The sequence below is a fragment of the Candoia aspera genome, chromosome 9 (assembly GCF_035149785.1).
Source record: "Candoia aspera isolate rCanAsp1 chromosome 9, rCanAsp1.hap2, whole genome shotgun sequence".
Classification (NCBI taxonomy): domain Eukaryota; kingdom Metazoa; phylum Chordata; class Lepidosauria; order Squamata; family Boidae; genus Candoia; species Candoia aspera.
The window spans coordinates 10,856,978-10,992,421 of record NC_086161.1 but is presented as its reverse complement, the minus strand read 5'-3'; the positions used below and the strand labels follow the sequence as shown (position 1 = coordinate 10,992,421).

Genomic DNA, 135,444 nt, shown 5'->3' with positions numbered 1-135,444 from the left:
TTCAGAGTCAGTGGTAGTGGTTTTTAAATTGGCTTCTATGCAGATCTGTAACATGCATAGGTTTGCTTGTCAACTCCATCAAAGTAGTTTATTATTACTGAAATTTGTTACCCATATCAAAAAGAAATTTCTGTTGACCAGAGTCATTTGAAACTTTTCTGTTTTATCTGCTGCAAAGGTAAATAGCCTTTTTTGATAGGTAATTTGGCTTGGTTTTCTACTCCTTTATGAGTAAAACATAAGGCTATAACCTTCAGAAAGTTTACAAGATCAAATGAAGCTTGAATTCATGTCTACCTTAATGAGAATTAGGCATGTAATTACGGAACTGGTTATTGATTTTTAATTAGCAGTGTAGCTATAGTGTTACCGGCTCTGGCAGGCCAGCTCCATGCTGTGAAAATATTCTGCAGATTAAAAATACAGTAAGTAGAAAACAGTCTTGGCCAAGAATTATTCTTGGCCAGCTAGGACTCTAGGAGAAACATATACACATACGCTCACTTTTACATTCCCATTGCTTAGTTAAGTACAGCATTTAGAACTAACTGACCTAACAATCAGTGTGCCTTACTTGCAGTTTGCTGTTCTTTGTGCATCCTCTGCACAAATCTGGGGGAGTTGTGTGCCTGTTCTTTTGGGTGGCAGTGATCCTCTTGGAAATGCGGGTCAAAGATGCAGTTGCGGGGAGGAAGTGGGATAATTCTGACTGAGTGGTGCCCATGAAGTTTTCAAGCGTAGAGATCCAGCAGACCTTAGTATGTGATCTTTCAGTTAGCATGGGAGTATATTCTTGATCTAGGTTTTGCTAGGGCAGGACTATTTCTTCCCATTAAAAACCTTGAACTATTTTTTATAAACATTTATAATATTGCCCTACTCTGCATTAGGATGAAGTGTTCACTCATAGGTCGTGTTTGCTAGCAACCCAACCTTCTGAGTAATAATGCAGAGTCTGAAACTAAAATACAAGGGATTATGTGATATGTACCACCTTGGGACTCAAATTCCACTGGTGGACATTTGTCCATTGCTTTCATGTCTGATGCCACCTTTCCGATCGATAGCCATCTGTATGTGTTCAAACTGCAACTCCCAGAATTCCTAACCAGCCTACATACTTTCTATTTTGCAAATTGCAGTCATAACAGGACAGGGAAGAAGTAGGTTAAGGAAAGCTTTGCTGAAACCTTGGCTGGACCAATGGTCAAAATCCCAGGATATTTGGACATTTTCCTGTCACTGATATTTTTATCCAGCAAGTTAAATATATTAAAATTTAAAATTTAAAAATTTAAAATTTTAATTAATTTCTAAAAGGCAGTAAGAAGTTCAGCAACTTAATGCATTGCTTGAAGTATATGTTGTTTTCTTCTTGGCCCTCTAAAATGGGTTCAACCCTACCTTGCTTTTCAGCTCCATTTGATATGTTACAGGCATCTGTATCTAGCCAAAATAATCTGTAATAAATAGAGAAATAGGAATGATTACTGAGGTTTGCGTAGCTCCTCTGCCAATTTTTTGTACAATTCTATAATTTATTACTTCTCCTTTCTTGCTGAAATGCTTTTATTGGATACAACTGTTGCCCATTTTGCTGGATTTCCCAGACCACTCTCCTCCCCATCAGCCTTTGCTCACTTCTTTCTCTTCTACGTGAAAAGCAGCAGCAAAAATAACTGGCAAAGGCTCCACTCAGCATGTAGAGATTTATCTCAATTTTTCCAGTCATGGTGAAATGGATCACAATTTTGCTAGTCTTTTGGGCATGAATGTGTTTTTTTTAAACCACACTCAGAGCAATGTGGGCTAGGAAATAATTAGCAGAAAACGGAAACATTTTCCTTTTATATTTTTTCTTGTGAAAAGTGTTCCAGTTTGAGCAATGCTGCTGTCAGAAGATAAAATTAACACGGTGAATACATGCAAAGTTTATTCCGTTGACTCTGCTGGACATCATCCTTCCTAGGCGTAGCTTGAGACAGTTGCATCATGCAAGTCTGTTGCAGCGAAGCTGGAATGAAGAAAGAGAACTATTTGAGTCTTGCAGAGACAAGTTCGCGTAGCCCCCACCCCACCCCCATGGAATTGGATCATTGGCACTGGGGCACACAGTTCATACAGCCAATTGCCTGCTACATTGGTGGCCTGTGAATAAACATGGCATGGGAGGCTGAAAAAGACAAACCCCAGGACATTCTTCCCCACCCTTTCTTGCAGAGAGAGAAGAATGTTGGGCAATAAAAGGAAATGTGATCACTAGAAAAGGTTTGGCTTGGTGCAACCCTATCTCCTGCAGTGTGAAAAATAGAAGGGAGAGGTTGTCCAAAGGAAGAAGAGTAGCTAAGGGAAGGGTGACTTATCCTAAATGTTTGCTTCCACTGGCTGAGTTCACCTACAGTTCCACGTCATGGCTTTGAATAAGCCACAACTGGTTGAGTTCACACATATTCTAAGTCATACACCAGGCATGGCCATTGTGCTAGACCCATCTTCCCTCCTCTGGGCACGCTTCAGCTGTGTAGATTTCAGCTTACCGTTTTTCCCAGCTGGCATGCCCATTGGTGAGAATTTGGGCAGTTGAAATTGGGGTAGTTGGACACCATCTAACTACACTAATTTCAACTGCCCAAGTTTGGAAAAGCTGCAGGAAATGCAGACCAGACCAGCAGCAGCATATATCTCCATCTGTCATCTGCCTTCTCCTATCTTACTCTTCAGCGCTGAGCCAGAAGAACAGTATTAGAAAACAAATTTCATAGCTAGTCCTATCATTAGATGTGACTCTGCCTGCTACTCCATGCATGGTTAACCCTCTCTGACTCATAAAACTGCTGGGATTGCTAAATTCAGGAGTGTCTACAGAGGAGATAAAATAGTCAAGATGGCAGCCACAATCAAGCAATCAAAGGCCCAATCTTTTTTACTTGCATAGAGGAGTGTCCACCGCGGGATCAAAAAAGGCAACGGGGTAGCCATCACCATGCAATCATGGCTCCACCCTTTTTCCATGTATCGTGACACATGTAAAAAGGGTGGAGTTTGGATTGCATGGTGGTGGCCACACCATTGACTTTTTTGACTTCTTCCTTGCAGACACTCTGATTAAGCTGCACACGCGTGCACACACAAACCTAACCCAGGTTTATACTAGCCAAGTTGAGCACACTGTATGAATGCAACTGACCTGGTTGAATGTATGGTTCAAATGGAAGAGATGTTGGGCGCAAGAAGCAGTGAAACATTGAGAGGGCAAAACTGGGTGTCTCTCCAGAGCCAGCAGAGACTGCTGTTCCACTGCTAGCATTAGAAGCAGAGCAGCTGAACATGACGTGGTGGTGGTGGTGGTCTTTTATTTCACACATGCATTCATTTGTTTAAATAAAGCATTTTCAACCTGCTAATTAGCCACAAAGGATGCCCAAAGCATCTTCTAGAGCTGAGTACCAAGTCGATCCCAGATGATCACTCCTTTAGAATTCAAAGGTGTAGCGTCACTGGGGTAGCAGGGCCGACTGTTGGTTTGTCACACACAGCATGCAAAGAAGGAGAAAGGAAGCGGGTTGAGACAGTCATTTTCAAGGATATAGTTCTTCTGACCAGCTGAAATGAAAACAGGATACCAAGCTTGAATGAACAGCTGCCGGGGAGGTGACAACTCAAAGCAACTGGTTGGTAATGGAGTGGATCTCCTCTTCTCACTCTCCATGGCAAATATTTTGGGCTTGCCCTTTGTGTATGGCTCGGTGCACACATTGCACATTGTACTAAACACAGTTGGCTTAGCCATATTTGATTGAATAAACCACAGTCAGCTGGGTTCACATAACACGCTAGCTAAAACAACCCACCAGCAACAATAAGACTTAGCATGCTAGGGGAACCTGTTTGTCCCCAAATATTGTCGTTTTCTGTGGCTAAGCAAAATGTCCAGAAATCTTTCCAGAAATCAAAGCAGCAATGGAGCCACTTTTAAACACTGCTTAAAATACATTGCAGAGACGCTCCAACCCAACCTCTTAAGTCAAGCAGTTTATGCTCTTCCTACAACTTCCCTTTATTTCTGCAGCTCCCTCCTCCCCGCACACTTTCTTTTTTTCCCTGCTATGTTACTTGAACAATTCCTGTCTTTATACTGCTGGCATTGCTGTTTCCACAACTGGCCCGTGTCATACGTAGCTAATCAGCAGGCCTGCGGCAGAGGAGGAATGATAAATTGTTTTTTAAAAAATTCAATAAAGTTAGTGGAGAACATTGGAACCAGCTGTAGGGCTGAGGCTGCAATTCCGGCTATGACAGACAAGATAGTGCTAAGCTTGCCCTGTACGCACTTTTGCTTTGGATGACTGAATGAGCAGCAGGATAGCCAAGACACTTATTAACACACAAGGAAGCCTCAGATTCAGATCTTGTCACTGCTGTCAACTCACAAGGTGGCTTTAGGCAAGCTGATCCCTCTGTGGCTCAGTGCCTGTCCCCCCCTTCCCCGACACCTCTGCAGAAAAAGGGAGAAAATACTCTTTTTACAAGAAAAGAACAACAAAGACTAGCATGGCACCTTAAAGAATAAAACATTTATTAAGGTATACGTCTGCTATTTGTCATGAAGCTTTAAGAAACTGTAAGGGAGTTCCGAAGAAAACAAATAAACAAGCAGAAACAAAGAGAATGTACAGCGATAATTACCTTACCGGCAATGACCATTCATAAAACAATTGTTAGGTGCAACGCAGACATTCTTACAGAACTGAAGGATTGATCCGTGCAGTGCCATAAAAGGAAGATTTGTCCCTTCAAGATGCAAAAGGAAGACATGAGTTCAAGGAAGCTGATGCTTTTTAACCAAATTTATTAGTTGGGAAACGTGCTACCAGATTCCTCCTGATTTTTTGCTGCCATAGACTGACATGGCTCTCCTCTTGTCTGCTCATAAGATTGTCACTGAAATTAGTTTTTTTTCTGGGAAAAAACTCAAAAGCAATTTATTTTTTCAAATGAATATTGAAAAAAAGGATCTTGGACCCTTGGAAGAGCTGCAGGCCCTCCAATAATCTAGTATAATTGTTGTTTACACACTCCGTATTAGATAGTTCTAACTGAAATTGGTACTTTTGACATATCATATCATCATCATCGCAACAAGCACCTTTGCCAAATGACACACCTCTCTTACGATAGGTTTATGATCAACTAATTCCTTTTAAGGCATACCAGATGCTCCCAAACTGGAACTTTCTGCTGGGGCGGGGGAGGCACAATGTACGTGGTTGCATTACTCCAGCAGCTGTGAATGGCACTGCTTTAGTCTCAGCTTGTGTAACCCTTCCTCTTCCTCCACTTCCCCTTGAGCCAAAGTTATTAACAACTGGTGATCAATGGATGGGTGTTTGTGTCTTTCTCCGTATTCTCATACAGTGACATTTCAAGCAAAAAGAGAGAGAGAAAAAATGCTCTGTGAACGATAGCTAATGCAAATTAACTCCAGCAGGGGAAAATTTCCAAGTTACCTGTCTCCATTCTCCTTATCTGTACAAGAACATTTCAAACCCATATCTTATTTCGGTGTCAAGATGGTTTGAACCTCGAGGGTGATCTCTCCTTTCATGCCTGTATTTTAATTATGTCCCTGGACTTTTTGTCTTCATGATATGTTGCATTTTTATCTTCTGAACAAGATTTAAGTCTTTGGTGGATGGCAAGGAAGCTAATAATGCTTTTTAAATGCGCCTGTGATTTCAGTTGGGGGTGTATGTGTATGATTTTCCTCTATTTTCAAACTGAGCTCTGTATCTGAAAAAAAGTCAGCCCTGGTCTTCTGTTTACTCCAAGTACCTAAATATCTTCTGTGGTCTGTTAATAATATTTTAACTTCTTAATATATTGGATGAGGGCTTTGCTTTCTATTACCTACTAAACAAGCAGCTTAAGGCAGTAAGATGAAGAGGAGAACAAGCTATTAGGAAAGATCTGGATTCCAAATTCCTAGGTGTTATTTACCCAAGAGAGCGAGGAAAGACGGCATTTTCATCACTGCAAAACTGCCTTGGCGTCGCCCTTTTCTTACAGCAGACTTTCTGTTTGTTCAATCGCACAGAAGTTCCAGCTGAAGACAAGACAACCATTAGTCTCCAGACACTGACAGAAGTACCTTTAGGGGAACAGCACAGATGGCGTGTCTTTTCTTTTTTAACTTAATTAATTCCATGCATATTGATCTGCTGAGATCTGATTTCATTATTTCTAGGAGACGTTGACTGTGCTTGCAAAACCAGAAGAATCTCTACCATCTCGATTGACAGAAAGGCGAATTAACTCTTCCTTCCATTTTTTGCCAATTAACTCTGCTAGTCTAGTCTGAACTTCTTCTCCATCTGGATTCACTCCAGTTAAACAGATATAATTAACAACTGTTGATTTGGGAAGTAGATTAACTATGCTTCAACGGGCATTGTTATTGCCTGGTTTGTATCAAGGTTGTGATAGAACATTGCAGGTGTTTCTTCCCTATGAATTTCAGTAAGAAGTTATTGATAGTCACTAAAAAAATCACAGACTGCTTTTCTGGCTAGCTTCTGGAAATGTTAACCTGAATGATTTGCTCAAATTAAAACCAAGAAAGCCTATGTGTTCTTAGGCCAAGATGGCACTCATTTTACTCCCTGCAACTTATGAATCCACCACCAGAAATGGGCTCTGGCCCTACTCAGTTTTGGAGTGTGGGTGCAACGTGCCACCGAATGTGTGGTATGGCACCTGACTGAGAGAATGTCTACCCCCCCATGCTAGACCACTGGGGAGGTTTTAAGGGGGTTACTCCACAGAATTTAAGGGGGGTTACTCTCAAGACTACAGTAACCTTTGGGGGTTGCTCTGCATAAAGCCCAATATGCAAACTTTGAAGGTTTGTTCCAGGACATTACACATGTGTTCATTCAACTCTCGTTCCAACTACACCAACAGCTCATCTGTGGTTTATATCAGATCTCCCCAAATGGCTACCTTCCAGATTTGTTCACATGACTGTATACTTGCTGAGCATGATGAAGCGTGTAGTCTAACCCACCTGGAGGTCATCTCGCTGGGGACTGTCCACCTGCAACGATGACCTTGGCAAGGAGCTTCTGCCATCCTGGGTACTCAGATTATCCAGGGTGGAGAAAAGGCAATTCATTCCAGCTGTGCCAACGTCCAGCGAATCGTGTTGATTAGATGATAAAACCAACTGAGCTAAGCTGGAAGGGTGACTCCCCTTTTTGTGCAACCTGTCTCGCCAGACTTGCTGGAAGCAATGGCTGCTCCCAGCTGTTTTTGCAGCTGTGGCATGACAAGGCAAAAGCCAGAGTGAACCTCTTCTAAGACACTGGGGATACTGTCTAGCTTAGCTATTGCTTCATCAGGAAAGGATCCTTGACAGGTAGACTCATGCCTTGCTCTGTATTCCTCAGGATTATTATTTTATTTGGGGGGAGGGAGTTAAGGTAATAAGCAATTAATTTTAATTAAAAGATTGGCTGTTTGGAAGGGGCCTGATGTGTGAATGCTGGGGGAGGAGGAATTGCAGGTAATTTCATATTGTTTACTTTGGCCCCCTTCCCCGTGCTAGTGCGGCTAATTGTCATTATTTAGTTGTTTGTTACTATGGGAACAGCGAATCGTTTCAGGCTGCCAGATCAACCCAACATGCTCAAACAAGGCATGTTTGAGAAAATAATTCTTTCCCTTTCGGCTTGCCAAGGAAACCTGGAGCATGTTGTAGTGGGAGATTATCCAAACGTCTCTCCTTCGGAGCTCACCCTTCACACTCTGTGTCTTCATGATGGAACTGAGAAGTCACAAACGCCAGAATGGAGGTTAAAAATAGCCCTGTGGACAGGCCAAAGAGGGAACATAAATCTGCCATCCGTTAATTGCAGCCTGGGATATTCATTTTAGGAGATGTCTTAACCAACTTTCCCTAACTGGCACACTCCAGATGAATTGGACCTCAAGTCCTACTCTTCTGAAGCCAAAGGTAGCCTGTGATTATAGGAATTGCTAATCTAATTTGCCAGCTGCTTCATGCTGCAAACATACCTGTGGTGCCTTTTAAAATGCAGGGTAAGATGCATGATGGACCAGTGTAGGCTGGAACAGTATTGGTAGAGTTCATTTATCAGAGATCTTTCTGCATTCGCACAAGTGCCTCTTTCTTAAATGAAAATTTCTTCCAGATATTTGTTCTAGCAAGCAAAACAAATATTAGGTACCAGGATAATGCAGATCAGGCACACACAATGTACTGGTATGACTATCACTATGCAAATTAGCCACAACTAAGAACAGTTACACATTCTTCCAGTAGAAGTTAGGACTGAAACAAATGTTAAACTGACCTTAGGCATCAAGCTGCACAGATAATCCACACAAGTAACTTTTTGGATAGACAACCTTACTTCCAGCCAGGAACTTAAAGGAACAGATTATTCTTCTAATGCCAGATAATTGGCTGTGTAAAATGCTGATTGGTTCCCTGTGAAGCGCTTATGGAAACAGCCCCCTATTTGGCTGTGTGGAGGGCTGATTGGCTTCAATTTGTGGAATTAGACAATTTAATAGAAATATGATTTATCAGGATATGCAGATGATACCACTTTGATGGCTGAAAGCGAAGAGGAACTGAGGAGCCTTATGATGAAGGTGAAAGAAGAAAGTGCAAAAGCTGGCTTGCAGCTAAACCTCAAAAAAACCAAGATTATGGCAACTAGCTTGATTGATAACTAGCAAATAGAGGGAGAAAATGTAGAAGCAGTGAAAGACTTTGTATTTCTAGGTGCGAAGATTACTGCAGATGCTGACTGCAGTCAGGAAATCAGAATACGCTTAATCCTTGGGAGAAGAGCAATGACAAATCTCGATAAAATAGTTAAGAGCAGGGACATCACAGTGACAACAAAGGTCCGCATAGTTAAAGCAATGGTGTTCCCCGTAGTAACATATGGCTGCGAGAGCTGGACCGTAAGGAAGGCTGAGCGAAGGAAGATCGATGCTTTTGAACTGTGGTGTTGGAGGAAAATTCTGAGAGTGCCTTGGACTGCAAGAAGATCCAACCAGTCCATCCTCCAGGAAATAAAGCCAGACTGCTGACTTGAGGGAATGATATTAAAGGCAAAACGGAAATACTTTGGCCACATAATGAGAAGACAGGACACCCTGGAGAAGATGCTGATGCTGGGGAAAGTGGAAGGCAAAAGGAAGAGGGGCCGACCAAAGGCAAGATGGATGGATGATATTCTAGAGGTGACGGACTCATCCCTGGGGGAGTTGGGGGTGTTGACGACCGACAGGAAGCTCTGGTGTGGGCTGATCCATGAAGTCACAAAGAGTTGGAAGCGACTGAACGAATAAACAACAACAACATGATTTATCAGGGACAATTAACCAGGATAGCTCAATGAATTTCTAAAAAGGACAAAAATGGGAGTGGAACTTTGTCTTCATTCCAAGCCAGTGAGCTTGCTGTATGGACCAGGCCACAATGACAATGTAGATCTTTGCTTCGATCTAAAATATATTGTTCCTGAATTAGAAAACATTTCCACTCTCTCTATTTTGGATTTGCACAACTAGCTTTAAAATAGTTGCAGTTTTGGAGCTAATTGCTTCTGTTCAGATGCTTGTGGACAAAACACTGTCTCTAGGACTACAGACAATCAAAAACCTTTCCAGCCAAGTGACAATGTGTAATAGTCTCTCTGAGATGTGTATTTTTCTTTTCTTTTTACTTTCAAAGGAAAATGACAGCTTTTGGAAAAGTGCTATTTTAAATGAAAAAGAACCCCTGAGAGTTATAATTAGCATCTGCTTGTTTTAGTACCAGTAAAGGTTTTGATTCTTCTTTTAAAAAAAATAAAGTATAGAAAAGACATCTGGGCTGTAAAATTAATCATATTTTACCTTCTGCTACACTGGCAACTGAAACATTGCCCTTGATTCCATTTAGCAGTTCTCAAACTGGTTATCTTTTTGACTCAATCTTTCTTCATGCTGCTTTTACAATTTAAATGTTCCCCAAAGATGTAGCTATTTTTCTTATATGGTGAATAGGATAATACCCAATGCCCCATAATATGGTCTTAGTGTGATTCATGAACTTACTGATGCTATTTATTTTTCTTTAAATGAGGTATATCTATTCAAAGTGTTACATTCAAGTCTACCATCTCTCTCTCTCTCTCTCTCTCTCTCATCTCAATAAATAAATCCACTTGCTCTAAGGAGATCTGGAACTCATCTGATGTTTACTGTCTTTCTTGGCCCAGACCAACCTCTCTGAGATCCAGTCTTCTTCAAAAACCAGGTTGGTTAGGGCTTATCAGACCCAGACAGCTGATTTATCTGGAGAACACTGAGATTGGAAAGGGAGCTTCTACTTTCTAGGACTGGGATTAGGCATCACATTTTCAGTGATCACTATGTGTAATTGTGTCCTGCAATCACTTATATTGATTACCTCCTTCAGTGTCTGCAGGTGCTGGTCAAGATTATAAGAGCCCACTGTCATGCTTGAACAAAGATTCATAATTTTTTAAATCTGCATTTTTAATTTGAGTTATCAACCATCTTTTTGAGAAAGATAAGTGTGATGGACTGAACTTCAAACCTGTTGCATGTTTTCCCATTCTGGTGGTACTGGGCAGGGCAGATAGCTAGAACTTCATTTAACAGATGAGGAAGTATATTAAGCAAGATATATCATAGGGTGCCTTTCTGCAACTGAAACACTATAAATGTCAAACACCATTCGCTCAATCAACACTTGTGTAAACAGGGTTTTTAGAAGTAAAATAAGCAGCAACTTCTATAACCCTGCACAACTGGGAACCTTGGTAATTCTGGGCATTTTCACCCATTTTAGTCTCCCCAGGGTTCAGTTTAGGTTAGCTTCCCCACCCAACCCTACCCAAGCCCTCTGGCACAAGCAAGAAAGTTCCTGTCATTGCAAACCAGCATTTTTCCTCCAGTACAAATAGTATGTGTTTGGGTACAAATGTGTAATGTGCAACCTGATAAGAAATTAAAGTTCCAGCACCCCTCTGTTATAGAAAGCCAATCTGTAGCAGTGGTGAAGGCACCAGGCTGGAAACCGGGAGGCCGCGAGTTCTAGTCCCACTTTAGGCATGAAGCCAGGTTGGTGACCTTGGGCCAGTCACTGTCTCTCAGCCCAAGAGCCAATCAGATGTGGTATGAGAGTTCTAGCCCCGCCTTAGGCATGAAGCCAGGTTGGTGACCTTGGGCCAGTCCCTCTCTCTCAGCTTTAGGAAGGAAGCCATGGCAAGCCACTTCTGAAATCTTGCCAGGAAAACTGCAGGGAATAATCCAGGCAGTCGCCAGGAGTCAACATGGACTTGAAGGCACCAGAAAACCCCCAAATACTCTCCATTATGCTTTCAGGTGGATTGTACCCTTGTCTCCCACCCAACTGTTAGTTGGGTGAACAGTGGCACCCACTTGCTTTGGCCTTAAGCCTTCAAGGAAACCTGCTGTAGCTGCTTGGCATGGCAGCCTTTGTGAAGCTGTATGGCGTGCTCTGCTGCCGTACAGCCTGAGAGAGGGAGATGGATCCCCCCTGAGGAGCTTTGCCTTCTTTGAGGTCTCCTAAGAAAACCCTCCAAGCCTCCCCTTCTTCCCACCGTCTTTCTCCAATCTGTTGACAAGGGCTGAGGAGGACTGTTCCTGACTCATAAAATCCGGGGTACTTTTCTCAGCTGCAGCTCCAGTCTTGGCACTATACACCGAGCAACTTCATGTCCTGTCCACCTTGGTACCATCACACCTTCTCTGTGGATAGCAACCAGTATTACAAACAAAAGTAATACAAACAGCACAAACTGACAACCTCTTACTTGCCAAATCTGGGGCGGAGAGGGGGGGAAGAAGCCTTAAATTGTAAGCTTTGAATATATTTGCTGCAGGCCCTCTATCCTAATTCAGTATTTTGCCAGGCTGCCTCTGACTCTATGGCTTTCTGTTTCTTTAAATATGGATAAACTTATTGCTCATAGTTATAACTATTGCTGCAGAATACTTAATTTACTGATTTTTTTTTAAACTATGCCTTTTGTAGTTTGAAGCATCATTGCCCAGCCTGGGACTGCCACATATGTTACATGATGTTCCCAGCTGGGGCTGACTTTGTAGTCCCCTGTTCCAACTTAACCACCCTCCAACCATGTGGACTTCAGCTCCCAGAATTCTTATCTCACCAGGGAATTTGGGAGATTGCAGTCTGTTATATTTGCAGGGTACTCAATTAGTCCTGCCTTAGGTGTGAAGCCAGCTGGGCGACCTCTCAATCCTAGGAAGGAGGCCGTGGCAACCCACTTCTGAAAAACCTTGCCAAGAAAACTGCAGGGACTTTTCCAGACAGTTGCCAGGAGTCAACACGGACTTGAAGGCACAAAATAAATAAAGTTGGGAACGCCTAAGTCACAGTTTAAGAAGAACGTAAGACTGAGGGAGCTGCATTGCTGAAAGGACAACGGAGATCAGGGGAAATGATGTTATGAGAGAATGACTTTTGCACATGCTCCCTTGACAGGGCTGGTAGCAATTTGTCCAAATCAGAGATTGCATTTCTGGAGAAGGCAGACAATAAATTAGGATTTGTGCAGATAACACAGGAAACATTTGATTCGTAAGGGGTCAGAGGCTCTTAAAACTGACATAGCAGCTAAGGACAGGAACATATATTTACATCCACACAAGAGGATGAGAATGGAAGCAGAGGGGGATTTTGAAGGTATTTTCAAGGTCTGCTTTGTTATGAAATTATCCCCAAGGATGGAAGAGTAGCTAACTCAATTCCATTACTCTATAGAAAGATGTCTGGGGATGCGAGCGGAAATGACAAACCAGACTGGTTTGACAGGAACAGTGGAAACACTGCAAGAGCTATTATTAAGGCCCTGAGTTAGGAAACTTTTAGGAATACTTCGCAGGATCTCAGAAAAAAGACCTGATGTTTAAAGAGGTTGCAAGAATATCAACAGCGTATGGCTGTCCAGAGTGTCTTCTACAGGCACATGGGACAAATGGAAACTTGGACAGAGCAAGAAAAGTGAAAGCAGTTCAAGTGATGGTTGGATGGAAACTATAACTAGACCACTCTCAGCAATATAGAGTTGAGAGCCATTCTTCAATTTCTCAAAGAGTTTGTTCATCCTTAAAGGAGATTTCATTCTTATTCTTCTGCTGGTGATTGTGAAAGTCCTTTAGAACTGCCAGGTGGCAGCAGCATAATCCAGAAGGGCAATGTCCCCCAATTTTGTTCTGAAGCGTGCAGGGATTCTTCCCCAGAGAGTGATCTCTGGCATATAAATTCACTTAAGGCAGAAAGTTAATAAAACTTACTAAGCTTGGGTCTATTAAAGAAGGCATATGGAAAATTTGTTTGTGTTTTTGTGCTTCTTTCTCAAAGCCTACCAACTATTGTTAGCCATTTAGGCAAATGTTCATAGTTTTTAATCAAAAAATTCTCTGATAAAATGCATTTATACCTTACTGAATATGTGCATTTTGGTGCAAAATATATTACATATTGCGGCAGGGAAAGCTAAGTTTTGGTATAGATGACTTAAATCTGCAAAATAAATAGATTTTTCCTGCCTCCACAATTCAGAGCAGCTTATACTTGAGTAAGAATATGGTACCCTAGTTATTCAAAGAAACTGAAGCTGCAGGCTGTTTATGCTATCAGTATAAACAGGTAGTTGATAGGTTTGAAGAAGGAATTCATTCCATTCATGAAATTCACTTAGGGACAAATTGGAATAGCAGAATTCCCAGTTCCCAGCATGTCCCAGTTAGCTTCCTCTGGACATCAGATGTTTATAACATTTTCTCCATCCCGGATTTACTGAAAGGTACCTCCTCTGTTGTAACTCAAGCACTTCTTTTGGACAGACAGCCTTGGAGATGAGATACGAAAGTGATCCTTCTGAATGGCAAGCATTGACTTTTCAGAACTTTAACCCCCATTTACAGTAAGAAGTTGATTTTTTTTTCCACCTTTATTTTCTCCACTTTTCTCCCTCCCTCTCACACTGCAGCCTGTGTTACACCAAAGGATGACTTATTGTGGAAGATGGGCTTTTTTAGATTTGTAATATTGTACCACTTCAAATGAAGAGGGGAGTATTTCACATAAATATTCCTTGCACTGATGATAGAGTTGAATGACAACTCTTCTATATGTATGCACACACATATATTTGTGCCTAGTTGTTTTTTTTTATTTGAGAAAGCCATCAGTTGTCTAATTCACCACCCAAATCCTGAAGTAGTTCAGTTGTTTAAACCCAGATGTGTATTTAAACATTCATTTGGTCAACCACTGGAGACCAAAAAATTCATATAGGTAAGTCCATGATATTTCATGTGGGCTGACTAAGGAAGAACATTGGTCATTCCACTTTTACAACATGGAATTTGAATGGGCTAGTATTGTAAATAGATTGACCTGTCTTTCCATCCATTCCCTGGGTAGAAGGCATTTTTACAAAGTAGCTTGGAAGGCATGATCATCTTGTATTTCCAGTGCTGGCTGAAGAGATGTGTGAAGATAAAAAATACAAATATTTTTGCAGCCAAGCCTAGAAAAACCCAGTAAGTTAGTGACTTTGGTTTGTTCCAAAGCTGTTCTGAAATATAAGTCTATAAGTTACTGTTTTGGTTTTCATGGCATTGAGCTCTTAGATTTCTTTCTTTCTTTTTTTGTACATAATAAGGACTCTGCTTCCCTGTCATGGATCATGTGATTCAAGAATGACTAGACAAATTCAGCTCTGCAGAATCTCTACATTTACAGCATTCTCAACTCACAGACAGTGGCATTTTAGTTACATTGCAAGCCCTCATCTATATTGAATGGCTCAGGCTAAGTGGAGAAGGAGGGATGAAATAACAAACTCAGAAGAATGCCCAGGGCTCTCGACTTGAATTATCATGGGCAGACAGTATCTCAGAAAGCTAAAGCTTGTGACTAATTTGAAGGCAACCAAAATTATCATGGGAGAAACAGCATTGTTAACCTCTGAACAAAGGTCTCTTACAGCAGTCTGCTATTGACTTATCTGCAAAGAAACTACATATGTTTCTACCTGTACAGTTAAACTAGATTAGCAGATATTCTGCCTTCCCAGGGAGGTCTAAGGAATGTGAGAGTTGTATCTTTAACAGCACCATCTTCCTTAAAGTACTAATCCCAAAATAGGAAAAGCTGTGATAGTTACACTGATATAAAGCTGATGTAAGTGATAAATGGAGACATGCCTATTAAACTTTGGAGCACCCAACTAAAGGCATGGTAACCAGAATGTAGTAAGGCCTGATAGCTTTGCAAAGATCTCCTTGATAGTATAGAGTAATTGGTATGATTGAGAGTAAATCATTGTCTCCTTGTTATTATTTTTGTATTAAATTTGAAGATATTAACATTTTCCTACACATTGAATTGGCTGTTTTGAACCTTCAGTTTTCTGCTTCTACTTTCCCTGGGGAACTGTCTGCATATCTCACTTTCGCTGGTGTAAACACATTCTGGAATTATTTCATATCTTTGACTTTTGCTGGTTAAGCTCTTACAGGGCACCATAATCTACTGCGTGAGACATGGAGGATTTTAAACAGATCTTCTCTGACTTCCACCAAGATTTTAAACAGAATCTTTCTGACTCCTACCAAGTTTTTATGCAAGGCATTCAGGACATTGCGGAAAATAAGATGTCTAAAATGTGTCATCTGGTTGGGGATGTTGGGGATGAAACTGAGGAATTTAACAGTGTCAGAAATTTAACAGTGACAGAAATGTCTCTTCTAAGAGTGAGATTGGGACTTCTGTTGAAATGCTGGATAAAGATTGGATAGTCGAGTTGGAGAAATTTAAGGGAGAGAGTGAGTTGCAAGCCTCAAGTGAAATTGTTTTTCTGGTGGAACGCCATGGAACAGAAGGGGTTATTATGCATGGGGGGTTTCCTGAAGAGAAGTCAGAGTTTCTGAGGGGGGCAGTTGGGCTATTTGATTTTTTTAAGAAAAAAGCTCTGTGCGCATTGTGGGGATATGTAAATGTTTGGGTTTATTTTGAAGTAGGATAAGGGTTTAAGAATATTTATCTGGATTGCTTTTAGGGTTTGGCTGATTTCATTTATCTTTAATTATTTGGATTAAGATTATTAAGGTATAATAAAAAATAATAATAAATGTCTATTTGGATGGTTTTGGGTTTAATATGATTATTAAAATTGTTGAATTGTCAGGTATAATGGCAGACAATTTATATGTTTTTTGGTTTGATTTTTATTATAGTAGACAGAAATGTATAGAATAGTAGTAGGAAGGGAATAATTAAATAAGTGTTATCTTTGGGGGGGAAGTTGATTAAGAGGTTTATATAAATTTTCCTTTTTTTTCTTTTAATATAAGGAGAGGGAGCAACTGTATTTAGTGATTTTTACAATGTGCCAATGGAATGATTTATAGAAATAATGTGATTTTGGTTTGATATAGTGTAAGGGATGGATTATGGAAATTTTTGTATATCCTTGCTGTCAAAAATCAGAAGTCACCTCTTTTTTGTAACTCTGAAAAAATTTTCTCTTGTGTTTTCACACCGTTTTAGTTTTTTCTCTTTTTTTTCTTTGCAGTTTTTTGTTTTTCTGTAGCTTTTATCTTTGCTTGAAACTTAATAAAATTCTTATAAAAATAGTTTAATTGGTATAATACTGGAATCAGAAGATACTTGTTCACTGTGTAATCATGGGGCTTGAAGATAGCTTGGAGGCCATTTAGGCCAACCTCTACAATACATGATACAACCACAGCATCAGTGCCCAACTACTTATGTTTCTGTAGTGAATGAGGCCCTAACCCCATCTTCCAAGGCAGCCTATTTCATACCATCAGGAAGCTCCACATAACGTTCAGCTGAAATCTGGTTACTGGTCCTAGTGCAGCCCATTTAAAGAACAGAGAGCAAATTGACTCCATTTTCACTGGTTGCAACTGTCTGGAAATATTTACTTGCCAGCGTTCTTAAAAGATGGCACCCCATTGCGCATTAGCGGTAGCACTTGGTTCTATAAACAGTAGAGTGATATCTTCTTAAAGCCAATCCTTCTGCCAAAACCCTTCGTGGGGCATATATAATTTCCAGGTTTGTTTTCTCAACGGCCTTGTGGTAGGCCATTCAGAGAGAGAATGTCTGATCTAAGCTTGCCCAGTAAACCTAAATTGGACGGAGAGTGGATGTTCAGCAGGTCCTCCTAGTCCAAGCCTAATTGCACTTTACTAGCTTTATTTAAGTCTGCATGCTCCCATTTCCTATTGAAATTGCATTGGCTCTTCTTTGGAAAAGCAGGATTAGCATATGAGGGGCTGTGGGATGTGCCAAAACAGCAAACCTTCCAGACCTTACTATTCCCCTGCCTCCCTTAAGGATGTCTGCATTCAAAAGTGTTTCTTGGAAAAGCCGCGGTAGGCTGCAGTGTGTGTTGCCAGAGGACTGTGTATCCTGGAGCAGTTAATCAAAGAAAGCAGAACCATCCCAGTTCCCAGAAGAAGTTCATCACTGCCTGAGCTGCCTCCCTGCTCCATAGTATGTGCATTGCTGAAACTTCTCTTTGCTACCTGTTTGGTGTTGCATTTTGCAAAAGTCCATCCTTTAAGGCAGGAACACAGTTTTTTCTAGGCAAAGAGCTGCACTTGATATTTGAAGGGGCTGTGCGTCTGCATTCATGTGCATCTGCATGCATGACTTCTCCAAACTGGAGTGGGGAGGACAAAAACATTTAGTTCAGCCTCATTTGCATTTAAATTGAATTCAAATTGAAACATGGTGATATGAATAGTCTCCAAGTCTGTATTTAATCTTTCTTTCCCATTTTCTTGCATTAATGTTGCAAGTTGTTCCTAATTTTTCAAGGACTTGCATCCCACTTAAAGCACCTAGGCTTTAGTAGAACACCTCTGTTCTACTGATTGCAAGAGCTATTTGTTCTTTTGGCTTCCAGAATAGCTGAAAAACACAGCAATGTCTAAATAAGGAACTTCAGGAGAAAAGAATATGAAGCAGCACCCAAATGAAAGTGACTGTGGCCTGAATTTTCTGGAACTGTAGTCCCAGCGTATCTGACAGACAGCTGGCTGGGGAAAGCCACCATACATGGTCAGTTGGTGTCTGAATCTGTCTGGCACATTAATAAAGAGTATGGGGTCAATCAGACACATAACTCCTTTAGTATCTCTGTAGATGCCTCTTTTGCTTTTGGTTTTAGGACAAAATGTTTTCTTCTTGGTGGAGAGAAGGGGGAGTAAAAACACTGCTGGAGATATTTCTCCTCTGTTCCTTGGATTGATGTTTATATTCCATTTGAGAACAAACTGGGTTCTGCTAAAAATAGCTGTTTTTTAATAAGATATAGTTGTACTCCAAGCTCATTAATCAGAGGGTGAAGAGAGGCACATAGAAGAGCATGCTCTCATTGTTTGATCCAAGATCATTTTCCTAATAATTGCAACATTCTCGTTGGACTGGCTGGGCAGACATTGTGGAAAAATGTCTTGCAGCAAATGGCTGTGGTCTTAGACAGTTGAGTGCTACAACCCCTTGCCATCAAAGAGAAGGACCAATAAGGCCACCAGTTATCTCAGAAATGGCAGAGAATGGCTGGGCTTCTTGTTTTCAGAAATTTGAGCATGTCGTTCTTTTACTTCTATACAGAGCAGTGTTTCTCAACCTTGGCAACTTTCAGACGTGTGGACTTCAACTATCAGAATTCCCCAGCCCGAATGGCTGGCTGGGGAATTCTGGTAGTTGAAATCCACACGTCTGAAAGTTGCCACGGTTGAGAAACACTGATACAGAGGGAAGTACATCAAATGTGCTTCAGTACTGTTTGGTTGAACATTAAGGGGAATTCCTTTAGAGGGATGAGGATCCTGTGGCCTTCTAGAAGTTTTTTCAACTGCGGTTCCCAGTGCGCCATATCACTGGGAGCTATACTTTATCAGCACAGATTCTTCCTTCTTGAACTGACAGCAAGACCAGTTTGATAGTGAAACCAATTGCCAAGAGAGTTGATGAGCTTTTCCTTGTGGTCCTTATAGGGGACCATCAGTTTGGGATCCTTTTGCTCTTGATTCCTTGCACTGAGCAGGAAGTTGGGCTAGATGCTCTACAAAACCCCAACCAGTCTGCAAGAAAGATTCAGCTGCCAGAACCGAATGGTTGCATTTCTTCCAACTGCTACTCCACATTCTTAGAAGGCAGTCTTCATATTTAGTATCAATTGCAGTTTCTAAGAGCAGCTGCTTGTAAAGAAAGAGTAAAAAAAAATCAGTAACAGGAAAAAGAACGAGGATGTCAGTCATAACAAAAATGGTTTCCCTGCCATTCCAGCCCAGTGGGAATTAGAAGAAACAGAAGTTTGTAGATGGCAAAATTGACTTGTTTGATTAGAGAGAGGACAATAACTACATTTATTAGTGACTGGAAGCACCTTATGGACTTTTTGCTGAAAAATGAAAAAAACCCCGAACTTGTGATTTATGGGTTTGATGATTAGAAAGTGTAAGCTATAGAAAGAAGGAGATCATTCTGTAACCTTAGAGAGAGTGGCTAAAACATAAATGTACTTGTAATTGCTGGTAAGAAGATCAGAAGCTGCTTTCTTATAACCTCTATTTCTTTCTTTGCCCTTTTTCCCCCATTTATTACTTTACTTTCCTAACTTCTCTTTTTCAAAATTTGTATTGTTTTTATCCTTTAAAAATTTCTTTAATAAAATTAAGAAAGAAAGAAAGAAAGAAAGAAGTTTGTTAGCAGGTGAGAAGGATGGGAAGTAGCAGCTGTGAGCACACAAAATGCTTACCCTAGTTACTAAGTTAAGCAATTTTTTCAGGATATATTGTACCATAAACTAATAAAAACAACCAGGCTTTGCACAATGCACTTAGCCATGAAAAGCCCCTAATCCAGTGTTTCTCAACCTTGGCAACTTTAAGATGTATGGACTTCAACTCCCGGAATTCCCCAGCCAGCATTCCCCAGTCAACATGGCTGGCTGGGGAATTCTGGGGAGTTGAAGTCCACACATCTTAAAGTTGCCAAGGATGAGAAACACTGCCCTAATCAAAGGGTAAACTGACCTGATTAAGGATATTGTAGGAATGTAGTGGACGTGGTGGCGCTGCGGGTTAAACCGCTGAGCTGCTGAGCTTGCCGATCGAAAGGTTGGCGGTTCGAATCCGCGCGGCGGGGTGAGCTCCCGTTGCTAGTCCCAGCTCCTGCACACCAAGCAGTTCGAAAACATGCCAATGTGAGTAGATTAATTGGTACCGCTTCGGCGGGAAGGTAACGGCGTTCCGTGCAGTCATGCCGGCCACATGACCATGGACGGGTCCTTACGGACAACGCCGGCTCCAAGGCTTAGGAGCACCGCCCCCTAGAGTCGGACTCGACTGGACTTAACAACAAGGGAAACCTTTACCTTTACCTTAGGAATGTAGTAAGTGGGTTCATCCTCAATCCTACTTACTATGCCCTTATGATGTTACCTCCACTTATTCCCCCCCTACCCATGGAGGCAACCTGAAGTATCTTTACCTGTTCTACTTTTAGTCATGCGTATGACCAAGACTCAACCAAGTGATGAGGCTGGTGAAGATATGCTTTTTTGGTTGTTGTTGTTGGTGGTGGTGTTGTTGTTGTTTGTTTTTCCCTGGACTACCAGTCTCCCATGAGAAAGAAAGAAGCAAAATTTCCAGTGATAGGCTAGTGGGGTATAGAAGAGGCATGGGATGCAGCAGGAGAAAGGGCCCACGTCCCTCAACCCCAACCTGCTGCACATTACGGACTGTGATTGTTGGTGGTTTTTCCCACTGGTAGGTGATGGTAGTGGGTGGAAAAAGAAGCCATGGAATCCACCAGTCACTGTCTTAAACCTGTCCCACATTCACTTTTTAAGGACATCACTTCCCAGCCTTGTTGCTGAAGCATGGTAAAGCTCCACTATATCAAGGCAGTGCAGATTATGTCAATGTACTTTTTAAAAGGAAGGAATTTGTGTCAATGTGTTCATGAGGTAGTGCCTCTCAGATTAGCAGGGTCTTAGTAGCAGGCAAAGAGAATTTACCAGCAACTTTCCCAGATAGAGAAAAGGGGATGCTATCTGCACCTGCAAGTAGGTGGTATATAACAATAGGAAAGCCAGGTAAACAGGATGATTTAAACACACACACACAGCTAGTAGCAGAACTTGCAAAATGTTTTCCTCCAGCTCAACCTGATAATCAAAGTCTAATGAGTAGAAAGATAAGCAGGCTGTTTGCAACTGAAGGAACTTTGCCCCAAACCAATCATTCCGCTCACCCAGAGCATGTTCACCACCAAGCCAATACTTATGACTCTCTGATCCTAGCTGGAGACAAGAGGGTCTGGAAAGAGAAAAGTATGTTATCTGGTAACCAAGGCAAGTGTCCTCTTGTTTGGCAATGGGGAGGAAAGCAATGACCCATCTTAAATTGATTGATTGATTATATGCCATCAAGTCATTGTCAACTCTTAGCAACCACATATGTAGATTGATTTTTCTCTGTCATGATATGTCCCTAACGTGGTCCTTTAGGTCTGCTAGAGGTTGTCAGCCCTTTAAGGTAGACTGGACTAGGAAACCAAATTTACGAATACTAATACTACTTTTATTACAGGGTTACAGTAACAGAATCTTGCAAGTCTGAAAGTCCTTTCCCCCTTCTTGCCTTTATCTGCAAGAGAACTAGGGAAGGTTGAGAAGATTTCTCAAATTACATTTCTGCTTTGGACTCAGATTTCTGTTATCTGACTGTTGTATTGGTTGCGCCTCTTCCTCCTGTTCCTCAAGGTTATTCTCTCAGCCCGTTACATCGGTTCACCCATCACCAGTGTAACTCAGTCCGTCCACCTTGCTGCTGACCATCCTCTTCTTCTCTTTCCTTCCACCTTTCCCGGCATAAGAGCCTTCTCCAGAGAGATAGGTCTTTGCATAATGTGTCCGAAGTAGAGTAGTTTGAGCCTGGTCGTTTGTGCCTCGAGTGAGAACTCTGGGTTGACTTGCTCAATGATCCATTGGAAGTAGAGTACTTTGAGCCTGGTCGTTTGTGCCTCGAGTGAGAACTCTGGGTTGACTTGCTCAATGATCCATTGGTTTGTTTTCTTGGCTGTCCACAGTATTCTCAGGAATCTTCTCCTACACCGAAGTTCAAAAATGTAAATACTCTTCCTATCCCGCTTCTTCAAAATCCATCTGTCTTAAATAGATAAGTTTATTACTAGCATTTGGACAAAATCCTTGTGCCCATCTATAATCAGAGTCAATCTGGAATGAAATCTTCATGTTCAGTTGCAGCATCAGAGCTGGAAGCAAACTTTGGTTTAAAATTGAGCTGTTTGGATTTCCCCCCCCCCCTTTTGGCCATGCAACCAAAGGTTAACAATAGCAAAATTGATATGAATAACACCTCCCACACCTGTTTCCTGACCTAGAAGGCCTCTAACCTCCAGCTAGACCAAGTCATGATTTTCTTCTCACTTGGGAACTCAGAGAGGGAACAGCAACAGCCGAAGAATCAGTCAGGGCTGGGTGTGTAACGAGGGGAAAGCTGATAATCCAGCGTGTGTTTTTCTGTTCTCGCTGTGTGTGGTCTGTACCCTACATAGTAATAGTATCTGTCCTTTGGGGATTGACGTGCCTTCACACTGGAAAGAGAGATCTTGTGGAGACACTGGAATTTGTTTGCCACTCACGGTAAACAGTAATACACACGATTCACGGAGGAGGCCCTTCTTTTGACTTTCTCTGCCCTTCTTTCTTTTCGCCCCTCAATTTAGATTCTGGGTTGCTTTTTTGGGAGCCCCCTTTCTTCTTCTTTTTTTGGCCCTAGTGACTTCATTCCATCCCATTTTGTTTTCACCAGGAAAGACAGAAACACTACTTTGCAGAGGCATCTATTTTCTAAAGCCCAAGAGGGAGAATATCTGGGAAGCAGCTGCCGCGTTTATGAAGCAATGAGTTTTTGGAGTTGGCAGGGATGGGGGATTGGAAATCCCAAGGGAGTTGCAAACCACTGGGCAGTCTCGCTCAGAAGACCTTTACACCTCCAAAATCCAGATGTGGAATAGAAGGATGGTTCCAGATGGTGGGTTTTTTGCGGTGAAAGCAGTATACTGATTCCATAACCTTATAAAACTAGAAAGCCATACAGCAGTAATGAATGATTCCTTAGCAGATCCTGCCTGGTCAAAATAAAGGGTGACTTGTTAGTTTTGGTGGAAAATAGAATGATCTTGTCCTAGTAAAATGGGCTTGGGTAGTTTGTGGCTCAGTACACTGGAGCAACTCAGCCGGTTTCTCTGAGCCAGAGGCTTTGGTTCTGACAGTGTATATGTTCTACGGAGGTCAGCACACAGAGTGGAAGAGGAAAGCCTTATCTTATTTCAGGCCTTGAAGATTTCTGAGGGAACTTCGCCTCTGATGCAAGACAGGCTTCACTTTCAACTAGCTCATAGATTTTAGACAACTGGACTCAAGTCTGGTGACCCATCAAATTAGAATTGAATCTGACCTTTGGTCTGCCTAGAACATGGTGGCTTGCACAGACTGGCCCTAGCAAGTTTGCTGTCAATCCTATCCAAGAAGTAATATGTTACGAGAGGGTATACATTGTGGGCAGAACTGAAGTAAGCACTGGCTAGAAACATTCTCTCGACAGTGGATGACAGCATCTTCTTTTCTTTGGCTCCCTCTTATTTATCTTTTTCTTCCCCTCAGTCCACAGATGGAGCAGAAGAAGAGACTTTGTGTCTGTAATCTGGTCTGAACTCTTGTAGTAGGGCTTTGAAATCAGGCTGAGATGCTTGCATATCTGGGGGCCATGCTTAACCAGAGGGGATATGGAGAGAAGCTGCCAGTATCTTTTCATTGCTGTGAAGGAAAAATAAAATAAACTTTGGAAGCAACATATGGAAAATATAGACACGTCTGAATAAAAAAGGCCATGAGTACAAAGACTTCTGCAGGCAGACAAATATGAGAGGACTGGCAACTTTGCAGAAAATAAGGTCCATCCAAACAGGTGAAGTCACCCCAAATCTAGGCAGACAAGGTTTAAATGGGCTGCAAGTGACTGTGAGTCACAGTGTTTCTCCATCATAAACAGGCCCCACCTTCTGGCCTCAAAAAGGCAAAACTGGAAAATTCCAGGGCAACACTTACGTGTTTGTCTGGCATAGCCTGCACTAATTACAGTCTCTAAACAGGCTGTGTCCAAGTATTGGAATGCTTCTGTCAAAAGGAGTGAGTCCTTTCCTTAGACAAGGAGTTGCTCTGCATCTGAGTTTATTTGCTAGTAGCAGCTGTGCAGTTAGGGAGATTTAGACTCAGGCACATCTGTTCTGTGTGCCCTGGTGCTTTGTTCAGTTTGCAATGTGTGTAACTAACTTCCTTTTCTTCAAAATGCAGGAAGACACACCAAATTCTCCTGTTGTGAACAAACCCCTTACCACAATAGATTTTGATGCTGGGATGCTGACCAGAACTCGGTGGGGATGGGGTGGAGTTGACTGTCCTTCCACCCCAACCTAAAAGCCAAGATGAAAATCAAAACCACTGACTGATACTTTAATGATTATGTAGCACACTGACACCTAACCTCTGACTGCCAGGGAATGAGATGCTCAGGGTGGCTTTGAGTGCTCCAGAAGAGCATGTAATCTTATTCCAGTAGCTGTAATTCCAGGGCTATCTTCAAAAATACCTTGGTTATTAGGATGAAGCAACTTTCTTTCTGTCACTAGGATGGTCCTGTGGTTGAAGCACTATCACCTCTGTGACAATGGCAGCCTGAGAATGTTGGGATGAGTGCATTCCAAGACAAGTGCCAACAAACATAATGGAAACACCAGGATGAACATCTGTGGGACAACATCCCAATGTTAGGGCAGCTGGAGCCACCACCATTGATGTCATATAAATGATAACATTTTGCTTTCACAGGGCTGGTGGATGGTTTGATGCTGGAGGAAGGCATTGTGTTGAGTCTAACTAGAACAATGTGTGCCCTAAGAGGTGACTGTAGTCCCCAGACCACTTTGTGCAACCCTCACACCCACCTGACTTCTGTGGCTGCAAATTGGTGGCATAGTTTTCCATGACTTTGAAGCAGAAGACACACAAAATTGTAACATAAGCTTTAAATATAATGTTAATGTGGTTCCAAAGTATCCCAAAAAATATAGCCAAAATTGTCTTCTAAGACCAAGGAGGGTCTTAGACATGGGACAATCTGAAGCCATCACAAATACTTGCCAAAACCTCTTCAAAAATGTTAGTGGGGTTTCCAGCCACAAAAAGTTTGCCTATTCCTGCATTAGAACTTAATATGTGTTATGGCATCTTTGCCCTTTTTATATCTTGCAGTTGTCTAGGATACAGTAGCTAGACACAACTACATTCATATAAGGTTAAAATCTTTAATATCCTCTGATGTCAATGGGAGAGTCTTAGGCACGTGATGAAAGCTGCTGTCTCAGACTTATTTTCTTAGGAATACACTATATGGAATTTAGTTGGGCTTGCTTCCAAATGAAGTATAAATGTCTTGTGGAGTCATTCTTCTGTTAAATCAAATTGATGCGACCTCAGCATGCTTCACTTTTGTTAGATTGCATAAAATGGCATCTACCTCTCTTTTTCTTGATCTTGGCGCTTTTATAGAGAAGCCTATAGTAATTCATAGTCTTTGATAACCAGTATCATATGGAGCTGACATGAGCCATTTAGGTCCTAAGGTGAAGGTCACAATACCCCTCTGTCCACCATTCCAGTGAATGGAGCCAAGAGGACAGACAGTAGAATATCAGTCCAATAGTGAAGATAGGCAAGTAGCTCCCTCTTTGCCATTCCTGAAGCAGCAAGTGAAATTAAGGAAAGCACGTGTGTGATGTTAAGCATCCAAACTTTTGTCTTTCAAAACCTTGCCCCTACTTTTCAGCCTGTAGTATCTTCTGGGTGAGGATGTTGCCTCTCTCTGTCTCATGGTAGGGCCAGCTCTGCTGCATTGCTGTGGCGTTTTTTGTTTGCGTGTTAATCAGATATGGGCATAAATGAATAAAATTATTCTAAGCTAGGACAATGGATCAGGGGAAGGCAACCGGTGGCATTCAGATGTTGAGCTCCAACTCCAACAACTCTAAGAAGCATGACTAATGGCAGGGCACCTGCAAGGGGCAAGGTCAAAAGAGTCAAGCTGCCAGCCACAACTGCACAATCAACGCTCTGCTCCTCTTTATGTGTGTTGCATGATGCATGAAGAGAAGGAATGGGGCTTTGATCATACACCCACAGCCACTGACTTGATTTTTTTAATACACGTGACACCCTCAAGACACCCCTAGCCAAAGGTGAGGGATGCTGGGCACTGCAATAGATACATTAATACATACATGCATACATACATACTGTATATAGCTTGAATGTAGGTTCAAGAGAGCAAAATGAAATGCTTTTACAACATTCACAGGAGGAAGTATTTTAAAGTAAGTCTAGAATCTGCACCACACAATGTATGTTATTTAGCAATGGTAAGAATGATTAGAATTCTTCCGTATATCTTTTGTCTTTGCTGAGAGATGTTTTGTTTATTTTATTTGGCCAAAGGCTCTCTTGCATTTGGTGTGTGTTCGATATGGGCATATCAGACATTTAAACGGCTTTGACTGAGTTGCATCAGTTATCAGTGCTCCATGAAGAGTTAGACTGACCTTGACCCTGCACCTGAGTGTGCCTACATGGATGATCAGGACAGAAGCCGTTCTTCTGCCATTAAAAACACTGTCCAAAGAAATATGATTGCCTGATAGGTTTCCAAACTGGAAATTCATGGCTTAGATTTTCCTATGGAAAATTTAATATGTTCAGTCCTTATCTTCCACTAGCATGACACCATGACTCCAAGATGCTCAAACTAAAGGAAGTTGACTTGTATTTCCACTCTTTTTCTAAAGAAGCTCCTGCATAATAGATCAAGGAAATGAGATTAAGAAGAAGAAATGAATAATTGAAGATTAATCTGCGATGATTCGGGGTAATCCGAGCCTAATGAGGGCTGCATTTTTTATCTTTGAGAGACTGAAAGAAGAGACTGAGAGACCTGTCCCTTGTTTCACAGAGGTTAGTAAGTCTGCAGGATGAACAGGAAGTGGAAAAAGTCCATTGCTTGCCTGGAAGCTAGGGAGATGTGCAGCTCTGGAAGGAACTAATAGTATCTATCTTCTGGTTCTTGTCTTGTGCAGTGACATGGAGCAATGGATTATGGATTGGCAAAGAACCTACAACTCAACAGCCTGCTGAAAATCATTTATATCCTCCCAGCAGTGGCTTATGGTGAGCAACTTGTTAGCAATCTTGCCAGACCAGCTGCGATGCAGAAAATACTATGTATGCCCACATATGAGGCAAGCAAAATATATTTCTTCTTTACTTGCGAGGCCCAGTGGTGGAATATTTACAGGGTCAGCCCTACAACAAGGTAACGGACTTGGATGGCGGATGTTAAGATACAGCTATGGCTGCCTTCTGCTTGTATGTTTTGAATTGTTCTCTTGTTGGTGGATATTGTAGCCTGGCTGAAGTCTCAGATGTGCTGGAGACTATGATACCAGGGCAAAGAAGGAGATTCAGCCAGGGGTAAAGAGGTGGTAGTACAGTATTCTCATCTGGGGTGTATGTGTTTCTTGAAAGAAAAAAAAGTTCGTATTCGTATTTCCAGTGTTATGTAACATGAGGACGCTTTCTAGGCCTCTTCCCCTAATTTATGTAACTGTAAATGTAAATTTCCTCAAAAAATTTTTTTTAAATGCAAATGACCTAGTTTTCATTCATTGCCACATCAGTTTCTGTGCTTTGGCGTTTGTTTTTCCAGTGTGAATTCTCCTAATATAAGCATTCTTTTTCAAGCCAGCCTATTGTCTGCAATTCAACGAGTCTAATTTTTGTAGATGCTTTTAATTTTTTAGACTCTCTTTGGGTTTCTTTTGAAATTTCTGAAGGGGCAAAAGGAATGCTGGAGAACTTTAATGCTGGCATTTGCATCTCGGAAAAATCCTGTGAGAACAGAATGCCAACATTTGCTTTCCAATGAAATTGTAGCAGCTGCTGTATGTGCAATGGGGCTGGTTCACCTTCTTCTGGGCCACCTTCTTCTTTGCCTAAAGCAGCCAAATGAGTTGGGTTGCCTGTAAATCTTTACTCAAGTGATTGCACCCCAATAGGTTCTGCTTTAAGATCAACAGTTGGTGAGACAGAAAGGCATCCAGAACAATGATTAGAACCTCAGTAGGAGGAAATTTAACCTTCTGATAGCAGCTTCTTCAGATTTCCACCTACTCTAACATATATAAACCCATGTTTGTTCATTTCTTATTCATTATTCAATATATTTAAACCATCTTCATTCTTTAGAATTCTGATGGGTGGGATGAAAACCAATCATATCAAAACAAAAGATAACCATACAGTGAGAACAAAACAATCAAGTATAACTTAATGTCAACATAGTGAAAATTTTCCTAGAGGTCTATAAAATTATCACATCCATCAGATGCAGGTGCTAGACTAAGGAAACCTAGCTGAGCAATAAACATGTATGAAGCACCCTGCTGGACCAGATCAAAGGCAACATTTTTTGGTCCACAGTCACAAGCTAAATACTTCTGGGAAACTTTTATGCAGGACAGGCACACCGAAAGGGGGTTTTATTTATTTATTTATTTATTTTCTATCCCACCTTTATTATTTTTATAAATAACTCAAGGCAGCAAACATACCAAATACTCCTTCCTCCTCCTCTTTTCCCCACAACAACAACCCTGTGAGGTGAGTTGGGCTGAGAGAGGGGGACTGGCCCAAGGTAACCCAGCCGGCTTTCATGCCTAAGGCGGGACTTGAGCTCACAGACTCCTGGTTTCTAGACCAGCACCTTAACCACTAGACCAACTGGCTCCCTCTTTTCCCTCTTACAAGTGCCCTAGAAACATTTTAAATAAATAAAAGTTAACCTGCTGCTCTGTTTGCCTTCTCAAAAAACTGGTCTTCAGTAGTACATGGATTCTATGCAGCTCTCATGTTCCTAAACTGAATGAGTGGAGAAGCAACTGACCAGTATTCATTAAATAAATCTGCTTGTGAGTCACTGGGGAGCCCTGAAAGCTTGGCATTGATTGATCAATTGATTGATCAATTGATTCATTAATTCTTCTCCCCAGATCAGCTTCTCCCTTTGGAAGATGCAGAATATGACGAGCAAGTGGTCAAAGGGGTGCGTGATCGCTCAGTGAGGCTGGCATGCGGTGACATAGTCCAGCCCATGGTTGTCTTCTGGAGTTTTACCAGACCAGGCACACTCATTCCCAGGGCTGTGGCCATCAGCAATGGCATTGAGTCCAAGGTGGAGAAGGCCTCTGCTGTTCTGGGGAATGTCAACTTGAGGAACAGCACCTTAGAGATTAAGAAGCTGCAAAAAGCTGCTGAAGGGCATTTCATGTGCCAAGCGATGTCTGAAGTGGATGGAGAGATCAAAGTGGCTTATTTCTACACCAAGCTTATCGTTTTGGGTAAGTAGTCACAGCTTCTGAGAAAATAGAGTGTTGTGGATGAAATGAGATGAGAGTTTATTTCCAGGACTTTCCCCCTGAACTTGCAAAGATGAAGAGGGACAAGGTTCAGTTCCCCACTTTACATAATCAAGTCAGGCCCAAAGGAACTATTCCTGCTTCTAAACAAAGACTCTGTACCCCAACTAATTCTTTCCTTGCTGAAAAGAAAGAAGTATCACTCACCTTTTACAAAGGCAGAGTGGAATTGACTAGATCCAGCCCCTATGACTGATTAAGGCAGACCTAATAAGGAAATTGCATAAAGTGGGTGATAGACACCTAATCCCATCCATGTTTCTCCCTTTGCTAACAAGAAACAATGGCTATTTCCATCACCCCTGACACCTCTAAAAAGCACAGTGTTTCTTAACCATAAAACATCTCTCCTTAAACAGACTGATCCAGTTTTCCCTATATGGCCCCAAGTTCCTGACAGCAAATCACAGCCCTAGAATTTTCTGCCCCACAATTCAAGGATACCAATGATGAAACATGTTATGACACAAGCTCCACCCCTTTTGTACTTGCATCACAATGCTGCATGCAACTATGTAAGCGCCAGAGTGTACATCCTGATATCACAATGCACATTTTTGTTTTTGCTTTTGTTGATAACACCTTGGCTTGCTGTGGACACCCCTGCATGTGTCCACTGATGAATCTGTTTTGTTCCATTTACATTCTGGTCAATGATTTTAAAATACCCATATGAAAATGCCCCCACATTACTTTTTACATGGAAAACCATGAGGCTTTGAGTTGGCTATTGTATGTAAGAGTTTTGGACTTGCAAGTTCCCAAAAGGATGGGTACTGAGGGTTTTGTAGAGGCACTTGCCTCTTCATCCTGGAGCTACATGGTCTGGATGAGTCCTACTGCAATCAGGTCAGCTGATGATGTAGAAATCCATCTGGGGATCTGGGGTCTTGGGCAAACAGCAGCAGGGTTTTTCATGTTTTGAACGGTCAAGGGGATGCATGAAGCTCAACATGGGGCATGCCAACTTGCTGTAGCCCTTCAAGATAAAAGGGTGCAGCAAAAGAGCTGGAGACCACCTTCCCCCAAGAAATCAATATTCCTTCCTGAAGTGGACCAGTTAAGGAGAAGGTGCTTTTCTGCTGGTGCATTGGAGAAACCCTATCCCAGATTTCTTTCATCTTGATTTGACATTCTGTGTAGGTCAAATGCTGCAAATGGCCTGTCAGTGTTGATGGTCACTGCCCAGCTATTCTTGACCCTGATCAGGGTGGTGGTGGGGGGCAAGTTATTAAAGCTGTTTGGCTGCTGGAGGATTCTTTCTCCCAGATATGCTCATGTCATTTATGTTCAGCAATGCCTCATCTTTGTCTTTGATCACCAGACAGCTTGATTTGTTTATTTTCCTTGGGCAGTTGGCCTGAGGTTTTCAGCAGACGGAGGGAGGGAAGAAGGATCCTCTATTGCAATTCTGAGGTACTAAAAAAACTGCATTACAAAACATACACCAAAGCCTGTGATTCCTGCCTCTTGTCTGAACAAGCCTGGGATGCTCTATAGAGTGTAAGCTGAAGTCCTTGCAGACTTCTATCCACTATATTTGCAGTATAAACCAGGATTAAGTCACCTTTTTGCTACTGAATCTTTGATACCTTTTTTCCCACTTGTTTGAGGGTGAGGGGTTATGTAAAATAGGTTCCTAAGTAAACTATGTTTTTCACCACATTGACATTATTTATTTTGGAAAAAAAAAGCCACCCAGCAGAAAAGTATTCAATCTTTAAAAAATTTAAATTATGCTGAATTTAGTTTCTGAGTTCTTGTCCCCGCACCCTCTCCACCCCCTAAAAAAGTGAGGAAGTTGGTTTGTCCACACAGGAAGTAAACCAGAAACGTGCCTTTTTTTTCCATCATAAAAGCTGCACAGCCTTTGAGTGATATGCTCTAAGTAATAGCCAGGGCCATGATAAAAACTGAATTTGGTTTCATTTCATTCATGTTGACTCAAATTTATGTATGATGAATGCGATTATTGTCCAGTCACATATTGAATCATTTCCTTGTTGAGTCATATTAAAAATTACAACTCCAATTTGATAGCCAGCTGGGGCTCAGTTGGATTTGGGGGGTCAAGTGATGCAGTGCTGGTCTGTCTTGTTGTGCATCTATGATATACAGTAATGTGCTTGGTTGTGGGTACATAAAAACACACCCACAAGCTTCTGTTTCTACTTCTTTGCCACATCCCCATTTCAGAGGCTTGTTGCGTAGGTAATATAAATTCTCAGCACACTAAAATCTGACCTTTAGGTGGGAGTGAACTTTTAGGTCAATAGTTGAATTGCCCATGTTTCTGCTTTAAGCTGATTGGATACACCACCAGAGGCAATATGTAATCTTTGGGTAGTTCTGTGGGTGATTGAAACCAGTTTCCTAATTAAAAAGAAATCAGTTTCCTAATTTAAAAGAAAAATGTGGAAGAGGGACCAGAAATTGATTTTTGTGTGTAAGATTGGTTTGGGTCATTTACATTTCTGTGTGAGCATGTCACTCTCTTCTTAACTTCTTAAGCTTTCCATTTGCTCTCCCCAGTCCCTGTCTCCAAGCCCTTCCTGCAGATAAACAATTCAACGCCTGTGGAAGGCATGCCTGTTGTGATGATCTGCACAGTGAAAGAAGGGACGCCTCCCATAGCATATTCTTGGCAGCGCCACACTAACCGAGATGGCATAGTAGTTCTTACTGAAGCACTGAATCTCTTAAACCTGACTTCAGCAAACCGGACATATATGGGTTGGTACACCTGCACAGCCCACAATGAGGTCAACAGCCAAACCAGCGACAGGATGTACCTCGATGTTATCTGTAAGCAACCGGTCAGCAGGGCCAACTTTTCCATTTGTGGGTAACTGTGTGTGCAGCCGGTCAGATCTTAACCTTGCCAGGTATAGATCATTAAATAAAACAGATAATGCCCAGTGAAGCAGATAGGATTTGGGATGTGCATGGCAAGAGCAAGAAAATAAATTAAATTCCCCAGTGTTTTAACTGGAACTAGTCTTTTGAATTCTCCACCAAATTTGCCAGGTGAGGAAGTGTGCACTTCTCCATATTTGTCCAGAAGAAAGAGATATTCTCTATCCCAGTGTTTCTCAACCTTGGCCACTTGAAGAGGTGTGGTCTTCAACTCCCAGAATTCTAGGAGTTGAAGTCCGCACATCTTCAAGTGGCCAAGGTTGAGAAACACTGTTCTATCCTTTTCTCAAGGGCAAAACTCCCCAGTAGCGACAGTGACTACACAACTGAAAAAGCCCCATCAAAGGAATCTGGGAAGGCTTCTGACCACTGGAGAGAGAATAGTACAATGAGGAATAAGGCATTCGCACCTGTCCCTTGGCCCCCTTTGCAAAAACATCATACTCCACCCATGAAAAACTTGATCATAATTCCCTCTCTTTTAAAACAGTTCTAAAACAAATGATCTTCCTTTTGACTGTGTGTGTGTGTGCACACATCTTCAAGTGAGTGTTGATTGCATCCTTCAGATTGCATCCTATTAACTACTCCTGATGTTCCATAGATGGTCCAGATGAGCCAGTGATCAGCGTGGAGCCATTTGCAATTAACCAACATGGCTTCTCAGCCAACGAACAAGAAGAGGTGATCATGACATGCCTAGCTCCTTCCAATCCTCCCAGCCACTACATTTGGTTCTACAACAGCTCTCAAGTCTACTCCGGACAGAAGTACGTGATCACCAGAATCTCACGGACTCAAACAGGCATCTACACTTGCCTAGCCCAGAATATGCACCTGAATACGCGGACCCAGGCCACTATCACCTTGACTGTCTATTGTAAGTTACCTTTTCCTGTCTTGTCTGGGCATGAGATTTTAGCATGTTCTGTTGCTTCCTATCCCTCTGTCTTCTAGATCTTTTTTTTTTTTTAATTTTCACTATTCCAAACATTACCATCCTGGCACCGCTGAAGAGGTGCCAAAATAAAAATGTCAACATAATTTTAGTGTAAAATATTAGTTCAAAAAGAAGGTGGCAAATGCCTCTTCTACGGTGGTTTCCATGCTGATGTTCCTGTACCGTAGCAAGATTTCCGCTTCTCTTCTGACAGAATGTTGGACAGTTCTTGCTCTGTACCATCCATAGTGCAGTCTTCTCTTCATCTGGGCCAAAATCCCTTACCTCTATTCTGTTCTCTCTGGTCAGATTCTTCAAATTCTCTTTTTTGCAAAAGAAAAATGAAGGCTGAAGAGTTCAGTGATTTCTGTATGGGATAGCCACGGAGAAGGAGGCCAACTTGTTAAAAGAATTAATACAAGGGGAAAGCAGTTGTTGGTCCTTGTTGCTTTTGTATCTTGCAGCAGAAAGCAGGCAGACTTTTTTCAGGTGGACCAAAGCAGGTTCTTGGTTGTACTGTTTGATGCCTGATGGATCATTGAAAGGATGTTTGATACAATATTGACAAATTACCCTGGCAATCTTCAAACCAAGCAACACTTCAAAGACCAACCTGCATGATCCTCAGACTCCCTGAAATAAAGTAGAGCCACCTTACATCTGCATCATCATATGGTGCAGCTTTACCTGGATGGTACCATAAAGAATTTGGGGGGTGGGGAGAATCTCATTTTCCTAATGCTTTTTTACAAAACAAATGCATAAATAAAATCATCATCCTACACAGGAAACAATCTTACCTGAGATCAGGGCTAGCACTTACATAGGACATTTTTTCATTGGAGAACAGTTCAAAGATACCGATCCACCATCCAGATCTCAAGACTTTATAATGGATTCATGTAATGCTGTTGCACTGGTGACTGCATTCTTAAGCAAGAAACAAGATAAGTGAAGGTATTTATAAAGGTGGAAGGCCAAGGAAATTCAAAGCTTAAGAAAAATACAAGGTTGCCAAAATGGCAATCCATAAATTATGAGCTTGCCCATGTGACTCTCAGCTCCAAGGTTTAGTGCAACTACCAATGGAAAGGCAGTGCTTTGTAGAGGCTGTAAAGAGTAATAGCAATAAATCCTTTCCCCCAGGTTCTTTCCCCATCAAGGAACACCTGCAAGCAGGCAGTTGTCAACTTATTTTTTTTGCAGCAGGGTCTTTCTGTGTCTTCTAGCCATTTGAGACCAGATCAGTCATCAGAGCTTTCCCCAGTATGCTAATGCAAAGGATAGGGAAATATCTGCTGAATCTCCTGCTACTGGCCAAGAAGTCATTAGATTCTGAGAGGGAAATGCACAAACTGCTGGTCAACTTTGGGTACAAGCTGGCTGGTGAGAGCAATGTCTTTCCCTATAATATGTGTGGGGGTGGGGGAGATGGACTCAAACATCTTGTGGGTCAAACAAGCCTTTGGGTCTAATCCAAGAGCAGCAGGGAAGGGACCCTGCTTTTCACCACCATCACAACCCATTTTGGATCATGATTTCCTCCATGGATGTTTTTGGCACCAGTAAGTCCTCGTTGCTGTTGATATGATGTTTACCCCTATGCACAGATCTGCCCAAGGGACAGCTCAGCTGCATGTTGCTGCCTGCTACCAATTTCCAAGACCTTGCTCTGCATTGTTCATGGCAAGGGGGATTCCCTTCAGTGCAGTTGCGGTGGGTAAAATCGAGGGCAGAAGAAAACAACACAGGAACCTACTCCAATGCTATTCAAATCCATCGGGGTGCAGATGTTCCCAATGGGACTTCATATATATGTCTGGCTTCCCATCCGGCACTGAGAAAGGATACTGTTTGCAGGACCACTGTCTGTGAGTACCAACCTCCTGCTATTCTCAAAGACAGATGTTGAGACTCCCAAGTGTTGATGCTGAAATGCCATTTATGGTACCAATCCATTATTAATTAGTCTTCCCTTTCTTTTCTTTTAATGAAATGCAGCTATGGGGACCTGCAACATAGAACTCTGTGCAGATCAGGATGGTTACTAACCCTCTTATACTACTGGTGGAAGGCATTGCAACATTCAGTCCCAACCACTTGGATTGTCTCTAAAATTAAGTCCAGAGAGAAGCTCATAATTCTTCTAAATCAAGTCATTACTTAAAGCACAGTTGTATAATCTGAGGCTCCAGGGCCATATGAAGCCCCTGAAATCTTTCAGTATCACCCCCAGAGATTTTCCAAAGTTGTCATATTAAAAACTATAATTTACAAATAGGTAATAAGAAATATTTGGCTGGAGCATGAGTTTATTAACTTTGTTTAAATTTAATCAAATTAAAATAATAAGGGAACTTTCTCCTGTACTGTATCTTTGTATTGACCCTGCAGTAGGGAAAGAAAAAAAAGAACAAGAAGTTGCCTTCATGAGCTTGGCATGCTTATGTAGCTGAAAAGCTAACCTACAATTTATTGCAGGGGTTCCAAATGGGAGCTTGACCTGCAGTGTGGTGGCGACCAAACAGAATGAATTCCTCATGTTGACCTGTGACTGGGCAGGTGGAGAACCTCAGGTGACACTCTGGTGGAGAGACTGGAGGCACCATGTGCTGGGAGGGCTGAAACCATCACACAATGTCTTTGTCATGAAGCCCAACACCACCCTTGGAGGCAAGGAGTTCACCTGCATGGCAGCTCACCCTCTGTGGGCAAGAGCTGCTGAGTGCCACGTCCGGCTGGGTAAGCAGATGAATATGGGTGAGGAAAGGATAACAGCTTTTGCTCACTGAAGGGTCCAAAGAGGATTGATTGGCTCATTAGAGTGTGTAGGGCACTGCTCCATCAGGTTTACCTGCTCCAAGCCAATCCCTTCCTCCCAGTCTTTTTCACAGTTACAACCAAATCACGGAATAGAATTGTCCTCTGGTGCTATACTTGGCCTTATCAGTCAAGAAGCAAGAGCCACCTTTGATCTGGGGCTCAATCCTAGGTTTCCTCCAATTTAAAAAGGTTAGGTAGCAAATAGCAGAGAAGTCCTTTCTCTTCCTGAGAGGTTGGAGGATTGTTGCAAAGCAGGAAAAATCCAGGACGAGTAAACTTTTTGGGCTGGTAGGACATTTTGAGAATATGCAGAGCTACTTTCACAATATGGCTGCCATGGTGGGCTTTGCTAGTCAAAAACTGGTCATTTACTAGAATGTAAATCTATGAGGTTGTTCCCACCCTCCTCCTTTGGACAGCCCACCTGGATGCTTCCTACCATCTCAGTTTATATTTTTCTGCTGGGAAGGTAGACAAGCTTCCAAGCAAAGCATTAGGAATCTGGAGCCTTCCAGATGCTGTTGGAATGGAGCTCCAATCATCCCTAACCATTGGTAATGCTGGCTGAAGCTGACTAGAGTTCAGTCCTACCAATATATGGAAGGCCACAACTTCCCATCCCTGCCCTTTGCATCTTTGCAGCTTAGTAGGAGGGAGAATTCTGACAGATGAAATTTCTCTCTTGGGAAATTTATTTATAGGATTTCTGCCAACCGTCTGGATGTTAAAGGCAAAGAGCCTCCATGGAGCGGAGGGAAAGGTCACAACCTTGTCACTGCTCTCTCTCTCTCAGGCTGATGTTTTTGAGACTTGGGTCCTTTTACTCTGCTTTGTTTTCTGCACAGAACCTCCCAAGGTTATGGTGGAAAGGACCAATGTGTCACTGTTTGAAGGCAGTGAGGTCCAGTTGGCCTGCTTCCTCCAAGGTGCCTATCTGGGGTCAGAAGTCTTCTGGTACAATAATAAGAACCAGGCAATTACAGCAAGCACTAGGAAATACCGACTGCAACAGGAGAATACTTGGTTTAATTTGACCCTCCAGGACACAGAATGGATACGGGATAGCGGCACGTACCGCTGTGCTGCCATAAATGCCGTGGGCAATGCCTCTGCCACCATCAGTCTCCAGGTTAAAAGTAAGTTGATATGTGCCACAAAGCCCCCTAAGATCTACCAAAACTGGGAAGCACCAATCCATGAAGTGGGAATACCGTGTCCACATCTGTCTTCCAATCCCCCCCCCCCCAAGTTTTCTTCTTCCCCTGCAAAAGAGGGTCCTGCTTCTCTAGCTTATTCTTATGCTTTGAATTTCTTTCTACAGTAATTTTTCTTAGTGATGGTTTGCGTTTTATTGCCACGGGGTGGTGGGGGATCCTGGCATTTGTTTTTCTCTGTCATGCCCTTGCTTCTCAAACTAAACAAGCTCCCAAAAAGCCTTTTCTCTTCTTGGCAGAATACCCCCACCCACCCAATGTGACTATCAGCAGACTGATGTACACACGCCAGCGTACAGAGGTAGAACTGGAATGGGAAACTCAAGGTTCAGGAAACCTGACTGGCTTTGTGGTCCAGAGGAGAGAAGCAAAAAAGACCGCCCCGAAGCAGATGGCCAGCAGCTGGGAGACAGTGGCCAACAACATTGACCCTGATGTCCGTGGCCGGAAGCTGGGTGGTCTGGATCCTGCAGTGGTCTATGCTTTCCGGATCCTTGCTGTCAACCACCGCACCACTGGGTATCCCTCTGAAGTGAAGACCCCAGGTGCATTAGAGTAGCTAGCTATATTGATTGCATCCTCATGCAGGCGGCATGGGAAACCTGCTGTTTTGGAAGCTGTTCTTCTAAAGGAACAGGAGTTTATTAGTTGGGATAGAGGCAGTTGAGCATTCAGATGAGAGAAACAAGCCTGGTCCTTTCTGCACACAGGAGAGAGTGGCACTTGCTGGGGATGCTAGAAAGAACAGCAGGATTTGGTTTTATTTATACGTGCAGTCTGTAATTCCACCTCTTTTTCTATTAGACGTGGTGAGACTTCGAATTTTTATTTGGCCAGAGCTTTAAAAAAAAAATCCAGAAATAGAGCAAACTCAGAAACTCCAAGAGGGTCTCTGCTAATTCCTCAGCAGGGTTAACTCAGCAGGAGTAATCAATTAATTAATATGCATGTACGCAAACCATCTTGCAGGCAGAATTTTAGGGTAAGCCAGTAGATCTAAGGCACGAGTCCCCATGTTGCAGTTACTTATAATGTAATCTGTTTGGTATCGGCTTGGCAGGATCTGGAAACCCAACCACTGTGGTTTGTAAGCCATGGATCATAATTTGATGCATTTGATCATAGCCAGTTATGAGTTACTGTATTTAATAGACAGTGGTCAAATAAACTATAGCTGAGTATGATGCTCAAAATCAATGAGTTATTTTAGAAATCTTAATTTAACCTTCAAGGCCTTTATTCTGAGTGTTATGTTGGTATGGCAGGGCATGATCCACAATCCTTTAGAAACTGTTCAAGCATGGTTGGCCAATGGAAATTCAGCATGACCTGTGTGATTACTATAGTTTCAACAATTTCCATTGGATGAGCTCAAGGGAGAGGGCACATCAAATTCTTGCTTCTGTGAGATTACACTGAGACAATGAAGGTACTGTGACATACTTTCAATCTACAGTAGTTCTTATATTGGACTTAGGCCCTTCCAGCCTAGATTAGAAAATTTAATGGACACTTCATTGATTAGCCAGTCCTTGTTGTTCCTTACTCCCTCTCAAAGCCTGACTGTGCTGCCTCAGTTCCTGGAAACAGCTTCTCAAGTAGACAGTCCTGATCTAACTAGGAAAATATGGCTGACCTGATCAAAGGCTACTTCCCATATTCAATCCAGAGTGCTCTTCAGTTTGGAACAACAACAATTATTACTGTGATGGTGATGGAGATGGAGATGGAGGTGGTGGTGGTGGAAGAATGACCAGAAAGAACCATTTCTGCCATTGCTTCTTCCAGAGCATCTGTTTTGAGTCTCTCTTTGCATTCTGTTGTGCTGTTGTACCTCTGTATTAGGTGTCCAGGTGGTCCTCTCTCTGTCTTCCTCTATTGCATGGGATCTGCAGATCTAGGTGGTATGAGTGGCTGCATGCCACTCTCAAGGTGGGGATCAGGTCGGGGAGGTGGTGTTTGACAGGATTTTCATCTCTGTGTGACATCACTTCTTAATTGCATGGTTAGATTAATCTTTCCTGCCCTGGATTTTTTTCTCCTTTTTCTGGGAAATGTACTTCACCTTCTTAGCATGTGGTAGAGCCCCTTACAAAGGAATCCCTTGGCTTGCTCACTTGGTTGTGGTGAAAAATCTCCACCCACATTGATAGACTTGTGATAGAAGAGTGACAAAATACAAAGAAATGAAAGGTCCTTATGCAGCAGAAAAGACCTGGCCACTTGATCGGATGGGCATTTTAGATTGCATCTGCTATCCTTCCTCTGAATTAATAAGCCTGTGGGAACCCTGACTTGAACAGGGTTCCTGTTGCCTACACATGGAAAGTTTGGCATACAATTTGTAATTGTGTAGAAACTCCAGTCAGCCTGAATATGTAGATAATGGGCAGGGGGGGTAGCCATGTCATTATAATCTGGTTGGAGGAGAATAAGAGAAATGTAAGCAACATTTCCTGTTCTTGATGTTGCTTCCATGTCTCTCACATGCCAATGTCCCAGGTCTGCTCTGCAGAAGCAGGAAGCGGGATTTGATCAGGCTGCACAAGAGCAAAGTTGTCCTGTTTTCTGCCCTCAATCTTCTCGGTGCATCTTGATTGAATGCTGCCATATTCGGACAAATATGGCCACCTCATACTTTCTCCTCATAAGGGCTGCAGCTGTTGCAACAAGCAAGCCTGGATGCAGGTTGGAGAGAGCTGTTGGAAGGTGCAAAGCAAAATGAAATGCTCAAGAAAAACAAGCAAAGTATTCTCTTGGAAAAACGGAGGCGATTGGAAACAGATGTGGGGTGGAATATCGCTTGGAGTCCTGGAAGGCCAGCAAAGAGTTTGTGTAAAGCCTCATTGAGGGTTTCCTTTGGCAGAGAAAGAATCGTCCTGAGATGCAGAGATGCCGAGGGCCAGAACGACTTGTTAACACGAGAGATCCGTAATTGGATCTCCTGATATTTTAAGAAAATAGTCATCTTTTAAATTAGCTGCAGGGGAAAGGGAGGGGGGCAAATTTAATCAGGACAGAGACCCTTGCTTAACCTCATTCCCTTTGACATTGCCCCAAACCAGTTTCCCCCTAAAAAGCTTTAATCACTTTGCCCAGGAATGGGGTGTGTGTTGGGGGGGGAGATGTCCTACATATGAGGCACTCTGATAATGGTTTGCAAAGAGGGTTTATCCATTCAGACAAACACAGCCTTTACATCTAGTAGAGGTAGTAGCAACTCTTCTAGTTTTTAAAGCAGACCAACAGTAGGACTATTTCATGCATGAGGTTCAGCTATATCTCAAAGGAACAGTAAAAACCAAAATAATGATTATCCTATACTATAATTTACTACAGTTATTCCCAGGAGAGTTAACAATACTTTGTGTTTGAGGGAGAAGGAAAGGAAGAAACATAAAAACTTGTTGAAGTATTTTTTACAGGTAGCTATTGCAGAAAGAGTAACCCCATGGAGGGTTTCTTGGTACCTTCAAAGAATCTTATCCTAACTGAACTATATAATTTTACTTTTAAAAAAATTATGGGTGAAGTGGGGGGATGCCATGTTGAAATGTGGATATTCATTTCCAAGAAGGCTTCTGAGGCTGACATGATTCCTATAAGCTTTCTTAGGACATAAGAATGGTAACTGTTGGTACCCCCTGGTACTTTCTTCAGAAGTTGTGTACATCTGAAAAGCAAAGAAGCTGAAATATCACAAGACATTGTTGAGTCAGTGATGGGTCATCATTTTGCCTTCTGATACATAGGTATTCTCCAAGTAACCCATCTTGGCAGACATTTTATAAACAACAAACCTATGGAGCTCAAACTGTTGTTTCAGGAACCTTCTTCTTAAAGGGTGAAACAGATGTCTCATCCATGTGCCTCTGCTCCCATAAACCTCTAGCCAGATGGTGGATTTGATGAGCTGGATATCAGTCCATCTGGAAATCATTGGGTTGGAGAAGGAGAGGCTAAAATAACAGAAAAGAGAAATGAACATCTGGCACTTCATTCACCAAAGCCTTGAAGAACTGATCCTGGTAGAACTCCACTGCCTTCATCTACTGCTTCTTCTCTCTTGCAGCTGACCCTCCTTTCAATGCATATCCTGCAGTGATTGGTGCTGCTGTGGCAGGAATGATTGTGGCAACAGTCACCTCTCTTCTAGTTTTTCAGTACATCATTCGGAACCGGGAGAATAATCCAAGTGAGTGGTAGCTGCTGTGGGGGCCATCAGCAGCTAGGTTATGGGATCTCTGGAAATCCTTCCTAAGGCTTTTCTTCAAGGACAAAAAGGCAGAAAGTGTTGTTGCCCACTCCTCTTTCTGGGAAGTCATTTCAGTGTTTGTCTCCTCATTTTAGCCTTGCCATCAGGCCAAAGGTTCTGGGGCAGTTATGGTTATGTTTCTCTTCACTTTAGCAAGTTTTGTGGGCTAAAAACTTATGATAAAGCAGCAACAGATAATACTGAAAAGACCGCTAAAGTAGTTTTGTATTGGAAGGTAGGGAGGGGATAGTAAAATAGGCCATTGTACCACAGTAGAGAGCCACCATTAAGCAGATTTTGTACTTACCATTTGCCCTAACAGGCTGGAAATATGGTGTTCTGAGATGGTGGTGGAGGAGTGTAATTGCAAATTCTCCATACAAGATAGGACATGACATTGCCATGGGGAGACTATCTCTAGAGTCCTTGTTAATGTTCCCTCATAGTAGTTTTTAGGACAGAGTTCAGATTAGCTAAAAATAGCTTCTAAAATGGGATTTCTTTCTTTTATCAAATAGGGTTACATGACCTGCTCTTCAGGATGTAAGTGGCACCTTATTTTTTCTTCTTTGCCTCTTCTTTGTTTCCTTTCTCCCTTTGAATTCTTGCTCTTATTCCCTCTCATCAATCTACAGCAACTTTCTCCAATGTCCCATCCTCTGCCTATCTTGGGCTACAACACCAGTCATCCCCAGAGAACACGGGAGCCCCAGAACAACACATCTGAAGAGGACCTGTTTGGGAAAGGCTGGCTAACATTACCAGCCACCTGTATCAAGAACCTTCTGAGCTGCAACAAATGTGTTATCCCTAAAGTTTCTCCTTTTGTATTTTCCAGAACTCACCGTGGATATTAACATGACATTGATATTAAAAGGACGATTTAGATAATCTAGAGACGCATACAGGCAGGCATGCTTTGTCATTTATTTATTTAATCAATCGATATTGCTGCCCAATTCACTAACTGTAACTCTGGGTGGCTAATGTAGGATTAAAACCAATACCATTTTGACAGAATCAAAACCACAAGAAAGCATGACACAATCAAGACCAACCCACAATAATTAAATAACATCCATTGCAGTTAGGCTCATCTACCGCTCTGGCCCACTGCCTGGGGGAAAAGCAAGGCTTCAAGTCCTTATGAAAGACCAGCAGGATTTCACAAAGTTTTGGCAATATCTGGACTGGTCATCTTTTCACTTTCAAGGTGGTGGTTATAGCAGTGCAGGTAGTAAGGACTAGCAAATAGCAATGGGCTAATGCATCCCTTCTCTTTAGGGCTGGTGCTGAAACTCATGAGCATATCAGGACTCCAGAAGATGCTGAGATGCCAACAGGAATGAGGGATGCAGCCAGTGAGCAGGTTGGAGAGACTTCCACAGCAACTCGAGAAACACCAGCAGGTAAACTGGTGATAAATCTCAGAGATGTCTCAGCACATTTCCTTATCTGAATGGATAAACCCAAGAGCAGACAGACTGTGTGGAGCCTGAAATATTTTCTTGACAGCACTGGAAAAGAACCCTTGAAGGTAGAAAGTTTTGCCAAACAGTTTCTGTTTGTGGCATCTTCGGGTCAGCTATTAGAAAAATTTCAGGAAATCAAAATTCTGCAAGTAAATGTGGCTTTTGGGGCAACACCCAAGTCCTGCTTTCCTAGGATGCTACATCATGCAGGGGTGTTCTTCAAGACATCTTTCATCTATGAGCCAAAGTTAGGTGGGTGTATAGATATGCCACTGGCCACAATACTTTTTTGTCTACAGGCTCAGTTTCCATATTCGGCTACACATTTCCCAGGAAAAGTAGCCAATCAATATATATATATATATTTTTAAAGAGGCTGTTTAGGACTTGATGACTAAAGGAATATCCTCACCCAGATTCGCACTGCTGAGAGGCAAGCCATTGTTTAAACTGAACAACAGCTGTCTTTTTTTTTTTTTGGAAGAGAGAGCTATTTGTGAAGAATACACAGCTCCTCAAAATGCATAGAAATTGTTTCCTTGTTCCGATAATCAAAGAGAGACTTTATAAATGGCAGGGATCCATGAGTGTCTTGATTTCTTTCAGATTTCTAGTTTGTACATTGGTGAAGACAGCAGGCTCATTGCATGTTCCCCTTTGGTCTGGCCATGCATCCCTCTGTTTTGGCCTTTCTGTGGCCTAGTTTGTTCTAGAACAGCATGCACATGAAACACACTGATTACAAAACAAACCTCCTTACCCTCAGTTGTTATTGGTAGCCTTTGATTATGTTTTGGTGTTGAACACAAATCTGCAAATCATTGAGACAAAAATGGTAACAGCTGGGCTTCAGAATTTGTTTAGATATTGCTCTTCTTGCATCAGCCAATAGGCACTTGTTTTATTTATTTATGTGTGTGTGTATACACACACACACACATACATACACACATACACTGTATGTATGTATGTGTGTGTGTATATATATGTGTGTGTGTGTGTTTTCTGCAGAAGCAAGTCTGAAGGAAGCGATGGTGATCTCAGAAGATCCAGCAGGGGCCCAGGAAGATGAATCAGCCCCCAGCCCTTCTCCAAAAGATCCTACTGAAGACCCAGTTAATGTTACAATCACAGTGACAGCCACCCCATGACTACCAGTAAATCTGAATCTTCAGTAGGCAAGGTAGGATAGGTGGAACAAAGATCTTCTTGACCAGCAAAAGACAGATAAAAGCACTGGGAACAACTGTGGTGCACTGAACCTGTGGTGTACCAAAAAAACCTGTAGATGTCATTCCAGTTCTTGAGTTATGCAAGAACTTTCCCAGCAAGGATCCTGAAAAAGCAGAAGGCCATATCCGAAGAGATTTCACTGTCACCCACAGAACCGAAATGCATCTTTGAGTAAGCACTGTGTTGCAAAAATAGGAGGGGTGCTTTTCTGTAAACTGACAAAGTGGCAGGGAAGTTATGGGATCAGGTATGATAAGCTGGATAACTTTGAAGCAATAGACTTGCAGATGGTTGCAGATGGTGCAGAGATGTCAGTTGGGACACTGGAACAGAACTCATGGTTCAACAAATGCTGAACTTTCTGATAAGAACTTTGTAAATGTTTGGTAACACTGTTAAACTGTTTCATGCACTGATAGCAGAGACATCCTGTTTTCTTGGAGATGGAGGATTCAGGTGCTTGAATTGTATGGCAGTGAGATGAGCCTGCACTGTTTTGAAGCTTTGCCCTTCTTTCTCCCTCACCAACCCAAGATTCAACAGATAAATTGAATTAAATGGGTGTTCATATACTCCAGGACAAAAGCTCATGACCACACTGCCCACCATTTCACAGGGCTTGGTGTATGCATTATGTTAGCCAGTTTCTGACTGAAGGAGACACCTCCAGGTCTAGTTGGTCCCTACTGAATTACAACTACCGTATATATGATAAAATGATTATGTGTGCAAATAGAAGATTGAGATTCCACCCCCACCCCTCCAGTAATAAAATTACACTGATGAGGAAGATTACAAAAGAAATGATCCAAACAGAAGATATGATAAGAATTCATCCTGCACAATCTGGGTTTGGAAAAGGGTCTTAAGGTTTCAGATAATAATGAAATTGGAAACCACTTACATATTGGTTCTAGATATGGTTTCTCAATATTCTTCTTCTTTTGGACCAGAAATGGGCACAAAAGTAGAATTGAAAATGTGCAGCCACACCATGGTGAAATCAGAAACTGGGAGTTCCTTGGGACAAAAATCATACAATCTATACAGCATCTTCTTTCTTGCTGTTTGTGCATATTATGTTCAAGCAGCAGCCTGACTCACTGAACTTCATCTGTAGGAATTGCCAACACTGTTTGGAGAGAGGGGGCCCAGAGAACGATTTAGAGCTGAGCTGAAATTTCTTAGATTCCCCGCCCTGCCCCGCCCGAGAACATTTCCAAGCTTTTTCCTGGCTTCCATACGGGGGAAAAAAAATATAAGACCTTTGTATAACTTTATATGTATTCTTTCTTTCTTTGGTAGAAAAACTCTGGCTACTCTTTCTCTCCCCTCAATTGTCTGGAATGACATTAGTTCCAGGGTAAGGGGAGTGATAACAATTCCAAGTCAGGCTTTCAATACCAAGTTCTGTGGTCACTTGAGTGCATGTGTGTGTCCTCTTTTTGTTTCTATTGATTTGTGTGAGCCTCCCTAAGCCAAGCTTACAAAGGCAGGTTATGCATTCTTCAAAAAAGGTTGTTTCCAATATTGTCACCAAAATGTCTGTACAACATAGACATTCCTAACTTCCTTCTGCATTACCTGCAGAGCACACTGTGAGTGGTGCCCACATCCAGGTTGAAGCAACTTAAGTGGGGAGGATGTGGAATCTGTGGCTTTCAGGGGCTGAACTCCAGCTCCAGCATCCTTTATTCTTAATCTTCTTTCTAGAGTTTCTAGGAATTAGTTGTTTAGCAACATAGCTCCCTCAATCAAAGACCAAGTAATGTAGGACTAGCTGTTTTTTCAACGTACAGAATGAGAAAGGACTCATTCTCCATATTAATCCTTTCCTAGTTTAAGCCAAGGCTGGAGAATATGGGAGGTTGACCACTAATTTTAAATTCCCTCTCTTGTAAAAGGATAACTTAGCAACATTACGGGCATTGCCAGCTCACAAACACCCATCCTGCCTCATCTGCCATGGAGTCCTTGCATTTTCATGTTTTAGTGTGTTTTTGTTGAAGGCAATCAGCCCAGAGCAACTGGAATAATGAATCACTTCAGCAGACAATGCTGGGGCAGACACGAGTTTATTCATCAGTCGACCAAGTGGATGGGTACGACAGGGATATATTCATTCACTACACCCCATCAGACTTCCTGCGTGCTATCACATTTAATACACAGTGCTAACTCCTAACTCCTTTGTATGCAGCATCTAACAAGCCAACCCCTCACACTGAACATTTAGATGTTTGGTTGATCTAGTTAAGAGCTCCCAATAGATTCAGCCACAACTGCTATGTTGTAAATCATCTATCTACTTGATGGCCAAAAGCAAACACCTACAGCCCCTGGAGAATTAAAAGATGGCTCTCCTGTCTCAAAACGTGCAATAATTCCCTTCCATTTAAGAATACGGAAGGGGAATATTTCCACCGGGTATAATTCAGCCCATCACCGTCATGCAGCTGGAACATGCAACGATATCCAGCCAAACCCTGCTTGTAAAAGTTACAAGAATCATTGCAGGGCTCTAAATCTATGGGTCAATAAAGAAAACCAGTTAAGTTGGATACGGGCAGGGAAAAGGTGAGACAACTGAGAGGGAGGGAGGAAGCCAACATTTTAGAGCAATGCTTCTCAACCTTGACAACTTTAAGGTGTATGGACCATGGCTGGCTGTGGAATTCTGGGAGTTGAAGTCCACACATCTTGAAGTTGCTAAAGTTGAGAAGCAATTTTAGAGACCCTTTTGGGGGGGGGGGGCTATTTACAGGATTTTAGTGTCCCTTCTCCTAAATCAATGAGAATGAGGATGAAATGGAGAATTAAATTTTCCTCATTAAGGATGTTCATAAGACATCTGAATTCATTTTGACAAATGGAGCATCAATTCCACACATGACTTCTGGCTTTTGAGATAGTTTGCAGGCTACTATTTTACCTCTCAGGGAATTCATTGGGGAATAGTGGAAGAAAGGTCAGAAGAAAACTGTGGATGCATGATTTGAAACATTAATTAAAAAGGGTTTAAAAAAAATAATGAAAGTTGTGTTGTGTTAACTTTCTCTACACTGTATCAGGATACCACCATTTTAAATCTTGGAAGACTGCAACAAGAAACAACAGTAGTAATAATTCTCACACCAGACCATTAAACAGGACCAGTGTAATTCTCTTTAATATTATGAACACAAAGAAAATTCTGCCCAAACCTACAATATTTAAACATTTGTACAGTTTTTAAAAAAAGAATATTACAACTTTTAAAGGAAAATACATCTTTATATGACACAAAATACATGCATCTTTAAATTTAAATTAAATTACAAAATCAAAGTAAAATGAAATAACACTTTTTGCTTAAACAGCAATACTTTAATTTAGTGAAGCGACTTTTCAAAGACTGGAGGAGGAAGCTCTGAGAATAATATCTTTTTGAGGTTCCATAGCTAGGTCATACACCTTCAGGAAAACAGTTCAGATTAAAGCCATATTGCACCAAAAACACCTTTTACATCAGTCACAGATTTTAATGGGTCAAACTCCTGATAGCTATTTTGTGTAGCATTAATATTGAAGACCCTCTCAAGCAATGAGCAGGGTTTAACCAACGACTTCAAACCAGTAGCTTTACATATCCATTGGTATCAGGATAGCATGGATGTTGATTACACAATTAGATACTGCTCTGTCAATTCATCTCATTCTTAAATAGTCAAAAGCAAAACATTGAGTTGCATAAATTCTGGGCAAAAGTGCTGCAATAAACATTTCCTATTGAGTTGCATGTTTGCATTATTTGCACTTTTTTGTAAAGATAAATGAGAAATAATCTATAAGTGAGATACAGCATTTAAATTCTGCTGCAATATATTCCAATAGTGAATTCTGCAAATGAGATAATACTATACCACAATTCAAGGGATATCTAATAAAGATGAAGATGCCAGAAAATTTAACAACGGACCAAGATTTGTACTAGCTTTTCGGGTGGCAGTGTTCTCTCTGCAAACCCAAAGGCTGGTAGAAGATCCTAAATAGGTTAAACAAGATGCCCCAAGTTTCACAGAAGTGTTTAGTGAATTTGAAAAGTCTTTACAACTTAAAATGGGATGGTAAAATACTGCCGAACAAGGTTTTCCTACAAGTTCTTTGGCAGAACACACTAATCCAAATCTAAGTAGGGGAAGTGGATGAGCATTTGTATTTAAGGAATTGTTCACCTGTATATGCTTTCTACAATTTATATGCATCTATGATTGGAAGGAACACAAGATCCCCTTAAAATATAAAGACAATATATAACTTTCATAAATAAAATATAATAAGAGGGAAAAACACTTAAAACAGTGTCACAATATAATACAAAGAATTCTTGATGAGATTCGGTAAAGTAAGAGGCTGACATTTCCCCACCTCCAAATAATATCATCTCTGTTCAATATACTTATCTGGGCTTTCCTGGATCAGACAGACTCAGTAAAGATGGAAATGGTAGAAGAGCCCTGATGTTCCTACTGACAAAAGTGTTTTTGACAATCTGGCTTGCCAAAAAGACCTCTACTGCTTTCCAAACTAGTTGGGATACTGGTCCCACAATCATAATAGTCTACAAAGTTGTGACCTCATTTCCAAGAATATTGAAAAGCAATTTCTAAAATCTTACCAAATTAATTGTATAAACAGACAGCACACAGCCTCCCTGTAAGTTTCAATGTAAAGCAAACAGCACTTTGCATCAAAATCCTATCTTGCATAGCAACCCATTATCAACACTGCAAATTCTCATAAGGGAGTCCTATTTATAAAATTATATAATATACATCACATATTATATAAAATAATCACACACTATATATACACACAGCATTTGATATCTGCTGCAATAGTTATAAAAAATATAGAGCCCACTTTTAATCACACACGCACACAAGCACACAACCACGCACACATTATTCAGTGTGGCCAATGGCACTGCTGGGCACCACATCCTGTCTTCTGGAATAGATTTTCAACTTTATTATGGCATCATCACTCTTTGTAACAGCCCCTCTCCTCCAGGTTTATTTTTCAATCCTTGCTCCAGTTATAAAATTAATCCCTATTGCTTGGGGCAACTGTACATTTAGAACTCTGTGCCTCTAATTCTTAGATAGTTCACACTGTATACGTACTAGTTAAAATTGGAGGAGGGAAGGGGAATTACACAGCTACTCTTCTGTTACACACATAGGTTTTGTACAAATGAAGGGCAAATTGGACTCTATTGTTTAAGAGCACTTGATGCCTTTGGGTAAAGCAGCAATTCCACATTCCCAAAGGAAGGGGGATTAATATTTCTGATCTTGCATTCCAACTTTCCAAGCTGTGCAAAAGTATTAAGTTCTGGTGAAGTGACATGTAGACGATAATGTACTTTTATCATTTGTTTCAGAGGGAATGCCATGAAATACAATTACTGACAGCTAGTGCAGATGAGAGTTCCAAAAAAGCTCCAACTTGCAATTAATTAGGTCAATTAACCAACCCCCAGGAATTGAAACTCTTCGTTTTCTTTGAGAAGGAAGAGAAAGACAAGAGGGAGTATTTCCAATCCAGCACATTTCTGGAAACTTTTTTACATCACAGCTACACCCAAGTTCATTACTTCTTATTTCCCTATCTTATGATTTGCACAACACACTGTCATGTCACGAGAAGAAATTAACACAATACATAACAAGTGAATAGTATGTATACAAGGCACACCAAGGGAGCACCAGAAGACAAATTAAAACATTTAGAATGAAAATGGGACAATGCTACAGAACTGTAATGTGTGAGAAAGACCTTGGGAGACAGGGCCAAGAGACACTGCCTAGGCAACGGTCAGATAAGAGACTGCATTGCCCACAACTGGATAGTATGTGGGGCAAGAGGCTCAGAATCCCGGGTTTCTTGGGCTGTAAAGGGGACGTGGGGAGGATTGTACTTTCAGACATGCAAGATCAATGTGGGCCTCACAGGGTAAACCAGACAGGAATCACAACCAGATGAGCTCTTTCTACTTTATTGTAAAGCTACATTGACAGAATCTTTTAAGTCTGAAAGTACAATCCTCCCCCCTCCCATCTGCTTTACAGCCTGAGAAACTATGGAGAGTCTCTTCTGCGTCTCCCAAGGTCTTTCCCACATACCATTACAGGAATAGCCACATTCAAGTGTTTCCTTATTGCTGAGCAGGTGGCTATAAATGCTACCGCCTTGTTGTTGTTGTGACAATATCATAAGGCCTGTTTTGTTCCTCTCACTATCAAGGAACTAGCATAAGAACTCTATTCTTTTATAACATTCATTTACATAAGCATAGCTGCTGACCAGCAAGACTTTGCTAGAACTACTGACAATCATTCAGTGTTCAGATTCAACAAGTGCAGATTAATATGATTTCAGAAAGCAATAATGATTTCACCAATAAGTTGTAACATTTGAGTCAGGCTGGAATTCTTCTATTTGATTCATACCCTTTAGCTGTATAATTATAAGCTGCAGTCCAACTTGGGCCTGAAGTTCTCCCATGTGTGTCTTTGCTAAAACCATTACATCACACTGCAACAGTAATTTTCCAATGCTAACTGTCCAAGGAAGACATCATCTATATTATTATAAATTGTCACACTGATGTCATCCAGGGAGGTTTGGGGATGAATTTCTCAAGGGATAAATAATACATATCAGCAAAAAGGCTTTTTAAAACATACATTCATAGGACACTACACCTCAAAAACGAAAAATAAATAATGATTCTAATAATTAATATTCTTGTCATCAGTCCCAGCACTTCTGCTGTGCAGTTACTGGCTTTACTGAAGAGAGGCCATTTTCTTAAGTCTCTTGTATTTGGAGCTGTTGATGTCCCCCCAAACTGTCCAATGGAACACCTTTTGAAATCACTTCTGTCTTTTCATTACAGTGTTTTGAAATAGGCCGAAGAATAAGGGGGCTCCAGTTCAACATGTGATCAGATGTCTCCAAATGGGCACTGTGATCTGCAAATAAAAACACAGTTATCAGCATCTGTTTCTCAGCTACCCGAACAACCTCAACTATCAAAAGATTTATGCAAGTCCCAACTGGCTGTCATTTACTGAGCATCGCTATTGGCCCCACACTGATGCCATTTTTGTGCAGCATCTGCATAAGGATCCAGCCTAATTAACTATAGCTGTTGAAATGCAGAAATACAGCTAAAGATACTCTTGACAGATTTTTTTTTTAAACCAGCACAGTGATTAGAATCAATCAATCATCACAACCTAATCAGAGGAAAATAGCAGAAGAAATTCCTTTAGTAAAAGCTCCTAATTTTGCAATGCAACCTGAAAAGTTATTGAGTGTCAGGTATGCTGAGATGGAACCACAAGATGCTAATATATTTGCCCTCACACTAATTCTGGTTTCTGTGCAGATGAATTGAAATATTTTAGTTATAAGTAAATACCAATGACCAAGGAGCCAAGTACATTTTTCCATTTTCCTGACATACCTGATATACAATTTGTACTGAGTGGGTTCACATTTTCTTGGCAACAAGAGTCCTGATGTGATGGCGACTCTACCTTGTCCTTGTCATTTTCTTCAGTCTCAACATTGCAGCCAGGGACTGTGGATGCCAAGCACATGGCAACAATCATGTGATTTAATGGTTTCATTTCTAAACTGTCTTGCTGATAAGGTGCTATTATGGGCATCACAGATACAGAACTGTTGCCGAAACTGCCACTGGTTTTAGTGAAACACCTACAAATATTTAAGCCAAAAAAAAAAAAAAGAACATAGATCAGAATGCATGTCATGTTTCACTGACCAATATATTCTTTATTGCTTCAAAATATTTCTATTTTGCCTGCCATATACTACATCACTAGGAAATATACAACATGAATATGCTCCTGTATTACCATTCACCTACTATGAATAGTAGAACTGTAGTAAGTTATCAAATGCCAAAGTTAATAATAATGTGTTTCAGTATGTAACTAAAATATAGTAAGACTAGCAAAAGCTTTATTTTATTTCAGTTATCTAGGTCACAAGTTGTTTAGGGCATTAATGATTAACATCAACATCTTAAACTTGGACTAGTAGCACAAACATATACAGAATACTTATTATAGTTATTAATAACTATACTATTTTATTTATCTTTTCAAGAGCCTCTCTTGATAGTTTTTACTGGGGTAACTTTGGCAGCATAACAGCAGAGCTTGGTGCCAGTTTGCTCTCTGAATTGGAAAAGCTGCTGTTGACAGAATGATTCCGTTCATGATGGCATTCTTCTCCACTGTAATCCTAGAAAGTGAGAACATGCCTTCTGAGTCTTCCCAGAAAGACACTTTGATAATTCTCTCTTGTTCTGGACTGTGAAAGGCTAGTCAAGCAGGGAAGGAAGTCAATTTCTTATAGCTCAAACTACTCAGCCTTTGAACAACAACAACAACAACAACAACAAAAGCAACTTACAACTGAAATCCTTTGTAGGCATGCTAGCTCTAATCCAAAGTTTTGGGGAGCTGCCAGTACTTTAAACATTTGCAGCTGGATTATCACTTCCAAAGACATGAAGGCAGTTATCAAGTTGTTTTCTCAACATTCACAGTAAATGCTAACAAGCACTTTACTGTATTATTTGTGATTAAACATAAATTTAGTGAAAAACCACATCATAGCTACATCTATTTAGGGAAGACATAGGAACTGTTATGCAAAGCATGAGATCCAGAAAGAATAGGCATCTTAAATGATTATGTAAGTAAATGGTGGATCTAACAAAATAATCTGGAATGATCACTCTGACTTTCGTATTTATCTCTATATAGAACGTGAAGCCATGTTCTTCCTACGGATTCATTCATTGTCAAGATGCCTGACAGCAGCCTACGGATTGTTACAAGAGTTTCAAATAAACCACTTAACACCACCCTCCCAGATTTCTTTAAAAAGTGGATGAATTCTGATGTACTCAAGATGCTTGCTACCATTTTTAGCAGGTGATAAGGTCAAACAGACTAGATAAAAGAAATGGGAAGTCAGAGAGAATGTGAAGAGAGAAGTGTGGATAAAAATTCTTTATGCAAATACTATGCCTATATGGGGCAAAACACAGGACAATTCAAACTATTCTTCTTTGTTACAATTGTTTGTTACTTTCAGCATGACTTTTCCTTTAAAGACTATCTGTCTTTCATGCTCCCTCATGTCTCTGTGTAGTGGGAGAATGCAAAAATTCTAATCCAGATCATCATGCACCTTGATATTGGATGTGAAAATCTGTGAATGGAAACATAAGGGATGCTCAAGAATCCAGAGGCAAATTATCTTCTCCTCATGCATTCCTCCAATTCTCTTGCCTGACTGAGGTCAATGGGAATTGTCTAGCTGCTCAAGGCATGTTGACAAAGCAGAAACTAAGAAGCATATTCTCTAGTTGTTGCTTACGTAAAAATAAGAAGAGATGTTCTAGGCCCCAGTTGTTTCCCAACACTAGTGAATAACTGCAGTACCTGGGACTCTGTTACCCTACACATATTTTTATCACCTTCAGAGGATATCCCAATTCCCATCTTAAGACTCAAACATATAATCTAGCTTCATATTCAAACAGGGAAACAACTGTCACTGTGACTACAATTTGCATACTTCACAAGTGCCACATTCTCCCATTTTTCTAATGCAAGTATTACACCAAAAGTTCTCTTAATTTTTCATCTTTAGGTAAACTGTAAGTACACACACAGACGTAGTGGAACTTAGCTATGATGCAACGTAGCATAATTCTGAGTATTTAAAGCAATATTGCAAGAACCAAAAAAATCTGACTTTTGGTTGCCAAGCTGAGTTGGCACATTTTAACTTTTATTTTTGCCACCCAGTGAGTTCTATAGCTAAGAGTTAATTTGAACCTGAACCATAATCCAACACTTTATGTTTTGCACCATATAAAACCTTTGTCTTTCAGTTTGATTTTATTGGAAAAGTGATGCATCTCTTTCACAAAGCAACCCATTATAAGTGCCTGGTGTGCTGGGGGCTGAGCGACTACAGTAGTCAACACCTAAATACAAGTCTTATTCATAACGCAGGCAACTCCAAGCACAGGTCGCACAATCCCAGGGTTGTCATTATGTGTGTCTTCGACGTGGAAAGACTAGGGTGCCTTGTGAGATATCAAGAGCAAAAAAGTCAACTACCAGCAGAGAGCTGCTATAAAATTTTGTAGTCCATCAATCCATTTTAGACTGTGTTTACTTAAACTGAAGCAAAAGAATGAAGACAGGCTCACACCTAAACAAGTTAATTTTTGCTTGTTTCACATGGAAGAGGAAAAAAATGGCTCAATTCTGCTATGTTAAAAGTATTTGCATGAAAGCTTTTCCCTTACTGCATGAGCCACTAACCTTAAAATATACAGCTAACACAAGGAACACATTTTATGATTTACAAAGCGGAACTATTATTTCACGTTTATTTTGAACAGGGTGGCTAGTAAATACTGGTGTTCAACCACAAATATTGAGTTTATTTGGTTTAAGGGCCTGCAAGGGACAGCAGTGCACCACGCAAGACCAAAGCACTCCTTCTGGGAATTCTTTATGGTTTCTGAGACAACTAACAACTTCAAGCCGGCCACTGTGGTTAAAACCTGCTAATGAGAAATTGGAAAATGGGTGGGACGGAAGGTAATACAGGGTAATCTTCCACAAATGGGCTTGGATTTCTGAATCCTCCCTCTGCACTTCTTCATGCAGCCCAAGTTTTCTATGAGGCAACTTCTGACACATCAACAGAAAGTTTGCAGTGGGGATGGAAAAGCCAGAGCCTTGAACATGCCCGCTCAGGCTCTTGTTTCATAATCCTGTTGGTGAAGGAGGGCAAGAGGACTTGGCAGCTTCCCCAAAAGAGTGAAGTTGAGACAACCACCATGGATAATATTATATCCAGCATAACCGCTAGTTCAAGAAACAGCCATAAGGCTGAAAACTATTTTTGTGCTTCCTTGGAATTCAGGGCATCTAAATTAGATCAAGATGAGCTACTCTGCTCTTTTCGGAGCAAAAAGTGCCTGCTTCTATCAAGGCATTTCCATTTCAATGTTACAACTAATATGCCAGGCTGTACTGTTTCCTATATTAAGGAATGGCTAATTTCATGAAGAAATGTGCCCACAACTTACAAAGCAGAGATTTTAAAATTAAACAAAATGCTATTGTGGGTACATCTCGTAGTTCAGCCCAGAGGTGGAGTCAGGTGGCATCAAAATTGAATAAATAAAATAGTTCGAGCAAATCTTGCAGCTGTTTAATGTGTGGTGCCCTATGTAGCACAAAACTGCCCTTACTACGTATAATTGGCTGGAGCTAGCTCCGCAGTTAAAACTTAAGGGATTTAAATTCCTTAAAGCAGGAAGGTCTTCAGGATGCCAGTTTCTAGAAACCATATAGCATCCTCCATGTGTAAATCTGGAATGGTAATAATGCAAATATCAAGACGCAGTTGCTAAATGCGGTACATAGTGGGAATTACTAATCTGTGGAGGCTCAAATTCAGAGATCCAAAGACCATTTTGTTCTCTCTTTTGTCTGGTTACCTGTTATTGTTCCGACAGTTCCTGCAATTGGCATACTCTGAAGGGTCCGTCTGGGGGACCGATGTGTATACTTCACCACCCTGCGTGATGGGGGAATGGAAATATTTGAAAATTAAAGTATTCTGTAAGTAACACTTAAGCAAGCAGGCACAGTATATTTCATTATGTTCTATAACAAAGACTGCCATTCGTTTGAAAGGGAAAGCATACAGCCTTGCCAGAAGTTCTGTTTTGTAAAGCAGAAATCTCAGCACTTGTACTAGAGCAAAGCAAAAGTTGTAGCTTAGACATGTACATCATAATTTCCCTGGGCTTATTTTCAGCTTGAAATGCCTAAGTTTCATAGGAAAAAAAACTGAAAATGCTACACACACGGATGATAGGCATGGAGGGAATTTTTCTTTACTGGAAACGACTGTCTGTTGGTGGAGGCAGGATATTGCATGTATGACCGATGAAATATAATCAGTCTGTCCCAGTTTCTTCTAATTATTCCAATTAGATCAGCTTGCTTGACTAAACTCTGGGTTTGAAATCTGCTGTATTTTTACAGATGCATTAATTTGTCAGCCAAAAGTGATGGAGAAGGAGGCCGAGGGGGATTTCTGAGCTCTTGGTTTTGGATGCAGAACCTCTGCAAATAAAAAATACCATTACTAACACGTGGTGATGATGCTATCCGTTCAATCGTGTCCAATTCTTGGCGTTTCTATGGACTATGGATTTTATTAACACACACCTCGTTGCTAAACACTATGTATATGAGAGATCTGAGAAATACTTGCAGACAGGGCAGCACAGGTAGTATTAGAAATCTGCATTTTAAATATTCAGATCCATTACTGGAAGACAAAACTCAAGACAACAATTCTTTCCAAGTTGCTGCATGCCCGTATGCTAAAATAATTAAATTATTTGGGGGGAGAAGGGTAGCTTTTCCTCACTTGTGAATCTTGGGAACTATAATTCTGTGAAGAGGCTGCAAGTCCTTATTTGAAAATATTGCCTATGTACCCACTATCTTCAATTCTATAACATTTGTTTAGTACTTGTGAGGGCTTTTTTTTTTTTTTAGCACAAAGGGCAAAATCAGTGTTTCAGGGCAGATTCTCACTTTCTATTCAGAACTTTGGCATGAAGGGCACACCTCTAGGAAGAAAAGCATGATCTGAACTGACTAAACTCAGTAAGTGATGAATAGCCACAACAGATGGTTTTAAAATTCTCAAAGACATTGACCAATATAAGCATTGGAATCTTTGAAATAATTGCATACTGTTGAATGCAGGGATTTCCTACTTGAGTGAAATGAAATAATGTTACTCAGAGTTAAATCTAAATGTGAGAATTAGGCCTTTGAGAAGCATCTAAAGCAAAGTCTTGAACACCTGTTTTAAGTTTGTCTTCTCAGTACACCCACCCAGCCGCTAATTTAATTTCACAGTGGCTGCATCCACCCTCCCCTACATGCTTACATTTAAATATTTCTAAAATCAATGTTTGGATTAGCCTTTAAATGGGTCTTAAGGATCTAAGGATGCCACAACAAGGTAACATGAAGACTGTGAGAGACTTAAAAGGTTATCTGAACAGCAACTCTTGTACTTCTGGCAATCTGTTATTCCATGAAATGAAGTGTTTATGTTCAATTACCAGAGCAAACAATTGCCCTATCACCCTCCCAGTAGAAGCAGATGATGTTACTTAATTTCTGAACACATTCCTTGTTTCTCATAAAACATTCAAACAGTTTTGTGTAGGACCTCTAACCTAGCAGCTCCTCCTGATCTCTTGCTACTCAAGCAGCAAGAACAACTTAATATAAACCTGCATTCTTCACCCTCAGATCTTAAACCACTATCTCAACTGTCTTCAGTTTAGCATGAGCACCATTGGTAAGGAAAGCACAATTTAAAGTAGACTAAATAATAAAAATATATCCTAAGAACTGTTTTTTTCAAAACAGACAGGATTAGAATAGTTCATTCTTAAAATGACATCAGCTCCAGTCTCAGCTGTTTGGAAAGCAGATATTATGCTGTGGCTGAGGAAGAAGAGGAAGAGACAGATTTTGGCACAGGTCAAATCTATGCAAATTCTTTAAAAAAGCGAATCACCTGTCTGCTAGGAATACCCTAATCTCACATTACAGTATCATCAAAATCTCAACATAAGAGGTTGGGAAGGGTATCCCAAGGACAAATGCCATTACTATTATGACATAAAAGCTAAGGTGTAAAAATGGGCAGTTAATTTATCATTATTATCTGAAAGTAGCTTTCAAGAACACAAAAAGCTACATCCAACATTATTGAAACAGATTTCTGCTCTCATGATTAAAATTCCATTTTTCTGCCTCTCTGGCCCCATTTAAATCTGCTGTGGAGGATCCCTTAATATTGGGAGAGGACAGATTTGATCTGCCAGTAATGTCTACTCTTTTGGCAGAAAGACACTGCAGGATACAACTCAAAAACAAACATGGAAACTTAGTACAAATTACCTCTAATTAAATGCTTATTATCTCTAATACACTTCACACTAGATTTACATATGCATATTAACTACTTGATAAAATAGCATCAAGTGAATAACATGCAATATAAAATAAAGCACTTCAAACCTAGTCCATCTGAAGTTCAATTAAATACTTAATTGAACCTGTTCAAATACTTAATTGAACCTGTTCAATCAACTTCACAAATTTATATACAAAAACTTTATTCTTATGTACTAAATTTTTAATTTCTAGAAACTCTGAAAGTTTAAACAAAATCATGCATCTTTGCCTGGTAACAGACTTCTCAGAAACCACAGGAATTACAAATCCATTGTATATTTCCATTCAACAATATTGTTTACATTAGAAAACTCTAGTATGAATTCAGTAACTCAGGGTCTATACAAAAATGAGGGTACAGGAGGAACATACAGCTTATCAGCAAATGCATGTGTTCAAGTTTCCAAGTATTACATTAACAAAGACAACTTTTAAAGTGTATATTTAAGTGCATATCTATTGCTTTCATGATGAAGTCTTTAATTTCAGTAATTTTAGCATACTTTAACAGGTGTCCAGTAATAAGATCTTCAAGAACAAGATACTGGGATACTATGACATTTGCAACATATCTCTTAAGTGGAGTAACACCTTCACTTTCATTTCCTAATGTTCACAAGAATCGAAGCTTCAAGCGTCTGACCTATAAAGCATAGAGTTTACTTACATTTCCTATGTGATGGGTGTGTTCATATTCTACGTGTGCTCTGGAGAGGGAGTTAGAATGTCCTGGATAAACACCAGTTCCTCCATTGATAGCACCATTCATGATCCCATTCATTCCATTAGGAACCTTATGATGGAGGTGAAGGCACCCATTATTATGTTTTCCATTACTGATAAAGTTTCCATGTATGCCACCATTAATACGGTTTGTGCCTGGTAGAGTTGTATACTGAACCATTTGTCCATTGATATCTGCACCTTGGTAGAGATAGCCAGGAGGGTCATACTCTATAGAAGCAAGAAAGAAGAAATCTTCTAGAAATTGCAACTTAACTTTGATATACAGCAAAAGGAGGATCTTGGCCTGTTTTTCACTGCACAGTTTATATACAATGTCAATTAATAGTTTCAGTTGATAGCAAATCTTACAACAGGAAGAACCTCCCTAAATGTAATTTAAAGCAAATAGCATAGTTTGCTGCACTTTTCAAAAGAAAAGAAAAGAAAAATATGAAGCCCTTCAGGAGCTAATCCCCATTAGCCAAATCAGGAAGGCATGGGGTCAGAGTAAGCATTAGATCTCATTGCACTATTACAAATTTGTTCTCTTTACTTATATTCACATTTGAGTGGGGATCATGATAAAAATACATAGCAAAACTTATGGATTACAGAATTTAATAAATTTGTCAGCCAAGGCCATTATGAACAAACGAATGAACGAACAAATCAATCAATCAATCAATCAATCAATCAATTTTATCATGGCCAGGGCCAGGAATATTAAGCACTAGAGAAGAGAAGAGAATGTAAAATCACTAATAAACATGGTTAAATAAAATATTAGATGATATCAAGATGGCTAACAAATAAACTGAGTCATAACCATAGGAGATCTTTATTAGTTGGTGCTTCGTTTTCACTGCTACTGCACAGTATTTTGTTACAAACTAGGTTACAGAGGATTTGCAGGCTGAGAAATGTAAACTCACATAAAAGTTATCTTGTTCTTCCAGAGTACTGACAAAGCAGGGCAAGATGTAATGTTATAAATTTCCTTATAGATGATACAATAAAATGTCATTGGGTATGAAAAGTAACCTACTTTGCAAGGCATTTTGCTGACGGTTCTTCCATAAACACATGGCAATGAAGACAATCAAAATGAAAACCATCACTCCAAGGACACAGGCTACAATGAGATACAACATGTTGCTACTCCGGGCTGGACCATTTGGTTGACCTGCATTGCTCCCAATTCCACGGTCAGGGAAATTAGGTGGTGTACTAAGGTCTTTTACTGGATATTCGGATACTCCAGGCAAGCGCTTCACTAATTGGAAACAAAACAAAAAGGTTTCATGAATAAATTTTAAATGGCAAATTCATGCCATTCTGGCCTTACGTGGAACTTCAGCAACAACTGAAAATATCTTAAAATTATTAAGCCCGCAAGTTGCAGAATGCTATTAATTAGATGCATTTGTTTTGGGATATAATAAATAATCACAAACCATCGAAGGATGAAAAAAATGAGAGGGCAAAGATTGCCACATTAACGTACATGCCTTCAGTTTAAAGAGCGCTGTTTCAATTCAGAAAGGCACAATAAGATATACTCTAGTTACACAACGTTCCTTCCCCTTTGATAAATATTTCTTTTTGAGACTGACCAAGTTTGCTTACAACAATAAGCCAGATTTAGTCAGAAGCAACAACTGTTTCTTGCCTTTAGTCTCACACATCATCACGTTGCTGTAGTCACTTTCTCCTCCTTCGTTGTAACACTGCATTTTAATATCATATGATGTTTCAGGTTGTAGATGGCTTATCAAGTGCCACAGTCTTGTCCCTGGGGGGGGGCAGGGGGGAGACATAGGGAGATACTGTTTAATACAACTATACTCTTTCAAATAGGGTGAGTTATAAAAAAGGTACAGAAAGCGTTCTTATAATTTAAGACACAAAAGCTAAAGATCTATGAAACTGCATTCGCGTATGTGCGGAAAAAGCAATTAATTCCCAAATTTAGGATCTGTCTTTTTCATGAAAAGGTGGAAGATAAGCAACAAACCGCAACAAGAAAATCTGGCAGGATACAGTTCAGGTTTTGGAATCTCACCAGTACACAGCATGGCAAGGCAGGTCTACGTGAAATGCTGGATTAGCTCTGTTTGTTGTTGAAGTCCTGCTCTTCCACAATAGCTTTTTAAAGCTATGAAATAGATAATGGGGCCTAGGACTCATTGCATTCTCTAATTCTGGGTCTTAAGTCTATTTAGGCAGACCTGGCTGATTTCTTCTAGGCTTGGAAGCTAAATGGGGCCAGGCCTAACACCTACTTGTATGGGAGACTGGAGAGCATCAAGGCTAAAGGCTAGACTGGGAAATACACACACACGTACACACACAAACCCTGAAGACAGCAATTGCAAACCACTTCTGTACCAAGACAATCCCACAACATGTGCATAAAGTCTTCAGGAGTCAAACCTGATGACCTCCTTCTTTGCTGTTGATGATATTCCTGGTATTGTACTTTGGTATGTTATAGCTCTCTACTGATTTACAAATATAAATATTTTGTCTGCACATATAGACATTCACAGATGCACATACACAGAGTAAAGCAGCAGAAAGTTCACCTGTGAAAATTATTTATTGTGTTAAATTCAAAGCCAATGTTTTATTTAGGTACTCTCTGGAAATCACGGATAAATCATTTTTTATATGCTCAGGCTTATGACAAGTTTTGGCAAATTGGCATCTTCTGTATCAGCCTTCTCTAACCCATTGCTCTCTAAAAGTATGAGCAGAACGCTCAGAATTTCTAGTCAGTGTATCCAATGGGTTATTATTACACGGTCTTAGTAAGAAATATAATTGTACAAGGACAATATTTACGTACAAGCTAATCAGGCCTCCGTGCATTAAGGAACACTTCAAGGGACTTAGGTGTGCATGAATCTTACCTTCTACAACATCTCGCTTGTAATCACTATCGTTGTCACTATCCGTGGGACGATAATAAATGTAAAATCCTTGGATAGGTGTGTTGTTGTTACTTGAAGTAATGTACTAAAACAAAAATGCTTAAACATTTGAGAATTCAGAACACCCAGTAAGGAATGAAGGAGAGTATGGGGAAGACAAATTCAATGACATTGATAAACTAAACTCCAAAAAGCAATTTAAACTAAACTGCTACACAGGGAAAGAGTTGTTTCATTTTATAGTGTATTTCCATCTTCAATTCTAAAAATTAACTTACAATAATTAAAAACAGAAACAACTATACTTTCTTAGAATCCAAATTAGAAAATTTAATTGGATATCAGCATTTAATGTTGTTTTCATTTGAGTCTTCCATTATATTCTCATCACTCAATCTTATCTTTCATATTGCACTAAACAATAAACAATATAAACTGGCTAAAAGGAAAATGACTGTTTAATGACAACCCATTTAGAATAGCATTTACAGAATGCATGTTCCATGCTCTTTATGTAGCACTGTCTACACAGAAGAGTCTAAGAGTACAGATCTCTGTTCTAAGGTGGTTAGTGAGCAAAACTGTTTTTTCATACCCCTTGTATCTTTTCAAAAACACAAAACATTATTTCCAGAAGAACATCTGGATACTTACAGACCACTTTAACATGATCTGGGTGTCACTGACTGCTTCAGTATAAGCAATATGAGGTCCTGCGATGGGGCGGTTGGAGTATCGGTTGGTAAAGCCTGCCACGGTATACAATCGAGAGGGAGAACTTCGTGGGCTTTCTCCATAATTATTAATAGCAATTACACGGAACTTATATGCAGTTCCTTTCAGGAAAAAAAAGAGAGAGAGAGAGAGAGACAGCGATTAAATAAACACCATTCTGGGTAAGGAAAAAGGGCAACATACTGAATTCCAGTTGTTGGAACTGCTACTTCTACCATTGCTCGCCATGGTGTCTAGGCAAACCGGAGTTCAGCAAACACCAGGAGGGCCACATCTTGTCCATCCTCTATTTATGTAGCTCTAGGCCTAGGTCTGTCAACACCCTTGTCCTCAAGTAACACCTACCCTGGCTGAATATTGGGCTGATTACTTTTTACCAGGACAAACAGGTAGCAGGGCATAGTCTTGACACAGACATGCAGATCTTCATTGACTGTAAGGTGAGTTCTGATAGTTACGATCTCATCAGATAGCCCTATCATGCTTAATTTAAGAATGCTGCACAAGTACTTGCTGGCAACAGATTTTACAGTTGATAAGCCACGGAACTGGTAACCTTCCTGAATTGTATTCAAATTGGTGGCATTAAGATCAGATTCATAGGGTTCAACAGGATTTTCAGCTAGGTTGTATCACTTCTGGACAACATATCACTAATACTGCAGATGACCTGCAGTCATCAGGACAAGGCATGTATATGAGTACCTGGATCCAAATTGCCAACTTCCACTGAGAGTTTAGAAGGAGAGATGTTATCTGCTGCAACTAGCCATTCATTATTTCTGTTAATACGTCTATATTCTACTTTAAAGGCAGTGATAGGTGATCCACCATTTGCACGTGGGATCCAAGTGACATAAACAGAGGTTTCTGATGCTGCTGAAATAGTAGGCCGATCTGGTGCCTCAGGAACTAGAAAAGAAAATGGACAAATCTTCATATAAAATTGTGACACATACATTTGTTTTATATGCCTGTATGTTGTTTGAACATCTGTCAGTCAAATTAAAAATGTCTAAAGGGCGTAGGGAACGGCCTTGAAGGACAGGAAGAAGAACCACTATGAACGCAACAGAGAAGCAGAGAAACCCATTCCAAGAAACTAGTTTGAGTAATCATTTCAGACAGGCCCCTCCTTAGTTCACACTAAGATAAAGGGAGGGAGGGTGGAAGCACGTTCGGCTTGCAAAATTCTGTTACTATAGCTGCTACAGCAAAAGTACCCCCGACCTATGTGGCATTGGTTTCTTAGTCTGGTCTACCTTACACAGCTGACACAATGTAACTTAACTCTAGAAAATCCTTCCTGAAATGCAAGTGGGAATGATTTTTTTTCAGTTTTCCAAGACAGAGAATCAAAGCTAATTATGGAATGAATCGAACAAACAAAAAGGTGTATTAACTGCTACAGCTTATTGACAACACTATGCAACAATAGTGAATTAATCCAGCACATACAGATCCTGAAGCATTAGCGCACCAAAGAGAATTGTGTTACTTAATTCACAATCAAAGAAACGGACACAGAAACTAGTTAATACCAAAATAAATTCAACTTATTTCAAAGCAGCTTAGTAATTTTTGCACGACAGAGTCTAAAATGTAAACTGAAATTCCTAGATTCATGAAAACTTTATTTTTGTTGTAAACTTCCCAGAGTCCCTCCTTTGGGGGAGAGATGGGCAGTGATAAAAATCAGTCAATCAATCAATCAATCAAACAATCAATCAATATCTCTATGAACTATTAGCAGACTTTAAGCCCTTACCCAGTTTGGTGTAGTGGTTAAGGCACCAGGCTAGAAACCAGGCGACTGTAGGTTCTAGTCCCACCTTAGGCACGAAGGCAGCTAGGTGGCCTTGGGCCAGTCACTCTCTCTCAGCCCTACGAATAAGGCAATGGCAAACTACTTTCGAAAAATCTTGCCAAGAAAATTGCAGGGACTAGTCCAGGCAGTTACCTGGAGTCAAAAACTGACTCAAAGGCACCAAAAGAAAAAAGAGCTAGTATTCAAAACCATGCAGTTTATATTAATACTTACTGAACTCACTTGAAGTTAGATAGCAGTGGAAACAGAAAGAAGGGAGAAAAGGAATGTTAGTAAGTCTGATTATAGCCATAATCTGAGATATTATCTCCAATCTTTATTGTATGTTTTTTATCAAACTATACAAGACATACCATGAAGGAAAAGATTTAATTTGGAAGAGAAAGATACAGTATAACATTGAAAAACTGTATATTTTTAAGATTAGTTTCCAACTTACCTTTGTACATTGACTCAGATAATTCAGAATGCTCTTTACATTTTTTAACAGAACGGATATCGTATTCAAGCTTCGAAACCTGACAGTATTGTTTCAAATCAATTACAATAATAATCTATCTTGAAACGCTTTAGAGTGATGTGTCATGTTCTAATTTTTTAATTGTTTGTTGCTTTTTGGGGGGCATCATTTGATGATATATACTGTGTTTGTATTGTATTTTGTAAGCTGCCCAGTTATAACATATTGGGATAGCCCATAAATCTCATAAATAAATAATAAAATCTGCACATTTTGGCAATACAGCCAGAGTGACAGAACATGCCCTTATATTAACATTTAATTTAGTAACAGAAAACATTTAACTAATTATAAATTCTCTTAATTCCAGAACCTTGGCATATAATCTAAGGCTACGGTCAAGGAGCCCCTGCTGCATAAAACAAATTGCACGGAAAAATAGTGGAATAATCAAAGCCCTGATAACATGCAAATTGCCACAACAAAAAAAGTGTGTTTGAATCAAGCATAATTATGCTATTACAGCAGAACTATGTAATGCCCAGAAGCAGAATGTATTGCTTCAAAAGAAGAACTGATTACTTCCCAAAAAAAGGCAGATTAGATGATCCACTTACTCTCATTAGCAGCAGCTTCACAAAACTTTGAGCAGGAATGTTTTCTCGCAATACTGCCTAAAATCATTAACTGGAACAAAGGAAGCTACCTCACACAATTTCAGTCTATTTTCCATCCATCTTATTATGACAGACAGATAGGTTATTATTCTCCAGGTTCCAGGCACTGGTGAATCATCTACTACCTGATCTTTAAGCTAGATGGCCTGCATGCAAAGCATATACTCTTATCACCGAACTAAATTCCAAGGAAGAGTTCAGTGTTCGGAGAAGGCTTTCTCTTATTTTCTTTTGAAGTTACTTTGTTAAACACACAAGTGACCCTGGAAATGCAGAACAGAAGATTCAAAAGGTGGTTAAAATCAATGTTTCAAAACTGTATTGTTTATTTACACATTTATTGGTGGCACTTACCACTGCTATGTCGAGATAGATCTGGAAGGACCACGCCAAAATTGTTGGTTGTTCCTTCCTGAATGACAGAATGTTTAGGAATGCCAATTGGTTGAGAGGGAGTCTGTGAGGTTCTTGAGAAGGAGGATCTTTCTAAGAGAAAAAAAAACTATACTCAATAAATAATTTAAAATGTCCCAACGTACTTTTTGAGGTTTTTTTTAGCAAGTGTTAGTCATCTACTGTACATCTCATCTACTTATTTACATCTTGTTCTATGCAAGCAGGCAACAAAAATACTGAACCAAACCCCATTTGACTGAATATTCTACTGATGTTGTTTTATTTAATTACTGCTACTTAAGGAAAGCTCCCACATGAAAGTTAGTTGCTGGAATAAGCTCAGAAGAGACTTTGAGCATCTGCAAGCAAAGAAGTGTATCGAAGTGGAATGTTTAAAAAATGCCCTTCCACATATGAAACATCTTTGATAGAGTTGCTCATGGGATGGGGGAATCTGATCCTCACCCTGCCTTGGCATTTCCCCTGCTGCTCTGGGAAGTGAGAAGGAATTGTTTGCAGAGGAAGCCTGTTGAAACAATTTGGGGCTTGCAAGTGAGCAAGTATTGGAAGAGCCTGTTCTGTGAATAGATAGCTACTCACTGAGTACAGGAGCCAACCCACCTGATGGTTCTGAGCAAGGAATTTCAACAACGTGACCGACGCTGTAGAAAATATAGCTTGCTTTGGGGGAGGGGGGACATGTCAGAAGTTTCCACACATACGAACTTCAGAAAAAATGTGTCACCTGAAATATTTCAGGGAATGATCAATAGTATAAGAAAAGCTTTCTCACCTTTGCTAGTACGGAAAGTAAGCATGGAAGGCTGACCTTCACCAGCATCGTTTCTTGCAACCATCAAAACTTCATATAGGCTGGAAGGTTCCAGTTCCGTAAGGCTAAGTTCGTTTTCACTTCCAGGGACCCGAATTGTATACCAATTAGTTACATTGCCATCTAACTGTAAAAGGAGAATCAAAAAAGGCTAAGAGCAAAAAAACATACTCTATAAATCTGCTTCATTTAAATAAAGAGAAAGGCATGGATTCTCAGGGAGCCGGCTCAGGTTGACTCAGCCTTCCATCTGAGGTCGGTAAAATGAGCACCCGGCTTGCTGGGGAAGGTGACGGCAAACCTCCCCGCTATAGTCTGCCAAGAAAACGGCATGAAAACGGCATCCCCCCAAAAGGTCAGACATGACTCGGTGCTGCTTGCACAGGGGACCTTTCGCCTTTTTTTTTTTTTCATGCTAAAATATAATGTAAGATTTCACTTATCTTACTACAGCAAGATGTCAACAAGTGACTTAAACGCAACATAACCTTTATCAGATTTAATGCTTGTAACTGACACATCAACAGAAGTACAGGTAGTCCTTGAGCTACGATGGTAATTGGGACTGGAATTTCCATCGCTAAATGATGCGGTCATAAAGTACAATGTAGCGGGACCACATCGCTTAGCGATGGCAATCGCAGCAGTCCCCATTGCCGTCGGTCCCTCCCAGCCCTGAGCCTTGGCAAGGTAAGGGACTGCCTCCTCTTCAACTCCCCCCACCCACCTATGTCTCCCCATCTCTGCCCTTTTGGCCACCCTGCACAGTGGCAATTTCAAGAATTTGGTTAATTAAATTAGAATATACTTGGTTTCTAGTTCTAATATCAAAATGATACCAAAAACAGAAAGTCCTTTGGATAAGGTTTAGGGAAACACCTTGATGGTTCTAATGTTGAATTGTATCATTCATATAGCTAGTGTCTAGCTACCAAAACAGTATTTAAAAACAAAAGCACAGAGACAATGAAATGCTTAGGTTCTCCAGAAGAATTCCTTTAAATACTACAACATGTAAATTTCAATCTATCAGTAATACAAGGTCCAAACATGTTTAAAACAAGCCAACTTTCATTAATCACTATTACCACCAATGCTTTAAATTGATTTAGAGCAGCATCCTATTTTTCTCTCTCTCATGGTTACTATCAAGATACTGTAGCTTTCCAAGTTTTTTTTAAGCCATAAAAACTAATCTTTGCTTTTTACAGAAAACCAAGATAGTCCTACCTTGCGATATTTCACAAAATAAACATTGATTGGCCGACCACCATCCTTTCCAGATCGCCAGACCAGGTTGTACTGGTCTGGCTTAAGTGTCTGTGGAGGGCTGAGAATGATAGGAGCTTCTGGTGGGGAAATGCCACTGGATGTTTTTTCTGTAGCAATTTTGTCAGTAAGGATCTCAGCTGGAGATGTGCTGGGGAGAATCATTTCTGAATCAAAATCTCCATCTCCATCGTCATTCTGGGCAACTTCAAAAGAAGGAACTTCCGCTTTTGTACTAGCTTCATAGGAAACTATAGAAAAATTTGAAGATTAATGATATGCATGAGCTCAAACATCTTTAGAAATGACACTTAAATCTTAATATACATACTATCACCTTCCCATCTAATATCACAAAATGATTCATTACTTAAATATAAATCTCTCTTTTTTAGAAAGGATGAAAATTAGATTATGGCAGCAAGCAAGAACAGTTTTTTATTCCTTTGTAATTGTCCATTGGTTTCTAAATTCTTATAAACATGGCTAACTATATGTTGAAAACAATGCTAAGAAATGCTAAAAATCCTTCAAGTACTCTGATATTACTAATCTTTCCAAAACTGACAGAAGCCAATTGCACCAAAAAAAAAAAAAAAAGCAGGGGAGACAAAATTTAGTGCCTTTAGGAGCCTGTCAGTAACTTCATGGGCCAGAATTATGATATCTGCTCATAAGTCAAGTAAAGAAAGGATTCTGCAGCAGATAACACTTTTGAGCTGTGGGTACATTTAAAATTCTGAGTGGCCATAGCAAGTATTATAAGTATGTGTGTGTGTGTGTGTATATGATCATATTTATGGTTTCTCATTATTGAATTTGTTTTTAGTTGAGAAAAGAAATGGTTTATAAAGTGAACATTTCATTGTGCAACACTTTTTGCCTGGCTGCCTGCCTCTGCTAAAATAGTAATCAGTTTGCTGTTGGTAGATAATTCATTAAAAATAAAGAAGAAAGTTGGTTCTGTCACATGAACGCTAAAGTGTCAGCAACATTACCAAGTTGAACCCCACTGACCTTAAAACATCAATACAACAGACTTACTATAATTTCAAATCTTTTATTATAAATACTGATTATATAGGCCACAATTATAAAAATGTGGCCATAAAAATATGGTTTAAATAATTCATCTGATTTGGCTCAGAGAAAAGGGCTGACACAGAAAGATCATGTTTCAGATGGATGAAAGCTAATAGAAATAGAAATTTGATGGGCTGTAAAATCTTTGTAAGTTTAAATGTGGCAATTCCCAGGCATTCCCTTAGTCCAAACCTCCACTCAAATGCCCCAAATATTTGCACGCTAGTTAGTAAGGAAACTTGGATGGCACTCACCAACTGTAAGAAAAACCTCTGAACGAGCAAGCCCATAATCGTTTGTTGCTTCACAGACGTATTTCCCAGCATGCTCTGATGTAACAGGCTGGATATATAAGGAACTTGACCCACTGCGAGACATAATGAAGTAGGCTCTGTCTGCAATGGAGTTGCCAGTTCTTGCCTGAGGGGATGACTTCTGTGATTTTGAGTAGAGCACCTGTGAAGGATGGGTGGTAATTACTCCATGCCTGTTGTACCAACGGATTACGGGGGTAGGCAATCCAGTGGCATTACACGACAGTGATACTGTGTCACCCTCTATCACTTTGGTGTTTGCTGGCAATGAAGTTATAACTGGCTTGGAACTTTTGTCTATTTAAAAAATGAAAACAGAAAAACACAATTTATTATTCATCCATATATAGACACACATCCACTGAAAAGACCACGGAGCTTCAAAGAATAATATGCAATTATAATCTTCTGACCATACACATATAGATTGCCTTGAGCCACAAATGTATCTCCCGGTCCAGATATTATTACAATAATAGATCTTGTCAAGAGAACTGAACTATCATCAGGGACTGGACGTACAGAAGAAACTTGGACTGGCAGGGAAAACAAAGGTGGGGGGAGTGATTATTTTTGTTTATTTTAAACATTTACACACTGCTTTGCACAAGCTACCTCAAAGCAGTTATGAATCAAATTAATTACCTTATAATATATTTTAAAAACAAAGAGAAGAATAAGGGCATGAAAAGGGTAGGAATGGGGGAAAAAGGCATGGGGACCTTCAAATATTGTAGGGAGCAACACTCTGAACAGCAGGCATCAGTTCTGAGAAGTTTAATACACAAGTGACCACAGGATGACAATTCACAATTTGTGCCATTGGATAATTTTAGAGATCAGGCAGGTTTATAATGGGAACATTTCCTAGCAGGTAGAAATTGGCCAATGCTTACAATTTGATGCATAATTTGTTCGTCAAGATTTTACTCACTAGAATAGCCCACAAAGTAAACAGGCTGTTTCTGTAGTGTACAGACTGAAGGAGGACTTATGTACTTTTTACCTGCTTGGGAATGAAATCTCCCAGTGGACTGTGAAAATCCAATGCCATTGTTTACTAAACACTGATACAATCCTGTGTCTTCTGTGGTGATTCGATTTATTCTCAGCTTGTTTCCTGAAGATAAGTGCCGTGAAGAAACATGAACAGGAATTGCATTATGGTACCAGGTAAGATTAGGTAAAGGGTTTCCATGTATTTCACAGGAAAGATGCAAATTTTTGCCCCAAGACACTAACTGATTCTGCAATCCTCTTGAAATAGAAGCAGGTTCTAAAACCAAAAAAAGAAAAGAAAAGAAAAGAAAGAAAGAGGAAGTATTATATGCTGTTTCATTCCATTATAGCAGCAACATTTTTACTCTAAATATGCAAATTAAAAATTGTCATCATACCAAGCACATTTACGCTGTAGTTGACATATTTCACAACTCCGTAATTATTTTGCACTACGCAGGAATAATTTCCAGCATCAGATATATCCACAGAATCAATGGTAAGATGGGAGTGAAACAGCTTCCATCTGCTCTGAATTAGCACATCTCTACCATCTTTATACCAGTGAACATAAGAAACAGGAAGTCCACTAACTATACACTCCAACATCAGAGGTCTATGTTGAGGTATTGCCAGTGCCTGAGAACTGGTTGGATGAACAATATGAAAATCCGCTGAGGAAGAGTCTGCAAATTGAGGGAAAAGTTAGTGTGAGTTTTTCTAATTAGATATCCCAAATTCCTTGGATTCCTAACTTGTTTTTCCCCAAAAGTATTTTGCTCGTTTGCAATGTTTATGTGCTTTGTCATAACTATCCACTCTTGAACTTAGCTCACAACAGGGAACATTTAATTGTAATCTGTTACCTGATAATTGGCCAAATTTAAAACATGTAAAGAGCCCAGGTTTTAATTGCCAAGCTTACTCTGCCATCTAGAACAGAGTCATTATTAGGATTTGCGTACCATGCTTCACACCTCATCTGCTTTGAACTACTTTAACGTGGGAAACTGCCTTATAAACTCCATAGTCTATCTAGCTCAAAGCACCCCAGGTTTTATACAGGAGCCTTTCCCAATTCTAGCTGGATATGCTATGGGCTAGAGACCTAGATACATACAAAACAGTTACCCTTTCCCATGATAGACAAATCCAGCTTTTAATAACATCTAGTGTTGCTCACATCCTTAACCCTGGGAATACTCATTCAGATACAGCATTTAACAATGATGAAGATAAATACTGGTAATGTTATATATAATGGGTGGCCTGAAGATAATCTGGAAGACATTCAGCCAAACTAGGTGGATTAGAGATCTAGCAAAGCAGCAGCACTGCACATTGGCATTTATTTTCACTTCTGTTAAATGTAATACTTACTACTGATTATGAGCTTATGTCCAGTAGGTTCAAGTTTCAAATCATCAGTAACTGGGTTATATGCTGCACACTTATATATTCCCTTGTCATCTGAAGATACATTCAAAATTTGCAGATTTCCAGATGGGAGAATAAGGTAGTTTTCTAATAAAATAAAAATTACTTTTAATTAGACTACAAAGAATATAAACTGATTTCCTACTGAGTAAAATACTCAGTGTTTGTATCATACTTCAAAATGCAAATGTAATGCAAAGTTCAAATTAATCCTTGTAGCAGTTCTCAATGATAAGCTAAGGGACACAGAAACTCACCTGTTGATTGTCCCAGCCATTTTCCCCGCACGCGGAAACGAACCTGTGCTTTTGGACTGCTTTTTGGTAGCTTGCAACCTATTAAAGCAGTATTCCCTTCTTCCACTGAAATTGTGTTTCTCCATGAAGTTTCAAAATCATCAAGATCTAGAAAAAATGATTTTTTTTTATGTTCAACTTTTGGTAGATTGTGTAGATCTTTACCAAAAGAGTTCTACTTAATAAAAATAGGTGTTTTCAGCTGATTGGATGCCATGCTGAGCCTCCCCTTCCTAAAAAATAAGAAAACAGCAAGCCTCATATGTATTCTCAACCCCAGTAATTTTGCTGGATAATTACAAATCCAGCTGCAAAAGTGCCTTGGTGGAGAAGCTTTAGTTTGTCAGGTTCTCTACAAAACTGAACATCTCTCTGATTTTTTTCAATGCTGAAAGGATTGCCAGGTGAGTGTGGAACTCTGTTTCAAAAGAATATAATTTCCTAACTGGTTAAGGAAAGAATAGGAACAGCTTTAACCCAACTACCTGACTAGTATCACAGTACCCAAGTGATGCAGGGCTTGCCCCATTTACAACATACTCTTCCCCAGCCAATCCGTTCCTTGTGAGACCGGACAGATGAAGGCAATGACCAGTGGTGTTCTAATACTAGTGGAATCTTAACACATAGTCAGTAAGTCTGCCAATAAAACATCTTTTTAACGTCTGGTTTTCTGTGGTGGCCTAACATAAGTTAAGTAACTGATATCTCAACTATAGCTTGAGAAATTCTAGCTTGCTTAAAGGCCAATTCAGTACAGTACTGGTCCTGCTATAGCCATTTCATCAACAATTAGTACAGTACAGAAGGCACTTAATGTATTCACAGTTTTCTACAGTTGTCAGCATCTGTAAGTACCAACTAATGTTCATAAGCTCTCAAGAGGATCTTGCTGTGGGTCAGTACTCTACAAAAACATTTATCCTTCTCAATTATGAGAAGTTTTTCTCTTATGGGTATTTTGGACATGCTTCAAAAGCAAAGTATATTTATAATGGAAAGGTATCAAGTTCAGGCATAAGAAAGGAATAATTCAGACAATTTATTTCTGATCCCAAACAGTCAAATTACCCTCCACTCAGAAATAAGTCTTCTGTGCAGATGGGGACGGGGGGAGGGAGAAGAGGTGGGGGAAGGAGGCATGGCATTTTTGTTTGCACATTTTTTAAATTACCAGATGAACATTTGCAGGTTGAAATGAGTTATAAAATGTAGTTAATAACTGGGCTGGGCCACACTTTGTATTTGAAGACAGACAAACACAGCACCTGCCTGAAACTCCTTAAAGAAGTCACTTTTTACTGGATCAGGTGGTTGCCAAGGAAAAGACATGTTTAAGAAGTTGTAGAACAGTCCTCTGTCCTTACCCCTGTGTAAGCCAGTCCGAAGCATTTTGTTTCATATTTGAAGCACAGCACAGCCTTAATTTATAGTTAAGTGGGATAATCGCTATGGGATTAATAAACTTTTAACAACGAAGTTTGTTTCTCCCTTCCCTTTCAAGTAAGAAGTAATTAAATATTTTTTGCTTAAAAGTCAGATATATATTTAAGTAGATCTTTATGAAGATTTCATTTGGTGTAAACATCTGTTCCAGCTGTGTTTAAAAAAGCATTTTTATAAGCTTCTTTCTAAATTAATTCGGATGCGTCCATACAATTTTATTTCACTCTAATTTTATGTTGTGACTAAGTGATCATGCCCTGCTCTAAAATAAGGTTTGTTAAGAGATAAAAAGTGCTCATGTACGTTTGGTAAACAAAAATAAAAAAAGAGGCCAATGGGAAGAATTAAAATTTTGATGAGGCATAGAGTTTCACCATCAATCAGAACATAACTTACATGCTATAGACACTGTTGCAGGCCTGCTGATTATTGCACCAATACTGTTATTAGCAACACACTGGTAGGTACCAGAATTTGAAGGACTAAGAGAGAAAATGGTCAGGGATCCTGGCTGCGGGTCTACTTGCTCTATTTTCTTATGCAATTTCTCTCCATTGAATATCCAAGAGAGATAAGCTGTAGATGGTTCAGCAGAACAGTAAAGTTTTACAGTTGCACCTGGCTTCTGGACAATAGAAAGAGGTTCAGAAACAAAGCGAGGAATCAAATCTAGGGAGAGGAAAAAAAAAAAGACACACATGTATGGTGATTTTATCATGACTGCCAAACACTGGCAGACATTTATCAGTCTAAAAAAGAACATTCGAAACATATGACACCAAGGAAAGTGAATTTACCTGAAGCTGCAGTTGAGAGGAAAACTGTAAGAAAAAGTAGTTTGTGTGAAGGTCCTGGACCAGGATGCATAATGCCAGGTTACAAAGGCTGATGCCAAAGAGCTTCAGAGTAATATGAATCAATGAGGAACCTACAAAAGAAGAAAATGTAGGCAACATCTTTGAGGCATATTTTTCATGAGTGAAAATGTAAGGCTTAAATAAGTATACAGGTAAATTGGCATTTGGCTTCATGGACACATCCGTGTAATCTTCCTGGCAACATGACAGAAGTGGCTTTCTATTTCTTCCTCCAGGTGTTGCCTGCTAATCTCTTATCTCAAGTACTAACCTGGGCTGATCCTGCTTAGCTTCCAAACCCAGTCAGCTAGGTGTTGACAGCTATACAGTCTCAACCATATGTACCAGAACTAAAACACAAAATGGAAAGCCTTTAATACCATCAGTCTTTTTACTTGTAGAAACATGTATGAATCTTGTTATTTTAAAGTTCACAGTGCACTCCACAATTCTATAAACAAATTAGCTATCTTACAAAAAGGAAATAATCCCAAATAGCTTCAGCGTAGTTGGCTTCTGCTACTTCTAAAGAATAATCTATAAATCTTAACACTTGAATTTTTCTCTTCCCATAGGTTCTTTTATGACAGAAACAAGGGTTTATGACCATAAAGGAAATATTTTGAAACAAGGAATTAATACAAACTTACATGTATGGTTCTTTGCCAATGCTGTATTTTTTTACGTCAGGTTTGGGAGACCTGTGACAGCATCTAATGAGGCACAAATTCCCCACTCCTTTGTAGAAAATAAAAATCAGGAAAATACATCTAAAAAAAGTTCCTAGCTGTGAACATTAACCACAGTAAAAATCAACACATGCAGCTCCACCTTACTTAACTCCAGGAGCAAGAAAAAAATTGATATCTCTGTGTGATCACTGTGCATAAATAAGTTATCTCTTCTTTCCCCAGCCTGTTCCTAAAAAGTATATCTCATCATGTGGATGAAAAGTTTTAAAAATTTTGATCTGGCATTAATGGGATTTTCAACAAAAGAAAAGAAAATCCCTAACATTTGGGACGGGAACAGAACGAGATGAAAAGTATACCCACCCCCTCTGTCACCACTATACATTTCCTCTCAAAATTCTCTATACTATATATAATTAAAGAAAGCTGGAAGGCAAAGTTGTATTCCCAGTATAATATATCTTATTCCAGGGCCTCATGGAAATAATCTATGTGGTAGTTCAATCAAGTCATTGATTTACAATCTCAGACCACAAAAACACGAATACAAAATTTTAAATAAAGAAGGAAAAAAACAACAACCCTGTAACAATTAATGATGAGAAGAGGATATCAACTGGCTTCTGCATGCCATAGATATTGCTAAAAAATTGGCAATCTTTATAGTAGCTGTCCAAATTAGGTTTTGCAGAAAGAAGATTGCAATTTTCAATGTACAATGGGCAATGTAACAATATATGGAGTATACTGATTCAGCTTTGTATCTGAACAGACACATACAATTGCTGTATGGAAGACTAGCATATTTCCCAATAGCCTCCATAATAAGTAGTGCATCAATTCAAGCTGAGGTTAAAAAGTCTCCTATGTGAAATATGGAGAATGCTATAGGAGGAGCTAGGAACTGTCCATGGAGAACCAGCAATTGTGCCATAATATAATATAATAATATTATAATAGGGATGGATGGTTTTGGCCCTGCCATTTTGTAGATCTAAATCCCAAATCCTCTGTTTAAGTTTAATTAAGGCTTTATATGGACCAAGAAATGCTATTGTTATGAGGCCATAATATGCCAAATCAATCAATTTGCATCCTAGGGATGAGGAAAACATATCCAGTAGGGTGAAGTGAACCAAAGACTTAACCCAAAGGATTTGTTTCAGCCAAAATTTGAGATGGCAAGTTTCATGTTGGCCCCATGAAAAATGCAGCCCAGTTTTAGCAGAACAAAGGCAAATGAAGTTGAGTGAGGGACACAAAGCATGTCTTAGACTGAACAGCTTCTAAAGTAGGGCAATCCATATAAACACAAGGTTGTGCACCGAATGGCAACAAGCTCAGAACTTTTGCTTTACACAGTTTTATTGCTACAGGAGAGTAATTATTGCCTTGATGACTAGCATATTTTAAGACTGCCTTAGAAACTTTTTGAGCTCTAATAGAAAGTTCATTCAGTTGGTTATTCCAGCAGCCTGCTCGTTTGCTGGAATATATTCTGAATTGATTTAGTCAGACAGTTTGTTATATTGGTGATTGACAAGCTTATTTATTATGTTTAAGAGGCTGATGGGCCAATAGATAATTAGAAAGCAAATTTGTAAGGAGGCTCTCTATAATAGCTAAACCCCAGGCCTTTGCTATTTGCCAATATGATCAATATAAGTGAACAGGGAAGCTAACACAGAGTTAGAATTATCTATAGTAAGGATTTAGTAAAAATCCATACCCAAAGAAAATGCATTTTTCAAAACATCCAGCTGAACTCTACAAAGGTTAGCAATAGCACTAGTCTATTTAAAAAAAAAGACCTTAAAGAGCTTGAGAGCCAATTGTGAACTGATTTTTTAAATGGCATGCAGGAAAAAAAGGAAGTCCTCACAAATTAAATTTACCAAAAACTAAATCTAAGCTACCATCTTTTGCAAAACAGTCTACCTGCTATGTAGATGAATTCTACATCTTTTCTTCTACATATGCTTTTTACCCACAAAGTTCTATTCAGCTACATTAATATTAATGTTTTCTTCTTTTACTGAAACTGTAGATTTATTTAAAAGTTACTGTCCTGGAAGTATATATACAAATTGAAATCTACAGTATAAGGTTAATATATATGATTCAATAATACAGAGAAATTGAGGGAATAAGACATCTAATTGGCTGAAAAATCTGTAATTTCAAATGCCTGACCCAAACAAAAGTTTCAGCCTGTCAAGATATCATATGCTGGATATCATATGCTGGTGCCAAATATGTCTCCCTTGAGAGTCCATCCAAAAGTCAAAAGCAGTATCATGTCAGAAAGGAAAAAAGAAAAAGATGATTTGAAGAGATTCTGCTCTTATAAAAAAATAACATCTTCACAAGTAGTTGATTCTAGATTTATGATAACTGTTCTCTGTGTCCCTCAATTTATCCATAATGCTTTACTGAGACTTGAACTAGGTTCTCCTTTTACAGTGGCTCATATATTAATTTGCCACCTGAAATACTGGTTGAAATCAAATTTTCAAACATGTTTTGGGGACTGTAGCAATAACATCCAATGATAGTTGCTGTCCTGTTGTTGCTGTTTAGTTTTTCAGCCTCCTTGATAAACAGCTTCACAAAAAAGTCCTAACTTTCACAATGTTTAATTCTTAACTCAGCCTGAATCAATATTAAATGGCTCTGATATATAATGTTTCTTAAATTGCTATAAACAAACATCAAAATCTATCCTGCACTACTAAGGGCCAAGTTAGGCCATGGTCCCATTACTTCAGGGGAAGGGCTCCGTGGCTTTCTGCAATATCTGGAAGACCACAGGATTTCCAAACCTGAATTATATATAATTCATATACAACCATGCATTATTTTAATCTTGGTAAGTGAATCTGGATTGTAAGCTCCACGCCAAGGCACCTTTAAAGTAAAAAGTAGCAAAACTACAGTATTTTAACAGAAATCAGACATCCCCCCACACCCAGCTCTTTCATGACCAACAGAATATCTGCGGAAATCTGCAAAATAAATGGATCAGCTGGCATGCAAAGATCACTAGGGGTTTCCTTTGGAGGGGGCAAACAGCAATTAGAAGTAGGCTACTAACAACTGATATGCTGCCCATTAGTTTTAACTGCTAACTGCAGGGCTGATGTTGTTGTTTAGAGAACTGTAAAATCTCTTGACAAGTTATACATAATAGACATTAGTATTCTCTCACACTAGATAATTTTCCATTAAACAAGTCTGTCCTTAATTAAGAAGCATTAATGAAAAGAAAACTAAAAAATAAGAGAAATATATGTTTGGGCAGATTTTAGAAGGTTAATAATCACAACTAACTACACCAAAGAAACATAGCACCTCTGGGGTTTATTTACTAGGCACTCCCACCTTTTCACAGGCTCAATCAAGTCAGCCAAGCATGCAAACTGATCCTGTCGCCAGTAAAAGCATTTCCTTTCACTGTGGTCAGCCAAAAACAGAGGAAGAAAATGGAAATGACTTGAAGTTATGGCACCAAACAGACCAGACAAGCAAGGAAATAATCAACTCCACATGAGCCACTTCTAGCCCATCACAATGAAAAGGGACCATGACCAGCCCCAGGAAAGGTCATCAAGTCCAGGGGGGGTCATACACAGAAAGAGGCAATAGCAAGAAGCTGCCAGCTGCAATAAGCATCAGTGTGTTCCGAATTACACTGAGAGAAGGACTGAGTTCAAAGTAAGTTTTAATTTAATCACAAACTAATGCAAATAATTATTTTAAGAACTCTACCAGTCTATTCAAAATAGGAACTATGTCTTCTGTATTTTAGTGGATTAAAATATAAGTTCTGATGTGAAACTTGTAAAAGTGATTTAAAGCAATAGTGAGGGAAAGAAGACATGGAGAAAGTATTGGTTTCAAAGGTTCAGTCCTTCAACTGTATTCTTAGCAGTTCTATGAACAGCAAAAGTCAAGTCAATAGTACTTCTTCCAAACAAAAAACATTTACACATCACAGTAAACCACAAAATAAATAATTCTTGTATACTTGTAAAAAGGCTTTCTTCTAGTCTATGCTGCTTGGCTCCTACTACTATTCACTGTGGCTAAGAAATCTAGATAGCTGCATGGGTTATTCGACCTACAATGTAAATACCTTACTAGTGGTATAAAGATATCATAAAAACAATTATTTCTAATGTCTTGGCTGCTACAATCAGCTACTATGCTCACTTCATTGTGATGGTGGCTGAATGTTACTTTAAAACTAAATCTGTAATCTTAACTTTTCTTATCAATCTCTTTTGGTATTACTGTATTTGTCATAAACAAATCTGAGGCCTCTTAAGGAGGATACGTGATTATCAAGAAAAAAAAGTGCTGCAATTTATACTGGTTCATGAATTGTACATAGTTTGTTTGAACTAAGCACTGGTTTTTGACATTTTGGATCAGAGATGTGTTCTATAAAAGTTGTTTAGACTGTTCTAATCATGACATTTTCTTGAGAGAACAGATTTAAAGCTAAGGTAGCATGTTATATGGACTGGATCTTATTGATCAACTATCACTATTTCTTTGTAAAACAAATACAAGTACCAGTTTCCTACAGAGACCCTTAAATTCTACATTTACGAACTATGCAATGATTAAAGCAGGAAATGCAAAAGTGGGTAACCTGCAGCCCAAAACTCCTTTTAACAGCTCCCAGATCTAGAGCTTGCCAACATCTCCCTTGGTGTCCACAGGTTCCCCCCTCTACTTTTTACATTAAAACAAACAAAACTTTTTTTCAAAAATGGGAAGCTGGCTTCATACACTCTAAAGTTATTTTTATTTCCAAGAATGCTTCAGGGCCTCAATTAAGCCACAAATCTTTAAAAAAAAAAAATACAAACAACAGATGACTGCAGACCAGTCCTTTGTTTGGAAGTATGCCCCTCCTCCCACTCCCCACAAAAAGACAAGAATATGTAGTGCAGTGGGACCTTCAGAAGAGGGGTGGCAGTTCAGGTTTAAAAATTAGTTGCATCTTCCATGTAGCTATTGGTAGATGGGCTAATTCCCTAGCAGCCATTTTCCAAGAGTGCCTACAACATGTTCCTAAATGCCAAATGTGTTCAATAGTTCAAAAGGCTGGTGACTTCTCTACCTCAGAGCCTCCTCAGTGGCATGGTTTCCTGCCATTCTGAAGTGGGAAACATAAGTCATTGCAACATTACAAACGCATAAAAGGATTTTTTCTATTTCAGATGTGTCCATAATTTCAGAATGATCTGCATTTGAAAGGTATCACCATTATATATCCTGATTCATTTTGAAGCTATTCATTCTGCAGACCCGTTTATATCAGAGATACTAGAGATTTTCTGAATGTCACCCCCACCTCCATCCCACCCTTTTAACTCAAATGCATATACAGTATGCCTGCAACTGTGTGACTACTGTGCAAACACAGAAAAAAAAGCAGCTTCTTTAAGGAACGCTTGGCAGATACAGAGAGTCCACCCACACCAGGTATGAAGCACTTTTCCTGCTTCAGAACTGCATTAATACATACATACATATTTACAATATGAAAGGATAACTATTTGAATTACAGACCTTCAATTTTAGAAAAAGAACAAGACAGTATGTTTTAGAAAGGAATATCGAATCCAACTGGTTAAATGGCACTGAATGGGTGACAGTACCTACTATGGCAGCTCTACAAGCTGGATCCCATGGGTAGAAATCCACAAGTTAGAGCACAAGGACTGATTAGAGCTATGAAAGGAAAACCCTCCAAGGAACCAGTTAGGAGCATTTGGTATGGACTGCTTGGAGAAGACTGAGACAGACATTATATCTTCATATCAAAAGAACTATAATGTAGAAAAGGGGGTACAATTGTTTAGAGTTCTACCAGAAGATAGGACAAGAAACAATGGGTTTAAATTACAAGAAAATAGACTTTGGCTGTTCATCAGGAAAAATCTCCTTATGATAAGAGCTGCTCAGTAATGGAACAGGAGGTGTTTAAACAAAAGCTGGATGGTCATTCATTGAGGATGATATAATAGTGGATTCTTGATGTGAGCAGGAGAGTAGTCTAGTTGATTTCCAAGGTCCCTCCCAACCTTTATATTGCATGGTCCTGTTAATATAATTTTCACTGGTTCTAAGAAGAATGTATATACTTTAGGTAGCATGCAAGAAACTGGAACACATATTTTTAGATCCATTCTAGCCCCACAGATATTTATTTGTGGCAAGAAAAGAAGCACACAGAATAAAAAGAACATAGTAATTATATTTCATAATTATATTAAAATAAGACACAATACTTAATTTAGGAGCTATATATATTCAATTATTTTTACTTATATGAATGACAACTAAAGTTTAGCCATCCTTTTCTCCCTAAAAAAATACTTTAGACCTCACTGTTTACACCTATAGTTCTACATGAAAGGTGAAATTCAGATAATGATCAAAGAGATTGTAAAGCTATCATTCTTTCACTAGCTTCATGATTCTTTGTATGCTAGTCTATGTTAAATCCATTCTATTAACTCACATAACTCTGCTTGTAGCAGGAACCACAAATAGGGTATACCAAGTCAGAAGGGTCCATGAAAATGCAGGCAGTTCGTGACTGTGAAGAACTCTAAATTCATGACTTCCTACTTCCATTTGCATGTTACTCTAATTACTCTGTAATTAGAGTAACATGCCTCTCAAAAAGCAGGAAGATACTCAATGTATGCAATAAAACCAGGATGAAAATCCAATATGAACTCTACTCCCTTTAATATTATTTTAAAATAAGCACCATTAATTATCTAGTTATTTTTGGATCATTCACATACTTGCTGACAAAATAACACACTATTCTTTCCTACCAAAATATTGTAATGTTTAGCTATTTCCATCCATCCATCAGGCATTTTTATAACTGTATCTTGAGTTTTTCTCTAAAAGACTAACTTGCAACTATATTTTCACTGACACTGTCAAGGAACCATGGCAACTCTAAAACCAGGCAGCTTATCAATTTCTGTTGTAACTTGAGACATCTATGCTATTTGTGATCCCTAAAGGAATATATAAATAGACACCTGCCACAAGAATTTATCGTTACCCACTCATCTACTAATAACTTACATCACCAGTAATTAGAAACCAATGAATCTACGGCCATAGGGAAAATGCAGGCACTATGAATAAGGTAACTCAAACTTAAACTCCACATATGTCAAAGTGATACAGATGATTTAAATTTGACTGAAGCATAACACATACATAATTGCTAGGTTTTAGTTTATATTTTGTTTGTAACTCACTCAAGTTCCCATCAAATTGTTTTCTTTTTTGGCACATACTTACTCAAAAGGAGATAACTCTGAAATTAAGATGCCACCCTTTTTGCCCACCAAAAAACTAAACAGAAAAATCTCATTACACTATTCTCAGTAAACTGAAGGCAACCTTCCAATTGTAGAGATAAATTATTTGGTGGAAAATCTAGTTTTCCTTTCAAATATATAGTAAGTACAAGACTATTTATTTAATTGTAATTTAATCTGCTGGCATTGTTTCTAGTCTGAAGATGAAACTATCAAAACCAATAGAGCATACCAGGTAAAACAGTTTCATAGGGAAATCAGACTTTAACAATAAAGTAATAATAATTTATTGAATTTGTATGGTACCCGACTCTCAATTACTTTGGCCAGCTCACCATCAAACTAAGAAATTGCAATAAAATCAGAGATTAATAAGTCTAATTGAAAAGGGTTCTTTGTACTAAGGGCAACAACTATTTTATGACTATATGGTGTAATGCTAAAAATCCCCTAATGATAGGTAAGTCCTGTTCCACCAGCAAATACATTAAACGATTGAAAGGATATTCTTAAAACATTATTCCCCAATATTTCCCTAAAATGAACTTCTCCAATATGCTACCCTTTGTTTTTCAAGCCACAAAGCATGACCATTCAAAATACATGACTGTATTTTTATTTAAAAACAACATGACCCAGCGTATTTGTGGCTTTGAAAACATTTCAGGGCTGCATGATATGCAGCCTTAATTTATTAATTCACTGCAATGGTTTCTGACATACCCTCACAATTCAAGTTTTCAGTCAGAAGTGGCAATACTAGAGATTTTTCATAACTGGATTCCAACTGTTAGGGTTCTGCTACATTTTGAAAAAGGGCTTCCCTTACAAGAGATGTATCCCTACAAAAAGCTGCCTCATGAATCAACCCATCTCCCCTCTACTTCCAGAAAATGAAGTTCCAGCTTTGTTTTGTATCACAGCAATGGCCTCTTCCAGCACTTCCATTAGCCAAAGAGCCTTTTGTGCCTCCATGATGCACAGTGCCTCACTGAAGCATACCAATATTTTTCTCTTTCTAAAAAATACAGTGCATTAAATTAGTGCACTCTGAGACACTAGAGGCAAGCACACAATGCTTTGTCTGGTACTTTCCCTTCATGTCTGTCACACTGTTTCTCATTCACAACTAGTTAGTTTATACCACTCTGACATGCTGGTTGTGTTCTCTTTCATACCAGTCTTCCACCATATTAAATTCCTATTTATGAAGCAAATGAGTAATAAAAGAAAAAAGGAAAGTGACCACATAATACATAACCAAATATTAATCTTAGTGATAGTTCCTATTAATTGTCAGTATATACAACATACAGTAGTAGGTAAGAGATAATGAGGTATAGAAATATACATAAGTTTCCAAATAAATATCCATCTTCTATATCAGTGTTTCTCAACCTTGGCAACTTTAAGATGTGTGGACTTCAGCTCCTAGAATTCCCCAGCCAGATGTGTGGACTTCAACTCCCAGAATCCCCTGGTTGGCTTAAAGTTGCCAAGGTTGAGAAACACTTCTCAATATTAACAATGGGCTGCATATTCGAAAGGGAAGTGAGTGTCTTGTTACTTTGCTTTTGAAAAAGCCTTGGTTTATCAAAACTAATTCCAAATGTAACACCAGTTTCATTTCATGACTTATAAGCATTATTCAAGTATTTGATTCAGTACTCATAAACCCTTGATGAGAATATCTCCTTGAAAAGCAAACGCTTGGGATACTGGGCTATTTTGCAATCATTTATAGCAGAAACTAAACAATCCTACAGGATGGAATAAATTGCTCAGGTTTAATGGGCAAATGCAGATTACCACCAAGTGGTGTACACTTGCAAGAATGAACTGTAATTATTTCTTCTGAAACTTCACAAACATTGGAATCACAAGAACAGAAAACTTTTTCACTATGTTTAAGTATTCTGTCCACCACAAAATGACCAATGCTTTCAATGCACTATGATATTTACCTTGTGAACTTAAAAGAGAATCAGCTGGAGAATCAGAAAGAGGAAGATGGCAATAGAAGTACTGAATAAATCTCAAACAAAATTTGGATAATTTACACACAAAATTAAAAGAACAGACTTGATTGTTTGATGCTAGAAACTGGGCAAAGTTTGAAATCCAAACTTGCATTGGGAATAACAGAGAAAGAACTCTTGCTGATTAACAGAATTTTGTCATGTGCAATGCTTGTTCATATAAACTGCAGACAAAAATTAGTGTAATTGTTTTAAAGCTTTAGGTAACAAAATTGTATATGGCATGCTATGAAAACATACAGGGTATTTGCAAACTGTTCTGGAGCTGACCAGAAGAGGGAGCACAGAATAGTTTTGTAGAACTGAACAGAATTGTAAACATTTACAAATTGGTATGAGAACAAAATAAATTGGTCTACCAGAATTAAATTTAAACAGATGAACATTTTCAGGTAAGCAGAAAATGATCTGCAAGGTTTTCAGAATAAATATCTTATTAGAAATATAAATTCATTCAACTGCTGCAAAAAGGAGGAAAACTATACAGCAATCTTGCAAACTGACTACAACAACTATTTTTCAAATGATGTTGAAAACTACAGCAGGTGTTTAGTGGTGTAAAAATAAAAATACAAGATTAGGTCTAGTGCCATTCAATACACTTAAACATATCCTAATGACTTATGCTTTTATTATGCTGATAATTAACCACTTTTCAAATTTTACATTGCACTTTGTGTGTAGAGGGCATTCAATTATATGATTGTGTTAGCATTTCAAAAGATAAACTGGAAATAGTTTTAGATAAATTTGTAACTCCAGTTCACAACTTTGCATATTTAACCTATCTACCAATACTGAATGTTGCAAAGCCACTGAAACAATGAATTCCCTCTAATGTTATTGTTTTATATGAGCTCCAATGTGTCAACTGCAGGTTTTGTTTATATAAGCTCAAAAGCAACATGCCCTACAAGCAGGCTATTAAAGAATAAGCTTCCTAAATCTTTGAGTCAAAAGAAATGTCAAAATATTGGGGCAGGTAAAGAAGCCGGGATTGTGAGTGACTGTGTCAAAGAGAGTGGGTGTACACACTAGAAACGATTTTGATCATTAAAATATTCACAAAACAGAGGGCTAATATTTGATATATTTTTTGCAATTATGAATGGATAAGGTGTATTGCTAACAGCCCCCTGGCTCTATATCATTAATAAAAATGAAGCATAAATGGGTCAAATGTTTAAACAGGAAGCCTATCTAAAGTGGCTTAACTAAACCAAATACTTACACATAAAACAGACTTTCAGTACAAATCACTAATTTGTTCTGAATCACCCATTTGTACAGAATTATTACCTGGTAATAAGCACCACTGATCTCAATAGAAATAAGTATGTTTTTCCTGAGAGAACTTGTTTTTACATATAGGATTCAATTATCTACTACACATATTTTATCACATTCTAGAAATAAGATAACAAACAATACTTGAAACTGATTAAATACCAGAAAACCCTGTATTATCCTGAAAGAGAAATCAATTAGTTACCAAGAATTCAGCACAAAAAGACTTTAAAGAAATCCATGTAATGAAAATAGTGCTCTGCAAGGCCTTCACAAATTTATATCTTAACTATTAGATTACTATTTTAAGAGTAGGAAAGTTATATTTTTAAAACACATTTTAATCACCTTCATCATATTTATATACATAGGCAACAAAAAGCATATGCCACTGCTTATCACATCTCTTTAAAACAAAATAACTCACCCACTTCACAAATACAACTGCTTGTATTGATACACCTTCCCCACTAGTCTGCCTCTTCAGACTGAGAAACAAGGAATCAGATGATTTCAAAAGTAAGTGTGGATGAGCTAATTTTAGTGCCCCAAGTACAGCACAGATTGACTTTAAACGTTAGTGTCTGACTTAGTATTCTTTGGGGTTGGGCTGTTAAGTCATGCCTTGATTTTAGATCTGCCAACACTTGGATTCTTCTAGTTCAGTTCAGCCTCCCCCACTTATCATCAAGAGTGATAGACTTCTTGTTCTACTTCCCTCACCAACTCCCCCTGCTCCCTTACAAAAAAAAAAAAGGCACTGCAGGGCAGAAATTCTTCAGGTGCTTGCTAATGGAATTCCCAGGGTCTATGAGCCGCTTCGGGGATCAAGAGATCTCATAGCTCCCGCTGGGGTAAGAAGCAGCGAGTCTGTTCCATTTAATCAAATACAGAATGAATTTTCAACCCTATTCACTAGGTTGTCTCCAGGGCTCCAAAAAAACACCAGGGAGCTAGAATCACACTAATGTGGCTCTTTCAGACAAATATAATTAGTTTGATTTTAAAAGAGCCACATTAATATCACCTCAGTCCTATTATCAGATTGTGAATGATAGTGATACTGTATGCTTTAAGCTTGAAAAACTGAAGGATAACTGAACAAGAATCATGCAAAATGCTATAAATTCTGTATAGAATGTTTCCTATTATACCATACTGCTTGGTTTCATTTTAACAGCAAGATAGTTAGTCATGGTTAGCCCTTTGTGCATTAACACAAACCAGCAGTGATTGTTTTTTCTTCCAGTTTAATTCTCTTTTAAAATAAAATCCCCTAATAATAGAGCTCATATGAAATGCTGCATATTTATACCTTGAACTTTTAAATTCCCAAGACGTAATCAATAAATGGAATATTTCCCAATATTTTTATATTTTAAAAAACTGGCTTAAAACACACTCAAATTACTCCTAAAGAATGTTCAGTTATTGAAGTACAATTTTCATTTATACACAATCATAAACTAAGGTACAGCACCTAGCATATGCATATTAAAACTAAGAGAAATAAATTCTCTTAGATGCAAAAATAGCTCTGTATGAATTTTATACGCCATGGAAAAATGTATGATTATAAGCTTCCCACCAGGAATTCAGTACTGAGTTCCCTTAACTTTTACAAAAGTAGTACAGCTGTTTTATTCCACTGTATACAAGACTTAGTCAGTACTGTAGTACTAAACTCGTCAAAGGATGCTGTCTAAACAAAATTAACTTAATTCATTTCAAAGTCAAACCACCTGCAACCATGGCCAGTGTGAGAAAAAAACTACAAACTAGAACAACAAGATCCAATTCTTCATTGCTTTGGGGGAAGAGGAATTTTTGACTCTGTACAAGTGCATTTGGATTACTATTTTAAAAAATCAGCCAAAAATAAAATTTAACTCACAGCTAAAATATTTGTTAAAAGCTATAGAAGTGTCAAGAAAAGAGTAAGGCTGTAATCAGATTTCATTCCTATTAATGAGAACTGACCTCCCTCCCCAATGTCTCAATCTTCTGTATTTTTGATTAATTAATATGCTGAAAGCACTTAACTCAAGGAATGTTCTTATGTAAACCCACAAATCAAAATGAATTATATTGATGATTTACTGGGTACAAAGACACTAAAATTTCCTTTTTAGATTTGTTTTTCTTTGCGCACAACTTTTTTGGACACTATGCAATTTTAACATGTGTATAACAGATAGCAGCAATGCAATCTGCTCCTACTAAGAATGCTCTCTAGTTGAGCAGCACATAAAAACAGTTAAGTTAAAGCTTCCAGAAAAAATGTGATGTTTCATCTTAGCCCAAATAAAAACCTCCCAACATGTTGCTGCTATAAATACTCCTTAAGAAAAACAAGATGCAGCTTACAATTTCACATTCAGAAAGAACTCTGCCAAAAGTTGATAGTTTGAAGTTGACAACTGAACCTCTCAATCATGTTTCCCATTGAAGTGCCAGACACTGCCTTTGGCTCTATCAAAAGCAAGTTTCTGATCAAGTCAGTATCAGAAGGACTGCAGGCATGGTGGCTACATAGGATCCAATTATCTGCTTCTTTAGTATCCTCCACAGTAAACAGAAACAAATTCCAGCTCACACAGGGTTATTCTATCTCTCACAAGCTTCTGGAGTAACATTGTTAATGCTAAAGTAATCTCTAGGTTTAAGAAATAACTTCAAGCATTTTCCATATGATGCATGAAGAACTAAGAATGATTGTTAAGATAAAGTAGGAAAAACGTATTTTGACATCAAAAGTACCATGACAGACTATTCACAGGGACACAAAACACAAAAACCAATGGCTTGCATAGGTCAACTTATTGTGGGAAATAAATACAAGAGGATATACATACAGAGTAATTAACTCATTTCAGATTCTGTCAAGAACACAAAAGCTACACATGGGTTAAGAAACAGTAAAGCAGGGTCAACTCCCTTCCATACATTCTGCCTGATTATGTATAGGAAGGAGGAAGTAACAGCAACTCCTGACAAACTGCAGTGTTATTTTGCATGTGCACTTTGCACTGCAGAATTCCATGGAGAAGAGTATGTGCTGAAAAACAAACAGATAACTCTTCTTCTGCTACCCCAGAGAGTTAACCTTTGAGGGAGCAGATGTTTTGGCACCACAAAAACACCACTTAGCTCCTTCCTTTCAATGTCCTAGGACTTAAAGAATGAAAAGAAGGCACTTCCCACTCCATTTAGTTCTCCATGGGTACTTATATACACATCTGAATGGCCATTACCTATAGAGAATTATCACTGCTGGCACCTCTTGCATTTCATTTTCTTTTGATCTTCCCTATGATTAACCCCCAACCATGGCTGTATACCGACTGGTCTCTCAGGATAAAACTCCGTGCATTAAATGAAGGGCACTATAACCCAGAAAAATTTCACTACAATATACCTGTTCGTCTTTAAGATGTCCCAAGAGCTCCTGTTAATTTTGCTGCAGTACAAATCCAGCTCACTCTCTGGAAGCTGCGATGCTTAAGAAAGCCTATGGGGCTTTATAAACAGCCCCACAGACAAAAGCCCCCTTTTCCTTGATTCTCAATTATGATCCAAAAGAGAGATGAGCACAGGAATCTTGCCAGCAAGAGCAAGGGAAGTTTCTGATACCCCAAAGATGGAGAGTTAAAGGCTGTGGCGGTAATAGACCTATCTTCAAGGTGCCTTGGTGCTCTTTAATCTTCCTACCACCCTCCCCAAAAAACCCAGACTAATGTCACCAGCCTTTCTGGAAACGGTGATGAAAGACAGCATGCCAGCCTGTGAAAGCTGATGCTGATTGCCAGCCTGCAAGTCCGTTAAGGTCTGGGTTTGCACGTGCACGCCGTGCGCTGAGTCCACCGAGCCACCTCGAGCAAGTCCTTTAAGGTCGGGGTTTGCACGCGCGCGCGCGCCCCCTCCTCACCCCGCCCCCCCAGGCAGAGGCAGGTAACCCCACCAGGGCGAAGCCACCAGCCATCGCACGAGCCGTCTGGCCGAAGAATCAAAACAAAGTCTCACAACCAACGGGGTCCCCGACAGCATCCCCTCCCCCGCTCCCAACGCTTCGACCTCCCGACCTGACCTACACCCGGGTTCCGACAAGCACTTGCACGCGTTCGCGCGAGCCCAGCGCGGCCCCCCCTCCCTCCGCCCCTTCCCCTCCGGCCATCCCCGCCATCCCCGCCGCCTGCCAAGCCAGCAGGGTCCCCCCTCACCTCTCAGCCGCAGCGGCGCTGCCCGCGCCCAGAGAGCCCCCGCTCCCCCTCGACAGCCGCTCCCCAGGACATTCCAGAGAGAACCGGCGAGGCGGACGGGACCCTCCATCCAACACTGACCGGCCGACCCAGCAGCCCGGTCCCCGTCCCGTTGCCGCCGCCGCCGCCGCTCCCGGCGAAGCTCCCTCACGCGCTGACGGCGGACGGGCTGAGGCGCCACCAGAGAGAACGCGCGAGCCACCGAGCCTGCGCGCCCGGCTCGGCCAGAGGCGCCTGCAGCAGAGGAAGCCCCGCCCATCGCTCGCGTGCACGGCCACGCTCCCGCGCGCGCCCCAACCACCTCCTCTCCCCTTTCTCCTCCCTCCTTCCTCCGGCCCCCTTCAAACCGGCCTGCGCCTTGGCCCCGCCCCCAACTGCGCTCAGCCAACCGGCGCTTTCCCTTCCAACCCTCTCCCTCCTGCCTTGCTCACCCCCCCCCGCTTTCTCCTCTAGTTTGGTTTGGATGGGAATATACCAAATAGAGCGGAAGCGGGAGGGGGGTTTGCAGGGGTTGGGCGAAGCGGAGCTCGTTTTCAGTCTCAAACCCGGTCTAGTTTCGGCCCGCTGGGACAACACAAGCTTTTGGAACAAGGAAATACCTGCTTGCTAAGGAGGGGATGTAGTAAGGAAGCCTAGGAAGAAATCCTCTCCCCCCCAGTTTGAACATGGACATTACCTTTAAGAAAAGGAGGATGGGCTATTGGGGTTATTTTGGCTCAAGAAGGTCTAGTAACTTGATAAGTGAAATTTTATTCATTCATTCATTCAGTCAGTTAAATTTATATAGCCGCCCATCTCATGAATGTGACTTTTTTGGAATTTTGGGAAAGTCTCTGGGTGTGGTTGATCTACACCCAGTGGTTACTACAGTGGCTACGATTCCTGGTTTTTCATATTCAACATATCTGAAATGTGGAAGAAGGCTCTTAACTGGCATAACTTTAAATATCTCCCCCCAAACGGGTGGAAATATTTCTAATTTCTATTCTATTCTATTCTATTCTATTCTATTCTATTCTATTCTATTCTATTCTATTCTTATTAGATGTTTCTAATAGTTATTTGTAATATTATTTAAGGAGGTTTCATAACAGTAGGAAGAGATGAGGAGGCATAAACAACATAGAGGCTGTGTTCGCACAACACATTTAACCCCATCAGTTAAAGACTGAGAAGCTGCATTTGTAAACCACTAATTTAGTGTTACATTTGGCTATTTTTTCCCCCTGTGGCTTAGAATGGTGTAAAGACCAGCTCATTTATTTAGTTTATAGTACTATGTGAGCGGGAAGAAAATGGGTTAATTCTGTAACTAGGTGATGTGTTTTATGAACTTAGCTATGAAAACTCTCGCTTTGCTTTCCAGCAAACAGGGTTCTAAGACAGGGTCCCCTTGAGTTGATCAGGGTGGTAAGATAATTAAGGTAATGCTGGGCCCAAACATTTTGTTCCATGAAGGGGGGGGGGGAAAGGCTGCCTTGGGCTCACTCCGTCTATAAAAGCCTACCAGCCTGACAGTTCAATCTTCTTTTAACACCACTTTTACACAGTGACTACCCCACCATCCCTAAACGCATCAGGCTACTATAGACGGTGCATGAAACACTCTTCTAAAATATTATGGTACCATGTCAATCGAGGTTATTGTCTCACTTTTTCTAATGGTATGATTTTAGGAGGTAGCTGAGCTGAAATATATTAAAATCAGAACCTTGTACTGTGCCCTGAAACTAGTGGTGAAGGCACCAAGATCCAAACCTGGATAAGCGTAAGACACAACAACACAATGCAGCAGGTAATCAACACAATGCAGCAGGTAACTGACACTAATCTGATCAGTGTGGTGGATCAGACTAGGATGGCAGAAAACTTGGTTATCTACTCCCATTGCTTTCTCATGGGCGAAATGTATAAATGTTGCAAATAAAGTAATAATAAATGTATCAGTAAAAGTCGGCTAGTCAACCCCTGAATACTGACATGCTCCTGTAAGTTTATTGTATGACATCTATAAAGCTGAGTTAAAATATATTTACCATCAGCATTATGGAATGCTGTGTCAGAGGTTCCATTTTACTTCTGAGTTTTACTTCTGATGCCTCTGGAGACCACAGGGATGAAATGCATGACAAGTTCTAAAATTAAAAATAGCCCAATATCATAAATTAATAAAGCCACACATTTGGTAACTAAAAATCTCTCCCTAGGGGAGGAAGAAATTTTAAAATGTGTTTTTACATAGCTGGTTCTCCTCTTTGCACCCATACAGAGGGTAAATCTAATATGCAATGACATCTTTTTCATGTTAAATACTTAAAAAAAAAACCCACTTTTCATAAGTTTATGCTCTTCTATTATGCTTTCGGTACATGACGCTGAGAAACTCTTTCCTTTATTCTAGAGAAATAATTGTGGTTTTTTTCCCTGTGGAGATGGAAATGCCCTCAGTGTGTCCAGACAGGAGACGAGGATGCTTTAATTTTAATCCTGCATTGGGACTGAAGCTCTACCGCCCTTCAACTGCTCAGTCACACTCATTATTATTAGGTTTTTATCCCACCTTCTATATTTATTTTGGTCAACTCAAGGAGGTGAACATACCTAATACTCCTGCTACCTATTTTCCCCACAACAACAACCCTGTGAGGTAGGTGTGCCCACGCAGCCATTGCATTTTGTGGGGCTGCAGAGCCACAGAGATGACCTTGGAGGAGCCATGCATAGGCAGTTACAAAAACATGTTTTCAGCCCTGGGGTAGCAAGAAGTCATTAGAAAACAACTCAGACTGGTTCCACCTTAAAAGGAAAACATAACCAGGCTTTGAAGATTCTATTACTATAGCAATGTTTCTCAACCTCAGCAACTTTAAGGTGTGTGGACTTCAACTCCCAGAATTCCCCAGCCAATTCTGGGAGTTGAAGTCCACACATCTTAAAGTCGCTAAGGTTGAGAAACACTGCTGTAGCCTATATTGACAGAGTAGAGTTCCAGTTATTCTTAAGGAGTCTGTTTCCTGGATTGGCCTACTTTGAAGAGCTAAAGTTTCGACTCAGTGTGACAGGCAAATCAAACCACTGCGGTTTGCAATCTGTATGCTAAAGTTCCGTGCAGGAATAACCATCTTCATTCTGTCTTTTCCATTGTTCAGGCTGCTTTGTAAGGGACAGATCTCCCTTGCTAGACCTCTGAACAGATGATTAGCAGAACATTTTGCAAACAGTGTTCAGCAGAGCTACATATTTCTGCTTTTGCGTCACAGTGCAGATAAAGAAGGGGGGTGTCCTTCTGAGTAGTCAAATATGATTAGACTAACTGCCATTGAGCTATCAAACCCAGTTCACTTTATTTATGCAATCCCTCTAGTATTCAGTATGCCTTACGCCTTACATTTCCCAGTTAGGTATCTCTAACTAATCTCCAATTAATTCCATTGTGCCAGATTCTGTTTGCTCCCTAATAATTTTATTGAGAATTCCAGTCTTGCATTCTCCCTGTTTATACTGAACAATAAAATCCTACCCTAGAGTCACTATGTAGCATGAACAGTTCAGTTTAAATGATTTAGCTAGTGTGGGTATGATTCATATGGCTGTGTTTAGAATGCACTTGACTGCTAAGGGGTTTTTAAGATTAACAATAAACATGAAATAACGGACATTCGTTTTTTACCCATCAAAAAGGAAGACAGATTGTAGGTTGTAGCATGTTTGGCTGACTCTCCAGCCTTCTAAAAATAAGCATTTTGCAAGGATTAACGTCACCAGACAAAACAAAAATCTTCACTGTGGGCCTTTTATATTGATGTTAACGGTGAATTGAAAACAAAAGGTTCAAGTTAAGTAAAACATTAAACGTAGCAGAACCATTTCAGTGCCCCACTTTACCTCTTCTAGATTTTGAAATGTAAAATGGAAGATTGGAGAAGAAGGAGTCTTAATATAATTTTTAAATTCCATCCAGCCAATGTGTTTATAAGTCACAATAGCCTTACTTGTAAAAGACGTTTCTTGAAAGTATTCAAATGTTATGTCACCTCACCTCCCTAACAATTAGTTAATTATTTAAGCATTTCTCACAAACTGGCGTTCAAAGGTGTTACTTCTTGCAATGTTAGCTAACCGGCTAGCAGAAAATGGGGTTCCTCCTGTCCTCAATCGCTTCTCCCAAAGGGAGTGCAGTGTGGCCTTGCCCGTCCTTCTGCAACTATCAGCTAAGACAGTGTTTTTCAAACTTGGCACCTTTAAGATGTGTGGACTTCAATTCCCAGAATTCCCCAGCCAGCACTGAACTAAGAGAAGCATGAACATCAGTTTCTGATAACCTCAAGAAATAATGTCAAGAAATGTTGACCCACTCATTGACAACGGATTCTTACATCCTTTTAAAGATTATCCCAGTTACAGTACCCTTTCACTAGAGCATTTAGCCAATCAGATGTCAGTCCAATCCAGCACATTTCTCATAGAGTACATCTAGTCCATGAAAGCTGATGCCATGATAACATTTTTAAGCACCAGAAAGTGGTAAGAACAGACTTTTGCCAGAAACCACCAACCAACAGTGCCCCATCATCCACACTGTGCAGCTGTTTCAACTTTACACAGCTGTTCCAAGAAGAACAGATCCATGGTTGTTCGTTCTTTTCTTCTTAAGGCTCTCCTTTTATATCCCACCTCTTTCAGTTTAGGGGATCTCTAAAGGTGTCTTCCATGGAGGTTCCCCAAAATTGAGGGTGTCGAGGAAAATAATAGCTAGAAATGCAGTTGTAATGTTCCTATCAATCTCCTGCGTGGCCTCTGTTAAATGTCGCTTCTTGCCTCTTCACAGAGTCAGCTGTTTTATTCTGGCTGAGGTTAGGTGTGCTGAGGGACCTGTTCTAATCCAGTTCCCCACCAAGATGCCCTCAATACCCCAGCATGGTGTTTGCTCCTCTGTCTGTCCTTCTGACTGATTCTTTCTTCCTTCTGTTCCTTAAGGAGAGGATAGTCCTGCTGATAGTGAAAACCCAGGCAGAGATTCTAAAAAGCCAGGCCACAATACAATTTTCTATGGTCTCTGATTAAGGGTTCTTTCTGTCCCACTACCTATCTGCTGGAGAGCAGGGGAGAGGTGGTATAATCCGAAAAACCATTCATTCACCTCCATTCCATTCTTCTACCTGCATTCCTGGATGTGTGTGTGTTTCCCATCTTGCATTGATTTCAACTGGATTTGTCAGAAGCTTAACTCCAGAGCTAATTAGCACCCTAGAAGGGCTGTTCCCCCACCCCCCCTCTCAGGACAAGACCTTCACAGCTTTTTCTTTTTTTTTTTTAAACCTTGTCATTAAAGTTAGGCGCCTTGGGGTAACACATCCTTCTGCATTCTTGGAGAATTAAACCAAGAAGGAGGAGGGAGGTTGGAGAAACACCCACATTTTCTTTAAGCCTAAGGTGGAGGTGGGGGGGGGGGGACAAAACAAAAATCTAAAGAAAAAGAAAGGGAACTTAACACTTCTAGAAAATTAAATCACTTAACTTGGACTGAGCTGTCCCCAGGAGACAGGAAGTTGAACCAACTGGCAGCTTTGGCCTGCTGCTTTGAGACTTTGTTTTGATCAGGGGTGGGGGTGGGGGGAGGAGAGGGGGACTTGCCTTTCGACACCCCAGCCCCACTTCTTCACTGCCTTAAGATGAGTAAGACACAACCTGAAAATCACTAATAAGCCCCTGTATCCTGGGAGTGAAAGGGAAAGCTTACAGAGTACTTTTCCAAGATTGCAGCCCAAATATTTATAAAGACCACCAACTTCCTTCAATAAGGAATTATGTCTGGCCAGATTCACAGGACATGAATTAATTCATGACGTGGTTTGTTTCAATGGGTGACCAGAGCTGTTGTGGTCTGAAGGCCATGGTTTCTGGTTTATTATGCTTTGTGAATCCAGAAGTTGGATTTAATGACTAAACTCTGATTAAACAAACCATGACTTAATAAGATGTGTGAAGACATTAATATACATTGATTGATTGATAGATAGATTGATTATGTGCTGTTGAGTCGTTTTCAACTTCCTAGCAACCACATAGATTTTCTCCATGACGATCTATCTTAATTGTCAGTTCTAAGGCAGGTTGTTGTACCTGTTGTCATTAGTTTGCTTTTCTTTATATTTAATTTTAATCCCATTTTTTTTCACTGTGCTCTTTAACTTTTATTACTGGAGTCTGCAGATCCTGTGCATTTTCAGCTATCAGGGTAGTGTCATTAGCATAGCGCAGGCTATTGATGTTTCTTCCTCCAGTTTTAAAATCATGCTCATCTCCTTCCAGTGCATTCATACACATATTTTATTGCATTATTCTTCAATTTATTACACTTGATCTTAGCCAAAAAGCCAAGAAGCAATTTATTCATTTGTTACATTTGCATTCCACTTTCTCTGAGAACTCAAGGCACTTCATTTTTCTAATTCTCTACTAATTTTATCCTGTGGACTGAGAGACAGGGATTAGCACCCAGCCACCCAGTGAGCTCTTTGGTTAAGTGGGAACTTAAACCTGGATCTCCTTGGTCCACATCCACCATTTAATCACTAACACTTTACTGGCTCTCAATAGTCTTACAGACTATTCTTCTAATAGTCCAATATCATAGGATATTTTTCTGTGTCTGGCTTTCTGTTTCTGAAGAAAGAGCAAATTCTTCAGGGTGTGTTGACTGAATTACGGAAGGTGAAGTGCAACATACAGTATGTGGAGGGGATCCATTGGAAAAGCCTTCTGGAATAACCAAAACTCATCTGTGGAGTTTCTAGGTGGCCTGGAAAAACACTAAAATACAAATGAATAGCAGTAAAGCATTTCACCTGGTGCTGGTAAAACCATATCATATTTGGCACCAGGGGTAATGTGTGGAAACAGGAGAGGGGATTAAGGGGGGCACATCTGTGCTTTTAACCACTGCCCACACGACAGAAAATGGTGGAGCCCCAAGGTGGGTCTCTCAGGGTGCTCTTAATAGCTATGGAAAATTATGGCTGTCCAAAGGCATGCTGAATGCTGTGACAGATGTACGGCATCCATCTAGTGTGCAACTGGGGTCCTATTCAAGCTGCAACTCCCAATTTGGGAGGGTAGACAATCTTCTTCAGATCAAAATCTGTCTTCCACATGTGTGGCATGCAGGAGCTGTGCAGGAAAAACCACAGGTTGTTTGACCAAGAGGTGGTAGGGTAGTGAAGAAAAGAACAATGACTACACTTCATGGAATTTTAATTTAATGTTAATGAATTTAATTAAGTCAGGTTCATGTGATTACATTGTTTGATCCTGAAAATTCCAAAAGGTGGAAGGGGTTGCCCCCATGGTTTTTGGGGTCGATATGTAGCCTTGACAGTTCAGCTTATGAGGCCTTCTGTCCAGCACGACAACCAAGCCTGTAATGTGATGACATGGATATCTTTGCATACTTCAGAACTGGATTGTCTTCACAGGGTACATGCATCTTGAGATCTCCAAACATCTATACTGCAGAGATTGAAAGGATGTTTTTTGTTTAATCCATTCAATCATGTCTGATTCTCGGAGACTGCCTGGACAAGTCCCTGCAGTTCCCTTGGCAAGGTTTTTCAGAAGTGGTTTGCCATTGCCTCCTTCCTAGGGCTGAGAGAGAGTGACTGGCCCAAGGTCACCCAGCTGGCTTTGTGCCTAAGGTGGGACTAAAACTCATGGTCTCCTGGTTTCTAGCCTCATGCCTTAACCACTACACCAAACTGTTGCAGCTAAAGTGTGTGTGTGTGAGGGAGGGAGTAACAGCTTGGCCTTGTTTCAACAGAGAGGCAAAATTGGACAATACAATTCCACATGGTTGAATATGTTATTTTAAAAACTGATTTGTAATTATTTGCACGCACATAAAATTTAGATTCTGATCATTCAGAAAAGTGTACAAACCTTGACATTTAAACTTTTGTATTGTTACTATTGGATTTTTCTTTTGGGGTTAATTTTCTTTTGCTTTCTTTTCACTTTTTCACTTTTTCATTTTCTTCATTTATTTTTTTCTAGTAGTTGTTTTTCCCCCTTATAATAAATGTGTCCATTATAAACCATTATAAATAGCATCGGGTTTTTTAAGTGCATAAAAATGGGAGCTAATGGAAATTGGCTTTTAATAGTCAAATTTGGCCATGAGCTCAAACGTATCTTCAATAGATTCCTTGTAATTCTGCCAGGCTCTTAACACAATGACGCTAGCTATAATTTTTGAAAGGTCTATTATTCAAGAATTCCTAGGGTGTAGAAAATGGCAAGAGCAAAACAACAGTATATGGAAAGTGGTCTACCTGTCTGTATGCAGGAAAAGTAGAACTTATGACTCCATATGCCTTTGTGGAAAGGCAATCTCTTCCTTCTGCGATGGGTCCTGTACACTGAGAGCCAGTTTGGTGCAGAGGTTAAGGCATCAAGCTGGAAACCAGGAGACTGTGAGTTCTAGTCCCACCTTAGGTACAAAGCCAGCTGGGTGACCTTGGGCCAGTCGCTCTCTCTCAGCCCTAGGAAGGGGGCAATGGCAAACCACTTCTGAAAAACCTTGCCTGCAGGGACTGGTCCAGGCAGTTGCTAGGAGTCAACACTGACTCAAAGGCACACACAAATCTGTACATTACCTGTCTTTCATAGACATTCTGAAATTAGATCAGAAGAATGCTAGAGAATCTTTCTTTGCAAGATACGACCTACGACGACTTTCCCCTTTCCCCTCCCAAATTCTCATTACTCAGCCACACCACTTCAGAAGATGCACGACAATTTCCAAGCTGAAATTTGCAGAATAGATTAAAAGCTAACATGCCATAGATTAGAGAATAGATGCAAAACTAACATGCCAGTTTCTCTAATGAAGCTAAGGTTTTGATTAATAACTTGTTCTTTAAAAGAATTCCCTTGGAATTAGCTGCTCTCAAAATTTGGCCATGCCGCCAGCTGCAGACAGCTTCTGATTCGAAATAAACTATAAATACAGTGACCATTTTTTCTCAGGAAAAATCAAGGACAAACCTGAAAAGGAGGCAAATCTGAAACAGGTTCATAAGGATAAAACAAATTAATTGTCTATGTTTATAACTTTGCTTTACAAAGAAAAGTTCAAGAGAAAACCAAGAATAATAAATAATTAAATTAAATAAATCTAAAGATTTTGATATGGCCTAAATGGCTAATCAATAATAAACTATACCACACTAAATAAATCTAAAGGACAGCTTTCTGAAGTAAAGGACTGTATGGTCACTGAAACTATAAACTAGAACAGTTTAATTACCACTATACATAGTTGTCTTCCATGTCTGCAGGCCATAACATGACAACCCGAGGAGAGAACCAGTCCTAATCAAGTACTAGACAGATATACAGTAACAATTGTGCATAAGAACTGTGAGGCCCATATGTGCATTTGCAAGTTCCTCAGTTTGCAGGCCTGTATAAGCATGGAAAAAGTAGCACACACATTCAAACAACAGGTGTATAAAAAGCTGCTTTATTGAAAATTCTGATCCATCAAACATAGTATTGTTTATATTAGATGAGTTCAAAAATTGCACTAAACATACGGGAGATTGTTTTGTTAATAGGGACTGTATGGTGTACAAATCCAGCTGATTTCAGAATTTTCAATAATCCAGGTTTCTTGTGATGTGCAAACAAGTCATGGATTAGCTATAGTACTCCAAGGCCCAGTACAAGAAATGCCACACGTTGAAGCCAAAGGATCTTAGGCCTGTCAAGCATGAATTCACCCACTGATCCAGAGATATGCCCCATCCACATGGGGAAGGTTGTCTTCATGGAGGATCTCCTTACTAGATTCAGGCTTCATCTCTATGGAAGAACCCCTGTTTTAAACCTTAGTGAATTGTAAGAACCTTCAAAAAATTTGAGGGGCCAACGACCTCTGCTTTGAAGGGCTAACCTTTTAGCATAATACAAGAAATTTAATGAATGGCTCATGTATTGTTTTAAGCCATAAAATGGCTAATTTGGTTTTGGATTAGTGCAATGTTTGAACCTGGCATTATATGTAACCCAGGCTGCTAGGCTTTATTCAACAAACCATGACTGAAACTCTATGACACAGTGTGAGGTATGAAGCCAGCCAGTGAGGCCAAAGTTGTGAAAAATTACAACTGGATTCATCCCATGAGAATAAGTAATAGTACAGCTGCTGTCTTGTTAACTAAGCGACTCTTTCCCCCTTTCTTTGCTTTTGGTAACTCAGGTGTGGTTTGATGATGAGAAGGTCATTAGTTTCACTTTCAAGCCTAACTAGGTGAAAGTTTCCTAACTGCTAACATAAAAACCTCATGTAAGATTTTTAAACAAATAAAAGCAAAGAACACGCACACAGCCACACAGCCACACACACACCCCACGGAAAATGACAACATATTTTGTTTTTTTAAAAAACTGTAATTGCTGAATTTAGAGAACATTTCTTGAAAGAAAAAAAAAGTAAATTCTATGTACATATGAGTCACTGGGTTTGCTTGATATCTTTTCTATTTTCAGTCATGGCAGTTCTCTGAATGATGAAAATATTTTCCTAACAAGACCTGGCAATGTTTTTCTTCAGTTGGTTCTCCTTTCCAAAGGCAGCCTGAGGATTGGCACAGAAAATACAAAACGGGCAGGATTTTTTTTTTCTTTTTTGAGATCATATCTAGAGCATGCTGTAACACAAAGCGCTTATTTTACAGCAACTGAATACAGTATTGTTAGCTGTCCAAAACTTCAAGTAGGCTTGCAATCTGCTTTTTCTCTTTCTAATTCAGTATTAACTTCAGTGTGCCCACATTCGTACAAACACATGGACACATTTACTTCTCAGACATCTTAATGCTTTTCTGTTCTCACCACCTCTGTTTTAGAATTTTGGCATAACATTATAAAGGAAGATGGAGATGTGCCAAGCCTCCCCATTATGAAAGTTTAAAAAATAAAATGACAGCACAAGCTTAATGCTGTACATGTTTACTCATAAGTAAGACCTAGGGAGTTACTCCCAAGATTGCAGTTTCGCTTGTTATTTATTGATCTCATTCAGTTTCATTGGATCACCATGACTTGTAGAATCTTTGTCCACTTTCTCCATACCTTTCAAATTTTATTCTCATATCCCCCTTTTGTCTTTTGCCTAAATGGAAGTGTTCAAAAGGTTACATGTTTCCCTTGATCATTTTGGTCACCCTTTTCTAAATCTTTTCCAGCAATACAATATGTTATGTCAGAGTTATGACAGCCAGAAATGTGTCCCATATTCTAAAAACAGAAGTACTCTTAATTTGTACGAATAATATTATGTATTTTAAAATTCATAATACCATTTATTATAAAGGTTTATTTTTAATTCCTAATTATCTGGGCCTGACTTGGTTCACATATTATGCTAGGCTGTGGTTTATTGGACTATGATTAAAACATAATTGGCTGGGTTCATACAATATCCTAAGCTAGAACTAAACAAATGACATTATGGCTTAGTCTTATTGTGATGGGTGATCTAACCTCTATACAGCTCCATTTCTACTCTATTGTTTCCCAAAGTCTGAGAATGGGTAATTTAAAAAATATCAGTTCATAAGAAATAATCTCTTGTTTTCTTGAATATTTAGTGGAACAAATAATGGTGAAGCAGGATGCTCAGACACCCTAGGACTACCTAGCATATTTTGAATAGAAGCTACCTCTCAAGATTTTCAGCAAGCCCAATAAATTCAAAGCTTCAATATCACGTCATAGCACTTTTAGCATCCCTGACCCTCAAATAAAGTAAAAGCACTATCATTACTCAATATTAGCCTTGAGTTTGTGATTCTGGAAGCAGGACACTGATACCTTCCTGTATAATCTAGAACATGGATCTTCATCTGAGAGGGGCAGTGAATTACAACCTCATCATACAAGAGTCCAGTCTACTGAATTATGGTTTCAGAGTTGCTTCCTCAAACTAAATATCTTGTTCTTGAAAGAAGTATATCTCTGCCCCAATATTTGACCTTGGGTATATCATCGACTCTATAATATGCATCTAGATATCTTCAACATCAAGAACGTAGTTTGCTTTAGACCCTTTAGAAACTTCACTGCCTAGCCTGGAATTCAAAAATCCACTATTTCCAACTGTTGTTCCCTGTGGCTGAGATGGCCCCTAATAATGATGCACAACCTTACCAAAAGCTAAGCTGGTCTGGATATAGTTTGTAGCTGAATAGGAGAACATAAGATGTGTGGAGAAGAGGAGGAAGGCACTTAGCCAGATAGGAATCAGTTTACAGCTACATAAAGTATCTGGAGTTCCCTATGTTAGGGAAACAGGACAGAAGTGCTTGAGGTTTCTTATATAAATCGACATAAGCTCAGCAACAATGCTGTTCTTCTGTATCTTAGCAGAAAACATGGCCCTGAAATATTGTGTCACAGCAGATATCAATACTTCTGCTACTGCTACCCAATCTGGTCTGCAAACATCCAGATGGCAACAAGGAGATGCTGAAAACAATTCTAGTTACATGTGGTGGACATCCAGACTTTTGCAGACAGACTGGGTAGCCCTAATCATAGCTCTTTCTGACCATTACTGTTGTTGTTTATTCATTCAGTTGCTTCCGACTCTTCGTGACTTCATGGATCAGCCCACGCCAGAGCTTCCTGTTGGTCGTCGCCACCCCCAGCTCCCCCAAGGTCAAATCCATCACCTCTAGAATGTCATCCATCCATCTTGTCCTTGGTCGGCCCCTCTTCTTTTTGCATTCCACTCTCCCTAGCATCAGCATCTGTTATATACCATTACTGTACTCATATACTATACAATTGTACAATTAAGCTGAATATGTTGAATGGCTGTAGAAATGAATCTAGGGGCTCATTCTTCAGGGTATAAGCGCAGCAGATCCTGCTGAAAGCTGCCCTTTCATCCTTTAAAAGCTCCAGTTTAATTTGTGTTGCTAGAAGGCTGAATTCCAAGAATGACTATTCAGCAAAGGGTGATGTTTAACCTAACACCCTAGAATCCTACAGCATAATATTCACAACAATCTTCTTGCAGGAGCAATTATCCTCATTAGCTTAGGGCTACTCTGCTTGCATCCTGCATTGCAAAAGCAACATCCAAAGCAGGAAGCCCATTGCAGAATGATTCAGCACAGAAAGGATAATGGTGCTGCCCTAAGTGTTGAAGTATTGTATTACTTGCTCAAAGGGCACTGTAGTCTTAAAAAAAAAGCATGTGAAAAGGAACATTCATGTTGCCTTGTCCAGTCTCTTCAAAAAGGGAGCTGCTGACAGCAAAGTTGAAAAGATGCTGGTGAAATAGATGGGGCCAGGGGGCAATGCCCAGAGATGTGTTTTTTCTTAAAACCCGTTAAAACAAGGTATGTGTCAGACAGGAAGACCTTCATAATATTAGAAGCAGCACCAAATTGTGGCTTTGCCATGCATTGCCCTGAAGCCATTGAACCTCAGATTCCAAAGCAAACACAAATCTTCACTTTTCCCTTGTCAAGCTAAAGTTTCAGGGAGTTTTGAGATTTCTTCTTCTTCTTCTTCTTCTTCTTCTTCTTCTTCTTCTTCTTCTTCTTCTTCTTCCTCTTCCTCTTCCTCTTCCTCTTCCTCTTCACCACCACCACCACCACATGAGGGTTGTGCAATGAGACAACTCAACCTGATCCTCAGCCAAAATAATTTTGGAAAGCTGAATGAGCTTGAATTTTGGAATTCCATAAGGTTCAGGCAATAGGGAAGTGATAAAGGCGAAACAGGGTAAGCCACGTTGCTATGGAAACAGGAAGTGGCATGAATCCATGAAAATGGCTGCTGTGTTGTGAATGGAGACAACTCCATCCCAGAATGTTTACTCTGGGCTTGGCTGTATAAATAGCTACTGCTGTTTTAAGGTTTTTTTTTTCTTTCTTTCTTTCCTGCAAAAGGATTCCACAGGCCAAGAATAAAATAAACAAAGACATAAGCTTCAAGCCTCTGTTTTTGTTTTCTTCCTCAGATAGCACATTGGTTCCTCTTGCCGTTTGGGATTACTCCAGATTTCCACTGTCCATTATTCTCCTCTTTGCTTACATGATGGAACAGCATCTTAAAGCCCCATGAAAACAGATGCATTTCATCAGTCTGATGCGCTTAAGGACTTAAAAAAAAAGAAAAAGAAAGAAACACTCCTCTAATAAACACTAAATCCCCTATGAGGATAATTATTCTTGGTGGATTAAAAGCCAAATAAACAAGATCAAGACCTCAATTATTTAAAAACCACATTTTGGAAGGAGACTGTGAAATATAGCTCGCGAGCGTATCCGGCATTCTACAGCTCTTCATAATGGTTCTTTGGAACCCTAGATTGGCCAATGCATGTTCCCATGTAGAAGTGGAGAACTGATCTGGGTAACCTCTGAGATGTCCTGACCACCTGAGATGAAAAGATCTTTAAAGATTAGACACGACTTGTGAGCTCTACCTGTCTCCTGGTATTTCTGTGAGCATCCCATTGTGCATAATTTAGATCATAACCAGCCTTATCTAATCTATAAAGTATAATTCTCTTAACTCTTACAAAACCATAAGCTCTGAAGTCATGGCTGAGCAACAGGGAGCCCTCCAGATGTTGTTGAGCTACAACTCCCAGCAGTCCAGCAACCATGGCCAGTAAGAGTTTAGCAACATTGGGTCATTTCTGGCTCAACTCTGTAACCTAAGTCAAGAAGTACTTCATTACCCCAACTGAAGTGTAGTCTAAACTGTAATGGTATGTGAGAAAGACCTTGAGAGACTAGGCAAAGAGATGCTGCCAAGTGAATGGTCAGATAAGAGACAGCATAACCAGACAGTGAGATAGTGGGTGGGGCAAGAGGCTCAGAAGAGACCCTCCCTAGTTTCTCAGGCTGTAAAGGAGATGGGGGGGGGGGGAGAGAGAATTGTACTTTCAGACTTGCAAGATTCTGTCAATGTAGCTTTACAATAAAGCAGAATGAACTCATCTGATTGTGATTCCTATCTGGTTAACCCCATGAGGCCAACAAAGCTAGGGATAATTAAGTGTTTTCCCCTTGATGTTTTGTACTTTTCCCCAACATTGCTAGGCAGCACAACCAATGGGAAGGGACTATGCAATCTAAAAATGTCTGGAGAATGCCAAGTTGCCATGCCAGCCTCATCATGGTTGTGCTCATGTGACATGATTAACTAGGTTATGGCCAAGGTTAGTATGTCATGCAAATAATTCAACCAGTCAGTAGTGGGACTGGAGCTAGCTGTATTCCAAAACAGCCCAGGGTTGTTTGGAACTAAACTAATATTTCTTAATATATGATATGAATGCATAAATGAGGATTAATTCTTCCTTCTATCAGCAGAGATTAAAAATGGGGCTTCTCTGGGAACTCCCTCTCAGGAATCAATTTACTGTTCATCTTCCCTGGGACCACGTAAGGATTGGGCCATAAAAGACTGGCAAAAAGTGGTGGGGAGGGTTAAACCTCCCTCAAGTGGCCACAGCAGATATTTGTTTTTTAAACATGCATTTTTAAGGGGTCAGGAAATTACAACCTCCCAAATGCATTTGTGATGGCTGGACTTCCTAGCCAGGGGGCTACCTTCCATTTGACTGGGAAATCCCTAATTGTTGGCTGCTTGCACTAGGAGACACATACCCTGAGACACAATCATGATCAAAAGGTCTACAAAAGTGATCAAAATATAGAAATGAAAGAGAGAGAGAGAGAGAGAATGCAGAGTTTCAAGGAAGAGTATATTGAGAATGAAACTTTGAGGGAAAAAGTATGGAGCAGAGGTACAATGAAAGCTAGATAAGCCTCTTTTGCAGTGAAAGAACATATGGCTGCCATATAACTTCACATGCTTTGATACATAGGTTGGTATTGCAGTGGCCAACACACTTTTAAGTATGTGGAAGTGCAGTATTTGGAAAGAGTTGGGGAACAAGAAGGTCTATCTTTTGCAATTTTGCAAAACTGATGTAGGCATTATACCATCATGAATTCAAATAGCTCATCTTGAGGCTTACTTTAAACTGCAAACTCCATGGCTAAAACATATGATTTTACTTTTGGATTTTCCAGCTCTCCCCATCCTCTGCTTTTTGTAACAACTGATCTGATGAACAGCTCCTGAGAACCCAAAAAACTACATACTATTTTATGCCATTTGATCAGTTCCAAATGCTGATATTGCCAGTTACAGATTCTCAACTAGAGTTTCTCTCATGTGCCCAACACACACAGGCACACACACACACACTGTTACTGGCAGACCTTAACTCTACATCTGCAGTCTTGAATGCACTTGAATTTTGAGAACATTCTGAAAAGGCTTTTAGCATGGAAGTGGGATTATTCATAAATATATTATTGTAAGGAGACCCTTGTTGCCTGATCCCATTGTTCTCCAACAAAGCCTTGAGAACCCAACAGCTCAATAAATGAATAACTTTTATCTGCTTGCTTAATACCAGTTCATGAACACTGGCATAATATCCCCCTCCTTCTTTCCAATGAAAGCAGGTCAGATATTGTCTAAACCATTTACATCACTTCAGTGGGGCCCAATTTGCATGAGAATCACCTCTTTGCAGGGAATTACTGCTTAATTAAAGAACAGCAGTCACTTTAATTAGCATGTCTCCATGCTTCCTGGTACTTTGCATGGATTCAAATGAGCTGCTCATTAAGACCTGGCATTGATACAAGCTACGCCCTTTGGCCGTAATCTAACTAAATTAACATCAGAGGACAAGCCACTTTATGGTTCAGAAGGGATGACAGACAGGTCTTCTCTTCATGTCTACCATACACAGTCTGTACCAGAGATAGCTAATGACTAGACGGAAAGTTTGAGATAATTCAGTCAAAAGCTATTCTTGATTTTTTTATTTATTAAGAAGTCCTTCTATTCTTGCTTTAAAAAAATATTAAGAAGTCTTTCTAATGAATGACATGAAAAATTCCCATGTTGTTGGTGTAAAAGAGGGGGAGACAACTTTTTTTTTTTGGTCATCTGTAGAGTGCACTTTTTCTTAACTGTTCTTTTTACTGGGCCCCAAAGACTAGAGGGGCATGGTAGTGATATGGTGATGTCTCCAGAGAATGCAGCATTGAAATATTTGGCTTGTATTTTGTGCTGTAAAGGTAAAATAGATGTGTTTAACTTAATGTGACTGAATACTAGTATTTCACTTATTTCCATTAAAAAAAGAAAAGAAAAAAAGTTGCCATTAAATTTTGGAGGTGTGATCCAGCAGTTGTGCACAAGCTATTGAAAAAGGGTTGGGAATAACTTCTGGACCTCAGGCTTCATTTTCTCTTTCTTCTTCTGACCAATGCTGGCTAGGAATTCTAAGCATTATAATCCACTGTATCTGGGCAAGCCATTGTAGGAGGATATTATAGCTACTAGAGATGTTCATGGAGCACCAGTGCAGAACCAGCCTTCCCACCTCCAGAACTTTAGCTCCATAAAGCTGGTACACCAATGCAATCAACACACCTAATAATACATGTTGGAAAAAAGGAAAGATTTGTATGCTCTAGGCCAGGGTTCCTCAACCTTGGCAACTCTAAGCTGTGCGGACTTCAATTCCCAGAATTCCCCAGCCAGCAAAGCTTGAAGTTGAAGTCTGCACAGCTTAGAGTTGCCAAGGTTGAGGAACCCTGCTCTAGGCCAAAGGCCTGCCCCTTTAAGAGAAGGGGTGGAGTTTGAACCAAAACCCTGGCTGTTCAGATACTGTACCCTTAGACCGGGTTGGAGCACTTGGAACTATCCATGGTGCTGCAACCTCTGAGATATCTTGTCACCCTATAGCCTCCTAGTGGCTCAATCAGGATTAGTTTTTGATTTATAAACCCTGGCTTGTTTGCCAGCAACAAATTATGATCCCTCAGTAGAATGAGGAATAAACAATACCTGATTGGTTTAGCTACTTGCGTTAATGGGAGGACAGTGAAAGTAGATAAACTACTGTAAAATATATTTTGTTATACTCCTTATTTCTTAGGGTTGCAGAGCACATATGTAGTATCTTGTTTTTAATTCTTTAAACCAAATTCTTCTTTTCCTGTGGTGAGCAGCTGTGCAGTCACAGGAAAAGACAGCTCCCTTTAAGAGCCACAAACAAGTCAAATGTGAGTGTCCAAGTGCACAAAAACATCATTTTGGCCTTGTATCTAAGGGGATCTACACTCTATGATTTCTGTTTTGGGTCAAAGCTAGACAAGTAATGACAGCATTTCAGACTGTGGGAAATAGGAACATATTTTTGGAAATTAGCAGCTGATCATTCTTTCTTCTCTTTCAGCACACTCTACTTGATTGCCTAAATCAGCTGCAATTATTATAGCAGCAAGGAAAATTCACACTTGTTGAGGAACGTCATCAAAGAAGGGACTAAAGCTTTTGTAAAGCATGCACAGGGCATTAAACAACAGTCTTCTGAGAAAAAGAAGTGAACAGTCCCTTACTCTGCTACTCTTTGAATATCTGCTGTTACTCCCAATGGTGAGGAAACCATGTTTTTAGTTAAAACATGTCGATACACTTAGTTGAGGGTGTTGATATACTTAGTTGACGTAAGAACGAAAAGGCAGCATGGGGATATTGGAAGGTGGATTGGTTCTCTGAGCTTTTGAAAAAGCCAGTTTCTTTGTCTGTTGTCTTCTCCAACTGTGGCTGAAAAGGCATCTTGGTGCTTTCATCTTGACTGTTGGCAACATACACTTTTTTGAATCCCACTTTTTTGAAGAGGGTGATGACTGGTTGAGTAGACAGAACCCCAAATGAAAGCATTCCACACAAAGGCAGAGCAGCGCTTCAGATTTTATTCCCAAACGTAGCTTCAGAGTGTTACATACCATCTATCTTCAACTCTTTAAAGCAGCTGCCAGCATACAATCCTAGGAAAAAGTGCAGCTGTTTTAAAGGGTTGCAGACAGGCACTATGTTTGTGATCCTGTATGCTCTGAAATATCATTTTGGGAATCAAACCTGAAACATTGTGTAACCCTGTCCCATACTACAACATGTGATATGTGTTATGATGTCAGAAATAGAGCAACAGACATTTTCCATGAATACAGCTGATCGATAAGTTAAAACCTTTGAAGGGAAGAAAAAGAAAGAACACACATTTACAGAGAGAGAGACAGAGACAAGGAGTTGGGAAAAAACATTTGGCGAAACAGATTAACTTATACAGCATGTGTCATTTCAGACACAGTTCAAAGGATTTTGCTCCTTCTGGCTGCTAAGATTATATCAGCAAGGAAGATTCACACAGAATTTCACACGGCTGGAATCGTTCATGAGAATCTGTTACACTTCTGAGGTCTCCAATGACTCATGAATGAGCAGATACTTTTGCCAATCTGCTCTGACAGCTTCACATACAGGTGGGTCAGAGATCTCTGTCCTCTTCTCTTCCTTTCTTCCCAGACTCTACATTGATTTATTAGCTTAGAAATTGCCAGTAAGTCTGCAAAGTTCACGGTATCCATTCCTTGTTTGTTCTTTACTTCCTGCTCAATTAATGTGGCCAAGTTAGCTGATTTTCTCACTTGACAACTTACTCCTATCTCAAGCCATTGCATTCATAGTAGGCAAACAGATCTCTCTCTCTCTCTCTCTCTCTCTCTTTCTTTCTCAGAGGTCAGTCTTCTGCTTGAAGGACATTAAACCAATCCAAATCAGATTAAAAATAATGTTTGTAATAAATAAAAAATGCCCTGTAGATCATACTAGTTGCTTCTAGTTACTAGCTACTTGTCCCACCAGATGCTTGTGGCCATTCCACAAATGGGACATAAGGACAATGCAGTAATAACTTCCCACTTACATTTTCCAGTGACTAATGCAAACTGGATTTATTTGTTTTGCTGAGTCACAGTTTATATAACCATGGTTTGTTGAATAAATCACTGGTCAGCCCCGATGGCTCATTGTTAATTGGATAACTTCAAACATTTCACAAAGATAGTTTGTTTAATCATGATTTGTTGGACAAGTCATTGACTGAGTTCACCCATCGCACTAAGACTAAATTGAGCAGCTAGGTCCACACAACATGTGAAATCAAAGCCAAGCAAACCGTATTATGGCTTAGCATGCTGGGTAAGCAAGAGGGATATTTGCCCTCTGGCTGTGATTTAGACAAAAGAGGAGCAGGATGTTTGTCCTCAGTTAGATCTGAGTTTTGCACCTCTGTTTCACTGACTGTGTCTTCGGGAGGCAGACCTGAGAGTGTGCATGTTTTTGTTTTTCCAAGGAGGGACATGCCCCCTGAGTCCCAGCGAGGATCATTTTTCTCCAGATGACCCTCCATTTCAGTAATACGATCGTCCTGTCATGGTTCCAAGCCCTGATTTTGGCAGAACAAAGGCCACTGTGCATCTTTCACTCCCTAGCCAGGGAATGCAGCTGCGGGTCAGAGCGTGGCCAATCAGGAATGAACATTTTGGAGCGCGTCTAATGCAGTTTGTTCAGGGAGCCTTTCAGGCATTCATGGGAGTGAGTCACACAAAGCTGAGCTGACATTGCCTTGCTGCTCCCACTTAGATATCTCACACTCTGCTCTGGGATAATCTGGCAGGACTGGACCAAGGCTGGCTGAATAACCGCAGTCTTGGGAATCCAGAATTTTAAATATTGAACAGCGCTCTCTCCAAGGAGGAGCGATGCTTCATTACCTTTGGCTGTACACAGGGCCCAAGCAAGATTTTCCCTTTCCTCCCCCAGGAGAAACAAGGAGCCTGAGAAAGAGAGTTTCAGTCCCAGCTCAGCCAACAGCTAAAGAGCGAGCCAAAATCTGGAGCTGCGTTTCCGCTACCTTCTCACAGAGCACGAGATTGATGAGAACAGGATTCCTCATCAACAGGATCCGACCCCTGTCCCACAAGCCCCCTCTTAAAGAAACACTGTCACTTTAGAATTAATGAATTCTTCTTTGTTGTCATTGTCCCCAGACCCCAGCCTGGCAATCCTTAGCAATTTAAAAGCATGCTGCCTGAACAAGGCCACATTTTAATTCGCCAGCAGAAAAGGAAGGGCTTTACGCAGACACACAAACCAAAATAATCAATTTCAAATTGCTAAAGCCAGTTCAACATGGAAGCAGATCTGGGAGGGGGTGGGCAGGAGGCCTAAGGGAATGAGGCATGCAGGCTACGCTCCCAAATTTTCCTGTCTCATTCCCTTAGTCACTTTTCTAGGCTCCACGTTTAAACACACATGGGAAAAATCAAACCCCAACCGATTTGGGGAGACAGTTTTTGTTGCAGACAGAGAGTTCAGTTGCCTCAAAGAAAATGACCCCTAAATTTTCTACAGGTTGTAAGTGGATGAGGAAGGTTTACCGTTAACCCCCCTGTCCTCTTTTACTTCATCACCAACCTAACATGCTCAGCGGATGTCCTCATGGGGTTTCCATACCAAGTTTTAAATTTAATGGCCATTGTGGAGGATAGGTCTCAGGATATTATGAAATGAACAGTTTTGAAATTTCCAGGAGTGATCTGAATATTATTATTGGCTGGTTGCCAGTTCTATTATGGTATTTTCGGTGACATGATCAAAGAGTGGAGTAATTTGAAGTTTGCATTAAAGTCACCAGGGGGTGTGGTACAGAAACCAGAGGCACGATGTTTGTGGTGAGGGTTAATAATTGGTTTTCTCCATGTTCTGAAAGGTCATTACAACTTCTAGTTCAGTTTCTGAAAGGCAGCGGGTTTTCCCAGAAGGAAGTACCACCTTTGAAAACCTGCCTTAGAAACATGAAAGCTATAATGGAAATCAACAATGTCTCTAAAACTTACTTCAGTGTTTTATGTGCTGATACTTCTGTGGTAGCAATAAAAAACTGTTTCAAGTTGGGCCTAGTTGCTTTCCTACCACACCAGAGCACTTGCTGGACAAAATGTATTATGGCCAAAAATTGCATGCTTGGTAAAAGGTATGCCTTTCGTGAGGCTTAGTAGAGGCTGTGACTTTGGTGTGTTTGTACTGATTTCTAGAAGGTTTTAAGTTGCATTTTTTTAAAAAAATGAATTCTTCATTATTTTTTTTTAAAAAATGGATTTTTGATTTTTTAAATAAAATAAGAATTTTTGGAAAAAGAAGTGGTATGATGGTTTCAGGGTTAGACTAGGACTGGGCAAACTCAAATCCTCCTCCAAGAATTAATTGTACAGATAGACAAGTCAGTATCTTCATATGTGTTCTAGCTGCAGGACATTAAACCTAATAAAGTCAACCATAACCTGAAGGATTCATATGCATGTTCCTAGTCCAGTGCAGTTTTTGCTATTGTTTGTCAACAAGGCAACTAATGTGGGAATTCAAGGGAGCTGGAGGGCACCAGGTTGGAGAAGGGTGTTTTAATATAAATGGGACACCTGCTGCAGGGGATTGATACAGTTACGCTCAAATAAAAACAAAGCCTTTCATAGAAACCTAGCTGGCTCTATCAATGCTTGTTGTTTATTTGTTTAGTCGCTTCCGACTCTTCGTGACTTCATGGACCAGCCCACGCCAGAGCTTCCTGTCAGTCGTCAACACCCCCAGCTCCCCCAGGGACGAGTCCGTCACCTCTAGAATATCATCCATCCACCTTGCCCTTGGTTGGCCCCTCTTCCTTTTGCCTTCCACTCTCCCCAGCATCAACATCTTCTCCAGGGTGTCCTGTCTTCTCATGATGTGGCCAAAGTATTTCAGTTTTGCCTTTAATATCATTCCCTCAAGTGAGCAGTCTGGCTTTATTTCCTGGAGGATGGACTGGTTTGATACCACATGGCATATTCTTCTTGCTGCTGTATCTCCACATTATATTGCAACTGTTCTTTGCATTGTACTTAAGTATTATGACAGAGAAACCAGATATGGCTCCCAACTAAACTCTAGATCAACCAGATTGCTTATCTTTGTTTCTTTGTGGAAACCTTGGTCTACACATAAGTGCCTAGGGCTGGTGTAAGTAGGGGCCTCTCATCAAATGACCCTTGCCTATCAAAGGGAAATTGCACATTGTCAGAAGTCAGCTAATATATTTTCTAATGGAATCAGTTCAGATGTTGAGCCAAGTCATCAAGTGCTGACTTATCAAAGTATTCAGTGGCTCCGCTCACACGTCATGCTCACCTGGGTCAGAGATCTAGTGGCCATCTCCTTACAACAGGCTAAGCTAAATTGAAATAAAATAATTAAAATTAACCTGGGTTTTTGGGCAGTATGGCTCAGCCTGTTATACAAACCCAAGCCGTTAAGATGGTTTATGATTCAATGCATCATTCAAACCCAGAAAATTGTTAATTCATTAATCTGGTTAAGTGTATTAGGAGAATACAGCCTAAATATGTATGCATAATCCTAAACTTTTATCTCCCTTACTATTAAAAACAGCCCACAGCAATCCTATACTGTATTTCATAGGATCAGAATTAGTAGGTAGATTGGAGGTCATTTAGTCACCCTTGCTTATTGCATCCTATGTCTTATACACTTTCAGTAAAGGAGAGGACATCACCTCTTGATGTGGTCCTATTATTAAGAAGAAGGTTTACAGTAGCTAACATCTCTTTCCTTGCTATTGACACCCTTTCTCATTCTAGCCTCTGCCCTCTGTATAATTAGGAAGATAGGAATAAAACAGAGAACAAGTCCATGTAAAGCTGATCCCAAATATCCTCCTAAATCAAGGAGTTCAGATGATGTCTCTCTCTCTCTCTCTTAGAAGTAGAGTATAGAGCTTAGGTAAATAGCTGTAATAGAGGGTGAACTGTGTTTTTCCTGCAAGAACTTTGGAGGCCAGGAATAAAGGAAGTTTTCTTATTCATCACAGGAACTACCATCAGGATTTGTTATTTTATTTACAGAAGGCTGAGCTTGGCTGGCTGCTGACCTTGGGCCTGAGGAGTTGTCTGAAGGGAAGAATGGGTTCTTACCTTGGTGGGAGAAACTGGACAGAGGCATAGGAGAAATGGGTACTTTATTAAATGATTAGTGAAACATGGCTGATCCAGCTAGACTTTATCCATCACTGTGGAGTCCTTGGTGCTCTCTGAGCTTGGTGGTTTGCAGACATTTCATTACCCATCTAGATAACAACATCAGTGCTAGTGAGTGTGGGGTTTGCTCCCTGTTTATATACAGTAGCTTGCCCTGCCCATGTTGGTGGGCGTGTGGTTTTTTTTCTTGGTATCTCCACCACTGTCACGTTTTTGTCCTGAATGGTAGGTCAGTGGACTAGGAGGGTAAATTGTATCTTCAGGGAATATTGTCCTTTCAGGGATAGTCATGTTAGATCAGTTGGTTTCATCATCTCCAGTGGTTTCTGCAAAGCAAATAGCACTGCCTTTTCTGAGTGACAAAAGCCAAGAATGGAAGAAAGTTAGAAGCAAATGGAGCTAGAGTGAAGCCATTGCCAACTATTCAATTTGAGACAGGAACTGAAGTCACATAATAGAAGCCAAGGTATAAGCCATAGAGTCTGAACAACAGAGAGAAACTGGATTCCATCAAAAAAAGCAGATGTTGGAATCAAGAGCAAAGGCAAGGCTACAAAATGAAGTGGAAGAAGGGCCATTACAGGGATGGACATTCAGTTGGTGCATTCTTCAAAGTGCAAAGGATGTCAACTTCTTGTTGGCTGATTGGTAGAAATTGCAGTCCTTTGCATTGGGAGAGAATATCAGCTGAGAATACACGAGATGAAGAAGATTGGGTGGATACATTTTGTGTAACTCTTTTTTGTCCAGCTGGATACATCTTGAATTAGGTACATTTTATATAATTCTTTTTATCCATGGAAGCAGAACATCTAATGATCAGGTTGAGTGAATCAAGCAAGTAGAATTCTTGAAGATTCTAGGCAAATGGGGCAGATCTCATCACATTTGTACCAAGAGCTGGAAGGCCCCAGTGGAGATGAATACATCTGAAAGTTTTTACCCGCTCTGTGAGAACAAGCCATCCCAAATTTAGCTAATAACTACGGAAGAAGGTTCAGCATCTGATGAAAATATTAGGACAACCTAGATATATATGTGTTGTTGTCACAAAGCATCTCTCAGTGAGATTCTTATCCTGCCTTGCACACAAATATAATTAATGGGCCCCTTTGCTTCAGGTACAATTTATTCAAGAACTCCTAGTAGGGTCTTCATTCAGTCAAATACATTTCCATAATTGTGCACATGAAAACAACACTTCTAATGACAAAAACTTACACAAAGGTGTGGTTAAGAAGACATCTCCTAGAAGAGGAATTCTCATACCATCCACTGGTTGGAGAAGCTAAAACCCCCCGCTGCTTGTTTAACTGGGTGTATCACTTTAGCTCAATAAATTAATTAGCTTATCAAATGGCCTTTTCAAAGAAAACATCCATGACACAGAACATTCTGAGGGAGATTTCTCTATTGCTTGGAACAGAACCGTCCTTCTGTATGTAAAGCCCAACTTTCCAGCCTGGCAACATCCCCTTGCCAGTAATTTATTTCATTTATAAAGTAACCATCATATTTAAGACTGCAGCTGTCCCTTTTCCCAGGAGTTCTGCATCTAAAACCTTTACTAGAAACCAATTCTGTATACTCCCTAAGGCATCCCTTTGCTTTGAAGCATGCCAAGCAGGAAATTAAGAACTGTCTTCAAACAAAATCTCTGCACTCCTCCAGGAACAGAAAAAGAGACTTTATTATTGTATCTTTACCTTATACATGGCAGTGGAGTAAAGTAATCTATCTGGCGGCTTTAGACAGGGTAAAATATGATGGCTTCTATTTCCCCACTATGACACCGGTCCTGTGCCTGGAACATTTTTCAGAATGGGTGGAACAAAAGAATTAAGCAGAACAGCTCTGGGAATGAGCAGTGATTGGGAATTCTGCATCACTGAATTGTTGTGAGAAAAATAGGAGGAGGAAGGAGTATTAGTATGTTTGCTGCCTTGAGTTATTTATAAAAATAATAAAGGCAGGATAAAAAAATCTAAAAAACAATGTTCTATATGGCCTTTTAGCTAAAGTGCATGATGAGTGTTTTACACAGTGTAGCAGTCTTTCCTTCAGCAAAGGATTGTTACCTTGTCATGGTGCTGGAGCTTGAGCACCTCAATGATGCCATGAGCTAAACCGTGAAGGGCCACCCAAGACGGGAAGGTCATGACAGAGCGGTCAGACTAAATGCAATCCCTGGGGAAGGTAATGGCAACCCACCCCAGTATTCTTGCCATGAAAACTAAATGGATCAGTACAACCAGAGATATGTCGGTATACCATCGGAAGATGAGACCGCCAGGTCGGAAGATGGTCAAAATGCTACTGGGGAGGAACAGAGGATGCGTTCAACTAGCCCCAGACATGATGATGCAGCTAGCTCAAAGCCGAAAGGACGGCTAGCGGCCGACGGTGCTGGTGGTGAACGGCGAATCCGATGTTCTAAGGATCATCACACCATTGGAACTTGGAATGTAAGATCTATGAGCCAGGGCAAATTGGATGTGGTTATTGGTGAGATGTCAAGATTCAAGATAGACATTTTGGGCATCAGTGAACTGAAATGGACTGGAATGGGCCACTTCACATCAAATGACCACCAGATCTACTACTGTGGACAAGAGGACCACAGAAGAAATGGAGTAGCCTTCATAATTAATAGTAAAGTGGCTAAAGCAGTGCTTGGATACAATCCAAAAATGATAGAATGATCTCAATTCGAATTCAGGGCAAGCCATCTAACATCACAGTGATCCAAATATACGCCCCAACCACAGATGCTGAAGAAGCTGAAGTTCTATGAGGATCTGCAGCACCTACTGGACAACACGCCTAAAAGAGATGTTATTTTCATCATGGGAGACTGGAATGCTAAGGTGGGCAGTCAAATGACACCTGGAATTACAGGTAAGTATGGCCTGGGAGAACAAAACGAAGCAGGACACAGGCTGATAGAATTTTGCCAAGACAACTCACTCTGCATAACAAACACTCTCTTCCAACAACCTAAGAGACGGCTTTATACATGGACTTCGCCAGATGGACAACACCGAAATCAGATTGACTACATCCTTTGCAGCCAAAGGTGGCGGATATCTATACAGTCGGTAAGAGCAAGACCTGGAGCTGACTGTAGTTCCGATCACGAACTTCTTATTGCACAATTTAGGATCAGACTAAAGAGATTAGGGAAGACCCACAGATCAGCTAGATATAAGCTCACTTATATTCCTAAGGAATATGCAGTGGAGATGAAGAATAAATTTAAGGGACTGGACTTAGTAGATAGGGTCCCGGAAGAACTCTGGACAGAAGTTCGCAACATTGTTCAGGAGGCGGCAACAAAATACATCCCAAAGAAAGAGAAACCAAGAAGGCAAAATGGCTGTCTGCTGAGACACTAGAAGTAGCCCAAGAAAGAAGGAAAGCAAAAGGCAACAGTGATAGGGGGAGATATGCCCAATTAAATGCAAAATTCCAGAGGTTAGCCAGAAGAGATAAGGAATTATTTTTAAACAAGCAATGCACAGAAGTGGAAGAAGACAATAGAATAGGAAGGACAAGAGACCTCTTCCAGAAAATTAGAAACATCGGAGGTAAATTCCAGGCCAAAATGGGTATGACCAAAAACAAAGATGGCAAGGACCTAACAGAAGAAGAAGAGATCAAGAAAAGGTGGCAAGAATATACGGAAGACCTGTATAGGAAGGATAACAATATCGGGGATAGTTTTGATGGTGTGGTCAGTGAGCTAGAGCCAGACATCCTGAAGAGAGAGGTTGAATGGGCTTTAAGAAGCATTGCTAATAACAAGGCAGCAGGAGACAACGGCATCCCAGCTGAACTGTTCAAAATCTTGCAAGATGATGCTGTCAAGGTAATGCATGCTATATGCTATATGCAGATGATACCACTTTGATGGCTGAAAACGAAGAGGAACTGAGGAGCCTTATGATGAAGGTGAAAGAAGAAAGTGCAAAAGCTGGAGGGAGAAAACCTAGAGGCAGTGAAAGACTTTGTATTTCTAGGTGCGAAGATTACTGCAGATGCTGACTGCAGTCAGGAAATCAGAAGATGCTTAATCCTTGGGAGAAGAGCAATTATAAATCTCGATAAAATAGTTAAGAGCAGAGACATCACACTGACAACAAAGGTCCGCATAGTTAAAGCAATGGTGTTCCCCGTAGTAACATATGGCTGTGAGAGCTGGACCATAAGGAAGGCTGAGAGAAGGAAGATAGATGCCCTTGAACTGTGGTGTTGGAGGAAAATTCTGAGAGTGCCTTGGACTGCAAGAAGATCAAACCAGTCCATCCTCCAGGAAATAAAGCCAGACTGCTCATTTGAGGGAATATTAAAGGCAAAACTGAAATACTTTGGCCACATAATGAGGAGACAGGACACCCTGGAGAAGATGCTGATGCTAGGGAGAGTGGAGGGCAAAAGGAAGAGGGGCCGACCAAGGGCAAGATGGATGGATGATATTCTAGAGGTGACAGACTCATCCCTGGGGGAGTTGGGGGTGCCGACGACCGACAGGAAGCTCTGGCGTGGGCTGGTCCATGAAGTCACGAAGAGTCGGAAGCGACTAAACGAATAAACAACAAGCAGTTTTTCACCTTTGAGTAAACTGCACATCAAGGAGTTTAGAGGCAGGAAAAGTTCCCTTAAAATTTTTTTGCCTGTGAAATAGTTGAACTATTCTGAACTGAACTTTTCAAAATAATAATCTACCTTGTGGCTAACATAAAGGATGGAAAGTGGCAGACCTAATAGGAAAACTTATTAGAGGAATGAGAAAGAATTTAACTAAACCCTGATGGGAAGTTACAGTTAATCATGCTTAGCAAGGTTAAAATGTAGCATTAATTCCTAAGAGAAAGCCTTAATTTAAACTGTCTGCATTTTGTGGGAGTGACTGCAGCCTATATACCATCACCTGTGCCAATTTCCTTTAAAATCTCCTTGTTTTGTCTATGTGCGTGTATGCAGTGGGGAGATTTTCAGAGACCCTGCCTTTTACCAATCTTTTCTTAAGGGTCTATGCTAAATTGCAATGGATAGTGCATTGATATTTTCCTTTTTTATTATATGTAGACCCTCCATTAAAATCCAGAAGTCTGCTCTATGTGAAAAGCAACTTAGCTTTCCTTTGAATTCTTAGTACAATAAAATAACAGCTCAGCCTCCTTCAGTGAACATTGTTCTCATATGTAGACTTTGAGAGTGTTTCAAAATCTGCTTACCACCACCATGAATCCCCCTCTTCATTTCAGACAGAGCAAAACAGCCTACCATCACCAGCTTTTTCCAATATTCCAGTCCTAAGGAAGATATTGATAAGCAAGTGCAAAACATTTCAGGAGGACTTCTGTTTCTTTCCAGTCACTGAAGACATGAAGATGTTGTAGGACAAGATGCATGTTAGTTTATAGGAGCCAAAATCAGGACCCCCAAATCACAAAAGCTTACGCCTTTTAATAACATTTGTTTGTCAGAAAAGATTCTACCAGACTTTTTTTTTTTTTTTTGGAAGACTTGGAGATAGTTCAGTAGGAATGGGCACATTCATTTTTAGTTTCTTTACAAAGACATTTGCAAAATTTTAAGCTGTTATCAAAGCAACAGACAGAACGAAATTTCCATTGATTTTCATTACCAAATTCCACAGGTAAGTTTGAAAAGGACCATGCTATACCTGCAAACTGACTTGGTTCACACATTGCACTAAGCCATAATATGGTTTAATTTGTGGCTTAGCATGTTGGGGGAACCTAGCCAGTGTAGTTTGTAACCATGGTTTATAATTTAGTGTGTCACATGATGTAGCCAATTGTAGTTTATTCAATTGAAGCAAAACTATGTCTTAGCTGAATGCGTGAAGGAACCTGTCCGAGTTTACACTCACACATACACAGAGCTGGCAACCCAAATTCAGCATCCCAAACATGGCTGAATGCAACAGAAATCAAATCTCTCTAACTGGATGGACAAATTTCTCAAACAAGCCCCATTCAGGTGATATGTTTGCATGGAGGATACCACATCACTTAAAGGCCAGGGAGCAGACTTTCTCTTTCCCCCATGTCTGAATGTTTAAAACTCTCCAATTCTTTTCATCCTATTTCCAAAGCCAAATGGCTTTGTCCTATTAATTTCTTCGTAGAAGCTGCCAGTTCCCAGCCACTATAACTTCTCCAAAATGTACCTGGAATGATGCTACATGATAGCTGGGTTCACATAGCCCTTCTAAATGCAGGTCAACAAAAGATAATTCATGTAAATCACTATGGTCCAATGGATAAACCATGTTATGGCTTTGTATAATGATCTGGTTCATCCAACATGCTAAAAGGAAGACTGGGTTTCCATAACACACTGAACACCAAATTCACACAGCCCTATTTTCTAGCATGTTATGCAAACCTAATCCGTATAACTGGATTTGGAGAAAATAGTAGCTACTCACCAAGGTGATCACTTTCTACAAGAGTTGAGTTAGGATTAGGGTTAAAGGAAAAAAGGAAAAATTGTCCATGAAATTGTCCTGGGCCTGTGATACCTGTAAAAAGGGGGCAGGATGCAAGATTGCACAATCACAGCCATCATCTTGACTCTTTTGATACCTCCAAGGGACATCCCTGCCCTCAATAATTTTTTTTTAATATAAAATTAAAGCCCCTTTAAAAAGAAAAAAAAAAACATTTCTGGATAGTACTAGGATAGTGTTATTGTTTCACAGAAGGACGTTCTGGCATTTTTGTTCTTTTACTATGTATACTGGTTTTAACATGGAACAGGAGGCAAGACAAACAAAGTGGTGAAAATCCAGCCTTCTTGTTTATGAAGAAGAAACAATGAATGTGTCACTGCACCATGGGGAAAAAGAAATATTTATTCAACAGCCACACTATGAAACCCGAAAGGCAGCAGACAGTGTTGCTAAAGAAGCTGTTCCTTGCCTGAAGCATCTTTGTGTCCAAGATTTCTGGGGCCATGTTTGCATCCTGGTAACCTTGGGAACAAAACCTCTCCTCCCCCAACCCCTTTTGTTAGTCCTTAACCTTCCCACACCTGAACTATTTCTTCTTTTGACTGACCAGATTGCTGCTTTTATAGTGGTGTTAAAGAAAGGCTGCTCCCAAAGACTTTCTTTCCTATCCCTTGTCTGCCTCTTGACCACTATCCAGTTGCAATAACAGCTGGTTAATAAGGCAAATTGATATAGGAAATGCCAGGCAATTCAGTTAAGGAATCCAAAATGGAATTCTTATTCTATTTCACATTAGCTTTCTTTCTAAAATTCCCAGGATTCAGTCCATCTCCACCCCTTAGCAACATTTGACTCTGCTTTCCTCAGTGTTTGCTTCAGGTGCTCCTACCATCTACTCTTTGGAGATTATCTCCAAAGAAATACAGAGCTCAGGGGGGGGGGGGGAGTCCTATTTCAGGTGTGGATTGAGCTGCATAGGCGATCCACTGTCTTGCTTAGAGGTTTGGCCCACTGTCTGGATCAGAAACCCGACAATATCTTTGGTCCTGGAATATTGAAAGACCCATCCAACCATGCCCTATGCAAACAGCAGATTTTGTATACACTTACCGGTCCCCACTAGTCCAGGAAAAGCATCACATATTTTCCTTAGTTCAAACCAAAGAAACACATTTGTCCAGACCACCAAAATGCTTGTGGCATTTGAACCAAAACTAATCTTCCTATGGGAAAAAACTGATGTTTTTCATAAAAGGCTGCCCTTGCTGCCAAAGATGATGAACACCCCCTTGGCTACACAGCTGGAGACCCTGTGTGAATAGTCTTCTCCTGCCTGTAATAACCAAGAGAGAAGTTATTTCAGATATTGAAAGTGGATCTTTCAATAACTGCAGAGAGTACTTTAGGACAGACAGGGGCCATGAGCAATATTTTCTGTAAGTGGGGCTGACAAACATATGGTGGTTTCCTTGTCTTGATCTTGAATGTATGCATAGCCTCCTGTCTACTGCATTAGGCCTCTTGTTGCCACTCATCAGTTTTCTGCCATTAACATCTAGCCATGCATTAGACCACAAATGACCCAGGAGGACTTTGCATCAGAAGAACAGCTTCCAAGCCATATGGACAGGTGTCCTTCCACTTTCAGCACTTGCTTCCAAGGCCCAGCCTTGAACATCTAGCCCTCTCCTTCTCTCACCCGATCCATCAAACTTCTTAAACAATGCAACCATTACTTTAATTCCAGCGGTGGATCCAGTTACACTCCCAGGCTGCTCCATTAGCTGCCAAAACATAAACTGTCCCCTTGATAAATGGGGAGGGGGGGAAAATTCAGACTCAACAGGTTGCTGTGGAAACACATTCCAGCCTGTGTGGCTGCATCTTTAGAGGTCAGGTTTTGACCTAGTGGATGGCCTCAGGGCTGCACGTTGTGCTGTTTGTGGGTGAATGATGGCAGGTGCTCCTCTGGGTAACATTGGTGTCAATCTGGAGAAATTCCATTGGAGGCATTCTGATTCAACACCTGTGCCATAGAATACTGGCCTCAGAGGAGGCCTCTGGCCTTGTCTTGTTCAGATATGCCCAATTTTGGCATTTTAATGGCAGTTTCTTGAACAAGAAACAGTAGGAGCCCTGAATGTCCAGGTGATCTAATGAAGAATCCAAGCAATGCACCACTTAGCCAGAGGGGAACACAGCATCTGGAGATGAGTTCAAAAGCTTGAGGAACCTCTGATTCAGTAGCCCGGTTCCACACTAATCTGAAATTTAACATTTCTCTGACCCCACTGTGTTAAGTATATCATTATCATTAAAACGTAATGAATAGATTCAGAACTGGAAAAACAGCTTTTTAAAATCCCCCTCTAAATTTGGGGTCACAGAACTTGGGTGGACATGGATAATTGCTCTATTGTTTTCCAGGGAAAAGTGAACTTCTTCAATCATTTCCCAAGGGCAGAACTTCCTCCTAATGATGACAGTAGCACCATCCTGGAGAGGTGGGGTAAAATCATGGGAAGAATGATGTCTTTGCTTGGCACCTAACAAACCATAAAAAGCCAGAGTGAAGCACTGAAGCCCTACAGATTGTGGAAACCAATGGAGACTTGGTGATTATGTCAATGGATATGTTCAGATGACCCTCGACACTGATTTGCCCATAAAACTGATTAGATGTAGTTTGTTTCCAGCTCAGCATGTTGTGCAAGCCCAAACGTTATGGCTTAGTTGTATATGCAGATCAGGGTCACTATGATAGTCAATAAATGAAGGTTTTAAAACATTCCAGCTATAATAAGTGAATGCAGGAAGAACATGGATCACCAAAACAAGCAAAAAAGAAGCCCTATGTTTGCATTAAAAGTTACATATGCTAACATATATGTACAGATGCAAATTTAGAAATCACCACTCAAGTTTTAACAGAATTAAAAACGCCTCTCACAACAGGGGGACATTTGTGACCTGGTGACCGGATACCTGCGGCATGATTGCTTCTCCAGGAGCTAAGTTATGATGAACAAAATTTGAGGCCTCTGTAGCTCTCCCTTCTTATTGTTCTTTTTAGTCTGAAAACCAGCTGTGGACTGGACAGCCTTTCCAACAGAGCACAGTTTGAAATCTGGCAGCTTTTTAAACAGAGGCCAGCCTTCTGTAAAGTGAGATACAGTATTTAATACACATAACAAGACACTGTTTATTAATTAGGATGGTGAAATCTTCTGACTGTTTTGTATTGTCATGGCTGATTAGCTGCATTTGTCGTTTTAATACTCTGGTTTTTAAGGATGTATAGAATATTTAATTGTACGCTCACTACCTTCCCTTTTGTTAATACTGCTTTTGAATATCTGACCACAAGCATTTGTGTAATATTGTTTATATTTTGAACCTTGATTTCAAAAACATGTAAGCATCTGTATGTGTATGTTTCTATGTATGTGTATATATGTGTGCTTATCCATCCATTGAAAAACACTTGCTTCTGTGGAGTTGAAAACAGGAAAAGAAATTGTCTAGATCTAACTCTGGGGCAGATTGGACAAAACATTTTGCCAAACTTTTGCAAAGCTGAGATTTGTTCTCAGGTTTCAAAGGGACAAAGCTAGAGGCTACAGCTTAAGTCCTCATATTGTTGTATTTTGAATATTGACATGGACTTGATCTCCTGCAACGACATTCCAAATTCTGCCCAACAAGCCATATTCAGCCTCTGTCCCATTTCTGACTTACACACCCATTTCTTCACAGCCCTGCATATATGCTTCTAACCTTCAGCTGCATGTTTATATTTCTCTCATACAACCTTCAGCTTACATTGCCTTTTATAGGCTGCTTTTACTACACACGTCCTACTGTTATTATAAGCAAGGTCCTGATCGTCTGGGCACCCTGATCCCTGGCATGTATTACGGATGATCACAAAGTCTTGTCTTGCCCTCCCACACAGCAGCTTTGGCATTTTGAATCAATAGCAGAATTCAGGGGAGAAAGGAATGTCTCTTTGGCTCAGCGATGTGCAGAGGCAATGCGACTATTTGTGAACATATTATAGGCAAATGGGAGGTCATATTACCCCTGATAATAGCAGAACTGCTTGCTTAAACCTAGATCTAGGCCTGCTCCAAACATCTATAAAATGGGGCCTGATTCCAAGTATCTTCTGCACACCAGATGAAGTGCAAAATCTGATACTTGACTGAGGTTCCCAAGGATATTGTTCCATTTTATTATGGGATTTTTCTAACCTTCTTGAAAACTGAAACAGCATCTGTAAATGTTTAACAACACTTCTGAGGAATATAAATCTGAAAATAGGGCCGGTTTATAACACTGCTAGGATGTAGACTTCACTATAAAACTCACCAATCTTTGCAGAATTATGGTTTGTCTCAGCTCAAAGGACCCACAATTGCAGCACACCCATCTGCTTAAACTCACAAACATATAAAGTGGTTGTAGTCATAGTGAGAGTTAAAAGTGTAGTGCAAATGGGCCTGCAACAAAATGTTGTAATGTATTCTCACATTTCGTTAAGTGTTCACCAAAATGTTTCAAGGGTGAATATGTCAGGTACCCACACTCTGCAAATATGTTGTTCAGAGAGCTGTGAGCCGATTCTTTTCCTGTTGAGTTTACACTAAATGGCAAATCCAGATATTCCCCTATCTAACATGTAAAATAACCCCATTAACTGCTACATTGCAGCTCACCTTTGTTCCATGGTTGTCAGAACAATACTCAGAGATATCTGCTTGCACAAAGCCAATCCAAATCTCTCCTGACATCAAGTTACCCATTTGTATCAACGCTCAGATTCTGAAATACATCAGAATTGTCTTCCCCAAACTGGTGCCATCCAGATATACTGGGATGACCATACAGAGTAGGAATTCTGGGAGTTGTATTTCCAACATATCTGTAAGGCAAATTTTGTTAAGCTGTTCAGATGTACAGTTCACAAGCAGTGTATGAAGGCTGTAGTACTCCTATTCTCCTGTTCTCCAACCACTAGTAATTAGTGACATAGCCTTTTGAACCTAGGGATGTTGTATAGCAAGGTTGGAAAGTCTGTGACCTTCCAGATGCTAGTAAAGTACAACTTCAGCATCCTTCACTATTGGCCATGCTGTCTGCGTTTGTTGGAGGTTGGCTTTCAACAACATCTGCAGAGCCAGTGGTTCTATACCCTATTATATGGCATCATGAATAAATAATAATTTTGTGCCTTCAAGTCAGTCCTGACTCCTGGTGGCTACCTGGACAAGTCTCTGTGGTTTTCTTGGTGACATTTTCAGAAGTAGCCTGCCATCTCCATCTTCCTAGGGCTGAGACAGAGTGACTGACCACAGTCATTCAGCAGACTTAGTGCTTACGGGGGACGAGAACTCATGGTCTCCCAGTTTCTAGCCTGGTGCCCAGCAACAGTGCCCACAAAGAACTCAGCATATTTCAATCTGACTTGAGGTAGTAAGATATCTACATGATGGGGTCTAGGAGACAGGAGTGAACAGAAATCAGACTGAGATGTGAACTGTTTTATACTCCTATTTGGTTACAGCAGTTGAACCCTAAGGTCTCCATTTAAGTTAAGGTTAAGGTTCCACGTCCACACTGTGTCTTATGGAATGCTATATAAAGCCAGTATTCCCTAAAAAACAGGGTGGCTGCTAGGTTCATACACCAGGAACTCTGCAGTCCTGACATTTGAGAAAGCATGGTAGCCTCTTCAATGATATTTAGAGCTACTGAAGAATACTAGCAGAATAGTGCCTTATTTAATACATTGTTTTATTGCTACTCCCACAAAGTATTTTCACCTTCTGGTGCCAGAATAATTTGGTCAGCCTGGATGCATGGTGGATGGTCAGCTGTCCTGCATTCATCTGTTTCACTCAGCCAAGTCTCTTGCGCCAGTCCCCAACTCACCAATCATTTGCAGAGGCCTCAGAGGGGCCTCTTGAAGGATGCCCACAGTGATTTCACCTTCTATCATGGACTCCAAATATTGCAATTAAATATTTTTAAAAATGGGTGAAGAATGACAGTGGTACTAATTTCACGCTTACTGATTGGGATGGAAGCCCATGGCATCAAAAATCAAGTCCCCCCCCCCTTTTTTTTCCATTAGCTATAGTGAGCCTGCTGACTTAGAAATTCTACTGCACTGCTTTTCATTTCAACCCTGTGACTGGGCCTCAGTTTCTTCTTAATATTCAAGTTATTTCATATTGCAAGGAAATGTGGGCATTTATTTTTCTAAGGCAATGTCAAGAGCTGTTTTCCTTGGCATGTGGCAGTACACTGTGCTGTTGCCAGGCAGTTCACATGCCAGGATGAATGTTTTTGGCATTTTGGTTCCTCAGAAATGCTTGAGGCATTGTTCTGGCTAAAGGTATGGAAACAGTCACTTCATATCCATATGAAAATATGAAGAATGTTTTTTCTTCAGTAGGGGAGCCCAGCTGTAGGTACATAATGCTAATGCAAGCTAGAAAGAACTATTATGATGACCTAGATTGCCCCTTTCTGAAACCAAATCTGTACTCAAGTGTAATTCTATCTGTGTCTGATTGAACTTCATTGTATTTCCTGATTTTCCCTGTAAAACCAGCCCAAGATCACCCTCCATCTTTTTTCATCTCCCTTTGCAGGTCTGTTGAGGTCTTAATTTCTGCATGGAGAAGAGAAGGCTAACAACTAACAGAATTTTTTCCAGTATGGAAATGCAATGATGGGTGAAGCTCCACTTCCTGGATTTCTGTCTTTCATGAAGCTATTAAAGTCACAGAATTTCTCTCTGTGTGTGGGAGAAAGGCAGGAAATGGCAACAATATGGACTGAATGGACTGAACACCATGATGTCCACATTATGAGGTGAACTGATTGTATGAGTAACAATGGAACAATCATTCAATGGTTTGGGTGGTTGGAACCCAAGGAGAAGAACTAAGATGAGGAACTGGAAGCCCTCCAGATATTAAGAGTCAGCTGTGGATTTTGCTGCCTTCATATAAGGTGATGGATACTAATTTATCATTGCACTGTTTTATAAGGGACTGAATTATAGGGGAGTTAGGCTATCAACATCTATTTCATTTGATGGCTGTTTGCTACTTTTGGAATCACAGGTAGCATGCCTTGAATGGTTAGTTACTAGAAAGCAACTGGGGTGAATGCATATCTGTCTCCTATCCATGTTCATGAGCTTCCTGGATGCATCAGCTAGCTACCATGGGACACAGAATATTGGATTAGATGGACTATTGGCATGATCCAAAAAGACTCTTTGGATGTTCTTATGTGCTGAAAAACATCCCCAGGCAGCATGGCCAAAGGCAAGAAGATGCTGTGCATTACAATTGAATAATATGTGTGAATCCAGCCATTGTATTAATTGCCCTGTTAACAACTGAATCTTTAGTTCAGGTACAGAGCGTATGATTTGTGCCCACAAATTTCCTTGGTCAATGCCTGGAATCAACAGGTGAAAATAAGAACACTAGTTATCTGAAATGCTGGAGGAGGTGATGGGCAGACAATGCCGATCAACCAACTTACACTGATCTCGACAGCATTTGCAAAGCAAGCCAGCTCCTTCCAAGCCAAAAGCCACTTCCTAAAATCCATTACTCCCCATATATTATGATAGGTGGTCCATTCTTGGGTTGCTTCCTGTCTCAGTAATTGCTTTAAAACCCATTCAACCCCATTTGTCTGGATTGCTACAGACCCACATGCAGTAAAAGTTTGGATTGAATTGTTGCAAATAGCTGAATGCACAGGTAAGTTCCACCAACATACATCAATTCCTCTTTCTGTTTGTATGTAGGATATTCATGTAGTTGTGATCATACAGGCCAAGCCAACCCAACCCTACCCATTATTTTTAATTATGTCACTTAACAAAGCTGATATTGCCCTCTATCTTCTGAAAAACACCAAACTCTTTCTTCAAAACCCTGTGAGTCAGTCTCAGCACTTATTGTACCACACCTATTCAGGGATAACGTACACCCCTCAACCCTCCTTTATCTCCAAATTTATTCTAATTCACCCAGTGAAGGGAAATTGGGTGGGGTGGGAAGGTGGAAAAAAACATTTGCCTTTTATTAGGATAATTAATCCAGGCAAATTACCTGGGCTGTTTTTAATTACTGCAATACCTCAGCGGGTTTACACCTGCTGATTTTAGGCTGCAGATGTCTCCTTGAGGGTTTGAATTCACAGAGGAACAGTATCTTGGAATCCAAGAGGTAGGAGACAGAACTCTGCTCTGTCTAGCATGTATCAATGTGTTTATTTTGCAGGCAGGGAGCCTTTTGAGGACTCCCTTGTCAGTCTCCAGGACTTTCTCAGAGAATGATTATGAGGGTGCTTGGAATATAATAACAGGCCATGATCACACCTCCATTTCTGGGGCCTTCTGAAAGAGTCCCACCACAGTTTTCCATCTCCTTCAGTTGCCAGAGAAAGAAGACCCGATAATAAGACTTGAAAACTCTTACAAATACGTTCCCTCCTCCACTGAAGCATAGGAGCCAGCTGGTTTCAGCTCTCTCATTGCAGACAGCATGTGCAATTCTCAGAGTAAACATTTTCTGAGAGATTTGGTTGCTGCTCGCTTCACAAGGAAAGTGGGGAAGCAGCAAAGGGAAAGACGCAAAGCTTGGGTCTAAGGACCCGGGCATACTTGAGTAAAGAACATGGAAGAACAATGCTAAAGATGGAGACGAGGGAGAGGATTTTCCCCGGGCCCTGCCATGCAACAGCACAAGTGATCACTTACCTCCAGCTCAGTCGGTAAATTCCTCTCCACGCTTGGAGCTTCCCCTGTTCAAATCACGCCTCTACGGCACCAGACACTTCTTAACATTTCCTCCAAAGCAAAACCCACCCACCCCATCCCAGTGTGGCTTCTTGCCCAGTTCCTTTCCATGTGGAGCCAAGAAAACCTCACTCAAGGAGAAAACAAAATTACTGGAGAATGATGCGAAAGGGAGGGATGGCTGTCATCTTGGGGTCTTAGGCTCTATACCATCCAGGAATGCAGCAGAGGGGGACCATATAATGGGGGGAGGGTGAGAAAGAGACTGGGGGAGAGAGAGAGAGAGCACACTGTAAAATTGGCAACACATGTCTGTTTCTTATCCTATAGCCTAGTAAATAGGTCTTTCATGCGGGCCCAGTTGCCATGGCAACAAACATGCAGGAAATATTCCAGATAACTAGAATAGTGGCAAAAACATGTGTTTTGGATAAAACATCCTTCCCCCTCCCTTCTCCCATGCTTTATTCATTTGGGCTGCTCAACATAAGCTTGTCTTTCAGGGCAGACACCTTTCTTGTGTCTGAAAGGGGTCAGAGGCCAACTGTTGCTGCAACTCAGAAGATGAGACCTATTTTTTTTTCTCCAGGGGAGGAAAAAAAGAAATACGAGAGAAGGAGAGAGAAGAGGGAGGGTTTTTTTTCCCCCTGAAACTCCTGTCTTTGGATAAAATTGGACAAAGATGCTTCAAACTTTCAACAGGATTCTTCTGCTCCCTCATAGAGAACTAGAGATGCTTATCTTTTCAGGCCTCTGTTGGCCAAGCTTGAGTTCAGTTTTAGAACCCAGAATGGTCATGGGTCAATTGTGTGTGGGAATGTCAATCTTCGTTCTTGAAGAGATGGAGGAGGTTAATCATTATGAAATAGAAAATTGGGATAAGCTAAGCTGCTATTTTGGATGATCTTTATGGTCTTCAGTAGCAGAACAATCTGAAACCTTCATGAATAGTCTCCCACATAGCTTTTTCATGGCCTGAGGAAAATGAGATGCCAAACCTGCCTCTTATATCCACAAAAACTGACTGGATTGCCTGCTGAAAACCTTTTTCAAGCTTTATGATAGAACTGTATCATCTGAGGACAACAGGCTAGCTTAGAAAGCATAGGGCAAGCTATATTGCCATCATCCAACATGTGCTGGGTGAGATTATTGGCTCATTCAGTCTAATGACATCAGGCTCCCCAGATTCTCTGCAGTATCAGGCATCATTTAGCTGTTAAGAGCTTCACAGGTGTGGAACTCATGCACTTGGATAGTATGATGTCATTGAACAAAGTGGGGCCAGCAACAATTATTTGAAACAGCATGATAACCTGTTCTTTCTTTTCATTGCAGGTGGAACTGTGAAGGTAGCTTACCATTTCATTGCCATTACAGACTGATGAGACACCAGGAACAACAAAAAAAAGATTCCTTCAGATCCTTTCTATAGGACTGATGGCATAGACCATTGGCTGGCCATTCCTTGCAGAGACTATTAATTAATTGTAAAGAAAGAGTGTGTTTGCTATAGGCAAATAGTTTTAAAACAAGTTTACTCAGAAAAAATCCCATGTACTTCAATCAGTTTTGCTATGAAAGATGTTGATGAAATTCTGGGAGAGGGACCCCATATTAGCAAATATATGAGCAGGTGCACTGCAAAATTTAAATTGTTAAAAAAAAGAAAAACCACTACCCCTCGCCAGCCTGCACAATATCACCTCTATAGTAAATTCAGTTTGGTGATTTTTTCTTCTTCTAGATTTTGAAAGAAAAATCTCAGGACAGAATGGAAATTACTTCCCAGGTGCAAATATTTAAATATTTATTACTTGTTCACATATTCATTCTCTCGGTTACATCAGAATCAGACAGCAGTTTTAATTCTCTGTTTCATTCTTTCCCCTCAGTTCTTTCTAATTTAGACTCAAATAAGGCTTCGCTGGATTCTCTCCTGCTAGTCTTAACTATTCATATACGTTCTGCAAACTTGGTCCAGAGAAATGCTTAAGAATCCATAATGTTGTGATATTACTGAAGCAAAACCAACCAAAGTCTGGTCAATGACACGGATGGGAAACCACTGAGAGCTCACTGAAAGACCTGCAACTATAATAGAGATTTTTTTTAAAAAATCCATCTGTTATGCATTTACTGTTTACACAACAAACGACTATGATAAAAGCCACACCAAACAGCTGTTTAATAACCATAAACAAACAAAGCATATAAGTAGGTATGCAACTAATTCCTGAGTGCTTTTCTGGTGTTTGTGAGTTTAACTGCATTAAAAATCCACATGGTTGGCCATGGTCCAGCCCAACTGACTATAAACAGAAATACTGATTATTACAAAATGTTTGATTGGGAACCAAGGGCTTTCATTCTCTCTCCTGCCTGTTCCACATTTGCCTCCCCTGCCCCAGTAAAAATACAAGCATCTCCACAAGCATCAGAAACACTGTTCTGTTTGAGGGTGGGTGGCTAGAACCTTACAGGTAGGCTATGCCTCACAACTCTAGAAAACTCTCAATTTGCAAGTGAAGGGCTTCTGCTGAAGGATTGTCATTTCAAAAGAGTCCTCAGGTCCAGCTTAGCCTTCCCTTTCTCCCCCTGGTCCCTGCGTTCTTCCTACAGCTATTCCCAACACACTCTTCCATGTGTATCTTCATAATGTTTTATCTGGGGCAGGAGGACTTGGCTATGGGAACTCACACCCTCACCACCACTCAGTGAGACTACTGTAATGCACTCTACTTGGAGCTGCCCTAAAAAAGTGTTGGAAAACTGGTCCAACGTGCAGCCTTGTCATGGTTCCTGTTCCAATGTTCCTGAAACATTGCAATGGGTTTCCATGCCATGCTGGTGTTGACACATGTTGTTGTACAGGAGGGGGCTGCCACTGTTCCTTGGTGCCAGGCAGCAAGCTGGATGATGCGAGTCTGGAGGAATGCATGTTTGGGCTATCTTAACTGGTCAAGGACGTTACCCGAAGACTGCCAGCAACCGTTAGGAGCACCTGCAAGGGGATGGAATTGTACTGACTTTGGGGGGAAGGGCTTGGGATTGCTTGTGAATTAATTGAGAGAAATCCCACACTTTTGGTATTCTCAGCTTTGCCTGTGTTTCTGCATACTATTCATTATTAAATTAGATATCCATAGAATACCGGTGTGAGTCTGATTGTCATTTTGAATAGGCAGTCATTACAAGCAGCCCACATACCTTCTGGCTCCTGGCATCAGGAGCATATAACACCATTTTTGCAGACCCTGAGTTGTTTGCCAGGTGGTTTCCAGGTCCAGTTTAGGCTGCTGGTTTTGACCTATAAAGCCCTTCAAAGATTGGCATCTGGAGACCCATAGGACCCCCTACTCCAATCAGCATCAGCCCAACTGATTACATTTACCAGGAGAAACTGCTATAAATCTCACACTTTGGGGAGGTTCAGAGGGCTGATCTAAGGAGGCACTACTTTTTTGTGATGGGGCTGATGCTGTGGAATGGCCTCCCTGTGGAAAACAGGCTAATTCCCTTTTTGTTGGTTTTTTGCAAACTTCTGAAGACTGAGCTGTTTCAGAGACTGTTTTCCTGATTTGATGTCACCATCTTGTTTTTATTTTTTGTGGTTTTACTATGGTACCACTGTACTGTTGTATTTTTATTTTGTACTGTGGATACTTTAGGTCAAACCTTTTCTATGTACATTGCCAAGAGTCTTTTGATTGGAGCGGCACAGAAATATGTTTAATAAACAAATATCATACAAATGGCAAAACCCTAATTAGCGTATATGAGTGAGTAATTCCCATGCAGAAGAAAGTAAATGGACTACCAAGACAATAAGTCAACATTTCTCTACTTTTTTTTTTCTTTGATAGAACCACTTACTTCCTTGCTGGGTATGATGATTCAAACACCATTATGGGCCAAAGCAATAGGTGTGAGGGAGAACCTCCACCTGCAGCTAATGAGTATCAGATGGCATCATTGTAGCTCTTTTCATTGATCTGGAGCCCAGTCCTCATGTCTTTGATCAGGCACAAACCAGCAAAATTCTTTGGCAGAAACCATGGATGCTTGCTTCAATAAAGCATGATTTAGATGCTGAAGTGATGACATCCTTTAAAAACATGCATGCAGTGGGAATGTTACAGACAAAGTCTGTCGGCAAAAATTCTTTGTTGCAAATAGATTCATCCATTTTGCTGATTAGCTTTACTCCCATTTTATTATTCTGATATCCTGCAGTTGTTTTGGACTGTTTTAGCCATGTTGATTAGGAATTATGGGGATTACCATCCAGTATATCTGCAGGGCATCTGTTTGGACAAGACTGCATTTCTCCACTCCATTTTGAAGTTTCCATCCAGAATCACTCTTTTAAAGTTGGTGGCTGATGCTCCTATCAGTGATCACAGCATCTGAACTTGGCCAATAAAGATTTCTATTCTGGTGAAGAGTCGGAAGTGACTAAACAAAGAAACAACAACAAAATTCTAGTGATTGGAGTGGTACATTCTTCTTACTGAACTGTTTCCCAAAGTCAGGAGATATAGGTTTAGTTGTCTACTGAGTTTTTCAGTTAACACAAGTATGTCTTCTACCCAGCATCTGTCAGCCCTTCAAGGAAGTCCAGACAAGAAGCACCAACCATGAGTACTAACACTACCTTTATTGTAAGTTACAGTAACAGCATCTTGCAAATCTGAAAGTATCTCTCCCCTCCCTCCATTTTGCTCTCCCCAAATGAGTGAGGGTCCCTTCTGAGATGCTTTCTCCATCTCCACCCTCCTTTGGACTCAGATTTCATTCATCAGACCTTTATCTAGGCTATGGGTCTTCCTCCTGTCTCCCAAGGTCACTCCCACATACCATTATAGCATCTCTGAGGGAAGATCCACATTTTCTGCTTGGCCCATTGCCATTACAGGTCACTCACCGCTTCCTCAGTGCAGGAATGGTTGATGGTGTCCTCCTCTTACTCCTAGCCCATTGCAAAAGCAGCCTGCGCTCATGCTTTCCAGCTTTGATTGAAAATCACTGTTTTTTGACACAAGCTCTCTTAAGCCCTTCAGAGTGGGTGGTCTCCAGTGCTTCATTCTGTTCCTGTAGCAGCTTAGCTCTGACTGTCTGCATCCCTGGCATCTCCTTCCCCTTCAGGGGCTGGTCACTGTCCTGAGTGGCCATTTTGTCCTGGGCTGCTGGGCAGCTTTGTTCTCTGCTGGCAGCAGTTGCCAAGTTTTTTATAATCTTGCAGTTAAGTCAATGGCCTATGCTCATTCCTAGAGGCTTATGTCCCATTCAACCCTTACATCTCCCAATTGGCATCTTTTGGGTGTCTGTCCAGGTGGGGTGAAGCATGTTCCCCT

General features: G+C 40.2%; 2 protein-coding genes and 1 long non-coding RNA gene across 3 annotated transcripts; 1 reads left to right on the top strand and 2 right to left on the bottom strand.

Annotated features, from left to right (window-relative positions):
- The first annotated feature begins 27,373 nt into the window (after positions 1-27,373).
- On the top strand, positions 27,374-44,529 carry VSIG10L2 (V-set and immunoglobulin domain containing 10 like 2). Its single transcript, XM_063311366.1, has 12 exons — positions 27,374-27,452; positions 29,333-29,680; positions 32,291-32,563; positions 33,279-33,554; positions 35,225-35,485; positions 36,096-36,356; positions 37,283-37,573; positions 37,891-38,196; positions 41,724-41,846; positions 42,425-42,449; positions 43,191-43,315; positions 44,390-44,529. The coding sequence occupies exons 1-12, from the start codon at positions 27,374-27,376 to the stop codon at positions 44,527-44,529; spliced, it is 2,508 nt and encodes an 835-aa protein (XP_063167436.1).
- Positions 44,530-47,757: 3,228 nt separating this feature from the next.
- On the bottom strand, positions 47,758-90,845 carry CDON (cell adhesion associated, oncogene regulated). Its single transcript, XM_063311442.1, has 20 exons — positions 90,682-90,845; positions 75,017-75,147; positions 74,616-74,888; positions 72,735-72,881; positions 72,421-72,564; positions 71,439-71,726; positions 71,048-71,317; positions 69,982-70,338; positions 68,606-68,895; positions 67,337-67,502; positions 66,502-66,633; positions 63,888-64,094; positions 63,102-63,283; positions 62,427-62,532; positions 61,184-61,306; positions 60,560-60,787; positions 59,456-59,742; positions 56,229-56,308; positions 52,128-52,381; positions 47,758-51,630 (listed from the first exon to the last, which is right to left on the bottom strand). The coding sequence occupies exons 2-20, from the start codon at positions 75,084-75,086 to the stop codon at positions 51,467-51,469; spliced, it is 3,768 nt and encodes a 1,255-aa protein (XP_063167512.1). The 5' UTR covers positions 75,087-75,147; positions 90,682-90,845; the 3' UTR covers positions 47,758-51,466.
- Positions 90,846-100,224: 9,379 nt separating this feature from the next.
- On the bottom strand, positions 100,225-130,093 carry LOC134502784 (uncharacterized). The gene is made up of 2 exons (XR_010068480.1): positions 130,049-130,093; positions 100,225-100,581 (listed from the first exon to the last, which is right to left on the bottom strand). It is a non-coding gene; the product is annotated as an uncharacterized LOC134502784 (long non-coding RNA).
- Between the last annotated feature and the right edge of the window lie 5,351 nt (positions 130,094-135,444).

Excerpts from the sequence above, each read along its gene's own strand:
- VSIG10L2 (XM_063311366.1), top strand. The coding sequence starts at position 27,374 with ATGGATTATGGATTGGCAAAGAACCTACAACTCAACAGCCTGCTGAAA. Across the intron at positions 33,555-35,224 it reads TATCACCTTGACTGTCTATT|ATCTGCCCAAGGGACAGCTC; the intron begins GTAAGTTACCTT and ends CCCTATGCACAG. Across the intron at positions 43,316-44,389 it reads AACTCGAGAAACACCAGCAG|AAGCAAGTCTGAAGGAAGCG; the intron begins GTAAACTGGTGA and ends TGTTTTCTGCAG.
- CDON (XM_063311442.1), bottom strand. The coding sequence starts at position 75,086 with ATGCATCCTGGTCCAGGACCTTCACACAAACTACTTTTTCTTACAGTT. Across the intron at positions 72,882-74,615 it reads TGCAACAGTGTCTATAGCAT|ATCTTGATGATTTTGAAACT; the intron begins GTAAGTTATGTT and ends CATTTTTTCTAG. Across the intron at positions 72,565-72,734 it reads ATGGCTGGGACAATCAACAG|AAAACTACCTTATTCTCCCA; the intron begins GTGAGTTTCTGT and ends TTATTTTATTAG.